General features: G+C 43.7%; 1 protein-coding gene across 2 annotated transcripts; it reads left to right on the forward strand.

Moving 5' to 3' along the window:
- The first annotated feature begins 296 nt into the window (after positions 1-296).
- SLC25A22 (solute carrier family 25 member 22) lies at positions 297-106,625 on the forward strand. Of its 2 annotated transcripts, none has more exons than XM_053247987.1 (10): positions 297-648; positions 44,115-44,230; positions 47,465-47,590; positions 50,951-51,006; positions 68,956-69,046; positions 76,091-76,209; positions 79,637-79,808; positions 80,424-80,578; positions 90,097-90,172; positions 91,594-106,625. In XM_053247987.1, the coding sequence occupies exons 2-10, from the start codon at positions 44,211-44,213 to the stop codon at positions 91,745-91,747; spliced, it is 969 nt and encodes a 322-aa protein (XP_053103962.1). In that variant the 5' UTR covers positions 297-648; positions 44,115-44,210; the 3' UTR covers positions 91,748-106,625. The 2 variants fall into 2 exon arrangements, with proteins under 2 accessions (XP_053103962.1, XP_053103966.1); XM_053247991.1 differs by lacking the exon at positions 297-648 and adding an exon at positions 35,103-35,225.
- The last annotated feature ends 9,678 nt before the right edge of the window (positions 106,626-116,303 follow it).

A 116,303-nucleotide genomic window follows, 5' to 3' on the forward strand; every position in this document is an offset into this window, starting at 1 on the left:
TGTGTATGTAGAACGGTGGCCTTCGATTCTTCAGTAGTACTGCAGGACTTCCACGTCTCAAATGAGTGCATTTCTGGAAAATGCAGTTTCTAAGCGGTGAAGGGGAGAGCCCAAGTGCCTATAACTCTACTCTGTTCCCTGCTTCCCCGTTATTCATGTCTACCAAGACAGGAGCATTTTCATTGTGCGTGTGTGCGCGCGTGCTGCGTGGCAGCCGAGGAATCTGATCTCAGCCGCCGAGCATGAGCGTGCTCTGACGTGAGCAGCCCTCCTTCTTCTCACAGTGGCAGGAATGCACCGCTGTAGGGAGGCGTGCGTAAGTGCTCCTACCGAGAGAGAGAGTTTTGACGCGGCCGATCGCACGTGAGCCCTCCCAGCCTGCCGCTGTGGACTATTATGTCGAACGAAGAGAGTTGTGGGGAAAGTGCCTGCAATTCTAGCCAGCGGCCAGAGGCGGCAGCGCCGAGCTAGAGCTGTGAAAGAAGCTGTACGGACATCCTGGTTTGTACCACTTAAAGGAAAAGCCAGAATCGAGGGAGGGAAAGAGTGAGACACATACCCAGGGAGACTGGTGTTTTCCCGGCTGTTTCCCGACAGAGGCGGAGCAAGGACAGGCACCCCAACGGTTTGCAGGGGGCTGATCGCTCGGTGAGTGCTATCCATTCCTTTTAACCCCCTTTCTCTTTTGCTGGGTGATGCCAGATGTAGGGCGGGAGGCGGGAGCCTCATCTCCCATATGCTTTTTGCAGGGTTCTCTATCTCAACCCGACGACGGGAGGATGAGCTCCTGAGATTGTATCGTTTGGTCGTTGCTATTGACGATTTGCAAATACAGCTCCCTTCTCTCCCCCCCCTCCCCCGATCCCTCTCTTCTCATTGCATTAGCCTGCAGCGCGTTCGGTGGTTGCAACCCGGCAGGGATTAGACTCCCACATAGTGTGCGTGTGTCCTTTTCTCCTCCTGAAATGCAGAAGCGGCGGGATTAAATATTGGTGCCTGCAATGAACTCCTCTGTTAATACCAAGCAAGCGGAGTGAGGATGGCTCATTCTCTCTCAACTCTGCCCGAGAGAGCTTTTCTCTTCCTTTCCCAGAGATCTGTTGCCTCCTGGCCCTTCTCCCGGAAAGGGAGAATCTCGTGCTAAAATGCTCCTTCTATCTTTACTACATCTTTCCTTGCTTATAACAAAGCAAAGCAAAACAATGCAGCCTCCTAGGAGCACCTGAAAAATCTGAATGGAGCCTAGGTTTCTCATCAAACGTGTGGGGGAGCTGGGCGTTCTTCTTTCGAGAGTATCACCATGAACCAGAATAACTGCTTGTGTTTGATTTTTAGGGTAGTTTTTATGCCTTAAAAAAAAAAAAAACACCAAACAACTGTGCTAGTTAGAAAGGGAGAAATGTCAGCAGAAGCTTGGTACTGAAGCATTAGGGATGTGCAGTGAATCGAGTATGAAGAAGGCAGGTGGGTCAAACCCCTCTAAATTTCTCACTTGTGATATTTGACAGCCTGATCCTATCTATGGGTGTTCATTCAGAAGTAAACCCCACTTAGTTCAGTGGGGCGTCCTCCCAAATTAGTGGGCATAGGATTGCTGCCCTAGCTGCTTTCCTGACCTTTCACAAGCCAGTCATATGCTCCATTCTAGTTATGTTACACAGATTGTGTTGATGTGACTTTCATTTCATGTGTTCAGTGTTTGAGGTAGGGGGAAGGGGAGGTAGTTACTTTTAAATGCATTGTCATTCACTTTCATTCCTTAGTGATGAATGCTGAAGGTAACGTTGCTTCTTTGACTCAACCTCTTTTTTTGCCCTTGGGTAAACATGTCCTTGCCATCCACTAACCAATTGATGCTCAGTAGAACCTCTGGGACTCTGAAAGAATGTCCTGGGTATATAATTGTAAACCGCCCTGAGCCATTTTGGAAGGGCGGTATATAAATCAAATAAATAAATAAATATACATCCAGTAACTTGCATGTATTAACAAAACCTGCAAAGTTCAGGGGTTCATGTTGTTTGATAGCTTTGTCTTGTCCACGATGTGTTGCCTCCAGAGAGCAAGTCAGAAATATATGATTTGCTGTGGGAGAGCTTTAGCAGAAACTGGTCTAGACAAGGTCCTCCGACCTTGCTCTCAGGCAGGATATTCTCTCCTGCCACCTCCTACATGCTGGAAGCAGCGTGGCACATTCTCAGAGTCTCCCCCCACCCTAAGGGAGAAGGTAGGCATGGCTTGCCAGATCCAGTCAGATACATGTATGCTTTTTGTTTTAATCAAGAAACCAGGGTGGAATGCACCCATGTTGTGGTTGATATCCAGACATATATATGACCAGAGCATGATATAAAACCAGAGAGCTGCTGCAACAAAGCCTGATCGATGGAATCTACTTGCACACAGTCTTGGATCTGTGAATGATCACATTTCTAATATTAAAAAGTGTGAATTGGAAGATGTGTGTTCTATAATTCAGGATACCAAGGCTGAAAGCTATGATGAGACATGGGATCTAAGGAATCCCTTTGTTGGGATTACAGATTAATTATATGTCAGGAGCCTATCTTGTGTGCAGGACAGTTTGGAATCCTGTCTCCAAGACGGTGTAAAGCAGGCATACTGGAACATGGTGTGTCTTACTCAAGGTCGCAGCGTTCATTCTGCACATAGCTAGTAAAAGGGGATGCATCTGATGGAGTGTACTCTAGTTCACAAAAACTTATGCTTCAATAAGTGTGTTTGTCTTTCAAGTACTACAAAGCCTTATTGTTTTAGTCGTGTTTAGCCCCAGGGCCAACTTGCTTTCCCATTCTATGCACCAAGGCATTCTCAGAAGGTTTTTTTCAAAGATGTCAAAATGAAGAACGGGGCTTTGGGCACTTTCCAGATTAACCCTTACCACAGTGTCACTACAAATCTGCTAAGTGTGCTTCCATACTTCCTGTGTTGTGACACCGCAGTCCCTGTGCTGATAGCAAGGTGCCGTTCACATTTCCGATGCCTTCTTTTGGATATTATCTTTGTGATAGTGCTGCAACACTGTAAGTCCGTTGCAGAAAAATAGCTGTATTTTCCCACTCTAGGAGTTTGAGATTCTGGGGGTCGTGTTCAATACAATCCTGCCAAGCCAAAAAGCATTTTACTGCTGTTCTAGGGTGTAATCTGGAAAGCACCCTAATAGGCCAATTTATTTTGGCTTGTGTAACTTATTCACATCAATTTTCTAGGTTAGAGTGGGGACTGGATTACAGTGCAGGAAACTAGAAGGATCTTGGCTCTGCCCAGCCACACGTGACCCTGAATATGGCAGTTTACCCTGCACTGGCCCAGACTCTCCTTTTCCCCTTTATTTATTCATCTGTTTAGACTTGCAGCTTCTTAGTTCATCTGTTTTGTTTCATGCAGTGATATGTGCTCAGTACAGCACCTAGCACAACAAGACAGTGTTCAAACACATTGTCGCTCTTCAGTCTCGGAGCAGCTGTGGTGAACTTTATGTGCAAAAATTCTGTAGCAAAATGGCTGGGTTCTTAGTTACCCATTTTTAAACAAGGTTACATCACAGCCACTGGCACCCAATTGAAATGAAGTGATAAATTATTAATAAGGAGCTGCATCTCTCTTTAAGAGGAGCCTGAGGCAAGTGCATTTTTCTGTGTGCCTCTTTTCCTTACCAGCTCATCATGGTGGCTGAGAAAAGAAGTGTGTTTGTGTGTATTATACCTTTTTATCACACTTGTCCTCCAGGGAGCTTAGGATAACGTACGTGAGGGTCTCTCCCATTTTATCTTCCAGCAACCCTGCAAGGTAGGTTTGGCTGGAATGGTGGCTGGCCCAAGATCACTCATCGACTTTTATGACTGTGTGGGAATTAGAACCCAAGCCTTCAGAATCCATATCCAACTATCTACAGCCCATATATTTAGAGTGGTTTCTTTCTTTTGGCTGGTGGTAAACATTGGTGTTCTTGCATCTAGGAATATAGTTGGCTAGTCCCCTCCAGCTTCCCCCTTCCCGCAAGTCCATGCCTGTAAGATTCACCTGCTGAATTCCTGCCTATAACTTAATAGCACTGTTAAATGTATGGTGAGATTTGGGAGACTTGCATGTTGAGAAAGAATTTTGGCTTAGAATGAGATTTGGTGGGCAGGATCCAGATTAAATAGTCTCATTTATTTCACTAGTGCTTAGTCACTACTAAGAGGAGAACTGGTCTTCTGGTAGCAAGCGTGACTTGTCCCCTTAGCTAAGCAGGGCCCACCCTAGTTGCATATGAATGGGAGACTAGAAGTGCGAGCACTGTAAGAAATTTCCCTCAGGGGATGGAGCCACTCTGGGAAGAGCAGAAGGTTTCAAGTTTCCTCCTTGGCATCTCCAAGATAGGGCTGAGAGAGATTCATGCCTGCAACCTTGGAGAAGCCGCTGCCACTCTGTGAAGACAATACTGAGCTAGATGGACCAATGGTATGAGTCAGTATATGGCAGCTTCCTATGTTCCTATGTCACAACTAACCAGTTTATATCATGGCCAGTGTGATTCAGTGAGGTCATTCACACAATCAAAAACTGTTCTGCCTGGGCTTGGGAGCTGTGTGTGCTTCCAATTTTCGGTTGTGTAGAAGCGAAGTAAGAGGAAAACCTGGGTAGAAATGATAGTGTGGAAGCAAGGTAGTAGGAAAAATTACCCAGGTTTTTCTCCTACCTTGCTTCCACACAATCATTTCTACCCAGGTTTTCCTCTTACCTTACTAGGGATGTGTACAAGTAGCAATTCGACACACAATTCGGAACACATCCCTGGCCCCTTTAAAGCAGAGGAGAGCAGGTGCATACCTGCTCCTCTGCCACTCGCCTCCACCTCCTGAATCGGAAGCGCTCTTCCTAACTATCTTTGCATGCCAGTGGCACTCTCCCCCAGCTGCCCTAGCGTTACACTGGCACACATATGGGCTCCATGCATGCAATTCAGGAAGTGGTGGTGAGTGATGGAGCAGGTATGTACTTTCTCTCTCCACTTTAAAGGGGCCGGGGATGTGTTCCAACTTAAATCACATGTTGAATTGCAAGTCAGGCACATCTCTATTCCCTGCAACCAAAAATTGGGAGTGCACACAACTCCCAAACCCAGATAGAACACAGTTTTTGATTGTGTGAATGAAATGGTGGGCTTAGACCTGGATTCCAATCTGCACCCAGGTATGTACTCACTAGGCAGTGGTTGGTGTCAGGTTATTTGGTCCCAGTTTTTCATCCGTAGTAGGGGACTCATAGCAACCTTCCCCATCCTGCTGGGATGAGCAACATATTAAGCTTGTAAAGCATATCCTGTATTGTTGCTGTTACTGCTGTCACCATCACCATTCTAAACAAGGCTGCCTAGTGAAGTAGGCATCACTAGATTTAATTCCAAGAGAGTATGTTTAGGATCAAAGTGGCAAAGTGCTATATGAGCATATATGTCAAACGACTTGTTGCATTTAGACCAACATTAAGAGATTGACTTAGAGAGCCAGTGTGGTGTAGTGGTTAGAGTGTTGAACTAGGATTGGGGAGACTCAAATTGAAATCCCCATTCAGCCATGAAGCTCACGGAGTAATTCTGAGACAGTTCTCTCTCTCTCTCTCTCTCTCTCTCTCTCTCTCTCTCTCCCTCAGCCTAACCTACTTCACAGGGGTGCTGTGAGGATAAACATAAGCATGTACACCACTCTGGGCTCCTTAGAGGAAGAGTGCGATATAAATATTGTAAATAATAAAAGTGGAAATCTCTATGTTCCCACCCCCACAAAAAGCAGTCCTGGGGGAATGTAGATGGAGACCACAGGAAGAAGGGTAACACTTTCCTCTCATATCAATTCGCTATCAAAGATGGCTGCCCACTGAAATGGTTATTTGTGGCAATCACTTCGGGGAAGGGGGAATTTTGCTGGGGAAATGGAAATGGAACCCCTGCCCACCCTATGGTTCTGATCTGCATAGGTGCCCCTACTACTGTTTTTCAGCCCATCTCTTTATGACAATTTTAATTTGTAATTTGGTCCTAATTAATCTGGATTGCATTAGGTGGTCACTGTCAATTGCATTAGGTGGCCACAGTCAAATAGGGGCTAGTGATTGATACCAGACATATTGTTCTTTTAAAAAAAATGTTTTCTAAGGCATCTTCTTTCCCCATCACCCAGATGCAAAGCAGATTCTAAAGTATGAGTAGATTAGCAATGGTTTTAGCAAGCAAAGTATTAAATGTTTGTAATTTAGTGCTTGATGATGGGTAACATTGATTGCCCTCCTTGCTTATCAGCTTGGAAAGTGAGCTTAGCAAGTGTGTGTGTGTGTGTGTGTGTGTGTGTGTGTGTGTTTGGTTGATTGTACTGTATATTCTGGGTTTCTGTGCAATGATATTCTAAGACTGAATAGGAATGTTGGGCTCCAAAGATCCTGAAGATTGGATACGTGCAATGAGAGTGTGCAGAAGTGGTGATATATTTTTGTAAAAGTACATGAGTTTATATAATCCCCTTCCAGCAGAGCATTGCACAATATTTCACTTTGAAGGAGGCCAAGCAGTGGGAGAACATTTGAACTTGTGGGAAAGAAAGAAAGCTAAGGAAAAAACAAGGCACAGAGCTTCAGAAAATACATTAAGCCTGAAACCACGAATATGTAGAGTGACTGAACTTGCAAGTCGTGTAGTGTAGGAAGCAGTGGGGTTTATGGGTGTTTTATAGCTGCTTCTCTCGTAAACACTTAATAAATCTTATGTTTGTTTAATTAAGCTTTATTCAGAACTCCACTTTTCTTCTTCTCCTTTCCTTCCCTTTTCCTTTCTTACTCTACCCGCCACACACTCTGCAGGATTCCCACAGAGACAAACATCTAATTAACAAAACAGAAAAGATTGCTAGATAGAATACAACACATCCCTCTGCTTTATAACAATCAGAATTGAATTCATTTAAATTTGGTGACAAAGTCTTGAAGTCTTTTAGGTGGTCTCCTGTCATGCACATTTCTTCTAATTCTTGGAGTTTCTGTCTGAGGAACTGTTAGTGATTTGTTTTCTGGTACAGAGAATTGTCCATCACTTTCATCAGTCTCATCTGTGAGATCAAAACTGGAGGCAAGATCAGATTCTTCTCAAGTTCCTTTCCTGAGATCAGACTCCCTTCCTTCTTTTTCTCATAGCATGCATGCTTGAAAGTCTCGAATGATTCAATTTCTTTCCATCATCCAGTATGAGAGAACCTCCTCAGATTTCAATTTTTTGTTTTGGTCCAGAATATTGGTTGTACAGGTATATTATATTATATTAATTAATAATAATAATAATTATTATTATTATTAATTATTATATTATATTAATTCTATATTTGAATGTCTGGCAGTGCCAGGAGTGTCAGCAAAAGCATCAGAGAAATCAGCAATCATATCAGCATATGTCTGCTCTGTCATCTGTAATACGGGTTCTGTGCTATTTGGGTCTAACGCTATCTGTAGATCTTTCTGATGTTTCCAGCTCAATATTGAGACTCCTTTTTGTGACACATACACTTTTTCTTCTGTAGTATGTACATTCATTGTATTCCAGGACAGCAGTGAAGTATCAATTTATGTCATAGGGGAACCCCATATCCCCATGGGTGGATGTCTGGAGGCTTCAGGTGCAGATCTGATGTAATGAGTTCCTTGTAAAGTAAATGGGAAATGATAGTGTTTGGAGAACCAGAATCAGCCAGCATCTGCACTTCATGGCCATTAAGTTTTATTTGATAATGTGGAGAAGCAGACCCTGTCTCACACTTAAAACGCTGTCAGGAAGTGGTTCATCTGCCTCATCCTTATCATGTGGTGAATCAGTAATGGGGTGGACAACAGATTTGCATTCAAAGTAGGATTGAAATTATCATCTAAGACTTGAAGAGCAGTTTCATAAGGGTGGGCATCCCCTTCAAAGTTGGTAGGAAACAGCAAATGAGTATATATTCTTTGGCCTTCAGGGCCCAGGCAGTGAAGCAATAGGTAATTGCAGAAATTGACCTCTATTGTTTCCTGGGCAGGTTCTCCTGGGGTGGACAAGAAATAAGATTTTCTTCAGGGAATGGTCATTAAAATATCTCGGTGTATTAGTTGGATTTACCCATGCAGCCCAATGAATTGGTATAGTCCTAAGATGAACTGCACCATTTCATTGGGCTGTGTGGAGAGATGGTCTCTCTCACCTCAGAGAGCAGGTGGAGAATCACTTTAAAAAAATACTCCCCTATGTAAGAATACCTTGCAAGCAGAAACTGCTTGCAGAAAAGAGAGGACTAGGTGAGAGCTCTCTATCCTGTCCTATTTTTAAAAAACGTGGGTTAAGTATTTAAATTTTTCACTGTCGCATGTACTGTAGACTGAAGTTATGCTGTCCATTCTGTCATTTTAGGACTTTGCCATCTCATTCTGCTGCATGTGTAAATCAGCCTTAAAATAACACAGAGCATCCTGGGGCTTCCCCATCTCTTGCCCCTACTCTTTGACCAGAGTAGAAAATCCCTAAGAAAATCCCTACCATAATGTAAATACACCAGGATGATTTTGAACTGCATTGGTTCTCTGAAAACTGCTGGATTACTTTATTTCATTATTTTTAAATTATTTAGAATATTTACATACCACTTCTCAACTAAAAAAAAGTTCTGAAAATAACTTACATGGCAAAAGGTATGAGAAACATGGTTTTACTTATGTCCTCCCTTTTACAAGGCAGCATACACTTTAAAGCAGGAATACAATGCACAAGATGTGCTCATGTTTCTATGAGGAAACATAATGCAGGTCTCCTTATTTTCTGGTAATTGCTCCTTTGTATTGAACTGTTCATGTGCTGTTGATTAGAGAAGAGGAAGCTATTTTTGAAAGCTTGGCCTGTTTGTCATATTTAATAAGTCCTGTTTGTCATACTTAATAAGGTGGAGGACCTATTAAGATGGTCCACCCGAGAAGGCTGTTGGATCCAGTAGGATTCCAAAAAGCCTTGGAGGGTTTTGATGTTGGTCCTGCCAGCGACTCTGCCGATGCCCTGGTGGGAACCTGGAATAGGGAACTCACCAGGGCAGTAGGCGCGATTGCTCCTAAGCTTCCCTTCCTATATGCTTTAAAAGTGGCCCCTTGGTATACAGAGGAGTTACGGGGTCTGAAGCAGCAAGGTAGGCGACTGGAGCGCAAGTGGAGGAGAACTCGGCTTGAATGTGACAGGACACAGCATAGAGCCCATTTGAAAGTTTATGCGGAGGCGGTGCATGCGGCAAAAAAATAAAAAAAAAAATTCTGGTCTGCGTGCATTGCTTCTGCGGGTTCGTGTCCAGCAGAGCTGTCCCGGGTTGTGAGGAGTTTGAAGCGGCCTACCACTTGTTCTCTGGATCCTTGCCCGAATTGGCTGCTTTTATCTAGCAAGGAGATTGTAGGAGATGGCTTAGTTAATATCATCAACTCATCGCTGAGGGAGGGTAGGATACCTCCTTGTTTGAAGGAGGCAATTATTAGACCACTTCTTAAGAAGCCTTCCCTAGATCCCTCAGTGATGGACAGTTATAGGTCCAATCTCCCATGGTTGGGTAAGGTGATTGAGAGAGTGGTGGCTAACCAGCTCCAGGTGGTTTTGGAGGAAACGATTATCTAGACCCGTTTCAAACTGGCTTTAGAGCGGGCTATGGGGTTGAGTCTACCTTGGTCGGCCTGATAGATGACCTTTACCGGGGAATCAACACAGGGAGTGTGACTCTGTTGGTTCTTTTGGATCTCTTGGCAGCGTTCGATGCCATCGACCATGGTATCCTTCTGGATCGCCTGGGGGAATTGGGGATAGGAGGCTCTGCCTGTCTCTCAGGCAGATTCCAGATGGTGGAGCTTGGTGACAGTTCTTCTTTAAAACAGGAGCTATTATATGGAGTCCCTCAGGGCTCTATTTTGTCACTAATGCTTTTTAATATTTACATGAAACCACTGGGTGAGGTCATCAGGAGATTTGGTGCAGGGTGTTATCAGTATGCTGATGACAGACAAATCTATTTCTCCTTATCATCATCATCATCTTCATAATCAGGAAATGGCATTCACTCCCTAAATGCCTGCCTACGGGCAGTAATGGGCTGGATGAGGGATAACAAATTGAGGCTGAATCCAAGCAAGACGGAGGTGCTCATTTTTGAATTGTTTTAATATTGTTTTTAGCATTGTTTTAATTGTAAGTTTTATGTCTTTTAAAAAATTGTTGTACACTGCCCAGAGCCTCTGGATGGGGAGGTTTATAAATGTAATAAAATAAATAAATAAATAAATATTTATATACTGCCTGATATATACGTCTCTAGGCAGTGTACACAATTTATACTATCCTTTATATTGGATAATTATAGGATTATGCAATATCATCATCATCATCGATCTTTATTATAGTCACAGACCAACATAAAGTACTTTTTAAAACCTAAGTAGCAATAGATTTTACACTCTAAAAAACACTACTATCATAAGATAATTTGAAATATACACTAAGAAATATAAAAGATGCTAAAATACATAACTAGCATAAAATAATTTAAAATATAAAATATAGGCATGAGACTGAGACTGCACTAAAAATCTAGCTATGGTTGTAGTAAGAGACATAGTAGACTCTGGGCTACATTCTACTACTAGCATAAAATGGTTTAACTATGGCTGCAATAAGAAGCATAGGAATAAACCATGTAGCAGTACCTTAGATTGTGTTGCATGCTTGTAAAGTAAGAAAAGATTTTAAAAGATTTAAAATTAAAGATTTTAAAAGATTTAAAATATATAAAATTATGACCGTGTTCACTAAAATAAGAGCTAATATGCGCTAAAAGGATATTATATAATATAGGATAACATATAATATAACTACCCCTGCTAACTTGGCAAAGAGGCGCCTTTTAATATGGTGATTCTCTTTATTTAGTAGGGGAAGAGTAACTGGGCTTATCCACCCCCAACATAGTACCTCCAGTGACTGTTGCTGGTGTCTATCTTGTGTCTCTTTTTAAGTTGTGAGCCCTTTAGGGGCAGGAATCCATCTTATTTGTTTATTATTTCTCTGTGTAAACCTCCCTGAGGCATTTTTGGAAGGGCAGTATAGAAAATGAATAAATAAATAAAAATAAATATAGTAAAGTAGTAGCCAGGAAGTTGTGGGTCTATAGGTTGTTGGGCTGCCACACTAAGGCAGTAGCTGTGGCTGTCGTCTAGTTCGGGGTTTCTCAACGTGTGGGTCCCCAGATGTAATTGGACCAACTCCCATAATTCCCAACCAAAGGCCACTGGGGCTGGGGATTATGGGAGTTGAAGTCCAATAACATCTGGGGACCCACACGTTGAGAAACCCTGCTCTAGTTCATAGAGGTGGGCCCTGGGCACGCATGGAAGGTCATCGTCTGGTGGATATTAATCACTGCCGCATAGAACCTGGCGACACTGTAGGTGGCAGCAGGGTTTCTATAGGAGAGCAGCAAAGAGGTGTAAAACTGGTCTGTTCACCCAGCATAGCCATGTAACAGTGGTAAGATGAGGGAGGCATGGATGTCCCTGTAGAACAGGCACTGCAGAAGAATATGTCCTGTTGTTTCTACTTGCCCTGAGCCACAGGGGTACTTGTGCTCTGAGATTGGGATCTTCCTATAACAACCTTCAATCACAGCTGAGGGAAGCACGTGGCAGTGCACCAGTGTAACGGCCCTCCTGTACTTTGGGACTTCCAATTGTGTTAGGCATGGCAAGGGGGAGCTGACATACCTGAGTCCTTCACAGACAGGGAAGTTTGGGGTCTTGCCTATGTCAGATTTGCACTCTATATCTATAATACATTGCTTAATGAGTGCCTTGGCCGGGTCATACCCCAAGTTAACTAACTGAAGTGGGGATAGGCCCAGGGATTTGATTTTATTCATAGTTGTCCATTTCCCACTGGACTGGAAGTCATCACATAGCGTTGGGGGGCTAGGCCTGAGGGGGAAATGGAAAGCTTTAGCCAGTAGTTAAGTATGGTCATCCATACCCTTGCCTCCACTTTCATCAGGCCTTTCTCTAGTCGCAGGATAGCGTTAGATACACATCTTGGTACTTGAAGAATTGCTCTTAGGAACTTTGATTGCACGCATTGCTGAGTGGAGAAGTTGGGGAAGGGGCCGAGCTGGGCACCATAGAGTAACTGTGCTATCAGCTTGGCTTCATACAGTTTTAGCACTGCGGGTATATAGTGGCCACTTCTTGTTCGGAGGAAGGATTATCCAATATATATTAATCCTAGTATTTTACGTAAGCTTTAAACTATCACAGTAAGTGCAGATTTAGACAGCTTTTGTGGTTATTCACCCCCCCCCCCTTTCATAGTGGAAGATCCTAATAAATGAGCTTTGAGTATCTTGGTAAGTGGTGTGCAAGCGTGATATGTGTTAATTATTTCTGTTCTCCCATGTTTGCTACAGTATCCTTTCTCCATGAGAAACTGCACATGCATAGAGTCTCTTATTCTGTATGAGGCTCTGGGCATTGATGTTTCCAAGAAATTTTACTGAAGAAACTGCATGTGCATGATCTCTTGGTCTACATGCATGGAAGGGAAGCAGAAAAGAGGACTAAGCAAGGTAATAATGTGCACGGGGAGGACAAGGCAGAAGGATCCCTTGCAGTTCTGTTTTCAGAACAATCCTTTGTTATCCCATTGTTTTCATTGCATCAAAGTGGCCATTGAGATTGATGCAGATGGGCCACCAGATTGGAAATGCATTGGTAAATATCACCACTGAGTTACTTATACATAGCAGGCAAGAGTGAAAACACAGTGAGCCCCTTCTCACCATCAGTGAAAAGGGCTTGATGGGGGGAGGTGGGGAAGTCTGTTCAAACCTTCCTTCCCTGCAGAAGATCCTTCATAGCTTTCTGGGCGGGTAGATCATCCAGACAATCGCGGCAGCATGGAGGTTTGGGGGATGGGATGTGTTTTCCCGGCCTTTGGCACTCCCATAATGCACCATGCAAGTGTGTGGTGCATTATGGGTATCCCAGCAGCACTGGGCTGCAGCGCTGGCTAAAAGCAGCCAGCACTGCACATAAGCAGGGAAATGAGGTTTAGGGAACGAGTGCCCCCTTAATCTCATTTAAGAGGGTGGCTGCACAGGTAGGTTTGCTGGCACCGGTGTCAGCCACTCGAGTGCCATGGCTTCACACATGCAGACAAGAGGCTTAGCCCATTTATGGGTGCCTTAGCCCACTTTTGGGTGCATGTGTGAACAGCCTCACTCCCTTTTTATTTAGATTAATCTGTTTTTTCCATGCAGTATGGAGAGATGGCAGAAGAGGACATAAGACTGCCTCCATAGAAGCTTTGGGATGGGGTGACATCAGTTTGGTGTGTGTGTGAATAGGATCAGGCATGGTACATTATTGGTGCATGCAAACAGGTTTTATAGCACAGTCCTGTGCGATTATGATGCCAGCTGGAGCACTTTAGAATTTAGTCCAAGTCTTCTCCACCAACATATTTTGGCTTTTGAGATATGTCAGCCGATCACAAGGGATGTGCTAGCATGATGAGAATATTAGATTGAGGTGTTTTGTTGGTTTTTAATCAAAATATTTTGCTACATTGGCAAAATGTTGCAAAATGAGACTTATATGACCTGAAATTACTTTTGAAGGGAGTTCACAAGGTATAGCCTTGCTCCGATCATCTAACTCTCTTGCCAGCTAGTATTCAAAGTACTCCCTTCTCTTTTTCAGGCAAGAAAGAGAGAGATAATCTTCCATCAAGTTTCCATTCATTACCTGCAGAACATTTCATGGGGCCAGTAGTAAATTGTAACAAGTGAAGATAAATGCAATCAAGCGTGCGCACGCACACACACACACACACACCCCTATGTGTCATTTCATTTTTCAGCATACCAGAAAAATCCGTTGGGGGTTATTTAGGTTAAAAGATCCATTCCAACTGCTTGGTTCTGCTTACTAAATAGCAAAACATGAACACTGCAGCTTTAATGTTGCTGCTTCAATCAAGCATGGAAGAAATAACACAATCTAAGTGTCAATATTGTTCTTTCGAATGGAAACTGTCCCTGCTGGTCTCATAGTGTCTCCTCCTGGCAGCATCTGCTAGTATAAAATCCTAAAATATTTCATTTGTGCCTAGGTCATGTGCAGAAGCAAGTTAGATTGAATAATAAAAAAAAAACAACCCTGAGTGTTTTATTTTTTGCTGCTTGCCTTGTTTTAATATTTCAGATCAGAGCCATGATATTTAATACTGACTTCACGACATCCTTCTTACTTTTTAATCATTCTGCCCTTGTTCTTGCTCTCTCTCCCTCCCTCCAGAAATGGCTCCATCTGGCTACATGGTGATTCATCCCAGGCTTTTGTTGAGCAGAAAGCCCGAGAAAATAGTGCTGCTTGCGAATGTAGTGAATATTCTGGTTCAGCTCACAATAGATCCTTGGGGTTTTAAAAGCATGTGTTATTCAGAGGCAGAAGAAAGAGGCAAAAAAGGGGAGAATCGTGAACTAGGTTTTGGGATATTATTTAGCTTGGGTAGCCAATCTTCCCTTTTCTTCCTGATCATCTAACTTTCAGGGCTTGATTTGTGCTAAGGGGCAGCCCCAGAACTACTAGAGTTTAGCATTAGATTATATGAAGTAGTCATTAATGTTTCTCTGTGTGTGTAGATTTCTTTCACCACCAGATAGCCATGTCTAGAATTTGGGACAAGGCCACCTAGAAACTTGGCCTTCATATATTATGCTCTCTTATGCAACTGCCATCTTGGATTATAATGTGTAGTATGTGTAGTAATTCAGTGGTAGTGTGAGTTTTGCATTCTAGGTTCACTGTCTGGCATCCTGACCAAATTTACTCAAAGCCCCATTAACAATTACAGGAACAAGTTAAGTATACCTAACTTGTCCTTTTAATTTCAGTGTGGATTCCTTGAGTATATTTAGTTAGGATATCTGCCACTAACCAGTAATTGGGTACATGCAATGGCTTCCCAATTTGTCTGCTTAATTGTCTTATCATGTGTGCTGATAAAGAGACATCTAGGCCTAAACTAGAGATCAACTTCCTAGTGCCCTTCAATCTCTGTGTGTGTTGGAGATGAACTTCCAGTGCATCAACCTTTTGCACCAACTGTCCTAATGACCACTAGGGGCATTGGGAGTAGAGAGAGTGAGTCAGGGTCTCCCTATCTGTCCCTACTCTATGACCCCTGAACTGACTCTGCAGCCCTTCCTGTGCTGAGTCACAATCCTTCCTTTCCTCCTAGAGAGCAGATGGAAACATCTCTCTCTCTCTCCTTACCTATCCACTATGTAGTCCTTTAGATTAGAGATAGGTCTTTCCTATCTAAGTGTATTTAACCAATAAATATTTAGTGTTTAGTTATACAAGGATCTCCATGTGTTTTCTTTAAATAGCTGCAATATCCAAACCATCCTCTGCTACCTACTCTGTAACTGGAGTGTGTGCTCATTCCTTAGTGCTCTGCTGTTTTACCTATTGTGGGTAAAAATCAACAACCTCTAACAGTGTGTGCACCTGCCATCACGATAGTTTACTTCCATTCATATGAAGCATATGCAGGGGATACTTTAGGAATCGTGCTAGAGAAGAGCCATGCCGATGTGCAGCAAAACACACTAGGATTCTTTAAAGATTCATTAGTTTATTGTAGTGGGAGCTTTCATAATCAAAAGCTTTTGATTATGAAAGCTCCCGCTACAATAAACTAATGAATCTTTAAAGCATCTTAGTGTGTTTTGTTGCACATCAGCATGGCTCTTCTCTAGAACAATTCCCAAACTATCCCCTGTGTACACTTTGCATGTAACTGGTGTCTGTGGAGCAGCAGGCCTGTTGTCATCTGTCAAGCTGAAAAAATAAAACATTTCCCGTGAAGGAGGGAAATAATATTTGCAGTTTAATAGCAGAACATTCAGGCTGGGACCAGGTTTACCTGTGAAGTAATTGCTTTAGAAGTCTTCTAGAGGCATCACCATTTTCCTGCCTCCAACCTTCTCTTCTTCGGCTCAGTCCAGACTTCATACACAACCATACTTTCCGATCCAAACCAGGGTTTGAGCTTCTGAACATGTGACAAGCAAGCCATGGTTTGAAGCTGTTTGTCTGCTCCATAAATTCACTTGTGTCTATCTCTGTGGTGCAGTGGCCTCTGAGGTGGAGTGATGGCGGTAATGATGGTTTGTCAGTTCTGAGATGTTGGTACAAACCATGGTTTGTAAACCCACATCAAATCATGTTTCTAGTTCTAATTTGCTAGCTATTTGCAAGCCATGGATTAAGGCAGCACATCAAACAGTAAAATATCCTTAATCATGGATTGGCATATTGTCTGGATCGATTCTGTGTATAAAACAAATTATGACAGAGCTGTAGTCCAGAGAGAGTGTATGTGTGTCATTTTGACTTTGACTGTCATTGACTGAGGCAGTAGGTAGATCAAAACAAACAACAATGCTACAGTATCTACATTTTTACTTAGTTTCCCATCAGCATCCTAGACAGTCTTTCAGCAATATTGCCAGACTTCATACTTCTCTTGTTAGATTGTCCTTCTATGCAAGAGCCATAAAGTATAAACAAAACAACATTGTGTGCTTCAGGGCTCACTTGAGACATGTTCGTACATGTATGTCCATGCCCAGTGGGATGACTCTATACCAAAGTGCTTGTACTGGTGCAAGTTGCAAATTAATGTTGTCTACAGTTCTGCACAGACATATCTGAAATTGTTCCACCAATTGAATAGCAGGCTTGTGACCTAATTTTCACTATGTAACAAATTTTACTGTAAACTGCCCAGAGGCATACATTTTGGGCAAGCTAAATAAACATATTTCAAAATTATATGCTTTTTGTTTTCCTTTTCCCTGTTTAGTGGACGTGCACTCTGCCTATGCAATGCATCTAAGGAACCAACCTCCTCGCCATCTCCCATTTTGTAGGCTTTAGTGGCAGGAGTTCTTGTTAAGTCTGATTTTTTTGGCTGTGGCTTTTAGTTTTTATGTGAGCAATGCCAATGGCTTTGAACAGAATCATAGAGTTGAAGGAGCCTTATCTAATCCAGCCTGCTGCTCAGTGCAGGAAACCCAGAGCTGGAGCCTGGAGAAAGATGGCTGTGCAGCCTCTGATTTAAGATCCCCCATGCGGGAGGAGAGCCCCGTCCTTCTGAGTAATTGGTTTCATTGTCCAGCTGCTCTTGACTTGGCATTAAGTGGTTTCTCCTAATGTTCAGCAACAATATGCCGTCCTGCAATTTAAGCCTGCTGCTGGGTCTAGATCTGGCCCTTGGGCAGCAAAGGACAAGCCTTTTGGCCTTCCCTGTGTAGTATCCCTTCAGATATTTGAAGAATGCCATCATATCCATTCTTAATCTTCTGCAGGCTAACCCTAACTAGTTCCTTTTAACAATTGGAACCCAGTTCCTCGAAAATCGGCGCTGTTGTATAAAACTGCATTCCTTTTAGTGAAACCCTTTATTCATGTAGACTGCATTGCACATAGTGGTTTGCAGTTGACGGTTTGTACAATTTCTACCAAGCCCTTAGTAGAATCGGGAGACACTGACCACCGCTGTTGCTTTGCGAATATAACCAAGACTCTAATATTACAGTGGCAAGTACAGAACACTTTGAAATGCCTTGTAGCAAGACAAGTGAAGGGAGCTTCTAGCTTTTTCCAGGGGAGGGAGTGGCTTTCACAAACGTTTCAACAGATGGTCTGAATTTTGTTATGGAAGGAAAAGATGTAGCTACTGCTGCCCATGTACTTGCATGTGTAAGTTTGCTCGCTAGTGCCTCTCTTGCAACGTGAAGTACGTGATGGGATTTTTTCCTCACCTCCCCCCCCCCCCGCCTCCTCTGGGCTTGTATGCAGGCTGCAAGGATCTGTGTGTGTTGTTTGCTGCAGTACAGATGCAGCCTTGAGCTGCTCTTTGCTCTTTGCATGGATCATTATAATCCATGGTCTGGGGCAGATGGGGTGACAGAGCATAGACCACACTCACAAGGCGTAGCTGTGAGCCTCATGGAAAGTCTCTTATATTGTGAAAGGCTGTGATAAAGATTACGTTCAAGCACAGAAGAAGGTGGGAATTAGCTTCTTTTAGTGGAGTTGTAGTGCAGCTCTCCTATGACATGGGAATAGGGAGGTGTCTGCTTTGCTCAGTAGAAGGGTTGCAGAATGAAGATACTAATGCCTAAAGTACTTTGTGCCTTGTGTTCCTGGCAAGAGAGAAGTCCCGGGGAGGCGGGGGAAGCTATCCATTAGTCTTGGAGCTCTTCAGTGAGTGGGCCAAGAGGGCTGAATCAAAGAGCAACTTTCTTCTCTCTTGCCTTCCATTGATCTGTGAGTAAAACTCCTATAGCTTTTACTGCTTCAGTTTGCAGCTTGAAATTGAGACTGCCATCTTGGTCCCTGAATTCTATTCCTTTTGCCGCTTTAAACAGCCCTATTCCCTGTGACTTGATTCTACACTTAATAGGGGAATGATTCTACACTTAATAGGGGAATGGCCACTGTGGCCACATTTTGGCCACTGTGTTTATTTGGAGGCCAAAGTGACTTGCAAAAATACACGACCCAAATTATCCAGGGTTCCATTTGGCTTGGCTGAACTCATGGGCTTGCCACCCTCACTCAGCGGTTTCTCGCACTGCTAACCCTATTTCATTTGTGTGTATAGTTGTGGTCTTACCTTTTCTGATTCTAATTGGTTTGACAACTCCTAAAATGAGGGGTTTCTCATTTGTGTAGTCAACAGGTACCTTTGAGGAAGGGTACTTTACTTCAGCATCCTGTGTCAAATGTTCTGCTCAGCTGTATGTCAGACACATTCCAAATGCAAGCATTTACAAGGAACAATATTCCCTTCATGCTATGCTTCAGAGTCCCTCTGATTCTGATAGTGCATGATATATTGGTGTATATATTGGTCTCACATGTACTTATTCCTACAACAAGTATGCATATTTTATTACCTCATCCTTTATGCCTCTTATTTAGCACAGATACACACAATAATATATAACTGCTGTAGTGAATGACATGGAAGCTACAGACATTATTACAACTGAATTTTTGTTCACAAAAAAGCACAGAAAGTGGAGGTTCTTATGAGGCTGATTTCTGTGCCCGATAATGTATTTACATGACCATGGGGTTGCCAGATGAAGTACACATACCCTAATTGCATCAGAGGATACGAAACAAAATAATATCAGTGATGATAATAAAGCCATGTCTTGGATTTTTAACCACCCCTCAAAAGCTATATCCTTCCCTCCCTCCTAAGAAGCATCAGCCACATGGGTAGATACAAGGGGAGAGAGACAGGATTGAGGACGGGGGGTTTCTGGCAAGGGCTACAGTACAGCTAAGGGCAGTGATAGTGAGCCCAACTGTAGCCCTAATGTGGTTTGTTAAACTATTGTTGCACAACTTGGATAGCCTTTTTTGTGTGACGGTTGGTAGAGCTACGACTGTTGATGAAGAGGCCTGCCCAGTTTCTGTAGCAAGCTCCATGTTTATATATGTGGGCTGGAGTCAGAGCTCTTCTAGGCCACACTTCCCCCATACACACCAGACCTCCATCCCCACTTGTATAATCTAAAATACACATTGCTATATTTTGCTAGCGCTTGAGTGTTTCATAATGTAGCTGGAACTCTGAAAGAAAACTTAGAAATGCCTGGTGGCCCCTCATCCCTCACTAGGATGCCTGGTGGCCTCTCATCCTTCACTGTAACTCTTCACATTTAATAGTGGGAATTTAGCTGCAATTGATACAGCAATTGGAACTTACCATAAATATCCCTTGCCATAAGATTCTGTACAAAACATGGTTGGCTCCATATTTTGTTTTCCTTTACTCTCCTCCTCTGTCACATGCTTATAATTCTCTGCTTAAATTTGCCCTGCCTCTTTCTCTAAAGCACATTAGACTTGTCTGAATTAATGTAATTAGGATGTGTGTTATTAGATCACTTAAGCAAAAAGAACTTGTGTGTGCTGCTAGTAACCATCTCAAGTAACCCCATTAACAAACGATCGTGTCTTCTTCCTGGCATTGTGGCAGCTCAGCTCCTGTTGCTTTGCCACGCATTTAGGTCCTACCTCAAGACTGTACAGACACAAAGCGACCTGAGGTGGTGTGTTTTAAAAATACTTGGGGTATTGATGAAGAGAAGGATTTTTGGGTGGGTGTTTTTTTTAATTAATATAACCTTCCAAATTACATTTCTGGCAGTGTCTTCTAAGATCTAATCTAAGATCAAAAGAAATCATTCTGATTTCTAGTTTGATCTACATAACATGAACTGTAGAGATGTCCATTTACTTAAAAAAGAAGAAGAAGAAGAAATAACCTCTCTAAAAAGAAAAGCAGGAAGAGATTTGAGGCTATGCATGAGCTTTCTATAAAATTAAGGAATACATTTAGTGGCATGCACTAGCCTTGAGAAAAAGTCCTTCCTTGCCAGATATGATAGTCGGAGCTGGAGCAGGAAAGCAGTACTTTGTGGCTCCAGAGGAAACCTTTGTTAGCACTCTGAACACTGGTTTATGCTATTGTGTCCTTGCCCTGTAAACAAGTTTTTACTATTGGCAGCATCTGTAAAACGGACGGTTTATTGCTGTTGGGAGTATTTTATATGGCCATTCATCACATTAGCAAGGGCCATTCATCACATTAGCATTCCTACTGTGATGCATGAGTGTTTCCACCAAGAAAAGCTGCTGATAGTAAGATGACATCATGAATGCAATAAGGCCTAAGTATAGCCCTGTCCAGACTGTTATAAAAGGATGGTGTGCACGAGTACACCATCCAAAATACGTCCAGAAGTCACTGATGTACTGGGAAGCTTCACCACTACCACCCCCGTACACTCTTCATGGTTACAGTGTTGGTCTGAAGAGGCAAACGCTGTAACAGTGATGGCGGGCATTTCTGTGATCAGCAGCCTGGGGTGCCTCTTTAGACAAATATAACCATGAAGAATGTGTGGTGGTGGTGGTGGTGGGTGGGGTTTGTCAGTACAGGGCTTGTGTGTTACTAGATTTTCTCATATTCACCCCTTGTTCTCCTTGCCTCTCTTTCCTCCCCTCCCTCTGTTCTCTCTCTCTCACACTCTAAATTTGGATTGGGGCAGGGACTTGTCCTTTTTGCTTAGGGTATTCTATAAAGCAAGCGCCACGTGCTTCAGTTGTAAGGTAAAGTGTACCATCAAGTCAGTTTCAACTCCTGGTGCTCACAGAGCCCTGTCTTTGGTAGAATACAGGAGGGGTTTACCATTGCCTCCTCCCGCACAGTATGAGATGATGTCTTTCAGCATCTTCTTATATCGCTGCTGCCCGATATAGTACCAGCAGGGATTCAAACCAGCAACCTTCGGCTTGCGCCAACTTCAGTGGTGCTATAACAATAATAACCAGTTTTTACTGGTATTATGCTGTGTCTGGTATTTCATTCAAATCAGATCTTTATTGTTATGGTCATTCGCCCAGCAAAGATATTTCATTCCATTAAGGAAGTGGTCCTATATCACTGGTGGTTGTCTTTGTTCTCTGTGTTCAGGTGGAATTATAACTCCCTGTTGAGATAAAGGGTCTTCTGATAGCCTTCAGAAAGGCCTTAAAAATACACTTTTAACCAGGCTTTTAATGGTTTTAACTGTTTTTAATTGAGTTTGGTTGGTAAACCACCTTGGGATTTCATGATTTGGTGGTATAAAAATGTAATAAATAACTACACCCTTTGGAGCGTGTTCACAAACAGCAAAACAAGTTGGTCATCTGTGCGGACTCTGGTTTCCCATCTTCAGTTGTGTTCAGGCCCAGCCACAACTCACCAAGGCTTGAGACTCACGGTGACATGTGTTCCCACCTCCCACTCCCAGTGTGCAGAGTACAAATTCCTACCCTTCCACAGCCCTAGTCTCTCTTCTTTCCCACCTCCTGACCATTTACTCCGTGTTTCTGGGGCCAGCTCCGCTGCTGTCTTTCCCTTCCACCCTACCACTGCTACTCCCTGTTCTCCCTCAGGGGATGTTGAATGGAACAGAGAAACAGGAAATGTGCATCTACATTTCCTGTTGTTCACTGTTCCCTCTAAGGCCTGCGCATGTGCGTGCGCTCGCAAGTTTTCTGATGTCCACTCAGTTAATTTTAGATCCCGCTCAGGTTGAATTAGGAAGGCCCCACTCTGAATGCATGTGCGCACACAATGCCTTGATACTGCTGCCCAGAACAAACCGCATTCTGCACAGAGATGGAAAAAAATTAGAGGGACCACTGCTATTGCTCATAGGAAGCTGCCTTATACCGAGTCAGACCATTGGTCCATCTAGCTCAGTATTGTCTTCACAGACTGGCAGAGGCTTCTCCAAGGTTGCAGGCAGGAGTCTCTCTTAGAGATGCCAGGGAGGAAACATGTAAGCATGTAGCAAGTGCTCTTCCTAGAATAGCCCCATCCCCTAAGGGGACTATCTTACAGTGTTCAAACATGTAGTTTCCCATTCAAATGCAAACCAGGGTGGACCCTGCTTAGCAACAGGGGCAATTGATGCTTGCTACCACAAGACCAGCTCTCTATTCCCCACCCCCTGTAGGGAGAACAGGGAATAGAAGCAACAGGGTGGATGGGGAGAGCAGGGGCGTAGCTAGGGGAGAGGGGGCCCGTGTTCACCCCTCTCCCTGGCAGTCCCTCAGAATGAGGAATGAAGAAAGTAGGGAGGGGTGGAGCTGGGGGCCCCTCAGGAGCTGGGGGCCCCTCAGGAGCTGGGGGCCCGGGTTCTTTGGACGCATCAGCTCAATTATAGCTACACCCCTGGAGGAGAGGGAGCTCGTGAGTGGCTGTGACATTCTGCTACTGCCACAGCAGCAGCAAGCAAGGCCTGGAAGCTGGCAGGGCTGGGGAAGCAGCAATGCGGGAGGCAGCAATGTGGTTCAGTGGTAGGGTGTCTGCTTTGCATGCAGTAGGTCCCAGTTTAAATCCCTGGCATTTCCTGGTAGGGCTGGGAAAGACTCCTGCCTGCAAACCTGAGAGAGCTGCTGCCAGTCAGTGTAGACAATATTGAGCTAGATGGACCCAAAGGTCTGATTTGGTATAAGGCAGCTTCCTTTGTTCTTGTGCCACCTGCCTCCGCACGGCTCATTAAAGGGCCCAGTGACCTCAAGAAAAAGGGGAAGGGGGTCTTCAAAGTGTCTTATCCTTTCAAGATCCTTATAAGCAGAGGGGAAAGGCTACGATTAACCCATGCCATAGAGATACAGGAAAGGATGGACAGATATCTAGTGATATCTCCCAAGGTTGACATTGTGGATTGAACCCAGGACTTCAAGGCTACCAACAAACCAAAAATGTCAGCCTTCCTCTGTGGAAAGGCATATGGCCTAGAGGTAGGGAAAGTGCACTTTTACTTCCCTGAATTGTTTGGTCATGGATGAGTTTTGTTTCTTGGATTAGATGTCTAATGACAGGCTTTAAAAAAATGCGGTGAGGTTCTAAATAATGCTCTCCAACTTTGCATTTTTTGCACTTCAGTTGGTATAGACTGGAGCAAATATAATTTAGTTCTTGCTGGGATTCTGGCTGTACGTCTGTTTAGTTTTGTTCATGTGACAGGAAAAGGGAGACTTCAACAAGCAGAGACAGTGATAGGGTGCCTAACCCTGTTTGTTCTTTCTTTGTGATGTGCTTGTTGATAGGATTTTGGGTTAAGTATGCTCTACGTGCCTTGCATCCGTTTTCTCGAGGCAGAAAACATTAAAAGCCTGAATTGTACAGAAAAGAAACTGATTACTTCCCAGGTGGTAGGGATTATTCCACAGTTACAGGAGTTAATCCCACTGGTGGTGATTAAACTCTTGTCATATAACTAGTGACTCTTACCTATCATTGATTGTGCTTTGGTCCTGGAAGCAGCCTCCTTTGTATCATCGTGTATCTATTATCACTGCTAATAATGATTGTGGTTTCTTGCTTGTGCACAACATTCTTGGCAGGTGCTGATGGTATTCGGTATGCCCCTGGTGTTCCAACAGCTTCTAGGCATAGAACGGTTATGTGTGAAGATATACAAGGCCCTGGGGATCTGTGTGCAGTGTCTGCGGAGACTGTGTAACAGATTTGCAGTCCTCCTACTGCAAATGTATTTCTAGTGAGTTACAGCCCAACGTGGATAAAGGCCCTGCAGGATGGAACAGACACAAAGGCAAAACTTCTGGCCTAAAAAAGGACAAGCTTCAGTACTGAACATCTGTCAAAAAAGAAAATGGTGGATACTGGCTAATTGGCATTCAGAGCCATAAGATTTACAGCTACAATTTATTGGCTCCCTGGGACTTGCTGTTTTTAAAGAGAGGCAGCATAGCTGTGCGGAACTGAATGGGCATATTTCAGGGTTTTTTTGCCATCTGGCTGAGAACTTGTGAAAGATCTCTCCTTGGCTCCGGAGAGCGGCTGCTGGCAGAGAGCATTCCAGACACACTGCCAGGAGGCTGGGTTAGGGAGAAGGAGTAGATTGTGCAGCAGTAGGACCCATTCAAGAGCATAGGGGCAAAAATGAGACTCTCATCGGCCATATGTTCAGGTTGGTTGTTCCAAACATTTATATTCTACCTTTCTGTAGAAAAACTCAAGAGGGCAAACAACAATAACATCAGAAAAGAAAGAAACACCGCTGACTAGGACAATTATAAAATTAAAATCATTAAACAGTTCCCAAAATCCACAATTGTAATCCACAGCAGCAGGCAGATCCCACCTTAAAAGACAGCACCCAAGATATGTTTAAAAAGCTAAGTCTTGGCTACCTGCTGAAAAGTGAGCTTGTTGCATGTTAGTTTGGGTTAGTTTCCCAATACATGGGAGAGTGTATTGTCCTCCTCTGAGCGAGAGCTCACTGAGAAAGATTTGTCCTCCTCTGAGCGAAAGACGTCTAAGAGAGATGTATCTGTTTGTTGATTCTAAAGATCTCCCTGCATATCTTCCTAGTCCTGGAACCATCAGAATGCACCTATCCTATCTGTAAGTGGCTGGCTGACTCACTCTGGTGTCATAGATGCTGCAGGCTGATTACTTGCCTGCCTGCTGTCCAACTAGGAAGGATGTGAATCATTTTAACAAATGCTGACTGCAGTAATAGCTGAGACTGGCCTTTTCCTGACATTTAGTGAAATAGTTCCATACCTGTCCAAATGAAAATACAAGAAGATAAGACGAGAGAATAATTGTGTAAAACTTGAAAGCTTTTCTGCTAGAGCCTGCCAATAGAGTTGGGTTTATTAAAAGATGGAACCTTGCGATCCATCCCATAATATGAGCTATCTGAAACTCCAGACGCAGTTGGGACAAATCTGTGATTTCTCTATTGGCAAGACCAAACTTAGTATAAGCATATGTCAGAACTTTTGTAGAAGCTTTCAAGTATCTTGTTTTTCAACACCTTAGTCCTAGGACCAGGGAGACCCGGGTTCAAATCCCCATTCAGCCATGATACTAGCTGGGTGACTCTGGGCCAGTCACTTCTCTCTCAGCCTAACCTACTTCACAGGGTTGTTGTGAAAAGAAATCAAAGTATGTAGTACACCGCTCTGGGCTCCTTGGAGGAAGAGCAGGATATAAAAATGAAAAAATAATAATAACCAGCAGCATCTCCTGTTATCAAAGTGGTAGCTTTCTCCTGGCAATAGGGCGTCCAGGTGCAATTTTTTCGCATATGTTGTTGAAGTACCTTAAGACTGGAGATGGCGTGCTGCTGATTTGTTTAAACCTGTGAGGCCCCAGATGAGCACATGCAATACCATGGAACAATTCTGCAGAAGCAGTTTCTGTTGAAGTAATCCAGGGCTCCCTGCCAGGACTGAAGATTTTTCTCCTCGGCCAGGCTTCTGAAGCTTCAAATGAAGGAGCCAGCTTTGAGCACGATTTGTATTTTGTTACTAATGGGGAATGAATGGGACTTTTCACGCCTACAGGATGCTGTCCATGGATTCATCATATTCCAACAAAGTAATGAACTGGAACACGGTGACCCTCTTTCCCGCTGCCCCCCTTCTTCACAAAGACTTCTTGTGGGGTTTTTAAAAATGTTCTTTTAATCCTGTTGGATTGTATTATACACAGGCTATGCCATCTTGCTTCTCAAGATCTTATTACCCACAAAAAGCCGTGTCTGTTTTTAAACTCCGGTATGTGTGTGCCCAAATAGTCAAGCACAGACTTGTTCCTTGTTCTAAAGACTGATATACCTTGTCAAAGATGCTTCTGAGGTTAGAAATGCTTCACTTGGTTCAACACATAGGCTAGTGTATTTGATGAGATGATCTAAAAACTCTGTCAGTCTTTCCAGTCTACTTTGTGTGTTATGGAAGTGAAAAAAGTTTTCTGACTAGGACACACTATCTCTCTGAATTGGCTAAATACTAAGCCTTTGCACATGATCACCCAAATCTGGGTTATCTGCCTCTAATCCAGGTTTGCATGCACTTGTGAATCAGGGCAAAACCCTCAAGCCCAGGCTGTCCCAAGTCGGGTAACCCTGCTCCTAACCCTTGCTCTTAACCCAGGTATGTGTGTATGCATTGTTTTATCATTCATTCATTCATTCAATTTATGTACCACTTTTCACAAAACTTATCCTAAGGTGTTTTACAAAAGTCAATACAATAAAATTCCATAAAATCACTTTAAAATATTAAAATCAGTTAAGACCATTAACACACCAAAAATTGAAGAGCTAGGAAGCTATACAAGCTTTTCTCCACATATGAGAGACAATATTATTTGTGCTTCAATGTATATGTACTTCTACCTGGATTATATTACTTTTAACTATACATCCGTTTAGCCCTGCCTATCATGTGATGAGGGTCATGAGTGCACATGCTGTTAGTCCCACTGCCACATATTTATCTGTGTAGAGGGGAGTTAGGGGAACGACCATCTAACCACCTCTTAACCATAATTTAAATACTTTTTCGTATTACATACTATTTAAATTGGTTGTGAGGGGTGGTTTGGACAATTGTCCCCTGCATGCGATTATGTGGTAGGGCAGTACACCACGAGGGGTGTGTGAGACATGCGTATGCCTAAGTCCACGATTAGAATTTAGAAGGGCCAGCTGGGAAGTCATGTCCAAACCAGTCTTTTGTCAACATTCTGATGCACATGCTGAACTTCCAGTGCCCACGTGGAAGCTCCACATGTACCTGCAGCACTTGTGGATTTTTTGGTGGGAGAGCAGAGTCCTACTACAGAGCTGCTATTTGTTGTTGGAGGCTGCCTGCCTCTCAGCTGAACTGGGTGCCCCATTAACTGCCTGCATTCAGTCAGTTACCCAATTGCCTCACTTGAATGCAGAAACACAATTCCAGGTATTACCAGTCCTGCAGCTGCTAATACCATTTCATTCCATCCTCTCTGTCCATTTGCTGTGAGGAAAAGAGGTGACTCAGATTCCCCAAGCTTTCTGAGACCAGCCTCACTGCACAGTGTCATGCACACAAGAATTTCAGTTCTGTGCAAACAGTGGCTAGATTGTCTCTCTCCATCCCGCCCCCAAATATTAACAACAAATTCAGCAGACTGCTGGCTCTTGTTCCACATTAAAGCTGTGACTTTGCCTGACACTGGGACAAGATTTTGCAATGAATGTTGTGAATGAATGAGTTATCAATGACTCACAAACGTCATGAGTTCTTGATCAATGGCACTCTGTGACCTCATAGTTACTGTCCCCTTTTTATAAACATTATATAAAAGTGAGAAGTTGGAGCTTTAATGGTGCTGAGTTGCTGGTCTGCCATCCATTCCTAGAGTGTCAAATTTTAAGGCATATTGGGGGAAAGAGAGAGACATAACTGTGTCTTCCCAGATGGACAGTGTGAGTGGAAGGGGAGGCAAGAGGCCCAAGGCCAATAGCAGAATGTTGTTAGAAGAATATTACACTACTTCTACTGGGAAGTGAGGTGCAGTATTTAGAGGTGGCCAAATTTTAGATCATTCACAAGTATGTTTTATATTTTAGGCAACACTTAAAAAAAACCTCTTCTCTCATTTTTAACCCTTTCTCTGGCCTACAAATACTTAAGGTTAATAATCAAACAATGCCAAGGGTGGGGGGATGCAAATTCCATTAAAGTATAATGAGGCTGAGAAAGAAAATCAGTGTGCTGGAAAACACTTCTGTTGTTATTATTTTATTTTATTTTATTTTATTTTATATCCCACTCTTCCTCCAAAGAGCCCAGAGTGGCATACTACATACTTGAGTTTTTCTTTCACAACAACCCTGTGAAGTAGGTTAGGAGAACCTACTATTAGAGAAACGATGTGCATATTTTTAGACATGCTACATCTTTCATGTGTAGGTAGATGTCAAAGTATTGTGATATTTGCCATGTTAGGCAGGAAACCCCTGCAAGTGTATGTGCTTCCTTAAAAACCTTCACATCTTGACAACCTTGATTTATATACCTTTGAGACAAATAAACCTGTTTTGCTTGAAAGAGCCCCTAATCTGTTGCCCCCTAGAATACCAGTAATGAACAACCTTTGTGTGCCACTAGTCAAGTCCAAAGCATGAGACTTTGCCATACTAATGTGCACTATACTGGATATCCATCCACACAGGGTGCCATTTAGAGGAGGGAGTTGCCTCTTATGTGTCAGACCACATGCAATATTCTTCAGGAGCTCATGAAATACACTTTTAAACCAGTAATTTAGAACTGAAGGAGTTCTAAATTTGGAGAGGAGAGCTGGTCTTGTGGTAGCAAGCATGACTTGTCCCCATAGCTAAGCAGGGTCTGCCCTGGTTGCATATGAATGGGAGACTTGATGTGTGAGCACTGCAAGATCTTCCCCTCAGGGGAAGAAGCCGCTCTGGGAAGAGCAGAAGGTTCCAAGTTCCCTCCCTGGCTTCTCCAAGATAGGGCTGAGAGAGATTCCTGCCTGCAACCTTGGAGAAGCCGCGGCCAGTCTGTGAAGACAATACTGAGCTAGATAGACCAGTGGTCTGACTCAGTATATGGCAGTTTCCTATGTTCCTATGAGTAAAGACTTACTTATAAGAAATGTTCTGTTTTTTCATTGTTCTGTAGATTAACAGGATTGCTGACCAAATGTTTAGAAAGCACCATGAATATTTGTCAGTGTATGCAGCCAGTGGAGGTTGCTAAGCAGCCTGAGAAGCAGATGGATATGGCTAGAGACACTTGCAATAATGATAAAGAAAACAAGAGGGAAAGGATTAGAATTGGAGGGTACAGTTTCATTTTCTAGTCCTGGGTTCCAAGGAGACACAAGAAGCCTGTTCTCACTAGCAATCAAGCCCAGGCTTAAGCACAAGCCTGGGCTTAGCTGCCCGCGAGCACTGCTGGGAGCCACAGAGATCCTGGTGGTGTTTCGGTGCTAAACCCAGTGGCGAAGCCCACTGTTGGCCGAGGTTAAGGTGCAAATGCACCCTTAACCCAGCTCCCAGGATCACATTTCAGCATGAGCTGCTTACAACTTGCAGTGACACAGAGACAGGCACATACAGTAGAGCATCTGTCCTTTGGGGGGAATCCCCCAGAGCACTGCGCTCAGTGTGCAGTGCACTGTGGGATTCTCAGAGGTCTCTGTTTACTTGTGTTGTTGGGAGCAGTGTTGATAGTCACCTGTGCTGCTCCTGGCAGTGCTGGTCCTGTGGGCGTGTTGCTTGCTCACCACAGGGGCTAGAGCAGTCATCTGGGGGAAAGGTAGGTTGAACCGTGCCTCCCCCCCCCCGCCCCTGCCTGCCCTTCCTGCAGGGTTGTGTGAATAGCCCCAAGTTCTATTCACCCAACATTCCCAGAGTGAATGAACGTGTGTGTGTGTGTGTGTGTGTGTGTGTGTGTGTGTAAATGTTTTGTCTGTCTGAATTGAGCCTTCAGACATACAGTTATACAGTATGTGTGTAGGGCTCTCTCCCTCTCATTAGGAACCTGCACTCTCTTCCACTCTAAACTTTTAAACCATCTGTAGTTATGGTTGCACTTTAATTTACTAATTTGTACCATTGCCCCCTTACATGTCTGCCTGTGCATATGTGCCCAACTACACAAGCACAACCTGTGGTTGGTGCAGGGAATGTCACATGGGTCCTTCCTGTCTAACTGGAATATAGCTTCTTGATTGTTTTTGTTTTTTGTTTTTGCTGTTTGCTAGGGAGCAGGTGAAGAAAAGCTGTCTAGAAAATGGTGAAATCTCTTGCTATAAGAAATTATAGCAATTTGGACATTATGTCCACATGTGTTTGAAAGAGACTAAAACCCTATTATATTATGAATCCATGAATTAGTCAGTGGGATAAATTTAGCCTTAAAAAGGTTAAATGAAATTCATACATTGTTAGTGTGATAACCATAGTCATACCTGATGAAAAGAGGTTTTTTAGTTGAACGGTAGGTTAAAAAATCCATCAGCTGCTTTCCTTCTGACACAGCTGGTGTTATGATTAGAAGAAGCATAGGGAAAAGCTATATTGAAATTGGCTAGAAAATTGAATTTTAGGCTTGGCTATGATTTGACATTTGAAAATAATGTTCTGTTCCAAAATCTGAACAGTAATTCAGAGTACTAATATTTTGCATTCTGGGAAAATAACAACAACTACCTTGAGAAAAGTCGATACTTCTCAGTTAAATAATTTGGGAAACGCCCCCCCCCCCCGCCAATATTGGGTTATAATGTTTCCCCCTTTTTGATTTTTGTAAAAGGGAAGTAAAAACTGTTGGGAATTCTCTCTGGTAAGATAAACCCTTTTTCATTATAGCAGAGTGCACAGAGGCACAATACAGCGGAATTTAGTTAGGCATGTGTGTATGCTGAGAGTAAAGTAACTTGGAGCCAATTCATAGTTTCAAATCAGTATATAAGGCATTTATTAGAGAACTCCATTCTAGATAGGAAAGTGAGGAGTTAGGATCTCTAATCTAGCTAGCTAGCTGGATGCAGATGGATTCTGCATCTCTGCACATATGGTGCAGGGGAGAGGAGCTTGCATGTTGCAAGGTAGAAGGTAGGGAAGAAGGGAGAGAGGAAGGAAGTGGTTCTGAAAGGAAGTGAGATTAGCAATCTACATATCAAAGGGATAGTGTCAGAGCAGTAGAGAAGGGATGGCCAATGTCTTGACCCTCTAGCCCTCTGACTCACTAGTCTGTCCTCCTATGTCATTGAGACAAGAGACAGCATATAGTCCTTCACTTCCAACAAAAACAGTCCACTTGAATGACAAATTTATCTAAACCATTATCTAGCCAGGTCTAGATGATAGTACCCGAGACAAGAAGCATAAGGACTGAAGTTCAGTTAATGCTGCTTTGGATGAAAAACGTGCTCTCCAGTGTGGAATTCTAGCATGGAATTTGAGAGGCTAAAGAGTTGCTCTTATATATATATAATTCTTGTGATGTCTCAGCCTTGATTAGTTAAAACTTTGACTCTCTTTGGATGAGTGAACTGGCTCTGTTGACAAATATCAGGTTTGAAGTGATGAGCAGTAATATGTAAGCTCTGTCTTTTTTTTTTTTTTTTTTTTACATTTTATATCCTGCTCTTCCTCCAAGGAGCCCAGAGTGGTGTACTACATACTTAGGTTTTTCCTCACAACAACCCTGTGAAGTAGGTTAGGCTGAGAGATATGTGACTGGCCCAGAGTCACCCAGCTAGTATCATGGCTTAATGGGGATTTGAACTCGGGTCTCCCTGGTCCTAGTCCAGTACTCTAACCACTACACCACGCTGGTGTTTGATCTCTGAAGGCTCATTCACTAAGGATGTTGCACTTGCCATTTGATGAGTGTTAGCATCGGCCCGAAATATGTTATGCTAATGTATTGTGTTTAAATTTCTGTTGGTAAATGTGCAGACTTCCACATCTCACAGACATCTTCCTTAGATTGTCTTTGTCCAGGGCTTTATGGATTCCATACACCATGAAGGCAGTTATGTATGTGCAAGTGCCTGCAACAAACCCGCTTCCCCCACCGCCATGTACACCAGTTCTCACAACTGCAGCAAAAAGAACAGAAAACATGGAGGCGTTCTAGGCTGAAAAGAGGCCATGGAGCTTGACTAACCGTCATGAGGCTCTGGAGCTGGCTCTCTGTGCCCTTCCTTATCCCAGGCACTCCAAAAATGTCCACAGTTCCAAACACAGGAGTGTACCTGTTTTGTTTTCCCAATATGCCTTTGTTCTCCTTTTGGATTATAAGAGTTTAGTTCAGGAGTGTCAGATTCTGAATTGAGCAGCAGATGCCCAAGGATTGTAACCAAATATTCCCACACTAAAAAATCACTAGTTTTAACTGGAAGGAGGGGCTGCAGCAGTTGTAGAATTAGTGGGGGGGGGAGATAACTTGTAAAATGACAGCAAGGAGTTCCCTGCCACCTCTTATATTCATCAGCACTCACAGGTGCCGGCTCTTCTCCTGCCCAGCCTGAATATCCTCTCTGACTGCAAGAAGAAGCAAACTGCAAGTTTCATACTCTGCTTGACTTCTGTCAGTGCACTCCTTGGCATGTTTTGCTTGTTACAGAGACTGGTAGGAGAGGCTGAAGGAAGCAACAGGCCCCTTTACCCTAATGTTTCTTTGCCCCGCAAAGTCTCCGCTTGAAGTAGTTGTCATGGGCAAGAAACTGTTCTTCAAAAGAAGCCATTTGATTTTGTTTAGGGAGAGGGAAGAGTCCCTATTGTTGTTCAAGCATCAGTGAAACAATCCACTGATACAGCTTCCTGTTCATGATTTAGTCTAGTCACTGCTCCAAAACCTACAAGAGATGCAGAGAAAATATACTGTCCTATACTGATAGGATTGCATATTCTCCTCCAGGGTGGATTTGATTTATATCAAACTGATTTAAATTAAATCATGATTTAAATCACTAGCAGGGTGGATAAAAATAAAAAAAATCCGATTTAAATCAAAAAAATCTGATTTTTTAAAATTTAAATCGGATTTTTTTGATTTAAATCAGATTTTTTTATTTTTATCCACCCTGCTAGTGATTTAAATCGTGATTTAAATCAGTTTGATTTAAATCAAATCCACCCTGTTCTCCTCCCTTCTAGCCTTTTTGATCGACGATTCTTTAAATATGTAGTCAGCAGATTTTCTGCGTAAAGTTTCTCTCAAATGCTTGTGTATTTTTGCTATTTATTCACACAATGCAAGATGTGATGGTGTCTAATCTAGGTCTCTCCTTTATCTTTATTTGTATTCTCAAAATGTCACAGCTATGGCTGTGATGTTATGCCTGGAGGAAATGAGCATACCAGCATCTGCTGTTCAAAATTACTGGACAAGTGTTTGTCAGATGCTTCCAGGCTCCAAAGAAAGGTGCCCCTAGAGTTTCACTGCCTCTCCTTGGCTACAGTGGAAACAAGACAAACATTAGTCAGACATGTTTAAAAAAAAAAAAAAAAGGCAAAGGCGGGTACTGTGCTCATGCACACAGTTCAGGGACCATGCTGGCAAACACCACCCTGGTGCTGATGCACTGAGAAGCCTCTCAACACCTGTCTGAAGAGGCAAATACCCTAAGTGAGCCAGCATGGTGTAGTGGTTAGAGTGCTGGACTAGGACCAGGGAGACCCGAGTTCAAATCCCCATTTCAGCCATGAGACTTGCTGGATGACTCTGAGCCAGTCACTTCTCTCTCAGCCTAACCTACTTCACAGCGTTGTTGTAAGGAGAAACCTAAGTATGTAGTACACTGCTCTGGGCTCCTTGGAGGAAGAGTGGGATATAAAATGCAAAATAGTAAAATAATAAAAATAAGTGTGATCGTGGTTGCTAGACCCAGATAAATGTCATAAATATGGAGAGCATGGGCAGAGTGATGCTTCTCAACTTATCAGCACTGGGGTGGGACTTTCAGGAATGCTGTCAAGACACTGTACATGTGTACAGCTTCCCGTCCCCCTCCTCCTTTTTTTGCATACCTGAAGAGGGCTTTTGCATCTGCCCCAAACCAGGAAATCCCTATTGCTGATTTTGGCAAAAGAGGCCAGTCTTGGGCCTGTGTACTCTATGCCAATAGAGCCACCTTTCGGGGACACCTTTGACATAGGAGTTATGTTCTTTGTAAGTCACCGTTTGTTGCTGGCCAAGATCCTTTTACTGTGTAGCATCTGGGGCCTCTCTTGTTTTTCCTTCCCTTCCAGAATGTGTTGTGTTATGGGAGTGGTGGTGGTGGTGGGGCGGCAGTTTCCTTTGCATGATCTACATATTGCAGGCTCGACTGGCAAAGCGGAAGTGGATTAGTAACATGCTTCCATAGTAATAACTGCTCTTTAGACTTTGCTTCCTAATGTTTATCATATGGCACAACTCCATTTAGCTGAGCTTTGGGCATGGATCAACTTCATATTGCCTTCAACGATGTTACTACTTTTCTGTTGATTGGTGTTCGTGTGTGTGCCTGTGCTTGTGTGATATGTATGTGCAAGAGAAAGGGAAGTAGAGATTTGCCTTTGAGTTTTTATTAATTCTGTTTCCTAGAGTTTGGAGGTGGAGTGTTCCTGCCACGGATTCCCTCATTTCAGACTCTTATTCTGAGGGATGCTAAAGCTGGACAAAAGAATTGCTCTTCTCTTATTACTGTGTAGTGGGGCATTATTTATTTACTTAAAACATTTATACCCTACTTCTCTGGTGCAATACTGCTCGGGGCAGCTCAGAAAATTAATATAAAACAATATAAAACTAATAAAAATTAATAAAATGATGATAGAACTCTGCTTGAAAACACACAAACAAGATGTGTGCTGCTTTCCATGACTCAAAATTAGATCTGTAGGTTATCAGTGTGATAGATGCAGGGTAGACAGAATGAATGCAAAGAGACCTTGGACTTGGTGACATGTTAATTTTTTTTTTTTAATCCTTTCTATTTGCACACAGCGCATGTGCAACGATGTTTCCAAATGCATGCTGTAAACAAGTGGACTGTGATTCTTTGATAAAGCACTTTCCTTTGTGTAGTAAGACGGAGTAAAGGTTAATCACCAGCCAAGGGCATCAGGATATTTTTTCTCAGAAAAGTCCCCATGGTGTGTGGATTCTTGAGAGTTTGAAGAAAGAGAAGCTCCATTGGAGATACACATGCTTGAGAGGTATTAAGGTTGTGTGTGAGAAGCTCTATTGGAGATACACATGCTTGAGAGGTATTAAGGTTGTGTGTGAGAGTGCAAGAAAATACATGTGATTGAGACTGTGTCAAGAGAGTTGTATGTTTTTCTTTCCCACTGGCATTAGGAAAAGGGCAAGGGCACAGAAGGACCTTACTGGGATATTGTTGTGGTACTGGCTGTGTCTAGATAGGTGGTGTTTCAGTGCCTGTTATAGAGCAAAAGGCTACATGTGAACTGTACTACAGAGGGCATCTGATATTATGTGTATTTTGGAATGGAGCAGACGATACATTGACTACCTAAGATTACTTCTTAATTAAAAGAAGAATCCACATGAATGGTTTTGGAAAGACTGAGATTGGACCATAAGCTTTAATGCTGTAGTTGTGGCACAAAATACAATGGCATCAATGTTGAGCTGGCATAGGATGACTAGAGTTTGTCATGTCATACAGTGCTGCCTCAGTAGGGGTTTGTGCTACTAGAGTCATAGCAAATTCTGTGGGGTCATGATCTGTAAACTGAAGCTTCCAGAGAAATTTACCAATTCTCATGGATGAAGAAGCCTTTGCTGGGTAGTTTCCAGCATCTCAGAAATGAAGGACTTGTGTTTAAAACACAGCTGGGGAAGACAAACCACTGACCCAAAGAGCGTTGTGCTTCAGCTATGTGGCAGGGAGAAGTTCATCAGTTGGGACCTGCTCTGTCATGGTGCTTTAGTGGTAGGAGAAAATGTGAAATGTTTACCTGCCCTCACCCCCCAGCTAGTAGAGATAATCATTTTAAATGTCCAGTATCCTACTCAGAGAAGATTTGACTGGCTTCCTGGAGTCTGACTATGTTTTGACTAGAGCTAGATATTCCTGAATGAAGAATGATTGTGGACCCAGCATAGCTAGATATTTAAAAAGTGCTGTGATGACTCTTAATATTGTTTTGCTTTCTTTAAGAAAGGCAAATAACACGAAGAAGACCACTGCATTGTGTGCTTTTCCTTCAATAATACTTCCTGCTCTGAATTTACATAATTTTTCTCAGCCAGTGAAAAATGGGCATATTTAATCTTGCTAATAGACTTAAAATTGATAACCCGGTATATGAATAGTTGAGCAATTTAGTCACCATTTGCATTTAATAATACTCTAGACAGGAATTATTGTTCTTCTCCCCAGGATACAATTAATATGTCTTGATTAGGCCAGGTGTGATTTTTCTTCTGAAAAGTGATGGCATGGAACTCTTGTCAGCAGTCCACTGGACTCTCTTAGGGTATCTCCCTTTACTATAACCATTTGCCTTGTAGAGTGGAAGAGATGCAGTGAGACTTACTGCATGAGCTTTCTCTGAAAAGCACTGTTTAAATCAGGCCTTTCTTGATTTATTTTCTTTGGATCTCGGGGCCAGCCCAAAAGGATTTAGGAGCTGGACAGTGGACACCTGACAAAGCTACCGGACATCTTAAAAGACATTGTGGAGAGGGAGGCTAAATGGGCTTTTCTTTATCCCTCCTACAAGTAACATACTTGGAACAGAAACAGGACTGCCTGGGACAAAAACATCTTCTTTGTATTTAATTCTCTAAGACGTACCCATGGCTAATCCCATGTGTGGCAGCTCTCGCAAGAGTTTGGAGAGCTGCCACATAGCCACGAGGATGGGGAAGAAAACAGCCATGGCGGCCAGTGGAGTCACGTCTGCTGGTGGAGCTGTGCCGGCGGGAGGAGGAAGCCGGCCGGTGGAGCTGTGCCAGCGGGTGAAGCTGTGTCGACGAGAGGAGGCAGCCGGTGGGTGAAGCTGCACTGGCGGGAGGAGGAGGCCAGCCGGTAGAACCTTGCCGGTGGGCAAAGCCACCTCGGTGGGCAGAGACGTCTGGCCGGTGGAGCTGTGCTGGTGGGTGGGGCTGTGCCAGCGGGCGGAGGTGGCCAGCCAGCAGAGCTGTGCTGGTGGGCAAGACCATGTCGGCGGGAGGAGGAGAACGGCTGGTGGAGCTGCGCCGGTGGGAGGAGCTGAGGAGGCGTCTGGCTGACTGGAGGAGGTGGCAGCAAGCTGGCTGGGCAGAGGCAGCGGGCGTGTAGGAAGTTAAGTGCTGGTGGGCGGGCAGTGAGAAAACAACGGCAACGGTGAGCAATAGAAAACGGCTGGGCCCAACTAGAGGCGCCCGTCCTAGCTAGTATTTTGTTAAATTACTCTGCCTCTAAATATCCTACGTTACAGCTAAATTTCTAGGTGGCATGGTTCCCTGGAACCTGGGATTTGGGAAGCCCTGGTATAAATGCTTATTTATTGTTACCACCCGTGCAGCCACTGAACGCTGCAAGCTGAGAGCATACAGGTGCACTGTGGAAAGGCAGATAATTCCATATGTCTCAAGTTTGCGAGCCAATCCACTTGCTAGATAGCAAGGCCTAATGCCTCCAGGAGTCACCTTAAGTGGCACAGCAGGGAAATGCTTAACTAACAAGCAGAAGGTTGCCAGTTCAAATCCCCGCTGGTGCTATATCGGGCAGCAGCAATATAGGAAGATGCTAAAAGGCATCATCTTGTACTGTGTGGGAGGAAGTAATGGTAAATCCTTCCTGTATTCTACCAAAGAAAACCACAGGGCTCACTAGCCAATCTGACATGCAGGGGGTGGGGACCATCTCAGTCCCAAACGTAGCAATCAATTAGACACTTAGCATGAATCAAATCCATCCATATTGTTCTACCAAAGAAAATTGTTCTGCGAATGTCCTGTCTCTAGCTTGTGGTTTATCCATCCAGAAGAATTATCTCAATATTTAGGCTGGATAAAAATGTCCACTTTGAGAGGGAGAGAGTATTCAGAGGTACTGAAGGGAAATGGGTGAAATCTATAGACAGGATTTAAATTGGCAGTTGAGGGTGATTCGATGAAAGAGAACCAGACTAATTAAGGCTGATGGCTACATACAGATGGTTCCTGTAGCAGTTCAATTAAAAGGCACATAGCAGTTGCATCTAGTGAAAGTAAATTAATTTTTTTTGGACGGGGAGGGGGAATTACAGTGAACATCATAAAAGTCTGTTACAGTCACTGAAAGCCAAACTTTCATAGATTTAGTTACAGTTCTTCCTCTCTTTCACCATGCTGCCAGTAATCCACAACAATATCTCTATACGGGATGAAGGTGGAGACCTGCCGAGGATGTGCCCACTCTGGCATCGTTAAAGGATGTGCTGATGCATTCTCAGCATGCCCTTTAATATGTAAACAGGGTTTTGGAGTTCTGATGAACCCCTCCCACAAGTGATTAAATTGTGCCAAGAATGCATACCCAAGCCTTAAAATTGACATTTCAGACCCTGATTTCTGGCCCACCACTAATTTGGTTGGTGAATATCAGGATCAGGGCTTTTTTGGTGGTGGTACCACCATGTTCTTCCCAGGGAGCCTCATCTAGCCCCTACTCTCTATGCTTTTAAGCAAGCCTTAATAAATATATTTTTATTTTGCACGGCCTTTAACAAGTGATTTGGGCCCAACCTGCTTTTATATTGAATAAGATTCACCTTTTGAAAGTGGTGGCTTTCTTATATTTAACAGGGAGAGAACAACTGTCCTCCTTTGACCTATCAGAATGTCCCTCAGCTGTTGTTGCTGGTGTCTCCTTTGTGTTTTTCTTTAGATTGTGAGCCCCTTTTGGATCCAAAACCATCTTTTTACTTCTTTTACCATGAACACCATTTTGAGAACTGATTTTGTTGAAAAGTGGTATATAAACATTAATAATATTACTGTGTTGCTTTTATTTTTGGTTAATTGTATTGATGATGATGATAAAAAGTTATGCTCTTGCTTTGTGAGTATATTTTAAAGGAAGAGTACAAAATAAATAATGAAAACACTGTGGGACATTGAAACCCAGTTCTCAACTAATGGAAATCTTACTCAAGATTTCTCCATATTGTTCTTTTTCTATGAACACTGCTTTGAGAACTCTGTTGTTGAAAAGCAGTATATAAGTAGTAGTAGACGACATCATAAGGGCATACCTGCTGCTGCTGTGTTAAAAATATATATATTGCAAAGATTTTTGAAATATTTCAAGAAGAAGATATTCCTTCTCCCACAGTTTTATTGTGCTGCACTAAGGTGGCTGTTACTTCTGGGAACATCTCTTCTGGGAGAGTGAGGGTTGGCAGTATATTTGGTTCTCTGCAGTTCTTTTGACTTGCTCATCAAAATGTAAACAACAATCCGTTTCTCTTTGGGAACTGATTTTGAGTTGCACCTCAAAATCTCTTTTTAGAATGGAAGAGCAGCAAAATAACTAATTTTGCTGATAATCAAGAGCCTCTGATGGGCACTGTGACAGTGGTCCCATTTGCCAAACCAACAGATGACTGTTTCTTCTCTAGCTTTGGGATTTGCCAGTCGGTTAAAGTTAAACATTCCTGAGATCAGATGAGAAATGCTGACTTACCAGATGGGAGCTGGTTGTCATCTGCTGTCAGGAAGATGAAGTAGAGAAACAAAACATTTACAAAGAGAGGACCCATATGGTTCAGCTTTCAAACATGGAAAGGGTGGTTTTTAATTCACCTTCTTCCTGCCCCAGTGGGCCAAAACATTTGTGCTGCCTGCTGGAATTTCCAATGGACCATTCAAGTCAGTGCTGGTTTGCCTAGAGGACATTTGCAAGACAGTTACTGCTGATATTCTATATCTGGGTGAAACACAGTCATGCTATGAAGGCAAAAGTTGTATTAGGTGTACAGGTGCCCTGGTGGTAGCAAGCATGACTTGTCCCCTTAGCTAAGCAAGGTCTGCCCTGGTTGCATATGAATGGGAGACTTGATGTGTGAGCACTGCAAGATATTCCCCTCAGGGGATGGAGCCGCTCTGGGAAGAGCAGAAGGTTTCAAGTTCCCTCCCTGGCTTCTCCAAGATAGGGCTGAGAGAGATTCCTGCCTGCAACCTTGGAGAAGCCGCTGCCAGTCTGTGAAGACAATACTGAGCTAGATAGACCAATAGTCTGACTCAGTATATGGCAGCTTCCTATGTTATTCGTGGGGAGTTGTTTTTCTCTCCTATAACCGCGAGTTTGGAAACTGTGAATAAAGGAACTTTATCCCTATGGGAATTTAGGGTTTAGGTTCCAACACACAAACACAGCCAAACAAGTGGGAAGGGGGGAGAAATGAGAGTAGAAATTAACAGTACGTTGCTCTCCAGGCTCCAGAAATGCCCCCCCAACCCCCAATCTGCTGAATTTTTGGCAAATATTAGCCACAAAAATGTCCTTTTTTAAAAAAACAGAAAGAGCCTCAAAATGGTTCCATGTTGTAAAATGGTGGCCGGAAGTGACAGCGGAAGTCATTTCTGGGTCATATCCGGCTACACAGTAACTGTGAATAGAGAAATTTTAGCCTATTTGTGTGCTGCGGATTAAAAAAACAGGTCTCTAAGACACCGCAGATACATTAAATCGTGGTTAATGATGGCCACCTCTATTTGTATTGCTATTCCCCTCTTAGGGCTGCCAGATATACAGTATGCCATGTCATGCAGGGAAAAGAAAAACTGCACCTGCTGAAATTTCCAATTCTGTGTATCTGTTAATGGTACCTGTCCTCTTTCCTATCCTCTGTGTAATCTGTGGACATGGTTGACTAACAGGATTCTACTAAAATCCTTGGTAGAAGCTTTGGAGTTAGCTAGTTGTCCAGGGGTTTCCCCAACCCCGGACAAAGAACATGCTGTGAGAATACAGGGTGGTTTTTTTAAAAAAGTAATTTGTGAAGCTCTATTGGAAGGACCTAGTTTAGCACAAATAACTAAGTACATACAGGTGAAACTTGGAAAATTAGAATACTGTGCAAAAGTCCATTAATTTCAGTTATGCAAATTAAAAGGTGAAACTGATACATGAGACAGACGCATTACATGCAAAGCGAGATAAGTCAAGCCTTAATTTGTTATAATTGTGATGATTATGGCGTACAGCTCATGAAAACCCCAAATCCACAATCTCAGAAAATTAGAATATTACATGGAACCAAGAAGACAAGGATTGAATAGAACAATATCGGACCTCTGAAAAGTATACAGTGTACTGTGCTTGACTGGCCAGCAAACTCGCCTGACCCGACCCCATAGAGAATCTATGGGGCATTGCCAAGAGAAGGATGAGAGACATGAGACCAAACAATGCAGAAGAGCTGAAGGCCGCTAATGAAGCATCCTGGTCTTCCATAATACCTCATCAGTGCCACAGGCTGATAGCATCCATGCCATGCCGCATTGAGGCAGTAATTGCTGCAAAAGGGGCTCAAACCAAGTACTGAATACATATGCATGCTTATACTTTTCAGAGGTCCGATATTGTTCTATTCTTCAATCCTTGTCTTCTTGGTTCCATGTAATATTCTAATTTTCTGAGATTGTGGATTTGGGGTTTTCATGAGCTGTACGCCATGATCATCACAATTATAACAAATTAAGGCTTGACTTATCTCGCTTTGCATGTAATGCGTCTGTCTCATATATCAGTTTTACCTTTTAATTTGCATTACTGAAATTAATGGACTTTTGCACGATATTCTAATTTTCCGAGTTTCACCTGTAGAGAGCTTTCTCCCAAACACACATTTACGATTCATCTTGGAAATTAAGAAAAAATCTAGGAACATAGGAAATTGCCATATATTAAGTCAGACCATTGGTCTATCTAGCTCAGTATTGTCTTCACAGACTGGCAGCGGCTTCTCCAAGGTTGGAAAGAGTGGAAAGAAATTATGGTATGTTCTATTTTGTTGGTTTAATGAGCATTTTGTTCTAATAACTCTCTGGTTATTCAATAACATAGTTTTAGATTTGAATCTGTTCTGTTCTGTACTTTTCTCTGTTATGTTTTTATGTTTACTACTTATATCATTAGAGTGAGGCTGATTTGCATGCATGCACATCACTTATTGCCTCATCCCTTGATGGCTCTCTGGGGACTGTGTGAACGGCTTCTACTGAAAATTAGTGTGTGTTGGGTGATATGGCAGCTCTGCCTGTGATGCTTGATTTTATAATACTTGTTTCAACACATTGAAAATCATTTATTGATAGTGCACTCCTAGAGTATGAATTTATGTGTGTATTTGCCCTCGCTCTTATCTAATCCAGTTATAGGCGTAAAAGTTGCATATTCCTTTGGTCACGATGTGTGGAAAAGATTTATCCCACTCCCCCCTCTCTCTAGTGTGCTTTTTTTAAAAAAAGAGAGAGAGATAAAATATTGTATCTGTTCATTATGCCTAGAGATTGAGCAGTACTTGGTATGTAGGACTCTTATTTCCATACTTGCCCCATGGCAAATTTCCCTGTGATATATAGACAGGGATTGTTAAGATCTCTTGTTACAATGGCCCACTCATGAGTTGTCTGACTGATATTTCAGTTTGGTTCTCTCCCCCTCTGAGCTTAGAGAGACCAGAAGCGATATTATGACAGACAGTTAAGGTCCTCACCCTGAAGAATAGTCCTCATGTTCCCTTAGCCAAAGTTGGTTGACATACTCCCAGCTTGTTGGAAATTATATACATATGGGCTTAGACCATACTCACTGTCAGGCATTATGGTCTTACTCTTTAAGGCACTGGATCTGTGCTCTTTTGTTGACATCATCTAGAACTATCTGTCTACTGAATGACCTCAAACTCTAAGCTGCCCAGTCATCTTGTGATATTCCCAGCCTTTCAAAAGTGTGTGTGTGTGTGTGTGTGTGTGTGTGTGGTTTGTTTCCTCTTTGCAGTGGCTATGTTAAGTTCTCACACAGTGTAGGAGGGCATTCTTTGCCATGGGTTATGTCCTTCAACTTGCTCCTAGACAGGACTTGAGTAGAATAGGAATCCCTGTCCTGTCTAGATCCTAACAGGGAGGCCTACAAAAGAGCTCCTGCACCTTGTTTTCAGCCTACTACAGCTGTCTCCTCTATTTCTGCCATACAAGATAATGCATCCTTTCCCTCTTTCCTGTCTCCTTCATTCTTCTTTTCCCCCTACCCTTCATGAAACCTTTTCTGCAGAAAGCGCTGCTTCTCCTTTAAACTTTGCAAAATCTTTCTCTGCTCTGAAAACAGCAGCATGGTGCACTTGGCAAACACTTAGATGCAATGTGGTAAGTGGGTGGGTGTGACTTCACAGCCTTTCAGTTGCTGACTTGCTTCTGTGAGTGGCAGATGAAAGTGACTTGGAAACAATTTTCTCTTAGAACATTGTTATGATTTTGCAGGTGGCTATGTGTTGATTTCATTGGAAAGTTGCTGGGCTTAGTTCAACAAGCCAGCCAGTGTTCTCTCTAATTTTTTTCATCTGTGTGTGGAATGAGTTTTGTTCTAGGCAGCAGTATCAAGGTAGTGTGTATGCATGTGCATTCAGAGTGGGGCCTTCCTGAGTCAACCTGAGCGGGATCTAAAATTAACTGAGCAGACATCAAAAAATGTGTGAGCACGTGTCGTGCACATGCACACACCTCAGAGGGAACATTGAAGCCAGCATGTCTTCATGACCAACTTAAAACAACTGTGTAAATGCCGTTTTCCTCTTCTTTATTAACCGATAGGGAAGTTCACACGATCATAATTAGGCTAGGAGAAGCCACATAATTCAGGAGATGTGCATGCTCCTGGTTGCTGATCATCTGTCAGTTTAAAAACAAGATCAGCGGTGCTTTCTGTGATCATGTCCTGCACAGCAATTGGGTCGGAGGACTTTCCCTCCCACCTCCATTCAACAGCTGGGTAGGAGAGAGGCTTCTCTTGAGGGTGACTGAGGATTGGAAGCATTTCTATTGTACAAAACACTTACAGAAATTATTCTGAATAATCATTTAGTGTTGTTTCTGTTTCCGTCTTCTAGAAAACCATTTGCTGGGAATAGGTGACTGAACACCAGAACATCTGTAAGAATTTTGGAGGAACAAATCTAGTTTCTACAAGATCAAATCCAAATTAAATGGCTGATAAACAGATCAGGTAAAAGCTCTTCTTTGCTCATCCCTAGGGCTTAGGGGATGGGGCCATGTCTCCATGATAAAGCATTTGCTTGGCATGCACAAGGTCCCAGGTTGCCACTCTTGTGGTTGGGCCAAAACAGCAAGAGCTGCACTTAAGACCAATTCAGACGTTTGGTGAGATGGAATGGTTGTTCCCTGGGATGAGAACACTTAATTTTTGATGTGGGGAGTTGCATGTTTGAAAGCCACACCAAGATAGGATTTGTAAGCTGCAGACTTTCTACATGTTCGGTTAGATAGGCCCAGGTGTTAAGATCTTGGATTAGAATCTTAAAATAGATGAATAGATAGATGAATTTTTGACCTGGGTTCCAAAGAGGGGTGTTTGGGTTTTTGCTTGTGCAATTGGTCTTCCTGTCCTGTCATGTCCAGTCTCTTGCATCTCCCCAAAAGCTGTCTTTGAGCATCAGCAACTCAACACTGCACAGTATAGCACAAGGACTTGCAACCAGTGGGGGAAATGGTGACCTGCCATACACATGGGGAAATGCTTAGTACTTGGTTATGAGATTTCTTTAAATATCATCCTTGGACATGTCATTGAATCCAGAGCTTGCATTTGGGCAAATATGAAAGGTGTTAAAAAAGAAAGAGAGAGAGAGATCCATTTAGTATACTATTGTATCAGCAGCATTTAATTCACAACAGTCCATGAGATCACAACATTCAAAAACCTTGGAACAGAATCAAATAAGTGTATGCAATCTGAACATTCTGCTTAACAAGGACCACATAGTAGCAGTGGTACAGCATGCTCAGATGATTAGCTTAGTGTGGCTTTGGTTTGGTTCTTTTGCGTTAGGAATGGCTCTTTATGAACCATTTTTGAGTCCTCTGCGTGATTCATCCTGAAACGTCAGTCTCTGATAATAGCTTCTGGAACTTGAACAGTTTTCTCCTTGCTAAGGCCCTCTGATAAAAGGTTTTCTTTTTTGTCATTTCTACTTAAGTCCAAATTCATTATCTCTTCTTTGAAAAGTGACTTCCCAGATTCATTGTATCCCAAGAGCACTTTGTAGAGAGATCCTTGTCTTAGGCAATGGCTGTCCTTTTATGTCAAATGGATCAGGAGGTGGTTGTCCTGACGCCTGCAGGAAGAAGAGCTCCTCTTGAAAGGTCTCTGGGCTGACTGGATAGCTGTTAGCTATAAGATAACATTGTTGTATTTTTAATGCCTTGAAAGGCATTAAACCTGTCACTGGTTCAAGACCTGGGGAGTTAACAAATACGTTTGCTTTGTTTGCATTTAGGCAAATGTCTGGATTCATGTTTGTATAGCCAGGCAACTGGACAGCTGATAATACTAATGCTGCAAAATGCAAGTTGCTTAAATCGATTTGCAGGTGGAAGGGATCTGTGAGGGTGTGTGTGTGGCATGGTATAGCTCAGGGGAGTTTTTAAGGGGAAGAGGGGGTTCCAACAGCCTCTGCTGCAGGCAGTTCACAACTTCTCCCCGAAGTGACAGGCTGCACTCTCTCTCAGGAGGGTTGTCTGTGCCATCTTCTTCCTGGGGACTTTTTGGATCTCTGCTTAGGGCCGAATCAGTTCATTCAGTCCCTGCCTGAATGTCGAGTTGTTCTGCATAAGGGGGGTCCATGGCCACTGCCTCATCTGCCAGCTCTGAGGCATGTTTGAGGAACTTGTTGATCTTTTCAAGGGCCAACTTTGCTGTGGCCCTGCAGTCTTCCTTTTCTTCACCAGCAAACACACGGCAGCCATTACACAGCACCCTAAATGCAGGCTCCCCCAGCAGCAGTGAAAGCTCAGAAGCCATTACTGTACAGCCCCAAACATATTCACAACTGTAAGGTAAAGTGTGTCGTCGAGTCGGTGTCGACTACTGGCGACCACAGAGCCCTGTGGTTGCCTTTGGTAGAATACAGGAGGAGTTTACCATTGCCTCTTCCCATGCAGTATGAGATGGTGCCTTTTAGCATCTTCCTTTATCGCTGCTGCCTGATACAGGTGTTTCCCATAGTCTGGGAAACATACTAGTGGGGATTTGAAATGGCAACCTCTGGCTTGCTAGTCAAGTCATTTCCCTGCTGCGCCATTAGGTAGCAGCCCCCAATATTGTACAGTTTCCCTGTGCACATCTCACCTCCACCCCTCCCAGTCTCTCCTTCCTCTGCTCTTCTGCCTCCCTTTCTCCATCTCTTTCTCTTTATTCAAATGCCTCTCCAACACCTCTCCAATGCTCCTCCAACTCTGCACAACACTCCTCCACTTTTTACTGCCTCTCACCCTTGGAAAATCTCACCTCTCACCACCAAAGTCCAGCAGGAATCGCATATACTCAAGTTGTGGTTGACAAGACCGCTCACAATTTCTCAGTCGCGGATACTCAAAATAGCGCAATTGGGAAAACCACAGTTGGCAAGGGATGACTGTATTCCCCTATTGAACAGTCTGTTGCACCAAACACAACAATGACAGTCTTATAATGGACTGGTTTGAACAATGCATCTGCCAGCCCATCATGGGCAGAGGTGGGAAGGCATGTCTGCCCCCTATATTGTATGCCATCCCACTGCTGCATAATTGTACAGAGATTTTAATTGCATTTAATTTACATGTTAAAATTAATGTGGTGGTGGGACAGAGCACCAGGTGTGGGGAGGTGTGCATGTGCACACAATCTCCTTTACGTAATGCAGAGGGCACAGTGTGGCAGAAGCATATGTGGACTAGAGCCGCTTCATGCATCTTACACAGCAAACAAGAATTTCCCCCTTTGCTAGACATAGTCTACCCTGGTTTGCATTTGAATCGGAGACTATATGTGAGCACTGTAAGATATTCCCCTTAGGGGGTGGGGCCGATCTAGGAAGAGCATCAGCATGCTTGCATGGGGAAAGTTCCAAGTTTGCTCCCTGGAATCTCCAGAGAAGGCTGAGAGAAACTCCTCCCAGCAACCTTGGAGAAACTGCTGCCAGTCTATGTAGACAATACTGAGCTAGGTGGACCAATGGTCTGACTCAGTAGAAGGTAGCTTTCTATGTTCCCTTGCACAGTAGGCTGCACTCTATAAAAGCACATGTTACAGTAGTTCTGTTAGTCTTTAAAGTGTCACTGAGGCTTTTTGAGACTATTGGTGTATCTCAGCCTTCTAGTTTTACAGTATGGCTCTGTTGTTTCTTTTCCTTTTAATATCCCATTGACAGTGTGCCTCTGTGCTTGCATTTCCTGATAGTTTACCTGCCAAGCTGATCAATGGAGGAATAGCTGGGCTAATCGGAGTCACCTGCGTGTTTCCTATTGACTTGGCGAAAACCCGCCTACAGAACCAACAGAATGGACAGAAGATGTACACCAGCATGTAAGTACCCCACAGTCAAGAAGCCAAAGAAACAATTTGATAGTTTGTTTAACACATTTTAATACCACCCCATATACAAGTCCCTGGGCAGTTCTAAATCTAAAAATACAATTAAAACAGTTTAAAATACAGATTAAAAACTCTAAAATAGATAAAATAATAGCAACTGATTCATTATTTTTTAATCATTTGCATAGCACTTTTGTGTGAACTGTTTTTAGTTAATATAAACACACACAAAAAGCCCTGCTAGATCAGACCCAAGGCCTATCTAGTCCAGCATCCTTTTTCACACAGTGGCCCCACCAGATGCCTCTGGGAAACCCACTGGCAATAGCTGAGAGCATGCCCTCTCTCCTACTGCTTCTGGTATTTAGAGGCATCTTGCCTCTGAGGCGAGAGGTGTCCTATAGCCCTCAGACTAGTAGCCATGGGTGGATTGGTAACTGGTTGAAGGACAGGAAACAGAGGGTAGGTATAAATTATTATTATTATTTATTTACACAGTCAGACAGGTGTTATTGACTGGTTTGTTTTATCCATATATCGAGTCCTTCCCAAGGACCTGGGATGGCTGAATTTTATTGTCACTGTTGTTGCTGTTATTATTATAGATATCGTCGCAGAATATAGGCTGTTCCAAGTTGCTTATTATTTATTTATTTACACAGGTTAAAATACTGAAGAGTGGTACATAAAATATTTTATTTTTTCTTGATTTCAATTTTAAAAATTACAAGCACATAAAATAGTAATCCAGAACAAGGGGAGAGAGAGAGAGAGAGAGAGAATCCTCAGTCATTATCATAGATGGACATTTGGGGTGACATAAAAATTTGATAAATACATAAATACAATTAACATAATGTGTAAATAATATGTTTTAAAAAACCCTTTTTCCAAGGATATATTTCTTCAAAGCACAAACAGTTCATTAAAGTTAGACCAAATCGCTAAGAACTCCTCTTCTTTACTGTTCCATTGGAAACAAACAAACCAGTTCAAACATGGACAAGGAACACACATCAGTTATCCAAAGTTGCAATTCAGGACTATGTTTGTCCTTCCAGTTTTGCATAGCAATCCTCTCAGCAACTCCCATGCCAAATGATGATAATAGTCTAGTGGTTAGAATGTTGGGTGGCCCTGGGACAATCGCCATCTTTTATATGGTGGTTGTGGGAATAAAATCAGGGGCAGGGGAAGAGACCATGTACACCTCCTTGTACAAGACCCCTTCCTTTGTCAGGATAAAAAATTTCTTGGCAGGATAAAAATATTAGAGAATCAGTCTGTGGCAGGCTGGCTCATGGCTTCGGTGCTTTCACCCATCTCTTCAGTTAAATGTGTGGACTTACCCCAGAACATGAGGTACCTTTTTTAACCTGTGCCCTTCAGTTCCTCCATCCTGTTCTGAGGGGACTAAGAATACTTCCTTTTTGCCTCATGCTTGGAGATCTCCTGTCTTTTTATTTATTTTATTTTATTTATTTAGCACATTTTTATACCACCCAAAACTCAAGTTCTCTGGGCGGTTTGCAAGACAATAAAAATAACCAATAAGAAGATTAACATATTTCAACTATTTATTTATTTATTTTAAATTTTATTTATTTTATACATTTCAATACCGCCCCAAACCAAAGTCTCGGGGTGGTTCACAATAATAAAACAATACAAAAGCACAAAACATTAAAATCAATTAAAATGCCAAAAAGCTGCCTAAAAACAAAAACAATTTACAGTATTTAAAATAAATACTGTAAAATAAATAAATAAAATTAAAATAAATAATAAATAAATAATAAATAAAAAGTTAAAACTATTAAAACACAATTAAAACAATATCTGATTAAAAGCCTGGGTGAACAAATACATCTTGACTGCCTTTTTAAAAGTTGTAAGAGATGGGGAGGCTCTTATTTCAGCAGGAAGTGTGTTCCAGAGCTTCGGGGCAGCAATGGAGAAGGCCCGTCCCCGAGTAGCCACCAGACGAGCCAGTGGCTCTTTACAGCATGCACGCTGTTTGATACCCAGACTTCCTCTTATTATTACAAAAAACCTATGAGGTTGGTTAAATTAAGAGATGTTCAGTTAATTTAATGGCTGACTGAGTGTGCACTTGAATGAGGGTTCATCCTGTTTTAGCTGAGCTTCCATTCAGTTCTAGGATCAGACTGGGCCATATGAGGTGGCTGTTAAGAATGGAATGTGTCCAAGAGTGCCTTTCCCTTAGCACTGATTAACCATAACAAGTCTTCTAAGATTAGAGGGAAGGACTGCTAGGTGGGAGAGTGTGGCTTCTAGATAATCTCTTATTATAGTAGTAAATCAGCATTTAAAAAGAAATTAATCACAGATTTTTTTCTTGGCTATAGTTTGTATACAGTGTAATGACTTTTAAGAACCAAAACCAACAATGAATAATGTAACACTTTAAAAAAATGATGAGTTGGTGGTAGTATAAGCTTCTGTGGACTGGAGCCCATTTCATCAGCCTGGAGTGGACTCTGCCGTACAAAAGCTTATCCGACACTAGATTGGTTAGTCTTTAAGGTTCCACACCGCAAAATTCATTGTTGTGTTGGCTGTGAGAGATTAACATGGCTACCCCTCTGAAAGAGCCTAAAATGCAAACCAGTCTTCTCTATACTCTGATTCCTAGCAGATTTAGTCACATATTAAAAGAGTGTCTATTTTATCTTCTCTAGGTTTTAGTAAGGCACAAGCAACAGGAATTTGTGATCAAGATGCACAATGCCAAAGAAATCTGAGGGTTTTCAAGAAAGCACTTGGCTTGTCGTGTGTTGTTGTTTTTTCTTTGGTTTTTAATGAGCTGAGGGGGCCTCCTAAGGGGATCCTCGTGTGTCTTGTGATGAGCAGCGTATTCTGGAGAGTGCGGTGCTATTCTGTGCTGCACCTGGGCTTTGTTCCTTTTTCTTTTTTTTAAATGGCTTATATAAAACCCGCTTTCCTAAGGGGAACTGTTCTTTGAGGTTGGGAACTTTTTGTACAGCATAGAACTGGAAGGTGTCTTGTCTTTGACTGCCTTCCTTATGAAGACTGGTGATGTGTGTGAATTGCTTGCTCTTCTCATCTGCAGCAAGATGAAGAAGAAGAAGAGGGTAGGGCATAGCTAGCTGTGCAATGTAGCCAGACTAAAGCACACCCATGATACTACATGCAGTTGACATCCAGGGCTATATTCTCTCCCCCACCCCACAGCCCTCACTTCATGCCCCGTTCCTCCAGAAGTCCTTGTATCATATTGGAATGTTGCTGAAATGCTAAATAATGGCATTTTAGTGGCTTCTAATACTCTGTTCTCTCTCCTTCCCTTCTGTCTGTTTTTTTCAACAGGTCTGACTGCCTCATTAAGACAATTCGGTCTGAAGGTTATTTTGGCATGTATAGAGGTAAGTTGTTGTGAATTACAAATCAAAATTGGAAACCTATCAGGTAGCTGTTAAAAGACATAGGAACCCTACCAGAACACAAGCTGCAGTCCTGGTTTTCCTCTGCAAATGTAAACAGAAGATCAGTAGATTCATCTTTCTTCATAAATTGCAATACAACAACATTTTTTCAGTTGGCCAAAAGAAAGCATTAGGGTAACTGGGAACCTGGATAAATAGGAGTGCTTTTTATGCAAGTTTACATGTACTGACATGGTAGAGACTGGTGTTGAGTTTGATAAGGCTAGGTTGGATAATAGGGTTTCTGTTATTATTGGGTTATCACATTTACTACTACTACTATGGATATTTATATACCACCCTTCAACCAAAGCAGTTTACATAGAAAAATAAATAATACATAAATAAGATGGTCCCCTGTCCCCAAAGGGCTCACAGTCTAAAAAGAAACATAAAGTTGACACCAGCAACAGCTACCGGAAGGATGCTGTGCTGGGGTTGGATAGTGCCAGTTGCTCTCCACCTGCTAAATAAAGAGAACCACCACTTTAAAAAGATGCCTCTTTGCTCAGTTAGCAGGGATTTAATTAATTTAGTCCATTAATTATATTAGTTTATATATGCCCATTCAGGTGGTAGGTCCTTAGAAAAGGCATATGTCTTTCTCTCCCATGCAGAAGGGAATTAATGCTAAGATAGCGCAGGCAATGACATATGTATGCATCGTCATCTAAAAACCAAGTTCACCTCATTTCTTCAGAGCTATGGCTCATACTCATATGCAAATTTATATAGATGTAATAAATCAAATTACTAATTGGTTAAAATGGATACATTCTCAGCCGGTGTAGGAGGTAACCCAAGCTTGGGATTACATCCCCCCACATGCTCCAAAAGGCAGGAAGTAGTCATACTTGAAGATCCTTAACCCAGTGCATGTGGGCGGATCTCCTCAGTTCTACTTCCTGCCTTTGCTCCAGAAGGCTCGCATTACAGCTCGCTGGCTCTGGCCTTGTTTACTAGGCCTCTTCTTTTCTTCTGCTTATATTCCTATTATTTTTGACTATTTCCAATCTATTCTTCACCTGGTATTCTACTACTATTAGTTTTCTTTAGTTACTAAAGAAAAAAGAATTAAAAAAAAATAAAATAAAAAATATTTCATATCTCTTCTTCTACTGTCCGTTCTGTTATTTGTTACCTCTCCTCACCTCTTGCCAACCCTTTGGCCGATGTCCACTAAGAAGACCTTCGGACTTCTGGCCATTAGGGAGAGATCCGCCTGTCAGCGCCTGTTCCCGCCAAAAAACTCGGGACTGCGCAAATCCTGTAAGGAAAATGGCGGATGTATCAGATGACCTTGCTGGCGCCAGTAGGCCACAGCGGTCCTCTCTGACTGGTGGGGAGACTGGTGAGGAGACTGGGCGCAATTCATGCCACCAGCAATCCACTGTAGCAGGACACAAGTGGCGGCACCAGAAGCGGAGGCATCCCGACAAGGGGGCCCCATTGGTGGAGAGCTTTCACCCGGCAGTGTGGGAAAGGTAAGCCTGCAAGATTTGGCCTCACCCCCCCCCAACTCCTTTCCCTAGCAGTTGGGCATGCAGGAGGAGGACTGCCTCAGCAAGTACTGGGGCCGTGCTGAAAGGAACGTCAGCAGGAGTGGCCGCCCCAGAGCCTGTCGGAATCAGACGGGGAGGACGTGGCAGGCAGTGCTGGGCCTGTGGACGGGGCATCGGAGCAACCAGAAGGCCATGAACAGCTCCCCCCGGTGAGATCGGGACTTGCTCGGGGGGTGAGGAGGTGGGTGCAGATGCCCCTTATGTGGCCCCTCCCTCAGGACCTACTCCTACAGGGAATGTGGGGGTTCCCCCCGATGCTGCCACTGTAAAGGGCTGGATCCAGGAGGCCGTTCAAGTCTCACTAGCAGCGGCGCTTAAAGCGCGGAAGCCTGCAAGGCATTGCAAGGCAAGCTGTGATCCATGTGTCATCCTCAGACTCTCAGGAGGAGACGGTGCCCACTAAGCAGCCCAGGGTGGCTATACGCCAGGACTCTGTGCCCAGGGGTAGGGGGAGGTCTTCAGACGAGCCAGGAGAGGACTCCCCAGATTTATTGCAACCCAGGGGCAGTGGGTCGGAGACATTGCTGGGCAATCCAGACAAGGGGCCCTCCTCCTCGGAAGAGGGGGAGATTATTGAGGACTCTGCAGCAAATTTACACAGTCAGAGGCTCTCTCTTATGGAGGATTTTCAGCTACTAATTAACCAGGCTATTGCTGCGCTTGATCTGAAGCCAGTTACAGAGGAACAGGTCTCTCCTGTGTCCAAGGGCTCCTTGGTGCTGCCTAAGGCTAAGGTACCGCAGATTAAATCAGTGATACCTGAGGGCTTTACTAATACCATCAAGGAGGAATGGGCAGCTATGGCAACTCCCAAAGCGTATGTTGGCATTGGCTAGCAAATTGCACAACTTTGAGGAGGAGACTCTGGACTTGCTGAAGGTGCCACTTACGGATGCTCACTTCGGGGCCCTACTTAGTAGCATAGTGGTACCCAAGGATGGGGACTCCTCTTTTAAGGAGCCAGGAGACAGAAAAGCAGAATCTGCACTGCGCAGGGCCCACAAGGCTTCAGCAATGGCCATCAGAGCTGACACCACTGCGTCCTGGGTGTCTAGAGCATCGGTCTTGTGGTTCGATGAGTTACCCAATGAGCCTCCCGCTGATCAATCTAAGATGCGGCGTAAGCTACTTCGTCTGCAGAGGGCGGCCGCCTTGTCATCGGATGCTACTCTGGACAGTGTTTAATTCTCGGCACATGCGGTCAGTGCAGGTGTCCTGGCAAGACGCAACATATGGCTGAAATATTGGAAAGTTGATAATACATCTAGGGCTAATTTAGCTGCTGTTCCCTATGCTGCAGGGAAGCTAATTGGGGATGAGGCCCTGAAAGAGGTCCTCATTGAAACTAAGGATAAGCGCAGGGCTCTGCCATCAGCCCCTAGGAAGGAGGACAAGAGTTTTAATCGTAGACCAACGCAAACCTTCAGGCGTTTAGACCTCAGTTTTGTCAGAGGGAGCCTTTTAGGCCTTTTCGATCGCAGTGGAACAGATCCAGAGGCCAAGGCAGGCAAGGGTTCAATCAGCAGAACCGTCAGTCTTTCGGAAACCAGCAGCGGGGCCCCAAGCAGCAGTCCTGACTCCCACTCAGGCAAAGTGGGGACCCGCCATTTGGCCCGTTTGGAAAGAATCCATCAACAACAGGTGGGTTCTTTCCATTATCCTACACGGGTACAAAGTGGAGCTGGCCAGCCCCCCAGGAAACAGATTCCTCCTTACCCCTAGATCCGGGAAACTGGAAAAGCACAAGAGGTTGTCCATGGCCATTCAGTATCTGGTGGCGATAGGGGCCATAGAGGAGGTCCCACCTCTTCAGAGAGGCAAGGGCATCTATTATGTGATTTTTACAGTGCCAAAAAAGGACGGATCGGCCAGGGCAGTTCTCAACCTACGCCCAGTCAACCGCTTTGTGATAAAAAGGAGGTTCAGGATGGAAACCCTTTGTACCATCTCAGAGGCATTGCAGATGGGGGACTACATGGCTTCAATAGATCTCCAGGAGGCCTATTTACACATCCCCATTCATCCACTCAGTCGACATATACTCCGCTTTCTGCTACATGGGGAGGCATTATCAGTACAGAGCCCTTCCTTTCGGTCTCTCATCAGCCCCCTGAGTTTTTACGAAGGATCTAGTCCGCTAGTGGCCACTTTATGCACCGAGGGGGTCCACCTGTATTGTTACCTTGACAACTTTCTCAAGAAGGGGCAGTTCGGTCAGCTCTGTCCAGAACAATGTCTGTGTTATGTGCCCATGGGTTTCTGATAAATGTGGGCAAGAGTCACCTGATGCCCACACAGAGCCTTCGTCATCTGGGCATGGTAATGGACCCCTCAGTAGGCAAACTGTTTCTGCCACAGGATCGGATGGAGGTCTTATCGTCACTGGCTCGTGTGATTGCTTCGAGACCGTGGGCCAGCCGTCTCAATCTAGCAATGTTGTTGGGTCTCATGGTGGCGGCTATGGACTCGGTGCCTTGGACGAGGTTTCATCTACGCCAGTTACAGTGGGCTTTCCTCCCTTACCAGCACAGGATTGCTCTCTAGCATGACAAGAACATTCCTCTCTAGGTGTCTCTTCTCGAGTCGATTCATTGGACAGCCCAGGGAACCTAGACAAGGGCAAGCTGTTCATAGAACCCGAGAGAGTGATGGTCATGATGGATGCCAGCCTATCGGGCTGGGGCCTCACTGTTGGAACAGTTCTGCCCAGGGGCTTTGGTCGGTGGAGGCGTCGCTCCATAGCATAAACTGGCTCGAGCTGTGGGCTGTCTTTCTGGCCCTAAAAGCCTTCACGCCCTTGGTGAAGGGTAGGAACAGCTTAGTATGTACAGACAACATCTCAACCAAGGCACACATAAACAGGCAAGGGGGAACAAAGTCAAGATCTCTTTTCCTTCAGTCTGTGGAGTTGTTGGATTGGGCGGAGAACAACTTAATATCCATTCTGGGCCATCATGTAAACGGAATTTCCAACGTTCGGGCAGATTGGCTAAGACGGCAGGAGACCCAGCCGGCAGAATGGGGCCTGCACCCTCAAGTATTTTGGTGGCTGACAGAGCGGCTGGGGTGTCCCCAGATAGACTTGTTTGCATATCCTCAGAACGCCAAGATTCAGAGGCTTTACTCACGTTTTCCGACGTTGGGGATAGAAGAGATGGATGCGCTATTGATGCCATGGCCTCCGTGTCTGCTGTATGCATTTCCTCCAGTGCCGCTGCTCTCCCATTGCCTCAGGAAGCTGCGGGGTTCACAGGCATCCCTGATATTGATTGAGCCATTTTGGCCCAGAGGACCTTGGTTTTCCAAGATCGTCGACTTGACCATAGGTCATCCACTCAGATTGCCAGACCATCCAGATCTGCTGTGTCAAGGTCCGATTTACCATCCTTGAGTCTAGAAAGTGTTCAGCCAACAAGATTTACCAATCGACGGCGTAGTTTTCTGCGTTAGACAGCAAAGCGCTCCCTGCAGCTGGACAAGTGCAGGTCGAGGGAATTACTAGGTTTTCTTCAGGATGGCCTTGCGCTGGGTCTGAAACCCAACACGCTTAAACGCCAGGCAGCGTGCTTGATCCAGATGTTGTTTCCTCATCAGTGTTCGTTCAGGCACGGCACCCTCTTCTACGCAAGTTCTTGAGGGGGGCAGCTTTGTTGTCTCCACCAGTCTGCCATCGTTTTCCGTCATGGGATTTGCATATTGTGTTGCGGGGTCTGCAGTTTCCACCATTTGAACCACTTTGCTCTGTGTCATTGCAGATTTTGTCCTGGAAGGTGGCCTTTTTAGTAGCTGTAACATCGGCCAGGAGGGTTTCTGAATTGCAGGCTCTGTCAGTTAAGAGTAATTTGTGTATTTTCTCTAAGGACTCTGTGAGACTTATCCCGGATCCTTCGTTGATCCCTAAGGTAAAGTCTCAGTTTAATCGTGAGGCGGACATTTAATTACCTTCTTTTTGTTTGGATGATTGTCACCCTGCAGAGAAGGAGTGGCACCGTCTGGATGTCAGGCGGGCGTTGAAGATATATATTGACAGGACGCAGGTTTTTCGTAAGACAGATGCTCTTTTTGTGGCATTTAAGGCTTCTACGGTAAGATGGGATGCAAGGTCTCTACAGACGTTATCACTCGATGGGTCCGTTCATGCATTACGGTGTTGTATGAAGCCCAGAAACTTCCGGTGCCTGGCCAGATTACGGCACACTCCTACATCGGCAGCCACTTCCACTGTGTTATCTTCACCGGCGTCCCTTGAAGAGATTTGCAAGGCAGCTACTTGGTCGTCGCCTTTTACATTTTCAAGGCATTACAAGTGGGATGAACAAGAAGCTGCCAGAGCGGCATTTGGTCGGAGGGTCCTGCAACGGGTCCTTCCGGCTCAGTAGCTCCAGCTTGGGTATTTTCCTTCCCGTGGTTGGTGCTGTGGTATGTCCCAAGCTTGGGTGACCTCCTACACCAGCCGAGAAAGGTACATTGGTACTCACCGTGAAGGTGTCTTCTGGCTGGTGTAGAAGAGGTCACCCAAGGCCCGCCCGGGTTGTGTTAGGCTGGAGCTGATGATCTGGTTGTAGAGGGACAGTTTTTCTGTCTTTCTCTGCATTATTGTTCGTATGTTGTTGTATATTCTCTGTTATGTTCTGTGGTTTTCATTCTGTAGCTTGAGCTGTTTTAAGCACTGAGGAGATCTGCCCACATGCACTGGGTTAAGGATCTTCAAGTATGACTAATTCTTGCCTTTTGGAGCATGTGGGGAGATGTAATCCCAAGCTTGGGTGACCTCTTCTACAGCAGCCAGAAGACACCTTCACGGTGAGTACCAATGCAGGGGCGTAACTATAATAGGGCAAGGGGAGACAGTTGTCTGGGGGCCCACTGCCTTAAGGGGCCCCCCAGAGGAAAGTCACATGACTGACTCCCCCAGCTGTGCACCCGCCCGGGCTTCCTTAAGTTGTATTCAAAATTGATGTGAGTGTTAAGAACTGGAGCTACCAGAACAGCATGTCTTTCTCTAGTACCATTAAATGACTTGCATCGTCTACAATTTACAAAACCTTAAAAAAAAAAATTTAGGATGATGTTCTATTGTGGCACATAGGAGATCTATCTATCTATCTATCTATCTATCTATCTATCTATCTATCTATCTATCTATCTATCTATCTATATATACACACACACATATACATATACATACACACACACACACACACACACACTTTACTCTGCTTTTGGTTACCACTATTCAGCCTCATTTACGATTTCTTTACTTCATGAGCTGAGCTTCAGTGACAGGGGGCCCATTTTATAATCTTGTCTCTGGGCCCACTCCAACCTTGCTACGCCCCTGTACCAATGCACCTATTTATTAAGATATCTGGCCAACAAGCCTAATTATATTTATTTGCAGTGGAATAATCCCATTCTGCACTGCATATAAATATAATTAAACTGGTTGAAACTGACATAGTCAGAAAAATGTGGAAGAACTGGATGAGAGCAAGGATCACAGTTCATTCAGGGTCCTCTCTTCTGAAGATTTTATCTCTGAACATTTAGGGCAGAATTCTTAGACACTTGGTGGGTCTTACAGATGCATATATAGTACAATGTTGGAATTATTTTGCATAAGTAGAAGAATTTTTGCAGACATGACTTTCTCATGCAGTGGTTTGTGGTGAGTGTGTCCCAGTTTGCAATGAGTAGAACTGTTCCTCTCTGTCCTGATTGGGACTACGACTGCACTATTTTTTCCTGCTAGACAACAACGCCCTTCGAATTTGGGTTATGCTCTGGATGAGAGAAGCTTTTTATACAGGGCCTAATTCAATCAAATTCTGGATGGAAAAAGGCAGCGTCATCAAAAGGAAACACTTCCCTAACAAAGACTGCTTGCAATAAACTTTATAGCAGGAAAAATTCTGGTTTGGTTTACCAAAGCACTGACATTCTTGATTCAGAATAACTTGGTGGGTCAATCTGATTTGTATCTCTTTCTGTGCAAATGATACTGTTTTGACCTTTTTATTCCAGTTCTCAGCTGTGGGAGAAATAAATATCAAATCATTCAGGTCCCCGTCCCCCCGCCCAGTTTGGAAATATCCTAATTGGCAGCTATATTTGTCCCTTTTTCAATACTCTGCAGCTTCTTTTCTTGCAGGGCACTTGTGCTTTTAACAACTGTATGAAAAGGAGAAATACAGCTTTTTTAGTCACTGTTATCTGCATTCTAGGAAACGCTCTTCATCTACTGAATTTCTGTTTGACAATGTGCAACTCGTAAAGGCACAAGAGCTTTGCCAAGAAAAAAGCTGGCAACTCTAGCAGAGGGGAGTATCTCAAATTACCTTTAGGCTTATCCTACACAGCTTGTCTTATCTTGGCGGACTTGCAAGATGTGTGGTCAAAGATCAAAGGCATGTGTTTTGGCTTCAAGCAGTTGTAAACCTTGAAGTTATTTATATGATTAGAAGGGGGTGTAACTAACTGCAATTGGAATCTCATTCATTTGTCATTCTATGCAAGGGCACACAGTTATTTATCTGTTTCTACAAAGTATTAATGCAGCACACCATGATCCTATCCATTTGGCAGCACAGAGAGTTTACTACTGACAGTTTACTCTAATTACTTGACAGCATGAATCCAAGTTCTAGTACAGCAATCTTTTCAAGTTTTCTGCTCCCAGGTGAACCATATCCTGCTAGCATTTTGTTACATTTCTCAGGAAGCAGGGATTGTTTGTGGCAAAAGGAATAGCTGATTGGCTGTTGGGGGCAACCCATGTTTGCTGCCAATTTACTGATGGGGAGGAGAATAGGCAGGCAAAAATCAGAATTTGTTTTCTGTAAATCAGGAAAGTTGGAGTCCTTTGCAGCTCCTTATGCATCTCATTGCAGTTTCCATGGCAACTCTTGCAAGCCAACTACGGAGATTAGCCCTTGGATAGGGATGGCATGAAACTTGCCTCCGGCTTGCCCTGCTTCTGCCTCACTTTGCGTTGGGAGCATGCCAGTGTGTGGAACCTTTGCCAAGCTGTCTCCACTGCACAGAATTGCAGCAGTGCAGACCATACAAGCTTTCTTACTAAGAATACCCTCAACATCATCTCTGGGCTTGCACTGTTACAGGCAAGCTATTTCTAGCTGCCAGGAACATAATGAGGCTTTATTTAACTTCAGTACGTGATGATTTATACACTTCTGTGGCTGCTCTGTACCCCCATCCAATTGTGTCCTCCAGCAGCCTGCGGCACAGTGGCATCATGCACAGATGCTGATTTCCTTTGCTGCAGTGCATTGAGTCTACTGGAGTTTGCTTTTATTTTGCTTGCTTGAGAAGTACAAATGGGGACCTAGGAAGCTGCTTTATACTGAGTCAGACCATTGGTCCATCTAGCTCAGCATTGTCTCTGACTGGCAGCAGCTCTCCAAGGTTTCAGACAGGGGTCTGCCATGCACTGAATTTGGGGGCTTCTGCATGCAAAGCAGGTGCTCTGTTGCTGAGCTACAGCTCCATTTCCTAGGTGCAGAAATTCTAAAAGCATTATGAATAGTGTGGAGAAGCGGGGGTGCAAGGCCCTGTTAGTTAAAGCTGTCACACACCCAATTTCTCCCCTTGAGTTTCCACTGCCACCACCACATTTGCACCTCCCTGAACTCACAAAGCAAGGTACGTGATGTTCAATCATGTAAGCAGGATAAGCAGCCTAAGGGAAAGCTACAAAATCCAAGAACTTTCGTGTAGTCTGTATCAAGTGGTCCTCAGGTATAGCAAACATAATATAAAGCCCAGCACAATCTGATGTTATAGTAAAAAGTTTAGTTTAGTGTATTTGCTATTTTGAAGAATTTGTTTGTGCAGAATAAAGTCATACTTCCCGATAACCTACAGATACCAAATTTTGCATACACACTCTTGCCATGGGAGTTAACTGAATGCATTATTTTTTACACCAGAATATGCCCAGGGAAATTTTAAATAATTTTTATAGCTTTTAGAAGAAATTCTAAATATATTTATCATATTTTAACTGTTATTGTTCTTAACAGATTTGTAACACTCAATAATCAGATCAATAATTCAAAAAAGACATCATGCCCAAGAAAAACAATCTTTCTCAGATTCAAATTTACTATGATTTAGATTTAAATTTACCATATTATGGCCATTATTCAATAAAATAAATAAGGTTTGAAGTTGAAATTCTACAAATTTCAAACTGTTATTTCAGTTCCCTTTTGCAAGCACATTAATAAAAAATTGTATTGCATATATTTAATTTCTTTAACATTCTTAGAAGTATAATCTATGCAAAATGACTTTGCCCAGTCAAAGAGAGGCCTTACCTACTAATAACAAAATAAAGGAAAGGGGTTTATAGGCAAATAAAGAGGAGGACAAAACTAGGGGGGTACTCCAATAGGCATTCTCTCTTCCTGATCTAGGTGGTGTTAAATCAAGAGGCAATTATCTTCAAGTTGCAAAACCTATAGTCATCCTTTGCCAACCACAAGGGTTCATTTCCAGGAAAACCTCGTGGTTGGCGAATTTGTAGTTGACGAGCCATTGAAATCAATGCCAAACAGGGGGTTAAGGACTGCAAAATACAGTTAAAAAATCACCACAGTAAGAGGAGTGAACCCCCGGAAATCACAGCGGGGAGGAGACACAATTGCCAAAAAACCTCACCAAATCGTGGATACTTGGGCCGTGGTTGGCGAAACCTGTAGTTCAGAAACTAGGCATTCACAGCATGATTGTCAGTGGCTCTTCTTTTGTCCCAGCTTGGTAACAAGAGTATTGGGAGCCCTGCCTTAAAGCCCTGAATATCTTCTTTCTAAAGAGAACTAAGAACCAGCTGGTTAGCCCATTCTTCTTTCTTAAAGAGAAAACATGAAAGAATAACTTGTTTACACTTTGGGAATCTGGCTTATCCTGCTTTTTCACAACTCAGGGACGCACAGGAAGATATCCAGAATGTATCTGAGGGTTTCTAAAGTTCCCTTAGCCTTGAGGGAATGGTTTCAAGCATTCTTAGTCATCTATTTATCTATCTATCTATCTATAGATAGCATCTTTCTATACTACCTGATATATATACATCTCTAGGCGATACACAGTTTAGAGGACACGACAAATATAAAAACAGTATAATACTGTTAAAATTCACAAAAACAGATAAAACAAGGAAGCTGTTCTCACCAATTGTGAGACTCACCGGGCTCGCAGCCAAGCCCGGTTTAGGGAAAGTAGGTAACCTGCTTAATTGCCCCTGCCTTAAGGCCAGGTTAGTGGAGCGAGTGCTCCGCTAACCTGGGCTTTCCAATCGTGAGTTGCCACAGAACGGCGCCACGCCGCAGCAACTCACAAGTAGATCCCCGACTGGGAGGCTGAAAAGCAGCCTTCTGGCTCGGGGGTCTCTCCAGCATGCCCTGTGCGCTCGCTCAGGGCATCCTGGAGCTTCCAGGGGCCGCGTGGCTGATCATGAGAAGAGCCTCAAGGTTAGCAGATCAAAACACATTAAATTTCAGCCTGAGAAAGCAGGTACTTTCAAAAGCAGGAAAAGGCAGGAGGGTCTTCCTGAAAGCAAAGGGAGAAGGGGATGCTCTTATCTCAGCAGGGAGCACATTCCAAAGCCCTGGGGTGGGGCAGCCATAGAGAAGGTCTGGTCCTGAGTTGCCACCGCATGTGCTGGTGGCAACTGTAGCCAAACCTCTCCAGATGATCTTAATAGGCAGCTGGGTTCATGACAAAGACGGTGCTCTCTTAAATACCCTTGACCCAAGCCATTAAGGGCTTTATAGGTAATAACTAGCACTTTGTATTTCATATGGAAACATATCGGCAGCCAGTGCAAGTTATCCCTGAGGCCGGTCTGGCTGCTGCATTCTGTACCAATTGTAGTTTCTGGACTATGTACAAAGGCCGCCCCATGTAGAGTGCATCATAGTAGTCAAGCACAAATATGGTAAGGGAGAAAACAAAAAGACAAAAAAACAAGCCTCCCAAAATTCGTATAAATTAATTCTAAAGTCTTATAGGATGGCAGCCTTTCCTCAAGTGGTCAGGTGTGAAAAGTAAGGAAACTGCATATGTATCTGTGAGGCTTTAGTAAAATGGAGTAAAATGGAGTTTTAAAGCCAATAAACTGAAATAGGAACTCTGGCTAGGATTAGAAGTGAGCCTTTCTTCATAATAGTAATCTCAGTTTTCGACAAAAGTACTACATTGGCTTTAGCTGTGTATGAGATTCTCATTCAGGTGTTGCATTATGGAGCAATTTGCCATTAGCCAGAAGCACAAAAGTCATAATCATTTGCTGCATTTCCTAAGAAGACTTGTTCATCCCAAGAAATCTGAAGGCAGGCCAGTGTATTTTTGTTAATATTCTAACTATACTCCACCAGTTTGGTGATAAACTGTTGTTGCCAATGTGGTGATCCCTGAAAATAAGATGTAAAATGGGTAAAAGGCAATCTGGGTCATCTTTCAAGTATAGAAATGAGAAAGCTTTTAGCAGAACCCTTCATAATTCAGTGTCATTTCTCTATGTTGTGTTTTTCCTGGTTGTCAGTGTCATTTGACCCATGAGCAGATCATTCAGTTTGTTTGCTCCTTCAGTTTTGCTGTGCTCAATAGTGGTAATGGTTCCTTTAATGTATTTTCTTGTGTGTGTGTGTGTGTGTGGATTTTATTAAGCAGAAAGGACAAAATAAAAATTTAGTAGAGCAACAAACCAGTGAGGTAGTTACTCTTGACTGGCTCCAATCTGTCAAAGGTTTATGGAGCCCTTTAGTAAAAATCTTGTAAAGTGCTAGTTTTATGGGGACTATTTGTTCTGCCTCTCAGCACCTTGTTGACATCTAAAAGCTGCACTACCTTATCTATGAGCATTTCTGCATTGGAGCTCTAGCAAATTAGATAACATCTGATCAACATACCAGGCACTAGGAGAATATTTTGGAGAATAAAATATTGGGAGTCAGTGGGAGCTTGTTTGTCTTTCTCCAGTGATTTGCAGCCTTGATGGGTTACTGAGGACAAGGATTACACAATATTTCTATCAAGTGACTTTGCTGAAAACACTAAAGATTTAGAAGAAAAGCACAGATTGACTGTTGGGTGGGGGGAGAGACTATATTATTAGAGATAAATGAATTAGAGAGATATATAAAATCTCTCATTCATTTGAGATGCAATAATATTGGCCTAGAAACTCTCTCGTGTACTCTAAGGTCAAATACACGCCACGTACGCACATAGTTCTCTTATGCTGTATGATTCATCGGATCTGCTGGTTTGATTTCTGCAAAGGATTAAAATGGGAAATTCAATATCCCCAGTACCACTTTTGCCTAGATGTTATCTAAGCACTGTTCAGGCTGTGCCTCCACCTCCTATTCGTGGAAATGGGCACAATCACACTTACAACATTCATCTCTTCAAATGAATGCTGCAGTAAGCGAGAAGGGCGGGGCTAGGAGGATGAGTGACGGGGCAGGGGTCGGACTTCCGTCTTGTTTCCAGCCCTCTAAATGTATTCAGCAGCGTTCTACTGAATGCCTGACTGGACTCTAGTCTGTAGGATGATATACTATATGCTAAACTGATGTAGTGTATTAATAGTGTATTAATTGCTTAGGTTAATTGCCCTAATGCTTAAGTGGCGCAGCAGGGAAATGCTTGACTAACAAGCTACTATATTAGGCAGCAGCGATATAGGAGGATGCTGAAAGGCATCATCTCATACTGCAATGGTATGAGGCAATGGTAAACTCCTCCTGTATTCTACCAAAGAAAACCACAGGGCTGTGTGGGCGCCAGGAGTCAAAATCGGCTTGACGGCACACTTTACCACACTTTAATTGCTGGTCACTGACTATAATAAAGTTCTGATCTGAGCTATATGCTAACCCACCCTTCAGGATTACTGAAGTGAGGGTCATCATGTTTGTGGCTTCAAGAATGTGGAAGGAGCAGTTGTGCCCTCCTTACTCCTCAGTTGTGCCCATCCAAAAGCTGTGCCCATTTTGGATGGGATTGCTGATTGCTGTTGATTGTTTCACCTCTATAGCCCAAAGTGGAATCAAAAAGCTGTGATGCCTGCTTTTAATATATTTCCTTCCCCTTGTGAGATGAGCTGGTCTTGTGGTGGCAAGCATGAATTGTCCCCTTTGCTAAGCAGGGTCTGACCTGGTTTGCATTTGAATGGTAGACTACATGTTCCCTCCCTGGCATCTCCAAGATAGAGCTGAAGGAGACTCCTGACTGCAATGTGGGGAAGCTGCTGCCAGACTGTGTACTGAACTAGATGGACCAATGGTCTGATTCAGTACAGGAGAACCTCGTTTTCTGTGGTCGGGTAAAAGACACCCAACCTCGGCATACATGGGGGGAAAGGGGGGAAAAACACATAGACCTCACGTATCCACAGATCAGGGGTGGCCAGAAATGACCACGAAGGTCATTTCCAGTCGCCATTTTGTTCATTGGAGCCTGTATAATGTATGTTTATTTGTTTGTTTAACAAATTTCTAGATTGCCCAAAATTTGCATCTGATGGTTCACAATAAAAACACAATCAAAACAAAATTTAAACATTAAAAACAATTTAAAACTTAAAACAAGTATTAAAACTGTACATCTAATTAAAAGCTTGGGTGAACAAATGTGTCTTAATTGATTTTAAAAAGTTATCAGAGATGTGGAAGCTCTTATTATAAAATGGCTCCACTTAAGTAAAAAAAGAAGAAGAGAGAAATGGGCATTTTATGGCTGATTTGGGGGCATTCTGGGAGACAGCACAACTCAGGTGGGGGGGAGTAGCAAAGCAGGGGAAGGAGCTCCCCCCGCATTTCCCCCCGAAAATTGGCCAATTTCCGGCTGACCAGGAACCTAACCCCCGCAATCCCATAGCCCCCCAATGCCTCAATATTACGGTTTCCATATCCCTGGCTGCAGCCTTGAACGGAATCCCCGCAAATATCAAGGTCCACTTGATTAAGCCAACTTCTTGTGTTCCTTCCAGACAAAGAAATATTTAAGTCCCACAGCTCTTATTTGGTAAAATGTAGCTAGAGTACTGAATGGGTAGCCTTTTGAGGGGTAGGGGGAGGACTCTGTATAGTGTTATGCTGGTATCATCCCAAGGTTACATGCTTGCAAAGTAGGGTTGTTTTTTATCCTTTTTGGATGGACTACTAGTCTCCTGACAGTCCTAAAATGATCATATGCTATAATGCACTAGCTGGTGAGAAATGAACGGATATTCCTGCTAAACTAGGCAAAGAGGCACCTTTTTAAAGTGGTGTTTTTCTTCTATTTAGCAGGGGGATGGCAACTGGCCCTGTTCGACCCAGCACAATGGTGTCCCTTCCCGTGGTTGTTGCTGGTATCTCCCTTGGTTTCTTTTTAGACTGTGTGAGCCCCACAAGTATTCATTCCTTTTGCAGTTGCAGACTCTGAGTCCAGGTAGCAAAGGGTCACTGCCCCCTAAGAAACAACCTGTGTGGTGTAGTGGTTAGAGTGCTGGACCAGGACTGGAGAGGCCCAAGTTCAAATCTCCATTCAGCCATGATACCTGCTGGGTGACTCTGAGCCAGTCACTTCTCTCTCAGCCTAACCTAACTCACAGGGTGGTTGTGTGACGATAAACATAACCATACCTCTGGGCTCCTTGGAGGAAAAGTGGGACATAAATGTAAAAATAAAATAAATAGAATAATAAATAGAATAAAATCACCTAGGGTGGGGAACATAAGACAACTGCAACAAATAGAATGCTTTGATTAAGCTAGTTTCAGATGTGGAGCGGCATTTGAAAGAAAGGCTTGTGAGAGGAGTTGTCAAACCATCCCACTCCAGACTGCATCACAGAGTAGCAGGTGGTGTTGGGTTCTGGCTGCACTTGTAATGTATAACTGCTACGGAGCTTGTAGAACGACAGGAACAAATAGGTAGGCAACCTCACAGCAATTTAGCTCGCTGGGCATACTGGGCACTATTGCTAGTCTTTTTGTGGGCTCCCCTTGTGGTTGGCATGACCCTGGGTGTCCAGCCCTCTGCACCACTTGGGAGACTGCCTGTGGAGAGCAACGAGGGCAGCAGAAGGGAGTGGCAACAACACATGGTCTCTGGATCAGACTCCATGCTCAGGCCTGTACAGTGGGGCCCTTGCTTCCTCCAGTGCTACTAGCCACCATGGTCCCTTTTCCTTCCTTGTGTGGAGTTGCAGTGGAACTCTGTGCTTAGTGAATGTTTGCTCAGTTCCACATGGCCAGGCTGCAGTCCTCAAAAACGAAAGGGCTGATAAGTGCCCAGCAGTTGCAACGTTTAGCCCGGCGTTCACGGAGAGAGAGCGTGCTTACATTCTGTCACCTGTGTGGGAGAAGCGTACAGTTTAGCTTGGCTGACAATACCAAGAGGGTATTGAGATGAGGGGAGAGAGAGATGAGAGGCATTTGCAGCATTCATAGTTTGAGACATGGTATTTCCCTTAGGGGTGTGCTCGAAAGTACTTCGGCACCTGCAAGGGTGGTTCTTTAAGGGTGGGGGAGGGATGCACTCACCCCTCCCACCGCAATTCCCCCGCTGGCGCCCCATTAATTTCAATTCCCTCGGGGCGGCAGTGTTCCTCCCTGTCGCCGTCATCGGCTGGAAGTACCAATCACGTGTGCGCCCGTCGCATGCCCCCATGTGCACAGCGGATGGGCGTACACACACACGTGACGGACGCACGCACGATCGGTACTTCCGGCCAATGACGGCAACAGGGCAGCAGGGAGGAATGCTGCCGCCTCGAGGGGATTGAAATTAAAGGAGTCCCGGCGGGGGAAATGCAGCAGGAGGGGTGAGTGCACCCTCCCCCACCCTTAAAGAACCACCCCTACCAGCTCCAAAACACCGAAACGGCCCCCGGAGCCAAAACGTTTCGGAGGCTGAAATGTTTCGGGTTCAAGCCTAATTTCCCTCCCCCGCCATCCCCGTGGTGCAGTTCCACCAATATATCGGAGGTGTCTCATGGGTTCTCCTGGCAACAAGGGTCTCACACCAGACCCTGCACCACTCATACTGTTTTTAATGTTAGTGGATTGCACCCTTAGAGAAGGTGTTCAAGAGATGACTCTTGCCCTGCCCCAGTGCACCAAAATCCGACCCCCTGTGATGCAAAGTGTCCCATGAGTCCTGGATGGTTTGAAGGAATGCGTGAAAGTTTTAGTGGGGGGAGCCAATGGCAGATGCTTCCCTCCCTTCCCTAAAATGACCTCAGTGGGGTGGGTCACCCTTGTGTCACTGCTTTCCTTTGTTATCCAGAGCAGTGCACAGTTCATAATGCCCTCTGCAGTGCAGGGATTTGCTGTTAGTGGCTCTCAATAATAGAGTACTTACATTCACCATGTGCATGTCAAGTGCTGTTTACATACCAGAGGACAGAGTTGGATGAGCTCCTGGGCCTGAAGGGAAAAAAGCGTTGGTGTTGGTGTGGTTTGCTGCAGCTGGGCACAGGAGGGAAGAAAAGGGAGAGATGCATGCCTCTGGGGAAGACATATTCACAGACTGCTTGCTGCCTGAGTCTAATGAAGGGTGTGTTTTTGCTGCAGCATCAGTGGGGTTTGGATGACCTGTTTGTTATGTGTCATGTGAACAATTATAAAGTAACAAATTCTGACCGCTTTTGGAAAGTGCCTCCTGAAATAAGCTTAGACCACCAAACCTTATTGCTTTTAAGGAACTGTAAGGTTCGCCTTCCTGGCTCTACCCCCTCAGAAGAATTTCCCACAAAAGAGTTACTAGGATTGCACTGTCTTTGCTCTAATCTTAATGGGTCTCATCTATGGATTAACCACTTCCAATTGGGTACTGTATGAATGCTTCTGCATAACACAACTATGCTGTAACAGGGTAGGAAGGGCAAGCACTGCAGCCACCACCATTGACGTAGTTGGAAATGGGGCCTAGTGCTGCTTTGCAACTACTTTTTGCTAATGGTGTGGCCCCTAGAACTAGGCTATAATTCTTCAAGGTGATTCTACAATACATTGTAATTCTTACAGATCAGGGGTGACCAATCTGGGACTCTCCAGCTATTGTTGAACTACAATCCCCATCACCCCCAGCTACAATTTATTGTGGCTGGGGATGATGGGAGTTTTAATTCAACAGCAGCTGGAGAGCCTCAGGTTGGCCATCTCTGCTACAGATAATACTACAGTGCATCTTTTCTCCCAGGCTCATGCTCTGGGCAGGGTTGAATGCCACTGGCAATAGAAAACGTTGACCCCCATTAAGCCACCTCGGTGCTTCTAATGTCCTGTTCTTCCTGTCTCTTTCTCAGGGGCTGCTGTGAATTTGACGCTAGTGACCCCAGAAAAAGCCATCAAGCTAGCTGCCAATGATTTCTTCCGACATCATCTTGCTAAAGATGGGTGAGTGGAGTGGGGGGTGAGGGGCAACAGGGCTACTAGGAGTGACATCTATGGCCTATGTATCAATAGTTACAGTGGGATCTATCTATCTATCTGTCTGTCTGTCTGTCTGTCTGTCTGTCTGTCTATCTATCTATCTCCCTTCCTTCCTGGTCCAGGAATGGCTATTGGTCACTTGGGTACTCTGAGATCAACTTTTTTCCTTTTGCTTACTGGGCAAAGAGACACTTGTTAGTGATGGTTCTCTTATACTGAGCAGTGGCAGTCATCCCAGCATAGGATCCCGCCCAGTAGCTGTTGGCTCATGTATCTCTGTTGGCCCTTTTGGACAGAAACCAATTTTCTGATTCCTTTTGCTATGTAAATCACTTTATGAACTTTTTTGTTGAGAAGAGGTATATAAATATTCTTGGTAGTAGTAGTAGTAGTAGTAGTAGTAGTAGTAGTAGTAGTAGTAATAATAATAATAATAATAATAATAATAATAATAATTAATAATAATAATAAATAATTAATACATCAGCCATACTTCTCAGTCTCTGCAGCCTTTGGTATAACTCAAGATATCTTAGCACCAAGCTCAGCCATACCTAGTTAACACCTGTGTAACACTGCCATTTGTTAAGATTTTCACAGTCTGCAGACTTGGGCATACTTGTCATTTCCCTTTTCTACTTTGTTTTTGTGATTAACATTCAGCCTGTTTAATAGTTCCAATGAATTCAAAAGCTTGCACATTTTTGTGTTACTTTATTTGGCACACAATCCTTATAGAGAATATATAAGAGTTTACTCTACAGAAGAGTATATCTTCTGTAGAGAGTAGATACGTCATTCTGCACCCTTTATCAAGATGATGTATGAGAACAAAAAGTGAAAGCCACCCCCTAGAGGACTCTGTCCCAGCTTCCAGAAATAGTTTGCAACCTCTGCCAAGGTTACTTTGCACCAGAATTTCTGTGGGAAAGTATCCAAAAAGGAATGCAGTACCTGTAATTATTGCTCTTAACTGTTGAGAGGTCCTCCATTCCTGCCATTACTTGTGGCTGCTGAAAAATATCAAACTTAACTCTTAACAGATGGGTCTAATTTTTAATTTCAGCATTTAAAGTTAAATGTTGTCAACAGTTGAGGGATTGTCTTGTGTAGATGGGCGCAACATATGGGCCCCCAGACATCCCAGCATGCCCTGTGTGAGTGCACGAGGCATTATAGGGGGACCCCCGATGCCAGGAGGCTTGCTGCAGCCTCCTGGTCGGGGGTCTACTCCCAGTCGGGTGTCTCACGATAGAGAAAACAGGGTTAGCGGAGCGCTCACTCTGCTAACCCCATTTTAGGGAAGGGCTGCTTTGGTGGGCTAGCCACCATTGAACCATCGGATGAGCCCGCGAGCCCGGTGGTTCTCACAATGGGGGAAATTGGACTGAGCTCCCTTAGCCCGATTCCCCTCCATCGTGAGAATAGTCTCCCTGTCCCTGTATCTTTTCCCTTGAGTGGGATAACAACTAAGGGGCAATTCTGAATGGGCAAATAGCCAGTGAAGAAAGAGTTAAGCATACACATACACATTTCTGCTCCTCTGATCTGATTCACAGTCCCTTTCAACTTTTCGGTGAGGAAAACAACCCTCAGTAGACTGATCATACATCTCCCAGTGTCTCAGCCTAAATGAGGGATATTGTTCTAATCCGTTTTACAGAATATGTCAAAGTTCTGAAAAGGTTCATGCAAATTTTCACTGACCTTTCTAATGTGTTCACAGCTGTGTTGAAGCTTTGGAGTATGTTTTTTCAGATGGTCCCATAAATACTACCAGCATAATTATTTGCCCGTGTTGGAGTTTTTGAGATTTAACATTGCTCTTGTAACTGCTTTCTAAACGTGGTTGGATGTCTGTAGTCTAAATCCTAAATCTGGTGTCTGCTCATCCCCAAGCCCTTTTACAAGCCCTTAAGTGCCACAGCCTGTGTATTTAGATAGTCAAGGATCAATCTGCTTGCAAGATGAATGCTAGTTTATTTCTTTGTAAATGTAATTAGCATGTTATGACTGTTAAGTGGTTTGTTTATAATGCAGGGCCTGCTTTTGTAGAATTGGTTTGATCTGATGCACACATCTGGCTACAGGGGCATCTGCAGCATCATAGTTTTTTTGCATTAGAAAAAATGGTAGCACTGCATATTCTCTCTCTCTGTATATATAGAGACAATGCATTAGTGCTGCTCTTACTAACACTTGCTCCTTTGGAAAGTAAAGTGATTGCAGAGGCAGCAAAAATCGGATGCTGTTGTGGCTTGAATTTTAATAGCTTGATTAAGCATTAGTGGTCAAAGTCAGTCCAGTAAAATTGAGGAGGAGTTTTCAAAAAAAGAGAAATAATACATTGGAACAAGTGGTTCTTTTGTTGCTGTTTGGGTTTTTTTGGCAGTGTGTATCAGGATATTTTTGAAACATAATTTAAAACCCTAGGAATATGCTGCTGTTTTTGGATTTGGGTACCCCCCCCCATAGAAAGTAGTTCTGTTGTTGAACATTTTGAAGCCCTCAGAGTGCTTTACAGGTCATAGAGGTATCAGAGCTATAGCCTTTGATGGGATAAACAAAAGGACTGACTGGATTTGAGTTTAATTCATGTATTGCAGAATTAACAGTAAAAGTGGTTGTGGTGTTGTGTCCCTAAGTATTCTGAAGTTTTGTATACAATGTGCCGCACGTCTGATTGTCTGCACAACTAGTGCAACATAATCTATGCATTTAGCCCTCAGTGGCATCTGAGGGCATCTCTTTAATGTTTCCCATGTTAGTAAACATTTTCCATTTGCTTCCACAAGGCAGAGTAGATTGTTTCACTTTGAGACACTGTGGCTTTGAGGGCAAAATGTGACTACCGTCCACAGCACTATCTGGCCTGCCTAGAAAACCAAATGCTTTCTTATAGAGCTTTATTATCCAAAGCTGAACTCAGGCCAGCATAGCAAGGTTGGAGTGGGCCCCGGGAGGAAAAAAATGGGCCGCCTCCCCTCCCCCGCCCACAGCCATTCTTCAGAGCGGTGGGAGGGGTCAAGTGAACTGTCACCCAATTGGCAGGGCTCCTTCTTAGGGGCATGTGTCTCTCCTTGTTCAATTGTAGCTGGGTGTACTTTACTAATCTGGTGTGGGAGTTGAATGTGGCCCAAAGTAAGTCATAGAATTAGGAAATTTGGCGGCAGGAGGTTGCCTTGAGCATGACACCAGCTGCAAAGTGGAGGAAACTGGCTTTTTGTTAGGTATTGGCCTTTGACACTTCAGGAACAGAAAAAATGGTGTCCTAATATTGATATTTTGGTATGCATGAAAAAATAACACTGCAGAACAGGTGCTGGTTAGTTTAGGTTTCACTTTCAATGCACTGTGGCGTAAAATTGAATGCAATGCTGTTGGAGTATACACTGCCAGATTATGGGGACCAGGAAACACCACAGGGCATTTGACCTCATTCAGGTTGAGGAATATGAGCAGTAGAGAGTTGCAGAATATTACAAATATTATCCATCCCCCACCACCCACCAAACTTTGGGAGGTCAGTGATTCCACTATCCAGGGAAGGGTAACATTGTAAACAAATGAAGTAACCTAATCTAGTTTCATTACATTGCCTAGCTGTGACTTCTTCAGTCTTTCTTGTCAGTACACCACTTTAAAACCTAAACAAATTCCAACATTCCCCCCATGAATAGTCTTGTTTATACACTGTGGACATTACCAATAAAAATAAATGCATTGCTCTCTAACACTATTTTTCAGCTGTCTGGCTGCATTTCTGCTCATTTTTTCCAAAGGATCTTTATCTTCATTAATATTTGCTCCTCTCCACAGTACTACATAACCTTGCTTTCCCCCTCTTTTTAATCTTGACAGCCTTGTTTGTTGTTCCCTTGTGGAATTGGAAACCTGCTGATTTTTAGCTTTTCCTCTTCCTGGTCACTGAGCATTATTGCACGAGTTGTTCCTTTGATTGCTGACGCAATCAAAATTAGAAAGGAAGTGGATCACTTTCTACACACACACTTTCTTGCTTTGTGTAAGCGGTATTGTTTTGCTAGGTGAACAGAAATGTGAGACACTTGACTCTTGGGCTGCATATGTGTGTTTGGCAAGATCTGGCTTTTGATAAAATTGCATGCTTGAATCTAAATTCTTTATGTCTTATGCCCAGTCCACAAAGTTTCACAGTAGTAGGAGTGTGCTCCAAAGCCTGTTGACTTCATACAGTTTGACCTGTCAGTGTTGCCTCTATCTTGAAGAACAAACCATGAGAGTAAAAGAGGAATCTGGGAATTCTGCCAATTGAAAATTTGCAACCAGGAGAGCCAAACCATGCAAATTCTCATTAAATATCATAAATTAATATATACTAATGATAGATTTCTGTGCATATTTCTGTGCATATACGCCCACACACTGGTATAACCTGCACTCAAATTTAACCTCTAGAAAATTAGCATTCTTTAAAAAAAAACAAGAAAAAAACACCAAACCTTCATTGCCTGTGGCGCACTGGCACAGATAATCTTCAAGCCAACTCTGTGAGGAAACTAGAGGGGTCAGCTGAAGGAGCTGGAGTGGTGGTTCTGCTAGTAGGCATCTGAATCCTGAGCTAACACATTGAATTTTGCTTGTATGTTATGGAGCACAGGTTCAGTTCCTCAGTGTTGGCTTAAGATCTCAAGTAGTGGGACTGGGAGGGGGCACAAACTGTAGTTGAGAGACTCTGAAGAGTTTACTTCTTCTGCTTCTTACTAAGGTTGATTGTAGTGGTCTATCTGGAGCATTGTTTTGACTCGTTGTTTGTATATTCCCAGCAGAAATGACTGATTTATTGATTATCTGAGGTTGGGTGAACCTTTTTTCTTAATTGCAGCAAATTTATCCTGAACATGGTGCCAGATTCTATTTTGTTTGGTCCATTGGGTTGGGACATTCTGGGAATCAAAATCCTACAGAATATAGTATGTCTGTCGCCTATATGTGGCATTTCAGAAGAAGTGGAATCTCCCCAGCTGGCATAATGCTGCAGAATTAATAGAGAGAAGTGTTGTGCTCCAGGCCTCTTAGGGCAGTCTGCCCATGCTCTGCATAAGCACTGGGAGTCTGGCACAGACTCACATGGGTTCCATATTTGTGATGGCTATTGTGGAGAGAAATGCAAGAAACACACACCAAATACCTTTATGCATTTATTTAGAAGAAATAGAGAAAAGTGTATAATAAAAAGTGATGATGATGATGATGATTAGCCAGCTCGCAGTCCAACTACCCAGAACCAGGAGGGGGGGAATTTAAAAGGCAGGTTGTGGGGGGAAGTGAGATGAGGACAGATTAAAATCGTTTCACATATCATACCAAGGGCACTGGGCTGTCAATGCTTTGGGTACGCAGCTTCCAAAAGGTGGGGGGCTCTGGAGCCCACAGCTTGACAAAGTGAGGAGGCTGAGCTTCCCCCTTGCTTCATTTGGGGGTTCTCCCACTCTACTGGTCTACTTTTCTAGCACTCCCCCTTTTGGGACCCCTTCTATGATGTATACGACACACTGCAGGTGCCTTCCTCCTTCTAACTCCAGCATGCAACAAAAAACATGGTCCTTGAGAAGAAAAAGTCTCTGGTATGACCATTCAGAGTGGTCTTTTTTTGCAATTAATGCCGACCAGGGGAGGAACGGAGGGTGTGAATTCCAGAAGGACAGAGCTTTGGCTAGGCTGTTCTGATACACATCTAAGAGCAATAAACATATCAAAGAAGAGAAACCAGCCAGATGGCTTGGAAGCAATTAGGCAACCACAGAGGTATTTACAGCCATGTCTCTAATGGCGCAGCAGGGAAATTACTTGACTACCAAGCCAGAGGTTGCCAGTTTGAATCCCCGCAGGTGTGTTTCCCAGAATATGGGAAACTCCTATATCGGGCAGCAGTTTTATAGGAAGATGCTGAAAGGCAGCATCATTTCGTACTGTGTGGGAGATGGCAATGGTAAACCCCTCCTGTATTCTCCCAAAGAAAAGCCACAGGGCTATGTGGTCACCAGGAGTCGACACCGACTCAACGGCACACTTTACCTTTTATACCTCTAAGCAAGCAGTTTTCTTGACACATCTATTTCCCACAATTCCCCCCAAAGTTCATGCCTTTAGCCTATAGCTGAAATGGTTCTATTCACTTGGGGGGATTGGAAAATATGGGCCAGCCCATTGTCCATGACAGAAGCACAGAGCATTGTGACCTAGTTATGCACTCTGCACATGCGAGCTTTATAAAAATAGTTTTAACTATTTTTACTCTGTTTTACGTTTGGTTTGTTTTAAATTGTGTACACCACCTAGAGATGCACATATCAGGTGGTATACAAATATGACAGTTAGATAGATAGATAGATCATGACAAGGTGATGAAAGCAGTGAGATATTATCTACATTCTCTTGGTAATGCCTAGCACCCCACTGGCTTTGTTTCCACATTGAGTCCACCAGGCTTGTTTTTTTGCCTTTTTGCTGGTACAGAAGAACACAACTATTCTTCTGGATTTTTTTTAGCATTTTATTTGTCTATATGCTTGTTCGTGGGGAATACAGTTTTTTAGATTTCCTTGTAGCTTTCTTGAGAGGACAATGAAGGAGCCACAAAGATATTCACTGGGTGGTAGTGGACCAGAATATCTGCATTCTCATAAGCTCTTCTGGTAAGGCTTTCCCTACCAGCCTTGAACTGTGATGATTTTTAGTGTTCAGTGTTGCTCTTCTGGATTCTCAACACAGTTTTACTTTCTTGTGAGTGTCACCCCCTCCCCATTAGATCATTTTCAGATTTTGTATTACATTGCAATCATTACCAATAACAAGTTCAGGCATATTTGCTGGCTAGTATTCTCCAGGGTTTGTCCCCTCTGTGATCTGTAAGAGAGAGAGACAAAGCTTCTTGTCGAGTTGGTTTGCCTGGAGGCAAGTTTGCCCAGCTGGGTCATTCAGCTGATGTTCTTTGTGTGTGTGTTTCTCTCTCCCCTCTTCTGCCAGGAAGAAGCTGACACTGCTGAAGGAAATGCTGGCTGGCTGTGGGGCAGGGACCTGCCAGGTGATTGTCACCACTCCCATGGAGATGCTCAAAATCCAGCTGCAGGATGCAGGCCGAATTGGTACCTCACCTGTCTCTCTTCTCTCCTCATAGTGCTCATGTGGCAGAAAGAAATGCCTCTGGTACCCCAAATAAAGGGAGAGGGTTATTTATTTAATTTATTTAATGTATTTATTTGATTTATATACCGCCCTTCCAAAAATGGCTCAGGGTTGAAAGCAAATCAGTGCTAGGAACAGAGAAGAAGTTTGACGGACACTGAGCCATTTCAGCAGGTCTCTTGGCAGAAGCCGCTCTTTCCCAGTCACTTGTATCAGCAGATAGGGCCTCTCTACTCTGTGGTATGAAAGAGGAGTGTTCCTCCTCTTTCCATTCTTTTGATGTGGGAGGGTCTCACTTTAAAAACAACACCACCACCATCCTAATGAAATGACAACTCCTGAGGCATGAGTATAAATAGCTGAGTTCAGCTTATGAATTATTGAAACTAGATAACTGATCCAAGAGGGAAGAGTTGCCCCTTACACTCATCTGTGACATTTACTCTCTTCTATCCTTCACCCACCCATCATTGTGACTGGCAGTGTGCCAGAACTTTTTAACTCAAACCTTTTATCTACTGCTTGTTATGTAGCCTCCCTAGAAAAAAAGGAAATGGGGAAAAAGTAGTTTTGACCAAGGAAAATTCCACAAAACTGAACCCCCTTCTCTTGACTGTGCGTGAAGTGAGTATGTGTGTTTGTGTGTGAGAGAGAGAGTGGGGGGGGGGAGCAGTTGCAGTGCTTCACAGTTATCTACTAAATTAAGCATTCATTCCAATATTGCAGGGACATACAATTGCTTAAAACTTCAGAGTTGGGTGGGAAAAGGCAGCAGCAGCAGCAGTCTGAATCTTTGATGGAACTGGGCCAGCAGCTGTTCATTTCCTAAAGCTCCAGTATGGATATCCTGTCAAGCAGGACTCTTGTGAACAAGTGTCAGTTCATCACTGGGGCTTCTTAATATCTCCTTGTGCGTTTGTTTGCAGAACTGTGGCCACCTTTGCCCTTTCTCTGCCTCACTTGTTTCCAATTGTGATTTGAATCTTCCCTTGAAAATGTGTTAAATTAGGAGGCTGCAGAAAGGTTCTTGCTGTAGCACAAATGTGGAATTTAGCATCTCAGTTGTAACAGAGACTTACATGTACGATATATGGCAAAAGCGTCAACCCAGAGGATTGACATGGGCTCCATCTCCTGATAAACAGGAGAACTGCACCAGAAATAGTTTTGGGGAAAGAAGAGAACAAATTGTTTAGATCTCAGGGATGCTTTAGAGCAGGGCTAGGTAACCTTGTTTCTCAAGCTGTTGTTGAAGTACAACTCCCATCATCCCCATCCCAGCCACAATTTATTGTGGCAGGGATGATGGGAGTTGTAGTTCAACAACAGCTAGAGAGCCAAGGTTGCCTGCTCTGTTTTAAAGGGTACAATGTTTTGTTTTGTTTTTAATTAGAATTCTGCATATTGCTTAACAATATGTTTAGGGTTGTGACCTAGACTAGATGATGCTGTTGCCCCCATTTTATCTTTGTTTCTTTGCCACTAATTATCAGAGAGGAAGCTGAGGTGCAAAAATGAAAGGAGGTCATGTACAATGTGGGGAGCGAGCAAATCCCAAATGGCTGCCTCTGGGCTCTTGTGTGTGCATCAGCAACTGATGCAAAAGTCCTGATGAGGCGGCATAAGGAGGGCAGTAGCAGAAAGTCAGAGGAAGAAAGGGAAAACTATTAAAAGCTGGTCTCCTATTGAAGGGAGTTTAAAGTCTTTCCTGAGTCTGGAATGATTGAAAACCCCTGTCCTTGTGCAGTTAACACATTTCTTTGCTGGAGACTTCCCTACTGAATACCTAGGTTTAATATACCCTGTTCAGTTTGCGTAGACTCTGGTCCAAATAGCACTTCCCCTGCTTGGCTGACCGTCTCTATGGAAACTACCCTTTGATGCCATAGTTCAGACATAAACTGAAGAGTTGAAATAAATGCATGGAGCTGCCTTATACTGAATTATATGACCACTCTGTTTAGCTCAGCTCTATCTCTTCTGAGTGGCAACAGCTCTCCAGGTTCAGCCCCCACACCCGTCGCCCCCATCACCTGCTACCTGATCCAAGATGCCAGAGATTGAACCTGGGGCCTTCTCCATGTAAATCAAGTGCTCTAGCACTGAGCTATAAGCCTGTCCACAACATCTCAATGCAGTTTTTGATTCAGATACAGATTTACCTTGATGGCTGTCCACTAAATCTCTCTGGGCATTGTGGGAATAAATGCAGCACACTCCTCACACAACTTGTTTTGTCATGAAGGCTTGTGAGGGGGTGAACGAAATAAGCCCTAGTGTCAGGGCTAGCTAGGCATGATGGTGGCAGAGCTGTGTACATTTTACCTAGATTTGCCCCAATCGCATAGAAAGAGGAATAGGGGTGTCTGATTTTCATAGCAAAAGGGACTTTTAGTTAGGAGGTGGTAAACCTTCTCTCCCACCAGTGTTCCTTCTTCCAGGGATTCCCAGATCTTGTTGGCTACAATTCCCATAATCCCCAGCCAAAGGCCATTGCAGCTGGGGATGCTGGGAGTTGTAGTGAACAACATCTGGAAATTCCTGTTAGAGGGAACACTGCCTCCCATCCATATCTGTGGCTTACTTTCTTGAGCTCTGTAACTCCAGGCACTCTTCTCTTCAGCAAAGCATAGATCCTGGAAGTGAGCTCAGCAAGGAGAAAAGCCCTAATGGGAAGACAGATTAGAGATGGTTCAGCTCCTCTCATCTACAAGTCCCTAAAGAACCAGAAGAACCAGATCCACACTTTATACATGATTGGGGCAGACCTGGTTTGAAACAAACATCACATCTAGTTTGGCCCCTCATCATAGCCACATGTGGCAAATAACTGGCACTTTCTGTGTCCCTTATGTGCATCACAGCAACTTAGGAAGTTGCCATCTGCTGTGTCAGACCATTGGTCCATTTAGCTCCATATAGTTCTACTCTGACTGGCAGTTGCTGCTCCAAGGTTACAGGTGGGAATTTCCCCTCAGCCCTACCTGAGGTGCCAGGGATTGAGCCTGGGGCCTTGTGCATGCCAAGCAGATGCTCTATTACTCAGCTGTGGCCCCATCCCCACATATTTGGCAGAAATGGAGTGCACTATTGCGAGGTGCTTGGACAATGTTATTGATGTGGCCACCACCTGAGTAACTTTGACAGGTCTGAAGTGCAACTCCAGAACTGAACTGGACAGTATCCGTATCTGGTGAAAGAGTCATCAGAAAGAGAGAGAAATAGCTGTCCTTAAGCAAAGCTTTGAGCATTGCTTTCGTGGCTGTCCTGTAATTCACCTGATATCAGAAATTACACATGTTGTTTCTTTAACGTCAGCATTTGTGCTGTAGCATCAGTCTGGCATGGATGACTGTGAGTAATGATGCCCTCTTGATTCTTGTACAGCGGCGCAGAAGAAACTGATGGCAGCCCAGGCTCAGTTGAACCCAGCCACCAGTGCTGGGGCGGCAGAGTCTGTTGTGGAGACCCGAACAACAGCCATGCAAATCACAAGGGAGTTGCTTCGGAGCAAAGGCATTGCAGGACTTTATAAGGGACTCGGGGCGACTTTGCTAAGGTAGGGCAGTTCTCTGGACCCTCTGGAGAGGAGCAATTAAAAATCCAACTGCAAGTGCAAGTAGTCTGGGTTATGCTGGGGTACTTTGTGTGTGACCTAATAAGCAGAGGATCTGGCAAGGGGCAAGGTGCTGGACTTCATAAGCTTCTGTCCCCTTCCATCTCCAGTGTTGTTAGTAAACAAATTAGTCTTTCTCTTTGGACTAGAAAGTGTTACACGCGATAATATTTGTTGTTAACACAGTGCCATTGATATACATGATGTCTGGCCAAGTAACAGAAGCAAAAACACACAGATCCCTGCCATGAAGAGTTGCCATCTAAATTTAAAGTTGGGGGAAATGGCTGAGGAAAGGCAGAAAAATGAGAGGCAAGAGTGCAGTTCCATGTTCTTAGCCTGGAGGTGTCAGTGAAGGGATTAAGCCCAAGGTATCATTTGGTGCACTGCTCTGGAGTTTCACGGCACCAAAAGAGGGTAGGACTTTAAGAAGGGAAAGAGAATGAGGACCCTTGATAACTTCAGTCTCAAAGGGCAGGATCGGCAGTGACTGCTATGAAAATACTAAAGCAAACAGCTCTTTCCTTGTTCCTCACAGTCTTGGTTCTCTTTATGCAGGGACGTACCCTTTTCCGTGGTTTACTTCCCATTGTTTGCAAACCTGAACAAGCTGGGACAGAAGAGCCCTGATGTCAAAGCTCCCTTCTATGTGTCATTCCTTTCTGGGTGCCTGGCAGGCAGCACAGCAGCTGTTGCAGTGAATCCTTGTGATGGTAGGTGCGGCAGTGCAGTGTGAGGTGCGGTGGTGCTCATCAGAACAGGGGCAAAATGAACAAGAGGGAAGGACTCCAGCCTGGGTGTTTCTGGATTGGACTTGTTATGAAATGTGGTGTCATGGGACAGGGCCGAATTGAATCCTTGGCTTTCACCACGACAGGCGAAGGCAATGTGCTGCCCCGCCTCCCTTGGCAGCCCTCCCCCAGAGCTAGCTCTGATGTAACCTCCTTGTCAGCCCCACCCCCTGTGTCAATCAGCTCAGATGCTGCCCTTCTTTCCCCTGCACTGGCCTCACCTTCTGGCGTCTTCTGCTTTTGCCACTGTTTATAGCTCCAGTTCATCCTGTTGCCTGGCTTCTTCATTGTTGCTTACTTCTTAAAACGTAAAATAGCAGCACTGGGGGGAAGTGCCAAGGTGTATGGAGAAGGAGCGATTCACCTGTTGTGCTGTGTTGTGGTCCCAACCAAAACATACCCCTGGAGCTGTTATTGGCCCCAGAAAATAAGCTTCCATGAGCGCCAGTGGAAGTCTCCCTTCTTGGGTAAATGGCAGTTTCAGGGACAGAATTGTTATTGGGACCATGGCATGGCGGCAGGAAAGGGTTAATTACCCTTTCCCACAAACACCGTGGTCCTGATTTCTGTGCCCCACCTCCATGACTGCTGCTTAGGTCTTAAAAAGAAAGCACACTGAGCCAAATCATGCATTTAATGTAGCATGTAGTTTGTCCTGGAGGGGAGAAATGGGTCTTAAGGAAGGATCCAAAAGAGAAGAAGAAAATGGTTTGTCAGGAAGGCTATACCAGGAATTGAAAGCAACAAGGCAGATGATATAGGAACAGGGGATGGGGTGTGTGTGGAGCAGGCGGGGGGAGTAAGTGTGTGTGTGAGGGGGAGGGGGGGAGAGAGAGATGGATGACTGGCAAGCTTGTCCCATAAAGAAATAATTCAAAGACAGACAAGAGAGGATTTGTCAGGCTGATAGTAAACAGAAATGAAATTAAAATTCTGCACCAAGATACTAGAATTCTCATAAAATAACTTATTTAAATGGAGCAATTTGCATATGGTGATATTTATTCTACTTCCGCTGCTTGTGCGGCTACAAAAAGGTGGCGCTGCAAAGAACTACAGAAGCCAGTGTTTCCTAGGGTTGTCAACATTTCATTGCCGGAATGAGGGACACATGTGGGGGGGGGTGCTGGCTGGTATATACAGTGGTAATCAAGATATATGTAATTGAATTATATGCGATTCAATAGTGCCAGCATTGTTGTTGTTTTAGAACTTATTCAAGTTATACCACTTTTCAACCCAAAACTTCTCAAAAGAAGAAGCTGCTCACCCTGCCACCAAAATGAGGGACAAATGATGTCCCTATAGGGGTCAACATTTCATCCCTGAAATGAGGGACAGTTGGCAACCCTAGGGTCTCCTGACCTTCAAAAGTTCTACAAAGTTTTCCTTAGGTCTTGCTCTCACAGTTTTAAGCCTATCTTTACAGCTGTGAATGATAGAAGAGTGTGTGCTGCTGCAATGAAAGCCGAGATCCTTGGAGTGCTGAATCTTGCATCAATACTAGGTTTTGCACATGTCTAGAGTTTATAGAGGTAGAGTGTGGACACCCTGGATCTAGGCGACATATATGGTCAAACACTGTTAGGCTTGCTGCTGATGTGGAATGTGGCAGAGAGGCAGCGCTAAGGTTTTAAGGAGAGCAGAAGCCTTATCTCCCAGATCTGTTTCCACCAGCAGTCATTGCTCCTGGCTGTTTCAGAGGGGAGCAGTGAGACAGCAAGGCTGACTCCATTGGTTCAGCTAAGACCAACTGCCATTTGAATCTTTCACTCCTTTTGATGGCCATTCCACCTAGTTATAACATTTAACTATATTAGTACCAGAATTTGTTGGTTTCCTCTTATCTCTCCATCTCCCCCCCCCCGCTCCCCTGCTTTATATCTTGTCTGTTGGATTGTAAACCTGCAGACAGGGACATTTGCTTGTTTTAGCCTACTTTCCTTAAGAAAAGTAAGTTTATGAGATTGCTCAGCATTCTGTGTGTGCGAGTGTATCCCTATCAACTTCACAATGCCTGGACCAATATGAACCAAATTGGGAACAGTTGTAGGGACTCATAGAGACACCTCAACGGAGTAGTTTGTGATGATGTCAGCCACCCCAATTCAAGATAGCGGACATGTAAACATTTGAGGCGCAGGTGGGCTAACTTGTGGACCTTCTAACCAATTTGAACCAAATTTGGTACAATTGTAGTGAGTGACACATAGGGACACCACAACGGTGTAGTTGGTGATGATGTCATCCACCTCAATTTAAGATTGCAAATGCATGAACATTTGAGGAGCAAGTGGAAACCAGTCTGGACCAAATTTGGTACAGTTGTAGGGACACCTCAGCAGTGTAATTTGTGATGATGTCATCCACCCCATCAGAGGTGTACCTAGGTAATTTTGGAGCCTGGACCTAAAGGCCTTTTGGGGGCCTCCATTTGCAACTTAATCATCCTCTCCATATATATTCTTTGTGGGGAAAATCTCTCATAGTCGGGCCAACTTAGACTCCGTCTCCACAATTACTTCAGTGTCTGATGTGGAGGTGTCCAGCAACTCCTCTTGTATGGGTAAGTTGGATCAGTTCCAGTTTGTGACTCCTGAAGATGTGGATGAGCTGGTTAGAACAGTGTGGCCTACCACCTGTTCTCTTGACCATTACCTGACATAGCTTATACTATCTGGCAGGGGGGTTGTTGTAGAAGGCCTGGTAGAGATTATAAATGTTTCTATGAGAGAAAGAAGGATGCTTCCCTGACTTAAGGAGGCAATTATTAGACCACTTCTAAAGAAGCCTACCTTGGATCCCTGAGAGTTGAGCAACTACAGGCCTGTCTCCAACCTTCCGTGGCTGGGTAAGGTAATTGGAGCCTCCCAGATCCAGACGGTCTTGGAGGAAACTGATTTTCTAGACCCATTTCAAACTGGCTTTCGGGCAGGCTATGGGGTGGAGACTGCCTTGGTCAGCCTGATGGATGATGTCCAATTGGGAATTTACAGAGGAAGTGTGACTCTGTTGGTCCTTTTGGACCTCCCAGCGGCTTTCAATACTATCGACCATAGTATCCTTCTGGAGCATCTGAGGGGGTTGGGAGTGGGAGGCACTGCTTTGTAGTGGTTCCACTCTACCTCTCGGGCAGGTTCTAGATGGTGTCCCTTGGAGACTATTCTTCAAAATCTCAACTTTTGTATGGTGTCCCTCAGGGCTCCGTATTATCTCCGATGTTGTTTAACATCTACATGAAATCGCTGGGAGAAATCATCAGGAGATTTGGTGCAAGGTGCTATCAGTATGCTCATGACACCCACATCTATTTCTCCATGTCAGCATCATTCGGAGAGGGCATAACCTCCCTAAATGCCTGCCTAGAGGTGGTGATGGGCTGCATGAGGGATAACAAACTGAGATTGAATGCAGATAAGGTGGAAGTACTCATTGTGCGGGGTTGAAACCTGGGAGATGAGTTTGATCTGCCAGTTCTGGATGGGGTCACACTTCCCCAGAAGGAATAGGTAGGCAGTCTGGGAATGCTTCTTGCTCCAAGCCTCTCCCTGGTGTCACAGGTTGAGGCAGTGGCCAGAAGTGCCTTTTCTCAGCTTCGGCTGATACGCCAGCTGCGTCCATTTCTTGAGATAAACTACCTCAGAACAGTGGTACATATGCTGGTAACCTCCAGTCTAGATTACTGCAATGTGCTCTATGTGGGGCTGCCCGTTTGTGTATTCCGGAAACTACAATTGGTATAGAACGTGGCAGCCAGCTTGGTCTCTGGGTCATATCGGAGAGACCATATTACTCCTGTATTGAAAGATCTACACTAGCTGCCAATAAGTTTCTGGGCAAAATACAAGGTGCTGGTTATAACCTATAAAGCTCTAAACAGCTTGGGCCCTGGGTATTTAAGATAATGTCTGCTTTGTCATGAACCCCACCGCCCATTGAGATCATCAGGAGAGGTCCGTCTGCAGTTGCCAACGGCTCGTCTGGTGGCCACTCAGGGACGGGCCTTCTCCGCTGCTGCCCCAAAGCTTTGGAACGCGCTCCCTGCTGAAATAAGAGCCTCTCCATCTCTGATAGCTTTTTAAAAGTCTTTAAAGACGCATCTGTTTATCCAGGCTTTTAACTAAATATTGTTTTAATAATTTTAACATTGTTTTAAAATGTTGTTTTAAAATTTAAATTGTTGTAATGTTTTAATTTTTTTCTGTTTATTTGTTTTATTTTAACTAATGTTTTAATTTTTCTGTTATTTATTTTAACTAATGTTTTAACTTTTTCTGTTTGTTTGCTTTGTTGTAAACCACCCAGAGACATGAGTTTGGGGCAATATAAAAATATCACACACACACACTTACGTACAGGCTTGCATACGCGAAATCTGGCTAATTTCTTCTTTAAAGCCTCACATGAATAGACACATTTAGTCATTATGGAAGCCCCTGTAGAATAAACAAAGTGTAGCAAGCAATGTCTTGGAAGACATTTGTATCCTGCTTGTTCACCTGCAACATGGTCTTTAGATCATTAAATAAGCATTGCAGATAACAATAAAAATCAATGATGGGGTTAAGCAAGAACTTTTTATTCCCTTCTGTTTTTAACCCCTTGTTATGCTGCTATCCAAACTTCATTGTGGCCTTGAAATGTGTATTCTAACATACCATTATATCATTGTATGTTACCATTATGTCATACCACAGGCACCATGAATATTGCAGTGCCCACGTTTTTGTGAAAACAGTGGCATTTACCATCATCGTTTCTGCCAATATTTAAATAGCAGTGACAAACACAGATTCAATCCTGCCACTTAAATTAGCTCACACTACAATATGCTTAGGGAAAGGTTAGGACATTTGGAGTGGGGCGGGGTTAGAAGAAATTCTGAATAAGAAACTTCCCACTGACCTGCACGTACTACATTTTGCATGGAGACAGTCCTTCTAGGCTTTCACTCTCCCCTCTTCCTCCCTCGCCTCCACTCCAGCAAAAGCCAGGGGGAGGTGGAGGAGAAACTATTGTGAACTATACCCGGTTTCACACTCTGTATATGCTCAGAGTGAAAGAGGCAAAGTCACATCATACACAAACTGAATTGGTTCTTGGAGATGGTGACCATGTAGGATCTGGGTGTGCAAACGGAGACAGAGAGAGACACACTCAGAAAGTTCAATGGGCTTTATTATAAAAAGTTGCTCATCAGGATAAGATAAAAACATGTTTCCAATTCAAAGTGTAGTGTAATGTGCCTAACATATGTGTGTGCAATCAGTAATTACAGCTATCTAATAATCTAGCAAATCCTAATAAAACATTTAGAGAGAAGCAGAGAAAGAAGGGAGGGCTTAGGAGAGGGATGGCAGTGATTAGTAGGGAAGAAAGAAGAGGGATCCAAGGCTTGTGGAGCAGCATATTACCAGGGTCAGAGGCTTGAGAGTGGTGGGGCTTTCAGCTGAAGGAGAGAGGCTATAGCTGGGAACAGCAGCTTGGGAGCGATGCAATCTTCTAGCAGTCAAGCAGGCTAGTAAAGCAGGCAGTTTGCTCAGAGCGAGGCAGAGAATGAGAGTACCATGGCTGGGGAAGTCTTGACTTCTCACTGCAGAAGTCAGACAGTTCCTGTCCATGGACAGAGTTCCTGCTTGTTGCCCCGCGGCTTTGGCAGCAAACTCTGAGATGGCTCTTGTGCAAGTATGCTTGTTAGGCAAGATTGCCAGCTCTCTATTTGGCTTGCTCCATTTTTGTAGTTGCTTCTCCCTTTGATCTCCATAGAGTCTATTCAGAATATCCTCACCCTTCCTGGGTCCCCAAAAAGGTGACAGTTTGCTGTTACCTTCTGGATATTGTCTTTTAATTATTCAGGCAGTCCAGGGAAATCTTAATCCCATCTTCTGTAAGCTGCTATCTTGGGGAGGGGACAGTTCTATTTTGCCCAAAGCAAATCTGCATCTCTGAGCTGCAAATGGGCATCTTCTCTTGTCCCCAGATTTGGGGCCTGGTCCCAGAAGGTGTTAAAAGGTGTTAGTAAAATAAGAATTAAAATCTATAGGTGTGTTCTTTGTGTGCATTTACTGAGAGTGGAATTTCTATAGACAGCAATTGAGTGTCCCCTTTGGGCAAAGCAGAGCCATCATTGACAAGGATTAACATAGACTTCTTGCAACAGGAAAGAGGAGCTCAGCCTCTGGCCTCTTCCACAGACATTATCTGATAGTGAGTTACATTTTAGCATATTGATAGCTCAGGCCTAGCCCTTGTGCTTCTTTGAGTACCCATTTCACAATACAATGCTGGATTGCCTCTTCCTTCACAGAGCAGTTAGCTGAGACAGTCATGAGACCTGGGTGTCAGTTCACCTTGAGTTCAGGCATTTAATTGAACTCTTAATAAAATGGAATCAGAAACAGGCCTGAGTTCCATATAATTCTGGGTTGGTGGCTCTGGGTTTAATATTGGGGTTGGGGGGGGTCCCCAACATATTCCCCCTCTCATATACATATTATGCCCTAGGCAAATTTGTATATGCATAAAAATTAAGCAAACTTAAGACAGACAATACTTAGACCAAACTCATAGTAATGATTGTTTTCCCTGATTGCATGTTCACAAGACAGCAGTGGAAAGTCTCAGTAGCTGTCCCTGCTTCTGTCAGTAGCTGACCCAATAGGACTTTTCAGAAATTCACCTGCAGATGCTGTTTCATCTTTTAAACCAGATTGTGTTAAGCAGGAGCTCCAATACAGAGTCCTCCACTGCTGCACCTTTTGTGCAGTTGGGGTAATAGTTTAAAGATAAACATATCCTCAATATTGCTGTTGTGATCTAGAGTGTGGATCAGAAGGGAGCACCTCCTCTGGTACCCTCTCTTGTCCAATTTCTTTTGAGTACATCTCACCGTCACATTTGCTGTAGTCACACAAGCACGTGTCTGAGAGAGCATTTGATATGCCCAATTAGTTTGCCAAGCATTTGCCTTCCAAGGTGGCAGGATTTACAACCTCACAGGTCCCACAGCAACAGAGGCCTGTCAGTTGCCCTTTGTCCTTGGCTGTCCCAGCTCACAGGGATCCACACAGAGTGGAGTCCTGCAATCTAAGTGGCCAAGTGTTTTAATACATTTAAATCATTGTGGCACCACCCAACAAACAATTCAAATATACCCTCCATCAAATAAACATTCAATCAATTATGCATTCCTATAACCCCAACATCTAGGAACTCTAGCACGTAGACTAAACCCATAAGTACAACATAAGTAAATATGTGCAGACAGATAGATTTTGCAAAGGACTGAGTGTACAACATGAATGCATATGCACCAAGACATTTTGCAAATGACTTCAGTGTTCAGATTGGGAAGGGAGTTCAATAAAAGGAGAATGAAGCAAAAGATACAGTGACACAGAATGAGTGCCCAAACCAGGCACAATGCAGAAGAAAATATGTTCTTGGTCAGACATAATCTATTTCTGTCTGTCTCTCCCCGCTCTTGGTTTCTTCTGTATTGGCAAGCATTGGCAAGCAATAGTTCCTGCTGACATCTATTGTTCAGTGTAGGTTGTGGAGGGGATCAGGTATTATTATTATTATTATTATTATTACATTTATATCCCACTCTTCCTCCAAGGAGCCCAGAGAGGTGCACTACATACTTGAGTTTCTCTTTCACAACAACCCTGTGAAGTAGGTTAGGCTGAGAGAGAAGTGACTGGCCCAGAGTCACCCAACTAGTTTCATGGAGCTAGGGATTGTTGCAATTGGGGTGCTCAGTCTGGCTTGGGGTTCAGTCTGTGGTGTAGGAGTGGCAGAGTGGGCGGGGTCTCTGAAAATCAGGGGGATCTTCAAACTGTGCAGTCCAGGCCGAATGGGTGGCCTACTCTTCAGGGCTGGCGTGCCTTGCATCCATCAGGAGGAAATGAGCATGTCTCATCGAGAACAAGTCTCATCAGGAACAGGTTGTAGGGTGGTTAAAAAAAAAAATTCTTCCCTCAGTCTCAGTCTTTTCTCAGTCTCAATCTCTCAATCCACTTTCTCTGTCTGCTTGCCATGGCCTCTCACCAGACTGAACAAAAAGGGGAATAGGGGAGCTCTAGCAAGCAGGTAAAAGCGGGGGGGGGGTTGGTGCAGAGGAATTGAGGGGTTAGGAATAGAAGGGATGATCAGGAGGAGTAACTCTTAAGAGAAAAGCAATGTGCAGACATCTGAAGAGAAATCAGTGGGGGTGGTGCCCTCTGTTTCGTCAGTTTATCTGACCTTTGGATGCCAGTGTCTAGATGGCCTTGACTAAATGCATCCTGTGATGGAACAGCTGAAGAAACTCTTCAGAAGGCAGGCACAGTGGGGGAAGGGGGAAGAAATGTGCCAGTGGTGGTAGGAACCAGCTCATCAGCAAATCTTCCAAGTCCCATCCCTGTCCCCAGCCTCAGCAACTGCAGCTTTTCTGTTCTTGCTGGCTGCTGCCGCCAAGGCCACATTTCTTCTCTCCACCCCCCACAGCAGCAGCAGCATTCTTCCTCCCTACTCGCTGGTGATTATTCCCTCCAGCGCCACTGACACGTTTCTCCAGGCACACACATGCTGTGGCCGGGAGGAAGCATCTTGGCAGACACAGCATGAGTGAGGAGATGGCAGGCAGCTGTGCCACACTTGGCCCCCAGACACTCATGGTGGGGAAGATCGGGGGCTGGCCGCAGCATTTAGCTGCTACCCTCAGCACAATCGCACTCGGCCATCCATAACAGGCCGGTGGCAGGCAGTGGCACGGTGCAGCCAACTGGGAGATTTAATGAAGAATTTGGGGACCCCAGGCTGTGTGGGGAATTGGACTTCCACATGGAAGTCTAGGGGGAAGGGCACCCCTGCACCCCATTCAAGATGGCAGATGCATGAACGTTTGAGGTGTAACTGGGCTGACTTGCCTAACTGATTTGAACCAAATTTTCTACAGCTGTAGGCACACATAAGGATGGTTCAAGGTCATCGTTTGTAACGATGTCATTCATCCCGATTCAAGAAAGGATGCATGAACATTTGAGGCACAAGTGGGCTAATTTGTGAATTGCCTAACCAAATTTAGTCCAATTTAGTCCAGTTATGGATAGTGAAAGGAAAGTAGGCAGATTAGTTCTCACCAGAACTTCTTGTTTAATTTTTGTAGTGTAATTTTTAGGTGTTTTGTAAATAAATAATAAATCATCATCATCAACATAGTGTCAGAAACAAATGAAAAGTTTAGCAGATGCACATCTGGATGATTTAGGCTAATCTGTTCTTAAAGGGAGAGTTGTCAAGGGAGGTCATGAAATCCTTTCCAGCTCAGCAATTATTTGATCCTTGCATGTGGGAGAGTGCTCTGTCAAAACAACTTTGGGAAGTCTTGAGAAATTCATCAGATGTAGTCACTGTTGCAGTCTGTATCAAACTCTGTGCCTTTCCCCCCTCTCCAGTAATCAAGACAAGACTACAGTCCTTGCAGAGGGGAGTCAATGAGGACACATACTCAGGGATAACAGACTGTGCCAGGTAAGCAATCTCACCAGTGATCACCAAATGGAGAAGCTTGGGCAATTGTCCCCAGGACATCGTTAGTAAGGACTGTTAACTAATAAGGATGTGCGCGGAACTGGGTGGGGGTGGCTCAAAGGGGTGGGGGGTAGGACTTTAAGGGTGGGGGAGGGTGCACTTCCCCCTCCCCCAACTCCCCCCCCCCCCCACTTTCCCCCTGCCGGTGTTGGAGTTTTGTAAAATCCCTCAGGGTGGCAGCATATCTCCCTGCCGCCTCTTCTTCTTCTTCGGCCAGAAGTGGCTTGTGCACTTAGGGAAAGGCTCACACGTGATTGCAACGTGCGCGCACGCCCAGTTCTTCCGGCCACTTCTGGCCGAAGAAGAAGAAGGGGCGGCAAGGAGGTACACTGCCACCCCGAGGGATTTTACAAAACTCCAGCGCCAGCGGCAGAGGGGAGTGGGGGGAGGAGTAAGTGCACCCTCCCCCACCCTTAAAGTCCTACCCCACCCCCCGCCGAACGTTCGAACCAGCCAGTGTTCGAACCTGTTCGGAGGCCCATAAAAGGGCCTCCTAACAGGTTTGTGCACATCCCTACTAACTAATGGTGGCGTTATGGATCGTTATATGCATAAAAACCTTTATGTATGACATTTAAAATCTATTTTCTGCTTAAAATGTTCAAAGCTACTTAAAATTCAAATTGTTGGGGCCTTATTAAAATGTAATGAAATCACTAATTGGGTCCTTTTGTAAGTTCTAACTCTGAAATGAGCTTCTCCCCCTTCCTTTATTTTGCATTGTTCTTAGAACCCAATGTTAGTAAGCTTGAAAGCTTACCTCTCGCCCATTGTTGGTTCCAAATACACATGCAAGAATCACTGGCATATGTTTTCTTTTGGCAAGGCTATTTTCACATATGAATGAAATCTGCAGCCCATAATTGTGATTCCATTGTGTTTTATACATTTCTCAGCAAAGTTGCCACTGAAAGGAGCATGACACTGAGCCTTTCATTTTGTTTTAAATCCCTCTTTAAATACTGGAACTTGAATGTTAAAAACTGGGATTTGAGTGGTCCTGAGCTTTTCTTTGCCAGTGGAAGCTTGAACCAGGGTGACTGGACCAGGTACTCTGGAGGGGACACAACACACTTACAATGAGACTAAATTACCCATAATGCTAAATGTTGAGTAGATGCCAACAATTTAAACGTTAATCCCCACCCCCTCTCGGTACCCTGTCTTTAGGACATTGTCAAACTGATCTGTTCAGGGTGAAAGCCTGCTTGTTAGAAAGAACTATGCGTCCTAAAGCACGATAGGAGTAGCTTTGATAGAGGTAACTGGTGTTCTAAGTGGCAAAGCTAGGCAAAGGGAAAGTTGTGATGCACGGAAGGAACACCCATAGTCTCATCTGTTTTCTTTGTGTGCCTTTTTAGGAAAATCTGGCGGAAAGAAGGTCCCATGGCCTTCTTGAAGGGAGCATATTGCAGAGCCCTGGTCATCGCCCCGTTGTTTGGTATTGCACAAGTTGTCTATTTCATCGGCATTGCTGAATCCATCATAGATATGCTTCCAAAGCGCCGGGATTAACCCCTCACACTTCTCCCCATCCAGTTGGAATTCATCGTAGTATTCTTTGTGATCGTGGTGTCAGAGCAACAGCACAAAGGGTTAAAGCAGTAACAGAGGGAATGAATGTTGTCTGCAAACCAAGTTATTTTTCCTCTGGTCAACATGGGCCCCACCATTACTCCAGAGAGGATACCTAATTATGCATATCTCCTTTTTAATTATCAGTCTCAAGAACACTGGTTAGTACAGACTGGCTTGGTGCTTCTCTTGGCAAGGGGGAAGTAATCTACCCTTGTCCTCTGAATTACCAATAGATCAAGAAGGAGCAAAAGGACTTGACACCCACCCACCCCCCTTTGGGTATCGGGCCTCTGGGGAAGAGAAGGGGCTGGTACCCATAAAAAGGGAGGCCACCTTGTCAACTGAAAAGGCAGGTAATTGCTGGAATTAAAATGTTTGTTTTTAGACCATTCTCTGAAATATTCCCTCCCACCCACCCACCCAAAATGAGCTGGACTTGGATGAACTCTGCGGATATCAAAGGAGGGGGGAAAGGGAAAGTTGCATCTTACATTTACACGTGGTCAAAGGGACCTACCTTCCTAAATGGGTGTGCGAGAGCAAGAGGTTCACCCACTGTTTCTGCACTTGACCTGTGTAAGGAACATCTCTGTGGGAATGCAGTGCTGATCCCAAGGTGTGTCGTGGACAAGCTGTGAGCCATTGGGGTGGGAGAGAACTGAATAATTTGGGGGTCTCTCTCTCTCTGTTTTTTAATTTATGCTGGATAAAAACCCTACCAGTAATACATTCCTTTCAATCAGCCTGGCTGATGTTAGTAATGCTGCTGTCACACCCAGTGTTTCAAATGTCTGTGTCTTTTGACCTGTGCCTCTCTCCTGTTGCCCTCTGGGAGCACAGATAATGCCAAAGGGTAACTTAGGGAGAGCTGAGCTCTGTTGTGGCTGTAAATAATGCAAAAAGCCAGATCGTACAGGGAGATGTAGCTCAGCTGACATCGAGGTAGGGTCATCTTGCACATTTCTCGAGGTTTGGGTGCACTAAAGTCAAAGGAACTATGCTGTCCCACACTGGCTGGGTTACCAGTTCTTTACTCCAATCCAGTAAGTTGTTTTCAGGGTTGCTAACTAGTTTTCCTATTCAGGCCCAAGTTGGCAGCTAGTCATGTTTTGTGAATCCTCTCTGTATAAACAGCTAGTTCCACAGGAACATATATCTGTCTCCCTCTGTTAAGGTGAAGCCTTAGTGTTGAGACTTGATTTCCCTTGGGATTTCTCAATGTTGCTTAGAGACAATAGGTGACGTTCAGACTAACACTGCGCTCGCAGAAGTACATGCTGCATTTGCAAGGACGGGAGGGGAGACTTTCATCAATCCCCCCGCTTCCCTCTGTTATCTGGATGTTTCAAAAAATATGTTCCTGAAGGTCTCCCAATCCTCACTGATTTATTTTCAGGGGGCCTCTGGGACATCAAAGGGAAGAAGAGGATGGTGAAAATCGTTCCTCGTTGTGTAAGCAGAATGTACTTCTATGAATACAACACTTAGTCTGAGTGTCGCTCATTTCATCCCAAAACAATGAAAATCATTTCTTCCTCGTTGCACTGCCTTCCGCCTATTTTGATTGATACGATTAGTTCCATTCTTTGCTTCTCAGGTGCTAATATAGTGCTGCTTGAATTTCCAACACTAAAGGAATTTTAAAAAATAAATTCAATGTAACATTTTGCAACGCCCTTTTGTTCTGGTAAGAAAACAATCTAAATTTTGAGGATAATGTGTTTTAAGAGGCTTTTTGCTTTCAATTTGATCCTGTGTTCTCACTGTTTTGTCTCTGTACATTGCTTTAAATGACATTACTCATAATTTATTCCATTTTTGCAAATGGCCTTTCTGTATTCACATCTGTCCTTGGTGATGTCTCAAGTGTTAATCATGTTAATGTCACTATTGAACTCTTTGAACAAGAGTGGGGAATTTTTTTGTTAATGTGGCTTTCTTTTTGCTTTTCCATAATATATAAATAAGCCCTAAATGCAGGATTTAATGGGTTATTTCCCTATTTGCATTTCAAATTAAATGTTAAAACCTATCTATTTCAAAAAGCTGGTTGTAAGTTGGTTCAGATAGTCTCTTGCAACACAACTAAGAAAAATGGCTAGGACTGGATTATAATATGGGCTATATTTAATCATTTGATTTACGTAACTTCATGCTTTCCCCATCACTTTACATTCCTATAAAGTGAACAGTCGGTGGACCACTTGTTCAGATGGTACTTTCCCAGCCCACGTGATTAAGAGAGGGACACCAAGTGTGCACCCACTGTGCCATCTTTCACTGTCGTCCTGACATACTTCCAGCATGTCCCTTTTATCGCATGCAGGGTGGGGGCTGGTTGTCCACACAGCCACTCGACACATGCTCCAAATACTAGCTTAAACTATGACCTGGAGGGCATGTAAAGCTGCCATTGGGACAAACAGCTCCCCCCACCCCCAGCGCCCATGCACACGGTTGCACACGGCGCATCCCCCTTTTAATTGTGTGGGCCAGGCGAGTACCTGCCAATCTGGCCCAGTGTATCACCTACATAAGATAACCTATATGAGCTCACCACAACATCACAGGTTCTCTGTCTAAGCCAGAAATATCTCCAACAATGTGTTCGGTATTTCTTAAAACAGAAATAAATAACTCCTTGATCTTTTAAGAAGCACAGTTTTCAGGGTTAGTTGATGCACTTTAAAAAGCAAAGAGTAGCTGAAACCTGGGAAGAAATGTTGTATCAAGGGAAGCAAAAATGAAATGGGACACAAAATGTAATCTGTAATGGTGTGTGTGAGATTTATAGTGTGAAGCTTTGTTTTTAACTACTGGTGAATTGTCAGAATGAAAGCAAGGGTAGATGTAGAAATGCTGGTCTAAAGGAAAACAGCTGTGCCTGAAGTCTGTCCCAAGTTAGCAATGCTGCCACTGAGATTCCTCTTGCTTGCTTACAAGACAAGTTTTCTGCTGAAATGTGGGTCAGCACTGCATCCAGTAAAGGGAGAAGGCACTACTTCTTGAGATAAAAGAAAATATTCTGAAGCTCCAGTTTTACTAAAATATAGTGATATTTTTTCTAGTCATCCATGCTGTCTGCTTGTTGAAATGCTTAATGTTGGCAGATTCTTACTGCTGTAGGCCTGAGGCTTGCCTAAGTTGTAAACATGAATTTAATGCAATGTTAAACTTTCTAAAAATATTAGAGGTTCCATGGCTTCCACCATGATAATTTTATGTGAATCTAAAGAATACTGTGTTGAAGATCCCTGTTTTTTCATGGAACTACTATTTACAGCATATTCTTAGTGAGGAAGTTGTAAACCACTTCAGTCTGCAATGTCGACATGCTCTAAAACGGCAGCTTCCAAAGCTTTCGGGACTTCAAAGGCTTATTGTCCAAACTATCAGCAGTTGTGTCTTTAAAAAAAAAAATCTAATGAAGTGGTTTCAAACATATCTGTGAGTGCTGGTGACAAGCTGCAAGCTCAAATATACCATTGTTATAGATCAGGGATTTCAAACACCTGGTCAAGGGCCTTACTGGTCCCTTTGGGGTCTCCAGTATGAATCCATGGGATTCATACTACATTCCACATAATACAGTCATTTTCAGGGGTGTCCTTTGTAGAGCAAAGAGACCGACTTGGCAATGGTTACTATTGCATGCCATGGCACCAGCCTCCCACTCATCCCCTTTAAACATGCAGTGCTAAGTAGCATGGTGAGTATCATTGGCTAGAATCTGCAGCCAGAGTTAGACCAATCCCACATAAGACTGCCTTGATTCATTTACCATTCCCCCATTCCAATTGACCTCTCTTTGTCCTAGTACAGGACAGTGCCGCTTTTTTAGTGCTTGCATCTCCAATGCAAAACATAGCACAGAAAGTATTTGCAAGTTAAATGCTGCCGATCTGTTGTGTGTTTGCAAATAGATATACTGGGGGGTAGCCCCCCCAAGACTGCCATTTGGCGCAGTAGTCTGGGGTACTTTTTCACAAAGCTTGCTGGTTGTTCCCAATCTGTGGCAATAAACTGCTGGGGATGATATTTAGGAGCAGGACCTGGGGAATTAACACTTTCCTTAATGAAAAAGTACAGATATGGCCCTTGGATATTTGGGTGGAAAACCTTGGCCCTTCAGTGAATTTGTGTTTGATATGCCTGCTGTAGATGGTCATCTTTCAAGCTGAAAGGGTCTTGCATTGCCGTCTCTAGCACTTATCCTGTACTCTGGGCACAACTGTTATCTTATGCACAAGATCACAGCTCTTAATTCCTTTAAAAAAAAAAACTGCATGCAACTATCAATATGAATTACACTCCCCATTCTAATCATAATCATGCGTTGAAATATCCATAATTTTGTTTCTTTAACCACATACTTGTACTCATAGTCAGGGTAAAGTAGGTTAAAGAGTAGTGTGCATTATGCAAGTGTCCTAGCCATTCCATACTCACCGAGGAGCAAGCAGCTTTTTGGTAGTGCAACTGATTTATTAAATAGGGATTAGCTGCATCAGTTTATGCTAGCACTAAACAGTTAAATGTTTTAAGTTCAACAAGGTACAGCAAGCTCTAAGGACCAAATGGTACAAATCTTACTGAACAAAAGTTTTTGTGGGTTTTTTAAAATTATCCACACACACCCCACCCCCCAATCCTCTAAATGCAGTCTGAAGGCATGAAGGTCATCGCGGATTATGAATATCTTTCAAATTCTTGTTTCAGTGTCTCACTGAATTTGAATGTATACGATGATTTCATGAATGTGACCTCCAAACTGTCAGATTTATATTTAACCATGGTTTAAAGAGAATTCATTTGGAATCATTCTTTATTTTATAGTTAAATAGAAATCTTGCCATGTGAGAAATGACAGGGGAAATGTTGCCATATTGACTTACATTTCCCCCTCATAAATGATTGTATAAACACACTTGCACCTACAATCCTTACTCAGGCAGGCTGAAGCAGAAAAGTTCTGTCCCATACAAGAGAGCTGCGTAAAGTCCAGTGTATGAGGTTTAAAAAAGAAAGAAAAGTAAAGCCAGAGAAGAGTTCTACCTCTTGTGTGTTTAACATTTTTTTCTTAATTTATCGTTACATTCAAAATCTAAATATAGTGAATAAAACAGATAATAAATGCATTCAAAAACCCATTTGTGTCTGGCTTGCTCTTATCAATCATAGGCTTATCTTGTCCTCTGAAATTCTATGTGTGGCAACCAGATACCATAAAAATGCAGTGGCTTTTATTTGCACAATTTAGTATAGTAAATGGTTGCAACATCATTAATTTTGGCAAACAGGTCCTAGGAAAAAGATCAATTAGCCCAACCTTTATCTTCTTAGAAACTACGATACCAATAGTTTTTACAAGTCATGGAACCTTTAATGGGTGATGATTTTAAAAGTATTATATTTCAGTTGACAGTTGGACAGTTTTTGTACTTTGGAATATTCTGCTTCTAAAGGTTTTAGCTTTTAGAGCCTGTTTTTCCTTGGCATTTATACTTCCCATTTTATAAGTGATTTTTTACTAGATCATGTCTGCAAAACCCAGTTCAGTCTTAAGAGTGATCTTCTTTGGACAGACTTTATGAAGACTGTCCCTCCTTTTGAGGACCTTAAATGTATCTGTATGATATTTCAGATGCCTTCTTTTCATGTAGAATGGACACACACTCTCTTTTTAAAATGTGTTGACCTGTTAATAAATACCACTTGGGTTTTGGTTTTTGCTCGTGCTTACAGAGGTTAGATCCTTGACCTATGTGTTCTTCCTGGATTATCTGGAAAGTAACCTTATACAGTAGTCTTGTACACTACTATGAAATCTAGAGGCAAGGATTCATGGTGCTGCAGTCAAGAGGAAGGGGTTTATTGCAACAGAGCAACATGAATTCATGGGGCAAAAAACAAGCACTTGAGATGCTGGTGAGCAGATAGAGCCACATGGGTGAACCCCTTTTGTGGTTCAAGATTTATAGGTCCTGTGCTCTGAAGAGGTGCTTATGCAGTGCCAGATATGGGCACAAGCTGAGTAAGCTACAGCTCAAGACCTCACATTATGAGGAGCCTATGAATACCAAAACGTTGAAATTTCAAGTTTTACATTAATGGTTGAAAAATAGAGGGGACAAAGACTAAAACAGACATGATCATTCTAAGACAAACATATATTTATATGGCTACACAGTTATTTATCATTTTGTGTTTATAAATTGTGCAGAAATAACTGTAAACTATATTAAAACCAGAACAGAGCTTGGTTAGACCAATGCCCGCCATCACAGTTACAGACAGCATTCACTGCCTCAAATGAAAGCCGCTGTAACTGAGCAGCGTGGTGATGGGGTGTGACTGACGTGCCAGGGTGGGATTTCCATTCCATTTTGTAATGCTATGGGGCCTTTTAAGCTTGATGCAGTTTAGGGCCTCAGCATGTCATAATCTGGTTGCTTATGGTTGCTCTGGTTATTGATTCATACAATCTTGTATCAATTGAGACATCTATTTTGTGTTGTTGCTTTGCTCCTTTCATTACCTTGGAACTGGGGCTAGAGAAGGCATTACATGTTACTGTTGGAAACCTTTCATCCAAGCTTTGTTCTCTCAGCATAACTCTCAAGTGAAGTCCTTTATTTCAGCAGGCAAAATAGCTCATCTTTCAAGAGATCCTCCCCACCATACTGAGGGAAAGCATCTAATTATTACTTCACTTAGATAAGCTTTTCTAGAATTTGTGTGTTATATCAGTAGTAATTAAAAAGCTAGCCAACATTCATAGAACTAGCTTAAGATTAGGTGTGTGTGCTATTGCTCTGAACTACTTAGTATATAAAAACAAAAATAACAAAACTGGTACCAAAAAAGTCCAGGAATTTTTGCCATTCAGTATTGCAAGCAAGTTAACCCTTAGGATTTTTACATGGCCACTTTTGATACGGAAAAGACTGCATGTTGTAGACTTTTCCTTGGGCTCTACACAGTTAACTAGGAGTCTTCTAGAAGCTCCCACACAGGAGGTTCAGAAGGCCATTTATGAAATGGAAATTTGCTGTGTGACAATATTTCACCCGAGAAATGGGAGTGTGAATTGGCACTTTGAAGCTCCACATTCTTCTTCCGTAATAACCACAGAACAGAACTTGGAATATCCACATGCTGCTTTATTCCACATCTTTTCAAGTGAGCAGGCTTTCCTGCAGGCGTGGTTCCAGCTGCCTGTGTTGGATTCTGAAAAAGCTCATTGTCCTTCCTTGTTGGGTTTTGGCTATTCAGCCAGATGTGGAGCACCTTCCTTGTGCTCCACATCTGGCTGAATATATATTTATATTTATATCTGCAGTGCTGCCTACTAGCCAGTCTCTTGTCATGACCACAAGTGATTATGAAAACTGATGGAAACAAGTAGTGGCCAGCAGGTGGTGCTGCAAAAATCGCACGATGGAAGGTGCTCTCTGTCCTGCTAGAGCACTGAAACTCATAAGGAGGGATGATTCGCTTTTTCAGAACCTGAGACAGTCATCTGGAACCTGCTGCAGAGCCCATTGCTAAGGTAGGAGCTTGAAAAGAAATGGAATAAACCACCATGTGGAAAGGCTCCTAGCCTCATAATAGTTCAGTTTCCATTCCACTTCTCCCTTCAGTTATTCTGTGCCTCTTTGCCCAATGGATGTGTTCTGAAGTCTAAATGCGTAGTCTGAAAAGCCCAAGTCTGTTTTATTTAAATAAAACAGGTCCTAATTGGGAAAGGGGCATGTTGTCTAGTAATAGAACAAATGGGGACTGCAAAACGTGGTGTCAGTTTGTGTGCGTTTGCTCCCACATAGGTTTGGTTTAGATATTCCTTTCCAGCTCAGTTTGTCTGTTCCTCCTCCTTTCCCCAACGTGTCTGTATTCATGCTGAGCAGAATTCTCCCTTCATTTACATTTCACTCTGCCTTTCTCCCCTCAATGTACTTTCAAGCTGAGTGGTTTGTTTACTTCACTTGCATTCTGTTCAGCCTTTGCCACCCTGGCAAATGTTGAGGCTGAGGGGAATGCAAGCTAGGTAAGCATTTTGCTCCATGTTTCCCCCTCCACAGCAGCCAGTTTCCATGTCCTTGTGTCTGTGCACAACATTCAATTGCTGTTGCTCATTCTTGGAATCTTCCAACTGTGCACATGTAGCCCCTGGTGTGTCTTTCCTGGTATTGACTTTTTAAAAAATAATAATGTGGGTTTTCTCCCCTCAAGGCCATGATCTTGCTACATACCTCAGGACTCTTCCCCCCCCCCCAGTCATCAGGGACCTACTCCTGCCGTAAGCCCAGTTTGGTACTTACTTTAACCGTACACAAGACACCATCTTTGAAAATGGAGAAATCATAAGATTGTGGTACAGCCTATACTGTGCCTTTTAAAAAAAACTGGAGAGAGAAAGATCACATGTGCCTACCTCAGAGGAGCTGTGTATTGTGTGTTTTCCTTATTCTTGTATTATAGGTATATAATGTTATAAAGTTGCACTTAATTTGCTAGTACTATGAGATATTTGGGTTTTCAGATTTCAGACCACTTTTCTAGATGAACTTGCCCGATGTAGAGCTCACATTAGGTTTGGTTCTCCTTTGCAGCCAGTCACCACTGAAATCCAGAACACAAATGGAGGATTTGCCGGCGGGGTGTGTGTGCGTGTGCACGTCCTGATTCTCACCATCTTCCACTTCCTGTGCTTCCCACCCCTGTACTTCCCAAATTGCTGCTCAGGAACCCGAGTCCACCAACTCTCTGGAGACAAGTTTATAGGGACGACACAGGGGAGTAGGGTTGCAGATCTACTCTCATTTTACCAAATTCCCACCAAATAGATTTTCCCCCTCCTTTTAAAAGTGTCTTTCCACCCAAAAAGTTTTTAGTGAGAAGTTGCTCTTCAAGCTTTCCCTCTGTCTGCATCCCCGAACAGGAAGAAATAATAACAGATCCATACCCATATGAACTGAAAAGTCTTCTGCTCAGAAAGTGAAGTTCTGGGATCCAACCTGTTATGGACAGCCATCGATTTTGGTGGGTGTTTGATCCAAAATGGACAGGGGGCCCTGAGTAGAGCTATCTTGGTGTGAGACTCTGTTTTTGCTGAGAGCAGCTGAGCAGCAATGAAACCTGTTGTGCTCTCTGTACATGGCATTCCCTCCTTCCCTCCCAGTCAATGAGATCATCAGCAATTGACTTCTTGTCTTTAACTGGGAGGAGGAAAGGTGAGAGTGCAACTGTATAATGGAAGTCTGAACAGTGTTCTCACAGCAGAGGGAAGAGCTCTGGAGTGAATGTTCGAGTGAATCCATCCAGGAAGGAGACTTAATTGCAAGCTGTTCCTGTGTTTTAGGAGAGAGGAACTGTTTTTTATTCTGAAGCTTGCCTTTTGTATTTCCCTTTTGTATTTCACATCTTTGTGACAACTGTGGATAAGCTACAGAAAAGTAACTTACTGAAACCTGTGGCAATGGAGTCTGTTGTGTTGTAGGCCTTTAGACAGCCTAGCTCTACTTAATTCCCATTATTCAGTGATTGCAGAAGTCATTGCTGGGGGTGGAGGGCAGAATGATCAGTTAGAATCCTGAAATGTGGGAAGGCAGGACACAACAAAGTGTTGACTGGACTGTGAAATAGTGCGGATGCATTCCCAAATCCCAACTTTTGTATAGGTAAAGTGAATAGCCTTTGTGAAACACACATGTGACACACTACTAAGCTCCTGGTTTGTTGATGTGCAGTCATCAAAGCCTGCACTATTAGCATGATTTAGAAAAAAACAAAAACCAACGATGTCACATGAGAGCAGCTCAAAAACAAACCGAGCAAGTGCCATGTCATGTGAGCAGGATGGGCAGGGAGAGGCTAGAAGACTGTTGGGGGAATCTGCTGTCTGCAGGCTTCCAGTTATGTTTCGTCTGAGTGGTGTGTGGAGGAGACCTTCTGAGTTGGAAACAGGACAAGGATATTACCATCTGTGGAAGGGAACAGCTGGGGGAAGGGTGCAGGCGAAATCTGAACTTTGGGGAGAGTTCATGCAAAAAAAGGGAAACCAGATCATGCAAGAAGAGACCTTTATTCCGTGCTCAGTTCTAAACTGGGCTGGTGTTTCTTTAGCTGGCTTTCTTTAAGCTCATTCTTAGTGGTAAGAAGTGGACACTCCTACAACTTGATTTCACTTAAATATATTAGCCAGTGCCAATGAATAGTCACTATTTTTTCTTCTGAGATTTTGCAGATAGTATTTATACTTATACTAAGTGAAGATTATCGGCAAAAACACTTCTTTCGAGACATAAGGAAGGCAAAATGCAAAGGTCTGGACCTAAACAGATCTCTTCACAAAAGAAGTGTCACCTTGTGTTAGAAAGACTGGAAATATACCTTTAATGGGAACAGAGAGATGTGGATTGGTTTATAGGCTTGTATGCAGTGAAAGTATCTCTTAGTTTGGACCCATGAGACCTGGATACTACACTCAGTCCTCCTTGAGCTAGGATCTTACAGCCTCTAGATAGACTAGAGATTAAACCTCCCTCGGTAGAGAGTTCTAAACCCAGGGTGTGACCACTGAGAAGGCCCTCTCTTGCATTTCTTCTGAGTACTATTCAGATGTTGGTGAGATATGGAGAAGGACCTCTGTAGGCCATCTTAATAAGCAGGCAGGTTCATATGGGAGAAGTATTCCGGTCTCAAGCCATATAGAACTGTCGGGGTCAAAAACAGCACTCTGAATGGAGCCTGGAAATGAATTGGCAACCAATAATGTTGTTTCAACAGGGGAGTTGTGCATTCCCCATCACCAGCTCCCAACAGTAACAGATGCCACAGCATTCTGTACCAGCTGAAGTTTCCAGATACTCTTTCAAAGGAGCTCCACACACTGTAGAGTAATCCAAATGTGAAGTAACATGTGTGACATAACTAAGGCATATGTCACCATGGCCGGATCAGATCTCTTCGGGAATGGAAGCACTAGTATACCAGTCTAAGTTGGGCAAAGGTACCTCTGACTGTTGCTGCTAGGTTCAGAACTGTGTCCAGCAGTAACCACAGATCTTCAAGGGAAGCGCTACCCCATCCCTCAAATAGTTAAACTCTTCTTCCCAGATCAGACGTCCTACTGACCAGGACCACCTTTTTTGTCTGGATTAAGAATACTGTGCTATATGAGCCAAAATGCTGATTGCCTGAAATGTCTGAGCTGTAGTGATCCTTCTTCCCTGGACAGAAGAGAGATTGGTCCTTCAAGATCAATGTCCACCTTCAAAACTCTATTCAAGGAAATCTATATGTGGAAATAATGCTTCTGTAGCTCTAGCATTTGGTATCCAGAAAAATTATGATTATATTTAAGTAGTCATCTACTTACAGAACACAAGTAAATTATGCTAGGAAACTAGTTTGTGACTAAAAATTTCCATGGGAATGATTTATTCCTCCCCCAGCCATTCCCAGAGTAGTTGGAATGTGAAAGCTCCATTTCTAAGACCTCCAAAAAGTAAATGAGAGGAAAGAGGGATCTCTCAAAGAGGCAGTGAGTTGGGCCAAATGTTGAAGTCCTTGGTCCTCTTTCAATTTTTATTTTTCAGTTCTAACTTTCTAAATGCTGTGGGGTATGGGGGTCACCTAATGGGTAATTGAACTGAACTTGTCTTACAGTAGTGGGGATCAGCGTGAAATTCTGTCTTCCTTATTGCTTCCTCTCTAAAGCACAAATTGCTTCTTTCCTGACCTCTTGAAAATATGCTCCACAAATCATACAGCCGATGCAGAATTGAGAATTCAATGCAGAGTTGTTGATGCATGTACAGAAGAACTTGATAAGAAGGCTAGCTGGAAGTCCTGAATTTAAATGTGTTGCTGAGTTATAATGTCACTGAAGGACTAAGACCCATGTATTTTTAATGTCATTCAGGGGTCCTATTTCTTCCCAGTTAGCCCATTTCTGTCTGCTCCTTTTTCTCTTCAGAATGTCTGAGTTGCTTCTCTATCCAATGATGAAATCAAATGTCAGAAACTATTCAGTCGCAGTGTGATCCCATAGGGCTGGCCTGAGGCATGTCTGTAGCAATGCATCCAGTTGCCATTGCTGGCATTCCTTCGTCTAAGGCTGCATACAGGCATAACTTTAAGCAGCACTTGCTATGGCCTTTTCTCTCGCAAGTTGAACCTAACTTCCTCCTCACCTTCACAATGCACATATTTACCAGCTATTAAAATGCTAATCTTAGTTGTCAGTCTTGCTCCTCTCACCAATCTTTGGGTGGGTTTCTACCTTAAAATAAAATAAAATAGCATGAATGTTAATTTAAAATATCAATTCCCTTGTTATTTCATATAAAAGGAAATTTCATTTTAAAAGACCTAAAATGCTACTCTTGGGATAGCGTGAAGGTGGATTATTGACTTCACAAGCACCGGCCAGTTAGTACTGTGCACAGCTGGTTTCTTCTGCAAACTGGTTTCTCCAGAGCTCAGTCCTGGACCAGGGAATTGTACAGTTCTATACAGTGTGATGAATGTGCTTTCCCAGCAGCTCAGCCACTTCAAAAACCTATGTCTGTATGCACTCTGAAAGGGCCAGATAATAATATCCCATCATTGATTTTAACAGCTGTAGTTGAAGCCAGCAAGCCCTATAGTATACAGTATAAGATTCAACCTCATTTCCAACACAAAAACCCTCTGTTATCAAGTTGCTAGTGTCTTTTATGTGAACTGGATGGATAATTCATTCTGGTTCCATTTTATAAAAATCACACTTTTAAAGCTGAGTAGAGAGTGTCAGAATACATAATACTTGGGAAATGAAGAATCAGTTGGGTGTATGTTTACAATATAAATTATGGACTGTGACTCTTAATCATTTGAAGTTTAAATGATGGTTTTCATTTAATAAAATTGCTGTGGTCCAGAGAGTACCTTTCGACATGCACAAGGGCTTACATGTGTTTTTCAGAGTGCTCTGTGGAACAGATCAATGCTTTTCTCTCTCTTGTTGAACCAAAGCCATTCCAAACAGTTGAACAAATACTGTGAGTGAATGTGAGGGGCAAACAGTTACCTTTGTTAAATATTTAACCTTAAACCCCAGGGGACATCTTAATGCTAACAGTTTCCTTGTGGAAACAGAAGGCCCTGGAACATCTGTGCAAAGTGCATGTCCAGTGAATGTATATTCCTGTGAGTGGGGCTTTCAGCCTGCCAAATTTAGTTTCCTCGGTCTGCATTTGTGTAAAGGTGTGCATTACTGAATGTTCTGAAGTTGTTGGTGTGTGTGTGTGTGTGTGTGTGTGTGTGTGTGTGTGTGTGTGTGTGTTTAAAGAGAGCTCAAATTTAAAACTTTTTGTCCTGGAACCATTGAAGTAACCAGTGACTCTTCTAATGACCTCAGTGAGTTTCTTTGGACCATACATGACATCAGTTAGAAAGGCAGAGCAGCACTCTCGTTCTCTGTGGTTTAATTTTTACTGCAGCTGCTTTCTCTCCTCCTCTCTGTGTTCTGCTTCCTCAAATATTTTCCAATCCTCACAGTCATTTCCTCAGTGCTGTGGATTGGTTAGTGTTTTGTGCTTAGATGACCGAAGCAGTGCTGGAGAGAAGAGTGTTTAAGGTGGTGACGAGCTGCTTTAGCACGCCTCTATACCTTATTACTTATCGCTGCTGTCTGTGCACTTGACATTCTCTGGTTTTGTTATAGAGTTTTGACACTTGCTCTTTGCTAGCTCACAGGAAAAGTGTGTGTGTGTGTGTGAGAGAGAGAGAGAGAGAGAGAGAGAGAGAGAGAGAGAGAGAGAGAGAGAAAGAATGAATCTTTCCTAGATACTTTTTTCTTGGTGTAGTATCAATCGATACAGTACAGGTCGAAAGAGAAAAGAAAATATATATTAATAACAGTGCAAAACATAACATATAATGATACTACATGAAGTAAATTTTACCCCTTATGTGCACCCTGTACAGGCTATAAGGAAACTACTATCTGATGTCCAATTTTCCCAGCAGTCGGATAAAACTTGGCAACATTTAAGGAAATCTCATCCTTCTGGTCAGAGAGCAAACATTTTACATAAAATAAATCCAAATGGCCTGGGACATTGATTAAAAGAGGGAAGATGTAATATTGACAAGAGTCCCTATAAAACTCCCAATATAATAAGACATGAGATATGGTTTCGATGGTGCCTGTTGCACAAGGGCAAAGTGGTTGAGCGTAAGTATCCTACAATATTTAGGAACTTTAATGTATGTTAAATATCTAGCAGGATTAGAACTAATAGGTTCTTCCAAGAAAAACTCCCTTGGGATTCTTGGTGTAGTAGTTCCTTGAGCAGTAACAACTAAAAAAAGATGGAAAAACCAGCAGATCCTCTCATAATGTAACCCTTTCAGCAGCACTAATCTCTGTTAACATTTCTGACAGGTTTATGTTCATTTTAGGTTACTATTTATTTGCTGGTATTAAAAATGTTTTTTGGTGTCATTTATTTTGAACACCCCTTTGTTCAGTCATGTGGAGCATCTAGTAATGTTTAAATTGCGACCTTGGCCATTGTGCATGTATGTGAGAGTGTGTGTGTGTGTGTGAAATTTTTGTTCATGAGGCATACAGATCTTGAATGGTGTGTGTTAGTTAACAACTTTATCTGATGTTATATCCTGTTGCTGTGGGAACCCTGGACAACTATTGTACTGTTTTTTGAAATTGCTGCTTACAAAAATAAAAGGAGAGCAAACTTTTTCTCTTGAAAAGTTTTAAAATAACGTTTGTGTATTGTCATGTAGAATAAATATTCTAAATAGAGCTGCTTCAATGTGGTTTTTTGCGTGTGTGTGTGGGTTTGGGTTTTGCTGACCTGTATTTCTGTACTTCACAATAATTATCTGAAGTAGAGAGGCATATCTTTGTTCTTTGATGTGGTCTCTATCTTTCACACCTATGGACTTTGCACCTGCCCAGAAACCAAGTTGGGAAACTTCCAAGCTTTCTGTCCTGCCTTCTTGGCGGGAACCCTGCTCCCAGCCACTATATGCGCCTGCGCCTCTCCTCATCCCCTCAGTCTTCCTTTGACGGCTCTACAGTAGACGTGGTCAGAGACTTTTGGGCTAGGAAAGCAAACAGAGGAAAGTTCTTTCAATTTATTCTTATGTTCTCTTGTTCCCTTCTCCTATCTTCCTTTCATATATATATATTTGTTCTATCGGGTAGTTGGCATTTCTTCTTTGTGTATTTGGTTGTGGGGTCCCCCCATCCCAGTTTACGGCTCTGCTCCTGAATGTCAAATGGGGTGTTTAAAGACTTTATTGTGCCCGGTTTAAGCTCAAAGTGTGTCCGTTGTAGTGCTAAAATACCATCCCCGGACACAGACTCGGAGTGTTTGCTGTGTTTGGAGGAAGCCCGTATTGTTGAGGCTTGACCTCATTGCAAGAAATTTATACGACAGGCCCAGAAGAACAGGGCTTCTTGCCTCTGGTCAGCTCTGTGGGAGGCTGCTCTCCACTCCTCGATGGCTCTGAGCCAAAGCAAGAAGGATAAAATGGTGGCGGCTGCCTCTGTGCCAGATTCAGACTCTGCGTCTACTACGACCCCTGTTTAGGAGCCGATATCCTCAACACCGATTGCTTTGGTATCGTTGCCTGCACCGCCAGGGAATCCAGTCCCATCGGCCACGCCTGTGCTGTTGCTCGGACCAGTTCCCTCTACTCCAGCTACGGATCCGCCTGCTGCAAAGTTGAAGGATGCGGCACCTACTGTGGTTGTTGCTGGAGTGGTGCCGCTCCTAAAGAAAAAGAAGGCTGCTAAGCCACAGCTGCCTGCAGGGCAATGCTTGCCTCAGATTCCAAAGACGAAAAAGCTGCCTGCTCCGCCCACACCTATAATTCAGGCAGCTCCCACGGTACTGACACCTGCTGTTCCATTGGCTCCGTTGTCTGACCCCAAGCCTGTACCGGTTGCAGTATCATTGCAAGGGTCAAGGGAGGCTTCGGGATCAATCCCTCTACCAGTATTGAAGATGCCTATGCCTTCACCAAGGGAGACTTCTCCAGATTACCATCCAATGTGGCCGTAACCCTGAACAAGATCTGGAAGGGGACCCTGAATTCTCAGAGGAGACTGCATACTCCCCAGATCGAATTGACCCAAATTCTACCTGGCTTCCCCGTAGGCCATGCCATCTCTTGGGAAGAACCAGAAGGTTGGGCAGATAGTAGTCTCTCGTTTGACAGGCAGAGGACTCTGGATTGGGATTGCTTTGGGGGTTCTTATGAAGAGTGTTCCCCATGGGAAATGCTTCCCCATGGGATTCAGTCTCTTTGGGTGGCAGCAGCTCCCTATCCCGAAGTGTATGGCATGGGATGCCAGAGCCACGTGAGTACTACAAATCTTGGCATTCCTCGGGATCGTCCAAGTTCCGTTCACAATCTCAGTACCAGGACGAGTATTTAGACAGGTATTACACAAGATATCATGGCTCTAGCCCTTCCCACTCACTTGGAAAACCACGATCTTGTTCTCCCCTGCAGGACTGTCGGGATCGGTCTGCCAATCGCCTATCACCACCAGACAGCACCTGTGGATGTACCAACTCAGCCACCTGCGACACCACTACCTGTCCTTCTGGCTGCTCTGAAGTCACAGCCAGTCCACCCGACTCTGTAACTGTAACCAGAGCTTCTGGCTCACCCAGATGACCCTGACCCGAATCCGACACCATTGGACTCTTCTGAAGAGGAAGATGAGATTGGTGATGGTGGTGATTCACCTGTTTCAGAACATACTTCCTTGGGCTCTTCCCCACAGGAGACATTGCTAGAGATAAAACCTGTGACTCCATTGGAAGATTTGAGACAGTATTCTGACTACGTTTCCAGATGGCTTCAGCTCTGAGATGTCGTTTGGATGTACAACAAAAGGGCAAACTGGATGCGGAAGCCAGGGTCCCTGCATCTCCCCCATTGAATAAAACTTGTTAAAGGAGGTGTGGTCATATTGGGAGGAAACTTCCATCTTGCCCCAACCTATGTGTAGACTTGAGAACTTTTATAGAGTGCAAATGCATGAAGAGGGGTTGGTGTTTCTGCAAAATCACCCTACCCCAAATTCTGTGGTTGTGGAGGCCTCCCTCGCTAAATCTAAAGGAAGAACCTCTACTAATCCGAGTGACAAGGAAGTGCGTGTGCTGGACTCATTTGGCAGATGTCTTTATTCGGTGACTTTTCTCCATCTGGAAATTGCAAATTAACAGACCTCTATGGTAATTTGCATGTACATTATAATCATTTTTTGGTGGGGGAAAGTTGCTCCTTCTCTAGACTTTCTGCCTCAGGACGAGGCAGAAAGGGTATATGGGTAGGGTAGGCAGGGCATATGCCCCAGGCGCCACTTGAAGTGGGGTGCCAATTTTTTAAAATTCAAAAATTCAAAAAATGGCTGCCAAAAATAAAATGGCCACTGTGCATGCTCAAATGGCCTCTGTGAGACCCTAGGCCATGCCAGGCCTCAGAGAGGCCATTTGAGCATGTGAGGTGGCCATTTTGTTTTCATCAGCCATTTTTTAAAAACAAAATTTATTTTTTTAAATGGCCACCGCACATGCTCAAATGGTCCCTGCAAGGCCCTAGAGGCCAGTGGGGGGAGGGGGAACCTTTGCAGACTCCCCTATGGCCTTTAGGAAGCCCTCCGAAGGGACTACAGGCAAAATAATAAATAAATAAATAAATAAATAAATAAATAAATAAATAAATAAATAAATATTATATAAGTTACTATACACATATTTAGTTTGGCACTATGTACAGAGAATCAGGGCTTGTGAATACTGAGCTGAAGCTTATGAGCTAGGATTGTATTCATTTGCTCTGACTTTGCTTCTTGTGATAAGTGAGTTAAATGTGATGTCTTAAGAATATGGCTATTAATGGTGAGTTTGTCTTTGAATCAGTGTGAAATCCTTACTATTAAGGCCCACTGGGAGTTTCTTGCCCTCTTTCTCTCATTTTAACTGTCTTTCTGAAATACTAGAATATATTCCAAGCAGTGACACAGTTTACTCTGCATATCCTTTAATTATTTTCAGAGTATCTGGGAAAAGTCAAATTCTCCATTTATTTTAAAAACTTATGTAATAGTGATGCTACAATGCATAGTAGAGAATGAGACAGGCACTTCTGTTTAGTTTTCCAAGTACACCTCCACATAGTATTTGGGTATTTCATGAGCCCCAGCATACTGAAACTTGTAGTTTTCCTGCATTTTTTTGGTCTTGCTACGTCCACTGCTAAACAGTTTTTGAAATATTAAAAGACTAACGAGCTTGACTTGTATTTTTCAGCTGATATTATGGTAAAGTTATCTGAAAGATGGGTGTCAGATGTTTGGACAGGGGGCGCAATTCCAATGCTTGCCCTAGGCGCAATTTTCTCTAGATACGCCTCTGCAAGTGTGACCCAGCTAAGGCATTCCAGCTGACTAAGCAGGAACTATATTCAGCCAGACACTCCATGGAGTGCACTGTGAAAAATGATGGCCACATCGGTAGCCCTCAGGAAACATGCCTGGCTGCTGTCCTCGGGGCTGAATTACGAAATCCATGCTAGGGTCAAGGACCCATTCAAAGGTCTGGCTCTGTTCGGGAAGATGACCGATGAGATGCTTCAGAATGTACAGAAGTTGCAGAATACTTCCAGATCCATGTCCGACCTTCCCTCTTCAAGCAGGCAACAAAAGCAGCCTAGGTGGACCCCTTACCAGCCACCTAAGGTCTACGCTTCACACCGCTCTGCTGACCATTCCTTTTTGTCCCAACAAGTATCAACCGTGGGACAAGCCTTCCTATCAGACCAACAAGCTTGCACAGCAAAAACAACGACCTTCTATGTTTCCACGAAAGCAATGACTCCGGGATGTGGGACTTCAGAACATATTTAGCCCCATATGCCGGGGAATGGGATGCAATTACTACGGACCACTGTGTCCTGACTATCATAAGACTGGGCTATGCAATAGAATTTAACGAGAAACCGACGCGTTTGGGTGCAGTAATGACCCCTTCTACTCCCGCCCTAGAGGGAGGAGGTCAAGAGCATTCTCCTCAAGGATGTGATAGAACGGGTTATCAATGCGAACCTGCCAGGCTTCTACTCAAGATATTTTACCATTCCCAAACTGGACAGCCATCTCCGTCTGATCTTAGACCTCAGGGAGCTCAACAACTATGTTATTTACAAGCATTTCAGAATGTTCCTATGATTGTGTCTCTTCTGGAATGAGATATGTGGATGGTCTTCCTGGACCTTCACGATGCTTATTACCACATTTCTATCCAGCTTCAACTTCATTGGTTCCTGAGGTTCAAGATAAGGGGAAACACCTATCAGTTCAAGGGCCTTCCATTCGGCCTGAACTCTGCTTCCCGTATTTTCATGGTGCTTGGCTCCAGTCATTGCGTTTCTTCAAGAGTGAGGGGTCCAGATTTTCCCCTGCCCTAGATGACTGGCTCCTGTTGGCAAGGTCTCCAGAGGCCACTCTAGAAGTGCTACATACCAGGGTGTACCAGCTTGAGGTTTGTGGCCTACAGATCAACTTTGAAAAGTCTCAGCTGGTACCAGTCAGGCGCATACAGTTCATTGGCCTCGTTTTCAATACAATTTGGGAACACATTTTCTTGCCAGAGGCTCACATGTACACTATCATTCATTTAGCAAGCGCCCTCACCCAGGGGAGTCCCCAAACACTGAGATCCATCCAGAAGCTGTTGGGGCATATGGCAGCTACCACTTACGTGATCCCTCACTCTCAGTTCCGGATGCGGATCCTCCAGAGTTGGTTTCTTGAGGGATTCAACCCATTCCACTATCCAGGCAGTATGATCCTTTATCCAACAGCGACAGTTTGTGCAGCAGTTCCGTAGTGGACGGATGAGACACATCTGATGGTGGGTGCCCCCTTTCAACACCCCCATCTCCATCTGCAATCATTACAACAGACGCTTCAGAAACGGGCTGAGGAGCTCACGTGGGTGAGTGTCATCCGAATGGCCATTGGACAGCGGAAAACTCTGGCCAACATAGAAACGATTCGGAACTCCTGACAATATTCCATGCATTGAAAGGGTTCCTGCCTACCATAAAGGGGTGTCACGTGGCCATACAAACAGACAATGCCACGGCCAAAGCTTATGTGAATTCGCAAGGAGGCACATGTTCCAAATCTCTTCTGGCCCTTGCTGTGGACATTTGGCTGTGGTGCATCACCCATAATATTACGCCGTAGGCAGTTCATATCAGGAAGCTCAGAATGTATATAAGTTTATTATTATTACATAGGTATATAAAAGTAAATAAATAAATGTGCGGTCGGACAGTCAAGCAGGTTGACAATCTCCTCTCATGAGAGGATGCTGGTTGTCTAGGACCTCTTCATGAAGTGGGGGACTCCGGCCCTAGATGCCTTTGCATCTCACGAGAACACTCAATGCCCCCTGTATTGCTCCAGGGGTGGGAGGGGGTCATGCTTCCCTAGGTGACACATTTGCCCTTCCCTGGAAGGAACATTACACATACCTGTTTCCACCGATACCCCTCATCCCAACGGTTCTGCTGAAAATCAAGTTTGAGTGGATGAGTTGTATATTAATAGCCCACTGGGGGCCCAAGACCTTGATTTCTGGGTCACAGAAGCCTGGCACAGGAATATGTACACCTTCCCCCTCTGCCTCATCTGCTCTTGCAGGTGGGAAGACAAATTCTTCATCTGGAGGTGCACTCACTACACCTGGTGGCTTGGAAGATCTGGCAGGTGTCAGTCAGTAGTACTAGTGAGTCTTTTACGCCCTCCCTTTGAATCGTTGGCTGCTATGGACGCACGACTACTCATGTGGTGAGTGGCTTTTCTGGTGGCCATAACCTCCACTCGAAGGGTGAACAAGCTTAGAGCTCTGAGATCAGACGACCCCCCCCCATCTACAATTTCATCAAGACAAGGTGGTGCTCCATCTGGATGTTCAATTCTTGCCTATGGTGGTGTCGACTTTTCATCAATCGCAGTCACTTAACTTACCAGTGTTTTTCCAGATTCCTTCATCTTTGGCAAAGAAAAAATTGCACCTCCTGGATGTGCAGAGAGCTTTGGCTTTTTACATTCAGAGGTCAAAGATCTGGAGGAAGGCTTCATCTTTGCTTGTCTGTTATGATGGACCTAGACTGGGTCTTCAAGCTTTGTTGCGATCATTTTCCAGGTGGATTGTATCAACAATTGTACTTTGTTACCAGTTAGCACGTAAGCAGTAGCCTGAACCTGTCAAAGCACATTCCACAAGTGTGGTGGCCTCTTCAGTGGCATTTGACTGTGCGGTTCCCCTCTAGACAATCTGCCAAGTGGCCACTTGAACTTTGCCACATGCTTTCATTCAGCACTATGCCATAGATTCTCAGGCTCAGAAGGATACGGCATTTGGTAGAGCTATCTGGCAATCTCGGTTTGATTAACCCACGCTAGCTTGTGATGTGCCCATAGGTGTAAAAGACAGAAACCACATCGAAGAGCAACAGGTTACTCACCTGTAAATTTGGTTCTTCTAGTGGTCATCTGTCCATTTAAACACCCTCCCATCCTCCCCGCTGGATCTACTGTAGGCGGACTCTGTGACTGAGAGGATGAGAGGCGTAGCCACATATAGCACCTAGGGGGCTGGGTTCCCACCAAAAAAGTAGGAGAGAAAGCTTGGAAGTTTCCTAACATGCACAGGCACAAAGCCCATAGGTGTAAAAGAACAGATGGCCATTAGAAGAACCAAATTTACATGTGAGTAACCTGTTGTTTTATAGAACTGAACTGAAAGATTTACCCCTGCTAACTTGCTGAAGAGGCGCCTTTTAACGTGGCGATTCTCTTTACTGACCAGGGGGAGAGTAACTGGCCTGATCCACCCCCAGGACAGCACCTCCAGTGACTGTTGCTGGTGTCTGTCTTATGTTTATATTTAGATTGTGAGCCCTTTGGGGACAAGGATCCATCTTATCTATCTATCTATCTATCTATCTATCTATCTATCTATCTATGTAAACCGCCCTGAGCCATTTTTGGAAGGGCGGTATAGAAATTGAATAAATAAATAAGATAAGGGCAGGCAGCCTAGTTTATACACATAATTTGTTGTGCATAAACTGTATACATTTTCTACACATAAATTGAGCTTCAGTAGATTTTTGGCATGGGGAAAGACTGTGACTTTTTATCAGCATCTTGAAAAATATTTGGAACATGAGAAACAGTTGAAAGAGTTTGGGATAGCATAATGGCTAACGGTATGAACTGGAACTCCCTGGTTGAAATCTCAGCTCAAATAAATATATACAACAGAATGCTGATCCAAGCCCAAAATAGTCCCCACCCACCCTCCAGTTAGGATTATTATTTATTTTTATTTTATTTTATTTTATTACATAGAGTGCCTTTTAATACAATGTCTGTACACATGTTTGGATGAATGACTGAATGTGTGTTCATTTACTACTACGAATATTTATATACCGCTCTTCAACCAAAGTTCTCAAAGCAGTTTACATAGAAACAAACAAATAAATAGATAAGATGGAGCCCTGTCCCCAAAGGGCTCACAATCTTAAAATAAACATAAAGGTAGACACCAGCAACAGCCACTGGAGGGATGCTGAGCTGGGGTTGGATAGGCCCAGTTTCTCTCCCTCTGCTAAATAAAAAGAATCATCACTCTTGAAAGGGTGCCTCTTTGCTCAGTTAATCTGGGTACTTCTCCTTCAAATGCAGGATGCCTATAGGAAGTGTACTATTGTACTTGTGTTCAGTATAACATGCATACAGGTCTGTACATGCATACATTGTACACAGATTGTACATGCATTGAACATACCATGTGACCTACCATGCTCTAGCCTTTCCATGAAAAAGAACATGCAGAGGAGGCAAAAAAACCCACCATCACTGCAAGATTTCTGGGGGCCAGGAAAACGAGTCCTGGCCTCAGATCGATCAACCCTGCTCTGTGCTGCATGGAGCAGGGCTGATCGTGTGGGAGCACAGAGCGTGGTCCCACCAACCAACCAATGATCATCTGGGGGGAAGCAAGGTTTGCGGAGCCTTCTTTCTGCCTGCCCGCCTGTGTGAATGGCCCTTACACATGAGCACTGTAAGAAATTAAGGGGAATGGAGCCTTTGCTCAGTGGAAGAGCATCAAAAGGCCCCAGGTTCCCTCCCTGGCAGCATCTCCAGATAGGGCTGAGACGAGAGACTCCTGCCTGCAACCTTGAAGAAGCCGCTGCCAGTCTGTGTAGATAATCCTGAGCCAGATGGACCAATGGTCTGACTCAGTATAAGGCAGCTCCCTATGTTCCTATGAATACATTGGAACAATTTCAATAAACAGAGCTTGCCAGGTAATCTGTCTTAAATATAAGAAGTCAATTTCTTTCAAAGTCTCCATGAAAGATTCAGTACTGTAATGGCATCCTTTCTCTCAGTACTGCAAGAAATCTCAAAAACCTGCAGAGCTCCTATAAAACTCTCAGCAAGCTGGAGCCAAGCTCAGCTTTCAAATTGTGCTCAGTGGCCAATTGGGACCATAACTGGACAGGATTCGATGACGCGCAGTAGCCAAACTGGAGCTTAAAGGCAGGGCCTCCTCTTCTTGCGCATCACTGAAAAGCTGAGTAGACACCCCTTGCTGTGAGGGCTTTTCATTTGGGATCTCTTCCCTGGGTATGGCGTTGGGTTAGAAGACTGAGGTTCCCTCTGCTTCTATGAAACTGAACCAGCCCTGAGTTTCTCGGCAGATGTGGAAATCTCACTTTACCAAACAGCCTTACCAAAGAGGACATTCTGCTTCCATGGAAATGTAACTGAATGAGAGAGAGAGAGAGAGAGAGAGAGAGAGAGAGAGAGAGAGAGAGAGAGAGAGAGAGATGCACACATACATGTGCAATCCCCATAGCTTTTAGCTCACTGTTTGGTTCCAGGATGGTGACACATTCAAGTGAGCCATTTATCACTTTCAAAGCCTCCCCATTCTCTGGTGAGATTCACAGAAAGAATGGAGCAGCCAATCTGCTTGGAATCTGGACTCTTTATGCTCTGAAATGGAAGCAACTCAAATGTTCCATTTGAGTTGACAGCCGAGTCAAGTCATTGGGTGATCAGGACATGGCCTCTGTTTTTGTCCTGCCTAAATTCTCTGTCCCCTGTCTTAAGAAACTCTGGACTGTCTTTTTGCCAAAGCAACAGTGTCACCTTGTTAGATGTTCACCCCCTGCCTGCCCCAACCCTGCCGCCTTCCTTTGGTTTTCTCAGAGCTTATTACTGCCACCTACTGGCCATTTGTAAGCTTCCATCTATTGGCATAGCTAGCTGTATACATTTCCTTCTCTCCCAACATGACACGATGCAAAGCAAAACAAAAACCTCTGACATGAGTCAGATGTGCATTCCAATGGTTAAGGTTTATTTCAT

The sequence above is a fragment of the Hemicordylus capensis genome, chromosome 1, assembly GCF_027244095.1.
Source record: "Hemicordylus capensis ecotype Gifberg chromosome 1, rHemCap1.1.pri, whole genome shotgun sequence".
In the NCBI taxonomy this organism is placed as follows: domain Eukaryota; kingdom Metazoa; phylum Chordata; class Lepidosauria; order Squamata; family Cordylidae; genus Hemicordylus; species Hemicordylus capensis.

Coding starts and splice junctions, on each gene's coding strand:
- SLC25A22 (XM_053247987.1), top strand. CDS start 44,211: ATGGCTGATAAACAGATCAG. Junction 47,591..50,950: donor CAGAAGATGTACACCAGCAT/GTAAGTACCCCA, acceptor TTTTTTCAACAG/GTCTGACTGCCTCATTAAGA. Junction 79,809..80,423: donor CTCGGGGCGACTTTGCTAAG/GTAGGGCAGTTC, acceptor CTCTTTATGCAG/GGACGTACCCTTTTCCGTGG.